Source organism: Heterodontus francisci, chromosome 11 (assembly GCF_036365525.1).
Source record: "Heterodontus francisci isolate sHetFra1 chromosome 11, sHetFra1.hap1, whole genome shotgun sequence".
NCBI classification, from domain to species: Eukaryota; Metazoa; Chordata; class Chondrichthyes; order Heterodontiformes; family Heterodontidae; genus Heterodontus; species Heterodontus francisci.
In genome coordinates, this window is record NC_090381.1 from 85,686,721 (window position 1) to 85,828,769 (window position 142,049).

A 142,049-nucleotide genomic window follows, 5' to 3' on the forward strand; every position below is an offset into this window, starting at 1 on the left:
ACTATTGCCCTCTTGACCCTTTTTTTCCAACCCAGCACAGCTGAGTCAGCCATGACATTCCGGTCATGATTCTTGGTGCATTCTCCAGAGGAACCCTCTCTCCCATCGGTAGTCAGAACTGAATACCAGTTAGAAAGTGAGATGTCCTCTGGGGACTCCTGCAGTACCTGCCCTGACTTCTTTGTTCGTCCAGCAGCCACCCAGTCACCCCCCCAAACTGTGCTTGCTTAGGCACCGGCTTGACTACCTCCTGAAACGTGTCATCCATGTAGTCCTCCACCTCGTGGATGCGCCACTGTGACTCCAGCCGCCGCTCGAGTTCCAACACCCGAAGCTCAAGCTTCTGCAACCGGAGACACTTTCTGCAGACATGTTCGCCAAGGTCACATGGCACGTCCACGACTTCCCACATTGCACAGGAAGTACATTCCGCTTGGCCAAGCTGCCCTGTCATTACAAGCTTAACTTACCAGATATTTACAATCAACTTTTATCCCCTGTACTTTTGAGGCTGAGAAAGCAAAAGAAGACCAAAGAGAACCTTCCACCATCCTCAGCCAATGAAAATATCCACACTTAACTTACAGCCTCACTCCATGCAAACAGCACTTGTATAGCCAGTAAATACTAAAAATTTACAAATAGCTATCCTGGGGCTTTAATTTAAAAGGAACCCTTTTTTTTTAACTCCAATCAATTACAGTTTTAACAGCTGCTGCCCACCGACCAATCAGTGCACAGAATTACAGTGATGTCACTGTTTTTTTCCCACTAAATCCAAACAGAGCACACGCAGAAACAATCAGAGCGTCCGCTACCGACATCCCCAACTTCAGTCTTCACTCTGCAATACACATCCATTCCTTTCAACTTTCCAGCCATCCAGGAACATCAAAGAGAACAAGGGATATCTTCTCCACTACAATAAAAACAAAAAATACTGGAAATACTCAGCGAGACCAGCAGCATCTGTGGAGAGAGAAACAGAGATAATGGCAGGAATCCCGCCACCAGGACCAAAACTGGTTCCTGTGCCCATGTGGATGGATGGCGGGACTCCAGGCGGCCATTATAAAATTGCCCCTAGTATAGGTAGGTGGTAGGGAAATATAGGGACAGGTGGGGATGTGGTAGGAATATGGGATTAGCGTAGGATTAGTATATATGGGTGGTTGATGGTCGGCACAGACTCGGTGGGCCGAAGGGCCTGTTTCAGTGCTGTATCTCTAAAAAAAAATAAGTCCAGATAATCTAACCGTCTTTCTGGAGACAAACATGCTGTAAGGAAGCAACCATCATGTTGTGGCCTCAAGCAGGCTGTAAGAAGAGAACCCATTGGGGTGCGGCCTCAGGGCAAGCTGTACGAGAAGACACCCACCAATGGCAGCTGGAGAGAGAGAGAGAGGGGGAATGCCTGCTCTCTGAAGATATGCAGCAAAAGGTGGTGGAGAGTTGAACCTGTTTTGAGTCGAAGCTTGCAGATGAGTAAAGGGCCCATGGGATCATTGGAGATAATAATATCCATGGATGCCCAGGTTGGAAGTGCTCAGAGAAGGGAGCGAAGATAATATTGATCTTTGAAAAGTTTGGTTGATCCAACCCATTGAATGGGGAGGAATTTGGGAGCTTGAACGGCAAAGGATTTTGTCATCAAAAAGGACAGTGTAACGTATAAGTGTGGTGTGAATTTTGCAAGTGTTGAAAGAGTGAAGAAAATACTTTCGTTTGTAATGTGGGATATCAGCTCCTTACAAAGTACAATTTAGTTAATTGGGGATTTCTGCTAGTTTAGTTGTCGTAATAAAAGACTTAAAATCATAAAATCTTGTTGTGAAATTTGTTAAATTAGTCTGGGGGTTCAGATTTCATGGGCTGAAATTTATGGGGCTGAAATTTATGAGCCCTCTGGCATCGGGGGTCGTGGGGTGGGGGGTGCGGGGGGAGTACAGAAAATTCTTCTGGGAAAGGCCTCCGACGCCGAGAAGACCCCATCACATTTTACCGGCAGTGGCGAGGCCTTGGTGTGGCCCCTCACTGCTCAGCAGTGGGGCCTTCATTTAAATATTAAAATAAAGTAAAATAAATGCAAATTAACTTACCTTTTCCCGACGGCCATCTCACGCTGATATTCCGACTAATGGTTGGAACTCGCGTGCCTTCAGAACTCCGTTCGGAGTTCCAAGGCATGACATTAGTGGGGAGGGGTGAAATTATCAGGGTGTGGGGGGAGGGAGAAAGCAGGGAAAACACTTTCTATCGGCTGAGGAGATGTTGGGAAGGGGTTGAAGGGCAAAGGTAGCAAAGGTCAGGGAGCAAAGTTGGTGATGGGAAGGAAAGTTTTTTATGTGTCTTAAAATACATTTGATCATCATTGGGGGGGTGGGATATGGGCTTTGATTGGTTAATAAAGTTTAAAAATTTAAATTGCCCTCCATGTCCCTTTAAAAATTAAAATTGCCAGTAAGGGCTTGCAGCCCTTTAAAAATGGCGCGGCACCTGCGCAGTGGCACCAGACACTTGCCGGGGATGGAGCAGTCGCTCCATCTACATCATTGGGGGTGGCCGCTCCACTCCCTCTACTTAAATGTGTCCTCGCGTGAAATATCATGAGGGCTCAGCGATGGTGCATCCGTGCAAGTGGACCGCTGAGGTGAGAGAGCGCCGCTGTGATTTGCGGCACACTCATAAAATTCAACTCCACATTTTTCACATTAACAATCTCTCTGATGTCATAACAAATTGAGGGCTCAGCTGGGCTACGAATTCAGAGGCTGAAACCAGGTTAGCTGGAATTTTCCAGAGTCTAAATGAACAAGAGTTCACATTTATGCAGTGTTCCAGTGAACATCAACGCAAGCTCAAGGAACAGCATCTCATTTACAGATTAGGCACACAACCTGCCAGACTGAACATTGAGTTCAATAATTTCAGAGCATGATGGGCCTCCCAGTTTACTTTTATTTTCAGTTATTTTTTTCTTTTTTACATTTTTTACAACTTTAATTTTGTAAGTTTATTTCATTTCATCTTAGTTTGTTCAATTTGCTTACCCACTGTTTTTTTTTCATGTTTGTACTTGCTGCTGTTCAATCTTCAGTCCGTTAACACCCTATCTGTACTAATGCTTTGACTTTCAACACACCATTAACATATTGTTTGCCTTTGCTCCGTGACCTTTTGGTCAGCTATGTGGCCTTGTCCAATCTCAGAGCTCTGTAACATCTTACCATTTAAATAATGTGCTTTTTTATTTTTCACATTTTCCCATGTTATACTCCATTGCCAGATCTTTGTCCGCTCACTTAACTTCTCTGCATTCCTTTGTAGCCTCCTTATGTTCTCTTCACAACTTACTTTCCTACCTATCTTTGTGTCATCAGCAAATTTAGCAACCATACCTTTGGTCCCTTCATCCAAGTCATTTATATAAATTGTAAAAAGTTGAGGCCCCAGCACTGAGCCATGTGGCACACCACTCATTACATCTTGCCAATCAGAAAATGACCCATTTATGCCTACTCTCTGTTTCCTGTTAGCTAGCCAATCTTCTTTCCATGCCAATATGTTACCCCCTACACCATGAGCTTTTATTTTCCACAATAACCTTTGATGTGGCGCCATATCAAATGCCTTCTGGAAACCTAAGTACAGTACATCACCTAGTTCCCCTTTATGCACAGCACATGTTACTTATTCAAAGAACTACAATAAATTAGTTAAACATGATTTCCCTTTCACAATACCATGTTGACTCTGTCTGATTACTTTGAATTTTTCGAAGTGCCCTGCTATAACCTCATTAATAATAGCTTCTAACATTTTCCCTATGACAGATGTTAAGCTAACTGGCCTGTAGTTTCCTGCTCTTGACTAAAGGAGTTACATTGGCTATTTTCCAATCTAATGGAATCTTCCCAGAATCTAGGGAATTTTGGAAAATTAAAACCACCGCATCAACTATCTCACTAGCCACTTCTTTGAAGACCCTAGGATGAAGTCTATCAGGATCCGAGGACATGTCAGCCCACAGCTCCAACAATTTGCTCAGTACCACTTTCCTGGTGATTGTAATTTTCCTGAGTTCCTCCCTCCCTTCCATTTCCTGATTTACACTATTTCTGGGATGTTACTTGTATCTTCTACAGCGAAGACTGATGCAAAATACCTGTTCAATTCATCTGTTATCTCCTTATTTTCCATTATTAATTCCCCAGACTCACTTTCTATACGATTGACACTCACTTTGTTAACTTTTCTTTTTTAAATATCTATAGAAACTTGTACTATCTATTTTTATATTTCCAGCTAGCTTCTCTTGTACTCTAATTTTTCCCTCCTTATTAAGCTTTTAGTCATTCTTTGCTTTTTTTAATATTCTGTCCAATCTTCTAACCCGCCACCCATCTTTCTGCAATTCTATGTTTTTTCTTAAAGTTTGATATTATCTTTAACTTTTTTCGTTAACCACGGGTGATGGGTCCTCCCTTTTGAATTTTACTTACTCATTGGAATGTATCTATTCTGTGTGTTCTGAAATATCCCCTTAAATGTCTGCCACTGCATCTCTATTGACCTATCCCTTAACCTAATTTGCCAGTTCATTTTAGCTCGCTCTGCTTTTATGCCCTCGTAATTGTCCTTATCTATGTTTAAAATACTAGTCTTAGACCTGCTCTTCTCTCCCTCAAACTGAATGTAAAATTCAATCATATCAAGATATTAACAGGAAAAGACAGGCTAGATAAAGGTAAACTATTTCCACTGTTTGGATATTCTAAAGGTAGGGGGCATAGTCTAAAAATTAGGACCAGACCATTCAGGAGAGATGTTAGGAAGCACTTCTTCACGCAAAGGGTGGTAGAGGTTTGGAACTCTCTCCCACAAACAGCAGTTGAAGCTAGAACAGCTGTTAATTTTAAATATGAAATAGATAGATTTTTGTTAAGCAAAGATATTAAGGGATATGGGCCAATGGCAGGTATATGGAGTTAGGCCGTGGATCAGCCATGATCTCATTGAATGGCGGGACAGGCTCGAGGGGCTGAATGGCCTACTCCTGTTCCTATCTTCCTATGTTCCTATGTTCCTATGCTGCTGCCAAGGGCACCTTCAGTATGAGGTCATTAATTAATCCTATTTTGTTGCACAATACCAGGTCTAGTACAGCCTGTTCTCTGGTTGGCTCCAGAATGTGCTGTTCTAAGAAACTATCCTTGAAACATTCAATGTACTCCTCATCTAGGCTACCTTTGCCATCTGATTTTTCCAGTCTATATGTAGATTAAAATCCCCCATGATTATCAAGCTCCCATTATTTCTTCCCTTATACACCGTCCTACCATGTGGTTACTTTTAGGGGGCCTGTACACCACTCCTACAAATGATTTCTTGCCTTTATTATTTCTCATCTCGACCCAAACCGCTTCTACATCCTGTTTTCCTGAACTTAGGTCATCCCTCTCTATTGTGCTAATACCATAATTAATTAAGGATCCACCCCTCCACCTTTTCCTAGCTTCCTGCCCTTCCTAAATGTTATGTATCCTTCAATATTCAGGTCCCAACCTATGTCATCCTGCAGCCATGTCTCTGTAATGGCTATCAGATCATACTTATTTACTTCGATCTGCACTGTCAGTTCATCTGTTTTGTTTCGAATGCTACTTGCTTTCAGATACAGAGCCTTTAGTTTTGTCCTTTTATTATTTTTGTAACCTCTTGCCATATCTGCTGATTTACTCTTAGATTTGTACGCTCTGTCCCTTCCTGTCACAGTCTATTATTTCCCATATAAATACCTACCTCTCGTGTCTTGATTTACTACATCTTCCTAAGTTTGATCCGTTGCCCCACTATTTAGTTTAAAACCGTCTCTACTTCCCTAATTATGCTGCTTGCTAGAATACTGGTCCCAGCATGATTTAGGTGTAGACTGTTCCAACGGTACAGCTCCCGTTTTCCCCAGTACTGATGCCAGTGCCTCATGAATCGGAACCCACTTCTACCACATCAGTCTTTGAGCCATGCATTCATTTCTCTAATTTTATTTGCTGTACTCCAATTTGTACATGGCTCAGGTAATAATCCAGAGATTATTATGTTTGAGGTTCTGCTTCTTAATTTGGTGCCTAGATCTTCATACTGACTATGTAGGACCTCTTTCCTTGTCCTGTCTATGTCATTGGTACCTACATGGACCACGACGACTGGATCCTCCCCCTCCCACTGTAAGTTCCTCTCCAGCCCTGAGCAGATGTCCCGAACCCTGGCACTGGGCAGGCAACACAGCCTTCTGGACTCTAGTGCTTTACTGTAGAGAACAGTGTCAATCCCCTGACTATACTGTTCCATACTACCACCACATTCCTTTTTGCTCCGCCACTTGAATGGCTTCCTGTACCATGGTGCCATGGTCAGGTTACTCATCCACACTACGGCCCTCACTCTTGTCCATACAAGCTGAAAGAACCTCAAACCTGTTGGACAATTGCAAGGGTTGAGGCTCCTTCAGTTCTGCCTTCTTGATCCCCTTAACCTGCCTCACTCACAGTCACACCTCCTGTCCCTGACCAAATCAAAAGACCCTATCCAATGAGCTGTGACTGCCTTCTGGAGCAAAGTGTCCAGGTAACTTTCCCCCTCCCTGATGCATCGCAGTGTCTGTAGTTTGGCCTCCAGCTCATCAACTCTGAGCCAAAGCTCCTCAAGCTGCACTTACTGCAAACTTGTTTGCTGTGGATCACACTGGTGTCCACCAGCTCCCACATACTGCAGCTGCAACACATCACCTGCCTATTTTAAATATTTAATTAACTACTTATTTAATTAATATGAAATACTCACCAATCTAGTAAGCTTTACTACTATTCATAAATAAACCTTCCAATTACTAAAATTACCCGAGTTGTTGAAAGACAAATGAGAAAAACTCATCAACCGATCAACCACCTGTTTTCCTGTGACATCACACTTTGATTTTTTTTCAGAACTTGGTCTGCCCGCTCTGGTGGATTCGACTGGACTGGACTGGACTGGACTGGACAGGACTGGATAGCTGTTTTAAACATTCTGGGTCTTGCTCTCTCTCACTATTTCCTGCCAACGCCGTTGCTTTATGACCTCCAGGTCTTGCTCTCTCTTGAAGCATAATGGGGCACAAAGGTATGTTTATACTTTTATAATTGAGCAGCAAGAGTGGACCAGGGATAAAGCAGTCAGAATAGACCTGGGATAGAGCAGTGAAAGCAGGAGCTGGGATAAAGCAGTCAAAATGGACCAGGGATAGAGCAGTGAAAGCAGGAGTTGGGATAAAGCAGTCAAAATGGACCAGGGATAGAGCAGTGAGAGCAGGAGCTGGGACAAAGCAGTCAGAATAGACCAGGGATAGAGCAGTGAGAGCAGGAGCTGGGACAAAGCAGTCAGAATAGACCAGGGACAGAGCAGTGAGAGCAGGAGCTGGGACAAAGCAGTCAGAATAGACCAGGGATAGAGCAGTGAGACCGGGAGCTGAATGGTGGCAAATCCAAAATCAAAAAAAAATCAACGAAGGAGTTCACTCAACAACAGGTGGGTGATTTGTTTGCGAGTTTTTGTCACTCTAAGCTAGGGAAATAGGGGCAGAGCAGCAGAGCGACCAGAGAGGATAAAGAGTGCTGACACAAAAGAGCTCAGGGTGGCAAGAGAGGATAGAGTACGGAAAGGTCACAGACCTGAAGCTTTAACTCTGTTTCTCTCTCTACAGATGCTGCTAGACCTGCTAAGTATTTCCAGAATTTTCTGTTTTTATTTAGGATAGAACGCGGACCTGAAGGAGCTCAGGGCATAGCAGATGAGAGGCTAGAGGGATAAAGAGTGCAGACCTAATGGAGTTCAGGGGCAGAGCAGCAGAGAGGCTGGAGCCTGGAAGGAGCACGAGCATCAGGGAGTGAGGTAAATGAAAATCTTAAGTGACATCAGCTCAAGGGAAGGTGCTGATTTGTGAATAGCTATTGATAGTTTTATTTATGTCTTTAGTTTATTTCTATTAAATTTAATTGGAAGTTACATAAATAGAAACATGGCAGGGCACCTCTGTCCTGTTGAATGCACATCCTGTGCCGTGAGAGAACTCCAAGATGTTTTGCAAGTCTGGACAACCACAGGCAAAGGAAGTGTCATCAGTTGCAGGAGTTTGAGCTCTGGGTTTCAGAGCTTGGGTGGTAGCTAGCATTACTGTAGTGCATCTGCGAGGCTGTGAGTTACATAGATAGCACAGTTCAGGAGGCTGTCACCCCGCAGCTTAAGGGAGTGCAGACAGAGAGGGAATGCGTGACCACCAGACAGTTAATGAGGACCAGGCAGTTAGTGCAGGGGTTTCCTGGTGCATCTTCCTCACTAACCAGTATTCTGAATACTGGTGAGAGTGATGACACCTCCGGGGAGATGGCATCATGGGTGGCTCAGCTGTACAGGGTGGGAGAAGGAAGATCGAGAAGGAAGATCGGGAATGCAATAGTGATAGGGGAATCAATAGCTAGGGGAATAGACAGGCATTTTTGTGGCCGCAGACATGATTCCAGGAGAATATGTTGCCTCCCTGGTACCGGGTTCAAGGATGTCACAAAGTGGCTGCAAAACATTCTGAGGGGGAAGGCTGAGCAGACAGAGGTCGTGGTCCTCCAGGGTAAGAAAAGGGATGAGGTCCTGCAGGCGTATTTTAGGGAGCTAGAATAATAAATAGGACCTCAAAGGTGGTAATCTCTGGTTTGCCCCTGTGCCACTTTCGAATGAGTAAAGAAATAGAAGGATCGAGCAGATGAATGTATGGCTGGAGAGATGGTGCAGGATGGAGGATTTAGATTCCTGGGGCATTGGAACCAGTTCTGGGGAGGGTGGGACCTGTACAGGTTAGATAGGTTGCACCTCAACAGAGCCAGGACCAATGTCCTCACAGCAAAGTTCACTAGTACTGTGGGGGACGATTTAAACTAATTTGGCAGTGGGATGGGCGCCAACCAGGATTTGACATTAAAAAGGGGAAACAAGATGCACAAAGGATTGGGAAAAACAGATAGTACTAGACTAAGAAATAGTATGGTGTTAGGTGGGATCAGACTAAGAGACAAGAAGGTCTAAGATAGGTTTGCAGTGCATGTGTGTAAGCGCACAAAGTATGCCTATTAAGGTTGGTGAACTGCAGGCACAAATAGCCACATGAGAATATGTTGCTGTGGGGATAACAGAGACTTTGCCTCAGGAGAGATGGAGAAGAGAAGAAAGGAGGAGGGGTGGCAGTATTGATTAAGGGCAATATTAGAGGGCTGGAGAGAGAGGATGTCCTAGGTGTGTCAAAGACAGACTCTATTTGGTTAGAGTCAGGAAATAATAGAGATGTCATTACACTACTTGTTGTATTCTATAGGCCACCAACTAGTGAGAAGAATATAGAGGAGCAAATTTGCAGGGAAATTACATTGAGGTACAAGAAGTAAGGAGCAGTGATAATGTGGGACTTTAATTATCTGAGTATAGACTGGGATAGTAATAGTGCAAAGGGCAGAGACAGAGATTTCTTAAATCTGTTCAGAAGAACTTTCATGATCAGTATATTTCTGGCCTTCATAATATCATAGGTTTTAGCTTAGCTATGGAAAGAACAAGGAGCAATCTAGAGCAAAAATACTTTATTGGATGAGGGCCAATTTTGGCAGGTTTTGAATGGTGCTGGCCCAGGTAAATTGGTATCAAAGACTGGCTGGCAAAAATGATATCAAACAATGGGCAGCCTTTAAAGAGGAGAAACTTTGGGTCCTGTCGAGGTACATTTCCACAAGGGGGCAAGGTAGTGCAATCAAAACCAGAGCTCCCTTGATGACGAAGAAGTTTTCTTCAGGCAATAGTATTCAATTCACAGAATCACAGAATTGTTACAGCACAGAAAGAGGCCATTTGGCCCATCATATCTGCACTGGCTCTCCGTCAGCAATTCATTTAATGCCATTCTCCAGCCGTCTCCCTGTAACATGTACATTCTTCCTATTCAGGAACTATCTAATTCCCTTTTGAATGCCTCAATTGAACCTGCCTCCACTGCAATTCCAGATCCTAACCACTTGCTGCGTGAAAAAGGTTTGCCTCATGTCGCCATTGCTTCTTTGCCAATTACCTTAATTTTTTTTACATGCTCGTGGAATGTGGGTATCGCTAGCTAGGACAGCATTTATTGCCCATCCCTAATTGCCCTTGAGAAGGTGGTGATGAGCTGCCTTCTTGAACCGCTGCAGTCCATGAAGTACACCCACAGTGCTATTCGGAAGGGAGTTCCAGGATTTTAACCCAGCGTTAGTGAAGGAACGGCGATATAGTTCCAAGTCAGGATGGTGTGTGTCTTGACGGGGACCTTGCAGGCGGTGGTGTTCCCATGCATCTGCTGCCCTTGTCCTTCTAGGTGGTAGAGGTTGTAGGTTTGGAAGGTGCTATCTAAGGAGCCTTGGTGCATTGCTGCAGTGCATCTTGTTAATGGTACACACTGCTGCCACTGTGCATTGGTGGTAGAGGGAGTGAATATTTGTGGATTGGGTGCCAATCAAGCAGGCTGCTTTGTCCTGGATGGTGTCGAGCTTCTTGAGTGTTGTTGGACCTGCACCCATCCAGGCAACTGGAGAGTATCCCATCACACTCCTGACTTGTGCCTTGTAGGTGGTGGACAGGCTTTGGGGAGTCAGGAGGTGAGTTACTCGCCTCAGGATTCCTAGCCTCTGACCTGCTTTTGTAGCCATGGTATTTATATAGCTACACGAGTTCATTTTCTGGTCAACGTTAATCCCCAGGAAGTTGATAGTGGGGGATTCAGCGATCCTAATGCCATTGAATGTCAAGGGGAGATGGTTAGATTCTATGCCCTCTATTTCTTGTTCCTTTCACGATTTGGAACAGTTTCTCTCTATCGACTCTGTCCAACCCCCTCATGATTTTGAATACCTCTATCAAATCTCCTCCCAGCCTTCTCTTCTCTAAGGAAACAGTCCTAACTTCTCCAATCTAACTTCATAAATATAGTTCCTCATCCCTGGGACCATTCTTGTGAATCTTTTCTGCACTTTCTCCTATGCCTCCACATCTTTCCTTAAATGTAGTGCCCAGAAGTGGGCGCAATACTCCAGCTGAGGCTGAACTAATGTCTTATACAAGTTCAACATAACTTCCTGGCTCTTCTTCTCTATGCCCCTATTATAATAAAGCCTCGGATACTGTATGCTTTATTTACCGCGCTCTCAACCTGTCTTGTCATGTTTAATATGCACATATACACCCAGGTCCCTCTGTTCCCTCACCTCCTTTAGAATTGTGAATTGAAACAGAAAGATGGATGATTTAATTTATTTAATTGTTTCTATTATCATATTCGTACTATTTTATAATCCCTGTAGTTTTTCAATGTAAATAACGAAGCATTGACATCAGAAATCTAACAATGTAGTAGAAAAGCTGAATTGTACGAGAATCGCCTTTGAAATATGAGAAGTTAACTTACCCGGAAAAAGTCAGAAAAATCATAGCTGGGAAAAATTCCAAAAGAGGGAGGAGTGTTCAGACACTCAAGACTGAAAGCCGACTGCAACTGAGTCATTTGCTTTAAGTTAACCCACACTGCAATAAGGTCGTGTACAAGGGTACGAGGAAATATAGCAACATGGGGAGAGCGGTAGCGTGGACCTGTCCCTTTCTTTTACTGGTTATTAGTGACTTAATTCACGGACAGATAGCAACAGGTAAACAAATCTGGTATCTTTATTGTCTGTGATCATTGTGGTTGTAAGATGAAAGTAATGGAATTTCTTACGGAACAATAAACATCAAGGGAAGATTTTCCCTGGGCATTAGATGTGGATAATTTTGAAATGTGTTATTTATATTTTTGTGCACTTTTCTGGTAAGCTGTGTGATTTTTTAGCTGGTTAAACCTTTGTGCACATTTAGGTGTCTGGAAGCGTTGTTGTTGCTAACCTATGCCTGAAACCCTTAAACATTATGTCTCTATGGCAGAGAGCATGCACTGTATGCCAGGTAAATAGAAACTATATCGATTTCATAATGGCCCTGAGTTTGCAGTCGGCAGCAAAGGTAGGGTGCTCGCCGCTGACATCTAGGTAAGTCTCTTTGAAAGGTCAAGCCATCTCTCTGATGAGAATTTGACTTCGATCGCTGTGAACTGCAACTAACTACAACATTCTTTAAAGGGGAATTCGCAGGGTAGGCAGCAGTAATGCCGTTCAGCCATTAAAGGATTCTCATAGACACCCAACCAGGAAACAAAATAGCATTGAAATAAAATTACTTTGAAAACTTTTGCATAACATAAATTAAAAATTGAGGGATATATGGGATGAAGCTAAAATATTCTATTTTTTTATTTTAAAAAAACTTAGTTTAAAAATATACAAATGAATCATTTAACAGCGCTCCAAGAATCTAAGATTATTTTTTCAGGGCCAGTTCTGTTGTTCAGTAAATTTAGTTAATCACATCTCCATTAAAAACTCATTTACACCTGATTGAACAGTGATATGTGAACGGGAAAGTTGTAATTCTCACTGATTTCAATAATTGCTTGCTCTGAGGTTGGGAGTGGGCACTGTGTAGCCTGTGGTGGAACACTGAGCACTGACAGAGCACAAATTAAGCATTTCTGTGCGAATCTGCACATACGCTACATCCTGAAGTTGCAGTCAGTTTCAGAGGGTAATGATGGTCTATGCTAACAATTCATCATCAACACCCACACCCCCATCCCGCAAAATCTGGACAATAGCTTGAATTGGAAAACTGAAAGTGTGTCAGCCAGCTGACCAGAAAAAAAACAGCTTCACTACATATATCGCACAGAGAAAGCTTTCTCCTTATTTATTAGATTAAGGGTGATATTTTTGAGATCCAATCTGACCTTCAGGGTCTCAATGCAGAAGGTCAATTGCAATTGCGTTTTCATCCACAATAGATTTAAGGGAGAGAAACGGACATGTGGGCAAAACGGGTTGCAAGTCAACAGAGCCATTGATCTATTTGCAGGCCGGTGCCAGCCTGAGGCTCAAGCCAAATACAACATCAAACTTCATTTAAATGGAGGCCATGAGCTGTGGGCAAGCAATGCAGCTTGCTTTTTGGGCCTGACAAATTCTGCTGGGCTCCAATGTCAAGCTGCCCCGCAGGTCCTGGGTGAGGCTCCCGATGGGGGTAGGGGTTGGTTGTGTGGGAGGTGAAGCCAAGGGTTTTGAGTTCAGGCCTGCAGATGCAAACAGTATTTTTGTGGAGCCAGAAGGAGCACAACAAAACCATAACTTTGATAAAGACCTGTGGTTGTATTTTGAGTGGAGTCCACCAGTCCCATTAATATAAAAGCAAAATAATGCAGATGCTGGAAATCTGAAATAAAAACAGAAAGTGCTGTAAATACTCAGCAGGTCAGGCAGCATCTGTGGAGAGAGAAGCAGAGTTAACGTTTCAGGTCTGTGGCACATGGTAAAAAAATGATGAAACAAACTAAAATAAAATAAAAATAAAAAGTAGAAAAGGAAAAGTAAAAAAGAAAAAATATAACTAAAAATAAAAAGGGGGTCCCGTCATGCTCTGAAATTATTGAACTCAGTGTTCAGAACGGGAGGCTGTAGCGTCCCTAATCAGTAAATGAGATGCTGTTCCTCGAGCTTGCGTTGATGTTCACTGGAACACTGCAGCAGGTGCAGAACAGATATGTGGGCATGAGAGCAGGGGGTGGGTGTGTTGAAATGGCCAACAACGGGAAGCTCGGGGTCATGCTTTTGGACTGAGTGGAGGTGTTCCGCAAAGCAGTCACCCAATCTGCGTTTGGTCTCCCAATGTAGCGGAGACCACATCGTGAGCAGCGAATACAGTATACTAAATTGAAAGAAGTACATGTAAATCGCTGCTTCAGCTGAAAGGAGTGTTTGGGGCCTTGGATAGTGAGGAGAGAGGAGGTAAAAGGGCAGGTATTACACCTCCTGCGATTTCATGTTTCTGCTTTTGGCCAGGGCTGTTCATTTTTCTGTCAATTAACACTTTAACACACCCTTTGCCTTTGTGCCATGACCTTCTTGTCAGTTATTCTCTGTGATCTTCTGTCCTATCAACACCTTCCCTTTTGTTATCTCTTGCCCACCCCCACTTTATTTGCTTAAAACCCATTACATTTCTAATATTTGCCAGTTCTGATGAAAGGTCACTGACCTGAAACGTTAACTCTGTTTCTCTCTCCACAGATGCTGCCAGACCTGCTGAGTATTTCCAGCATTTTATGTTTTTATTTCAGATTTCCAGCATCTGCAGTATTTTGCTTTTATTTTAATGCTTTATTAGTAGTTTTGTTTTTAACCCTAATATTGCTGCCGTGAGTTCACAGCATTTTTAAATGTAATTCAGCATTGACATTAAAACTCCTGGTAGTGAATGTTTCTCCAAAGTAGGAGGGTACATGTTAGAATGGGTTATGTGAAGTAGGTACATAGTGAATCAGGCTATTAGGGGTGGAGAAAGGAAATATTTGTGGAGCTAGCAATCATTTATGTGCAAAACTGTTAACCAACAAGTTAATTAAGTTCTGGAATGCTTTTAAAGCAATTACCTCTAAATGAAAACGCCCATTCAAGATCATATTTGAAATATTGGGTGTCTAGTTCCAGTTAATAATTTTCCTGATGTATAAACAACAGCAAAATATACCTCAGGGAGGGGTGGTGTCAGAGAGACAATATTATTGTCCTACAAGTTTTATCTATGATTATTCATTTTTTTGTTATTCTTTCTCAGGATGTGGGTGTCACTGGCAAGGCCAGCATTTGTTGCCCATCCCTAAGTGCCCTGCTAGGCCATTTCAGAGGGCAGTTAAGAGTCAACCACTTTGCTGTGGGTCTGGAGTCACATGTAGGCCAGACCAAGTAAGGACAACAGATTTCCTTCCCTAACGGACATTAGAGACCCAGATGGCTTTTTTACGACACTCAATGATAGCTTCATGGCACCATTACTGAGACTAGCTTTCAATTCCAGATTTTAATTAATTGAATTTAAATCCAACTGGATGCCGAGGGATTTAAATCCATGTCCCCAGGGCATTTGCCCATGCTCCTGGATTACTTGTCCCGTGGCATTACCACTACACCACCATCTGCCCAGCTTTGTTAAGATTCAGAGCTGTAGAAACTCAAAAGGCATAAAATGAGTGCACTTGCGGGCAGTTTTGGGGACTAATTAAAATCTGCTTGAAAGATGTCTGATCGACATTGGGCCAGGTCATTTTTCATGAATCCCTGGCAGTCACCAAAAGCAGGTGCTAAGCCACTAACATATGTAAAGGAGGGGCCTACAAGTTTTAGGCCACTTGCCAAAAGTGGATAAATTGAGTGGAGCTGGAGTTGGGTTTGTTCAGTTTAGGATCCTTCAGCGACTGGTAAGTTTAGAAACTTTTTTTTCATCATTTCTGTAGAAACAGGAGTAACAGGAGTACTTCCACAACTCTGCAATACACCCTGTCTGAGCCTTCCCCCTGTTGGGAGGCACAGGCTGACACAAGCATGATGGGCCCAATGACCTCCCTCTTTGCTGATTCTATGTTACACTAACTGTGGCTGAACCAATGTTCTGTACTTGTTCACTACTTTACTCTTGCACTCTTTGCCCCTATCCATAAACCCAACTATCTATTGGGCTTTTTTCATGGATTTTGGGAATTAAGCATTTGAACCTCTATGTCTCTCTATTCATCCATTCAGTGTCTTTCCATTAATTGCCTTTGCATACTTCCAGACCTTTTTTTCTTAGAAAATGTTTTACCTCATTCTTATCCACATTAAATTACATTTGTCACCTGTTTTATCATTATGTCTTTCTGGTATCTTTTGTAGTCTTCACCGTTTGTGAAGTCTCCTACTTTCATGTTCTTGATTTCCAAGCCCAAATCATTGATATGTAAATGAAAACAAGTGGTCATGAATCGGCACTGACCCCAGTCCTAGTAACACCAATTTACCTCATTTACTTTGGGGGGTAACGTTAACTTTGGCTGATGGGATAAAACAGGGTATATCAAATTGATTCACCCAATATGCACTCTGCTTGATTTTACATTCTATTTACTTCAGTCAAAAGGAAAATCAGGTCTGCCTTACAATGGGTGGCTAATTTGATGAAGCCCACTTTACACCATCATCAAAACTCATTAGACTAATTGGTCTATAATTATTCAGTTTACTGTTTTCTCTTTCCTTGAACAAGCCTGTTACATCAGTTCCTCTCCAGTCCCACATCACAATTTGCATTTTAAGAAGAATTCAAAAATTATCACCAGTGTCTCAGCTATCTCTGTCTTCCTTTCATCAACCTAGGCTGCATGCAGTCAGGTCTTGATGAATTGAAAACAATTCCATGTAGTATCTCTTACTGATTTCTCTTGTTCAAGCAGCTACATCAAGCACTGGAATAATAACAGAAACATCTCCTACTTGGCATAATCAGAAATTATTGCATCTTAAGTTCTGCTGATTTTCTCAGAACTAAATCCTTTTCTCCAGTTTTTTCTAACAATCGTTCCATAACCTCCTGTAGTACACTTACAGTCTCACTTCCACCCTGACTTTTAAGGGCTGTGAAAAATATTTATTTAATGTCATTGCCATACAGTAATACCTTGGTCAGACCCTTTCTGGAGTACTGTAATTAGCTTTGGGCACCACACATCATGAAGGAAATATTAGCCTTGGAAAGGGTACATTGCAGATTCACTGAATGATATCAGGGTATATAGGGTTAAATTATGAGGGCAGGTTTCATAAACTTTATTTACATTTCTTTGAGTTTAGAAGGTTGAAGGGTAACCAAATTCAGGAATTAAAAATTATAAAAAGATTTGATAGGATAGATGTGAGTGAGTTATTTCCTCTGAATCCAGAACTGGAACGCAGAATGAAAAAATTAGAACTAGTATATCGAGGGATATGAATCAAAGACATAAATGGAGTTGAGGTGGAGATAATCCATGATCTAACTGTGGAGCAGACTTTTTTTATTCTTAGGATGTGAGCATCACATTTATTGTCAATCCCCAATTGCCCTTGAGAAGGTGGAGGTCAGCCATGTCCTGAACTGTTGCAGTCCGTGTGGGGTAGGAACACCCATAGTGCAGCTAGGGAGGGAGTTTCAGGATTTTGACCCAGCGACAGTGAAGAAACAGCAATATAGTTCCAAGTCAGGATGGTGTGTGGCTTGGAGGGGAACTTACAGGTGGTGGTGTTCCCATGCGTCTGCTGCCCTTGTCCTTCTAGGTGGTAGAGGTCACAATTTGGAAGCTACTGATGAAGGAGCCTTGGTGAGTTGCGATGGTGCATCTTGTAGATGCACACACTGCTGTAATTGTGCGCTGGTAGCAGAGAGTGTGAATGTTTAAGGTGGTGGATCGGATCAAGCGGGCTGCTTTCTCCTGGCGGGGGTTGAGTTTCTTCAGTGTTTTTGGAACTGCACTCATCCAGGCAAGTGAAGAGTATTCCATTACACTCCTGACTTGTGCCTTTGTAAACGGTGGACAGGCTGTGGGGAGTCAGAAGATAAGTTACTTGGCACAGAATTCCCAGCTTCTTTCCTGCTTTTGTAGCCACAGAATTTACATGGCCGATCCAGTTAAGTTTCTAGTCAATGGCAACCCCCAGGCTTTTGATGGAAGGGAATTCAGTGATGGTAATGCTATCAATGCCAAGTGGAGATGCTTAGATTCTCTCTTGTTTGAGATGGTCATTGTCTGGCACTTTTGTGGTGTGAATGTTACGTGCCACTTATCATCCCAAGCCTTAATGTTGTTCAGGTCTTGCTGCATGCTCAGTATCTGAGGAGTTGCAAATGGTACTGAACAATGTGTAATTATTAGCGAATATTCCCACTTCTGACCTCATGTTGGAGGGAAGAGCATTGATGAAGCAGCTGAAGATGGTTGGTCCTAGGACACTACCCTGAGGAACTCCTGCAGTGATGTCCTGGGGCTGAGATGATTGGCCTCCAATAACCGTAAACATCTTCCTTTGTGCTAGGTATGACTCCAAGCAGTATGATGTCAAGGGCAGTCACTCACACCTCACCTTTGGAATTTATCTCACTCATCCATGTTTGAACCAAGGCTGTAATGAGGTCTGGAGCTGAGAGGCCCTGATAGAACCCAAAAAGAGCATTGGTGAGCAGGTTATTGCTGAATAAATGCCAGTTGATAGCACTGTCAATGACACCTTCCATCACTTTGCTGATGATCAAGAGTAGACTGATGGGGCAGTAATTAGCTAGTTTGGATTTGTCCTGCTTTTATTGGACGGGACATATCTAGGCAATTTTCCACATTGTCAGGTAGATCCTAATGTTGTGGCTGTATTGGAAAAGCTTGGCTAGGGGCGCGGCTAGTTCTGTAGCACAAGTCTTCAGTACTACAGCTGGGATGTTGTCAGGCCTATGGCCTTTGCAGTATCCAGTGCCTTCAGCTGTTTCTTGATATCACGTGGAGTGAATCACATTGTCTCAAAACTGGCATCTGTTATGCTGGGGATCTCAGGAGGAGGTTGAGATGGATCATCCACTCGGCACTTCTGGCTGAAGATGTTTGCAAATGCTTCAGCCTTGTCTTCTGCGCTGAATTGCTGGCCTCCACCATCATTAAGGATGGAAATATTTGTGGAGCTTCCTCCTGCAGTTAGTTGCTTAATTGTCTATCACCATTCACGATTGGATGTGGCAGGATTGCAGAGCTTTGATCTGATCTGTTGGTTGTGTGAACACTTAATTCTGTCTATAATATTCTGCTCCTGCTGTTTAGCATGCATGCAGTCCTGTGTTGAGGTGTAGAAAATTAAAAAGGGCCTAGATAGAGTGGATTGGAAGGATCCATTTCCCTTACCAGAGAGGGCTCAATAACCAGATTTAAAGTACTTGGCAGAAGGGTTAAATGGAAGTTAAGGAGAATTATTTCATCCAGAGAGTGGTGGGAGTCTGTAACTCACCACGTGAAAGGGTGGTAAAGGCAGAAACTCTCATCGCATTTAAAAATATTTGAATATGCACCGGACCAAGAGCTGGAAAGTAGTTTTTGGCTGGATCACTCTTTTTCGGCTGGGCCATATGGCCTCCTTTTGTGTCATAGATTTTCTATGTTTCTATGTTTATGTACATCTGTATAATCAACAATTAAATCACCAATCTTTGCATTCACTTCAAGAACAACAAGCACAAGACAACTTGTGGGCGGCACAGTGGCGCAGTGGTTAGCACCGCAGCCTCACAGCTCCAGCGACCCGGGTTCAATTCTGGGTACTGCCTGTTTGGAGTTTGCAAGTTCTCCCTGTGTCTGCGTGGGTTTTCTCCAGGTGCTCCGGTTTCCTCCCACAAGCCAAAAGACTTGCAGGTTGGTAGGTAAATTGGCCATTATAAAATTGCCCCTAGTATAGGTAGGTGGTAGGGAAATATAGGGACAGGTGGGGATGTGGTAGGAATATGGGATTAGCGTAGGATTAGTATATATGGGTGGTTGATGGTCGGCACAGACTCGGTGGGCCGAAGGGCCTGTTTCAGTGCTGTATCTCTAAACTAAACTAAAACTAAATTACAAAGAGCTCCATTCAAACATCAAAAGGTGAATCCACAACAACCTTAATAACAGGGATCAGTTCACCAACAACAGGAATTAGTAAGAAAGATAAATTGATGGTAGGGTATTAGGCGATGGCAATGCCATTCAATGTAAAGCGGAGGTGGTTGGACTCTTCCTTGTTGGAGATGGTCTTTGCCCGGCACTTGTGTGGCACAAAAGTTACTTGTCACTTTTTATTTTCGTTATTGGGATGTGAGCATTGCTGGCAAGACCAGCATTTATTGCCCATCCCTAATTGCCTTTGAGAAGGTGGTGGTGGTTGTAAGCTGCCTTCTTGAACCGCTGCAGTCTATGTGGTGTAGGTACACCCACATTGCTGTTAGAGAGGGAGTTCCAGGATTTTGACCCAGCGATAGTGGGTCAGCCCAAGACTCGATGTTGTCCTAGGTCTTTTTGCACATGGGCATGGACTGCTTCATTAACTGAGGAATTGAGAATGGGACTGAACACTGCAATTATCAACAAACATCCCCACTATTAGTATTCAACCTTCTTCCTGTTATGGTTCACAACAACTTGTTTTGAGGCAGCACAAGGCACTTGATGGTAGAGAGTGCAGAACAGATCTTATGGATGTATAACACAATAATCAGCCTAACTGCATGCAGAGTGAACAGCTTTTCGGTGTCTATATCTGTCAAAATTTGTATTCATTCTGGGTTGTGGGCATCACAGGAAAGGTTAGCATTTATTGCCCATCACTAATTGCCCTTGAGTAGGTGGTGGTGAGCTGTCTTCATGCACTGCTGCAGTCCATGTGGTGTAGGTGCACCCACAGTGCTGTTATGTAGGGAGTTCCAGGATTTTGACCTAGAAATGATGAAGGAACAGCAGTATATTTCCAAGTTAGGATGGTCTGTGACATAGAGGACAACTTGCAGGTGGTGGTGTTTCCATGCACCTGCTGCCTGAATCATCAGTGAACATCCCCAATTCTGACCTTATGATGCGGGAAAGATCATTGATGAAGCAGTGGAAGATATTTGGGCCTAGGACACTCCCCTGAGGAGCTCCTGTAGTTATGTCTTGGGGCTTATATGATTGACATCCTACAACCACAACCATCTTGCTTTGTGCTAGGTATGACTCCAGCCAGTGAGAGTTTTCCCTTGATTCCCATTGACTTAAATTTTACTAGGACTTTTTGGTGTCACACTCGGTCAAATGTTGCCTTAATGTCAAGGGCAGTCACTATTTCCTCAATTCTGAATATAGTTTTTTGTCCATGTTTGGACCAAGGCTGTAATGAGATCTGGAGCTGAGTGGTCATGGCAGAACCCAAACTGAGCATCAGCAAGCAGGTTATTGGTGAGTAAGTACCACTTGATAGCACTGTTGACGACACCTAATATCACTTTGACGATGATTGACAGTAAGCTGATTGGGTGATAATTGGCCGGATTACATTTGCCCTGTTTTTTGTGGACAGGACATACCCAGGCAATTTTCCATTTTTGTGGGGTAGGTGCCAATACTGTAACTGTATTGGAATAGCTTGAATAGAGAGGCACGCTAGTTCTGGAGTAGAAGTCTTCAACACGACAGCCAGGATGTTGTCAGGTCTCTCCAGAATCGACTGGGCCTGGTGTGACATTGTTTTGACTAAATCTATTGCTGTGGTTGATGCTGGGTGGTCCATTTAGTTTGATTCTTATTATAATTTTCTGTAGGGGTTTTGATACAGCTGAGTGGCTTGCTAGGCCATTTCAGAGAGCAGTTAAGAGTTAACTATATTGATGTGGGCCAGGAGTCAACATATAGCCCAGACCAGATAAGAATGGCAGGTTTCTTTCACGACAGGTCATGAGGGAAGAAGTTGAGTTTTTCAACAATCCAATAGCTTCAGGGTCACATTACAGATACAACCTTTTTATTCTAGATTTATTTAATTAACTGAATTCAAATTCACATACTGCCATCATGGGATCTGAATTTGAATCCCTGCAGTATTAGTCCAGGACTCTAGATTAATGGTCCAATCATATAAACACAATAACACTGAACCGGGAATTACAGTCATGTTACATTCTAAGGCTGAATTTTCATTTTGCTTACTTAGTTTCATCAGCTGCTCCTACTACAACTCCTCCTGCTGGGCCATCTTCTACCCCTGTACAGTCAACAACTACAACACCAATCTTTACATCCACATCAGGACCAATAAGAACACCGGGACCAACAATGTCAGAGAGCAGCACTCAAACATTGACAACCCAATTCACAACAACCTCAAAAACTTCTGTCCCTTCCACTACAACAGAAATTCATAAAGATCAGATCTTATTTTTATGAGCTATTTCATACTGCTGGTGCTGAAAATAATGAAACTCAAGACAGAGTTTCTGTCAGAATTAAAAAACAATTAAATGTTGTTGCTTTATTAGCAAACCTGGAGTGACAGGATTAAGCAATGAAAGTATAGAAGGACTCTAAGTTTGGAAATTGCAGTAGATATTGCTCAGATTTTCTATGATATAATTTAAATAGAACAAGTAAAACTGAATCTCATGTTACATTCTAAGGTTGAATTTTCATTTCATTTACACAGCTATATCAACTGTTCCTAATACAACTATTCCTGCTGGGACATCTACATCTGTACAATCAACAACTATAACCCCAATCTTTGCTCCTGAAGTGGATGTAATAAGCACACCAGAACCAACAACTATAGACAGCCCCACTCAACTGTTAACAACTGAACCCACAACAACCTCAACAACAAGGATCAGTTTCACAACAACAGGAAGCAGTAAGCAAGAAAGATTGTCTTCACTGAGCATTTTACATTGCATGTACTAGATGAAATGCAATAGCAGGATGGTTTTTAATCAGCAATCTAACAGAAATATCTATATTTAGTGTATACTCAAGCACACATTTTGTGAGCATAGAATCGGTAATATTAGTGTGTGAGGACATTATTGTTGAACCTGCCAATGTGAAAATATGCAGAATTCTTTTCACGTATTAAGCTTCTACTGCATCAGAAAAGATAGCACTGTCCATAATGCATTAGCTATAGTATCCCAGACTGATTTTTCTGTTTTGTTCAAACAGTTACATCGAATATGCATATGAATATACGAATTAGGAGCAAGAGTAGGCCACTTGGCCCCTCGAGCCTGCTCCACCATTCAACAAGATCATGGCTGATTTGATTGTAACTTCAACTCCACATTCCCTTCTACCTCCAATAACCTTTTACCCCCTTGCTTATCAAGAATCTATCTACCTCTGCCTTAAAAATATTCCAAGACTCTGCTTCCACCTCCAACCCTCTGAGAGTTTAGTTTAGTTTAGAGATACAGCACTGAAACAGCCCTTCGGCCCACCGAGTCTGTGCCGACCATCAACCACCCATTTATACTAATCCTACACTAATCCCATATTCCTACCACATCCCCACCTGTCCCTATATTTCCCTACCACCTACCTATACTAGGGGCAATTTATAATGGCCAATTAACCTATCAACCTGCAAGTCTTTTGGCTTGTGGGAGGAAACCGGAGCACCCGGAGAAAACCCACGCAGACACAGGGAGAACTTGCAAACTCCACACAGGCAGTACCCAGAATTGAACCCGGGTCGCTGGAGCTGTGAGGCTGCGGTGCTAACCACTGCGCCACTGTGCCGCCCATAAAAAAAATCTCCTCCTCTCTGCCTTAAATGGGCGACCACTTATTTTTTAACAGTGACCCCTACTTCTAGATTCTCCCACAAGTGGAAACATCCTTTGCGCATCCACCCCGTCAAAACCCTGCACCATCTTATATGTTTCAATCAAGTCACCTCTTACTCTTCTAAACTCCAGTGAATACAAGCTTAGCCTGTCCAACCTTTCCTCATAAGACAACCCGTCCATTCCAGGTATTAGTCTAGTAAGCCTTTTCTGAACTGCTTACAATGCATTTATATCCTGCCTTAAATAAGGAGACCAATACTATTCACCGTATTCCAGATGTGGTCTCACCAATGCCCTTTAAAACTGAAGCATAACCTGCCTACATTTGTATTCAATTCCCATTGCAATAAACAATAACATTCTACTCGCTTTCCTAATTACTTGCTGCACCTGCATACTAATCTTTTGCGATTCATGCACTAGGACACCCAGATCCCTCTGCATCTCAGAGCTCTGCAATCTCTCACCATTTAAGTTATATGCTTCTTTTTTATTCTTCCCGCCAAAATGGACAATTTCACATTTTCCCACATTATACTCCATTTGCCAGATCTTTGCCCACTAACTTGACCTATCTATATCCCCTTGCAGAATCTTTATGTCCTCTTCACAACTTACTCTCCTACCTATCTTTGTATCATCAGCAAATTTAGCAACTATACATCTGGTCCCTTCATCGAAATCATTGATATAGATTGTAAATAGTTGAGGCCCCAGCACTGATCCCTGTGGCACTCCACTAGTTACAGCTTGCCAATCCGAAAATGTCCCAAATATCCCTACTGTCTGCTTCTTGCTAGATAACCAATCCTTTATCCATGCTAATACATTACCCCTAACACCATGAGCTCTTATTTTGTATAGTAACCTTTGATGTGTCTCTTTATCAAATGCCTTTTGGAAATCCAAGTACACCATATCTACAGGTTCCCCTTTATCCATCTTGCTTGTTATTTCCTCAAAGAACTCTATTAAACTAGTCAAACACAATTTCCTTTTCACAAAACCATGGTGACTCCACTTGATTGCATTAAGATTTTCTAAGTGCCCTGCGATAACATCTGATAGTTTAGCAACAGTGGAGGAGTCGAGAGAGATGTTAGTGAGGTAGAGCTGGGTGTCGTCAGCATACATAAGAAAACTAATGCTGTGCTTTCGGATGATGTTGCTGAGGGGCAGAATGTAGATGAGAAGTAGTGGGGGGGCAAGGATAGATCCTTGGGGAACACCCGAGGTAACGGTGCGAGAGCAGGAAGAAAAGCCATTGTAAGTGATATTCTGGCTATGATTAGATCAACAAGAATGGAACCAGGTGAGAGCAGTCGCACCCACCTGCACAACATTGGAGAGACATTGGAGGAGGATGGTGTGGTCAACCATGTCAAAGGCTGCAGACAGGTCGGGAAGGATGAGAAGTGATTGTTTACCTTTGTCACAGTCACATAGGATGTCATTTGTGACTTTGATAAGAACACAGGAATATAAGAATTAGAAGCAGGAGTAGACCATAAGACCCCTTGAGTTTGCTCCGCCATTCAATATAAAGATAGCTGATCCTCAGCCTCAATTCTGTTTTTCCATCTGCTCCCCATATCCCTTGATTCCCTGAGCAACCAAAAATCTGTCTGTCTCAGCCTTAAATATATACAATGGAGCATCCACAACTCTCTGATGTGGAGAATTCTAAAGATTCACAACCCTTTGAGTGAAGAAATTTCTCCTCATCTCCGTCCTAAATGATCAGCCCCTTACCTTGAGACTGTGTCCCCATATTCCAGATTCCCCAAACAGGGGAAACAACCTTTGTGTCTACACTGTCAAGCCCCTTCACAATCTTGTGTGTTTCAATGAGATCATCTCTCATTCTTTTAAACTCCAGAGAGTATAGGCCCAATCTATTCAGCTGTTTCGGTACTGTTGCAGGGCAGAAACCTGATTGGAGGGATTCAAATATGGAATTGCAGGAAAGATGGGCATTGATTTGGGAGGCAAAAACAGGTTCAAGGAATTTGGAGATGAAAGGGAGGTTGGAGATGGGGCGGTAGCTTGTGAGGATGGTGGGGTCAAAGTTTTATTTTTTGAGGAGAGGTGTGATGATGGCAGATTTAAAGGAGAGAGGGACAACAGCTGAAGAGAGAACCATTAACAATATCGGCTAACATGGGGACCAGTAAGGGAAAGGTGGATGATCAGCAGTTTTGGAAATAGGATCGAGGGAGCAGGAGGTAGGTCTCATAGACAAGGTGATGTCAGAGAGGACGGGAGATAGGAGAGAAACTGGAAAAAGATGCAAGTTAAGGGTGAGGGCAGCAGGGAACTTTAGGGGATGTTTGTTCCAGTGGACTCGTGGAAGGAAGGGATGGTACAGACATTTGTGTTCCACTTGGCCTGCAGCATGACAGGAAGAGTGAACAGAGGCAACACAGAGGACGACAAGCTGCTTGGAGAGGGAGAAGGAGGAGGGGGCGAAGGGTTCTCAGCAGGAGGTCATTTCTGCCCAGGGTCTTCAGGGAGCAATTCTCCTATCTCAACCTCAGCAAGGAACAGTGTGGCAGATCTCTGTGGCAGAGAACATTGCAGTGCTGGAGATGAAGGATGTCCCAGCAGGATCAAGGACAGAATCTATTTGGCTAGAACTGAAAAACAGAAAAAGGTGCAACTTCATTGCTCTGTGTAGTCTATAGGCCACCAACTAGCAGGAAAGATGTGGAGGGACAAATTTACAAAGAAATTACAGAGAGGGTGCAGGAATTATAGAGTGTTATGTGGTGTTGTAGTATTTTGAAATTGCAATTGCATTGTGAACTGTGTACTCGAGAGGCTGCTGTAGATAGACATGCTAGCAAAGAGAAAGTGAAACTAAACAGAATAAAGAAGAAATCTTTGTGTTAAATAGCTCCCTGCTTGTGTCTCAATCTCTGTCTCACATATCTTAATACCAAACCCGGCTAACCTTCCCTCCAGTCCTGAGAACATTACAATGGTGACGAGGTAACTGGCAAAGGATGGTGAAAAACTGGAAATATTGCTTTCAGGTATGAAAATTTCGGAAGGTTTTTGTCTACTTTTATAGACAGCATTTAAGTTGGAGACTGTATTAAAGTGACACACAGGAAGCATGTACAGTGTATCCACACCCACTGATTTCCCCAAAATAACCATCCAATCAAAAAATATATATAATTTTGGATCATTACAGAGAAGTTTCCTCTGAAAGGAGTGCGATCCTGGATCCTTTATCACTGTATTGCAGATCTGTGTGGTGTTGTCTGTGCCTAACCTACCACCTTTTGATGTACATTCGGAACCATCATCTGTATCGCCACATTAGCAAAGGTGGCTGCACCATTTCAAAGGCGCAATGGTAGATTTTGCAGTCACAGATGACACAAGGAAAAATGCCTTGCTCTGTACTATGGTGGTGAGGGATTAGAAGATATATTTAAGACACTTACGCCTGAGCAAAATGACTACAACTCAGCAAAAAATGCACCGGTGACCTACTTTACGCCCAAGAAAAACACCATATACGAATCAATTGTCTTCCGACACACTAAGCAAGAAGCAAACAAGATAATTGATTGATATTGCATGCGATTGAGGCAACTGGCAACCAAATATGACTCCAGTGATGTTGAACATGTCAAATGGGAAATCAAAACACAAATAGTCGAAGACTGTCTCTCCAGTCAACTGTGTCAAAAAGCACTCGAGAAAGACAAAGCTGTCAGAGCTGCTGGAGTTAGCAAGATTATTATTGCTCTCAGAGTCCAGAGCTACTGAAGTTGAGGCTGTTAACGGTAACTACCACACTCCAAGTTCAACTCCTGTGACCATCGACAAAGCAACAACAGCCATCTCACAAACAGAGTTGCAACTTATCCAAAGAATGTTTTCATCATGACAGTGCTAATCCACACCAAACATAGTGTCCTGCTACTGGGAAACAGTGTAAAGCTTGTAGAAAACCCAACCACTTTGCTCGTGTTTGTCATTTGTCAGCAATATTAACTACTAAGATTCATATCAACAAAAGGGCGTTACGTACGGGCACCACAGCAAAAAGGCAAGAGAATATCATCAAAATAGAGGTGATGACCCTGAACATACTTTTGTCATCCCAGACACAGCAAACAGCCACGTATGGCAGTGACCATTGACGGCTCAGACACAGATGCTCTCACAGACACAGGAGCGCTAGTCAATATCATGGGACACAAAGCATTCAACAAACTTCAGGATTGCCCCATTCTCCACAAACCGGGGAATATGAAAATTTTCCCTTACAACAGTGACAAACCGCTGAAAATTCTTGGGACTTTTGAAACGCCAGTCTCGTTCAAAGGCACTAGAACGAAAGCTGTATTCTGTGTCATATCTGGAGAATGTGACACACTTATCAGTTTCCACACAGCAAAACATTTGCACATGATTGCAGTCACATTCACGATTCCTACCCATAAAAACAAAAACATTCTCAAACTGTCTGCTGATCACTTCACTGGCTTTGGCAAACTGAAAGGTGTTACTTGTAAGCTGCACATCGACCCTAATGTTCCCCCAGTTGCGCATCAATGGACAAATACCATTTCTAGTCCGGAAACAGACAGAGAAGAAACCTCAACGCCAACTTGACCTTGACATTATAGAGAAAGTTGGGGATCAGCCTACCCCTTGGGTCTCACTCATACAAGTCATAAAGAAACCCAAGAGCGAGAACCAGATTAGAATCTGGGTTGATATTCGATCACCAAACCAAGCCATACCACAAGAAAGACACTTGACACTGACAATCAATGACATCATAGATAAAGTGAATGGTGCTAAAGACTTCACTAATCTTGGCCTCAATGCAGGATACCATCAAAATGAGCTTGCAGAAGAATCGAGATATCTTACTGCAGTCTCTACTCACATCAGACAATTCTGATACAAGAGGCTAATCTTTGGAGTCAATTCAGTAGCTGAGGTATTTCAGCACATGATTTTATCTGCACTTCAAGGACTTGAAAGCACGCTGAGCTTCAATCATGACATTCTCATCTATGGCCGCACTGAAAAGTAACTTGAGACACGTCAACATGCATGCCTACAATGCCTCAGAGAATGTGACCTCACCTTGAACAAAGGCATGTACTTGTTCAATGAAATCTGAATTGAATTCTTTGGTCATATGGTGAAGGAGTATCACCAGATCCATGGAAAGATTTTTTTATTCTTTCATGGGATGTGGGCTTCACTGGCAAGACCTGAATTTATTGCCCATCCCTAAATTGCCCTTGAGAAGGTGGTGTCTAGCTGCTTTCTTGAAATGCTGCAGTCCATCTGGTGTGGGTATACCCACAATGCTGTTAGGGAGGGAGTTCCAGGATTTTGATCCGGTGACATTGAAGAAATGGTGATATAGTTCCAAGCCAGGATATTGTGCGACTTGGCGGAGAACTTGTAGCTTGTGGTATACCAAATCCCCTAAACCTCACTCCAATCCCGAGGACATCACAGGTTATAATGGGGGACTTTAATTAGTTTAGTTTAGTTTAGAGATACAGCACTGAAACAGGCCCTTCGGCTCACCGAGTCTGTGCCGACCATCAACCACCCAATTATTCTAATCCTACACTAATCCCATATTCCTACCAAACATCCCCACCTGTCCCTATATTTCCCTACCACCTACCTATACTAGTGGCAATTTATAATGGCCAATTTACCTACCAACCTGCAAGTCTTTTGGCTTTAGTCTATCTGCATATAGACTAGGATATTAGTAGTGTAAAGGGCAGAGAGGGGCAACAGTTCCTAGAGTGTGTTCAAGAGAATTTTCTCCAGCAGTATGTTTCCAGTCCAATGAGAAAGGAGACACTGCTAGAGCTGGTTCTTGGGAATGAGGTGGGCCAAGTGAATCAAGTGCCAGCAGCGGAACAATTAGGCAACAGTGCTCATTATCATAACATTTAGGTTGGCTCTGGAAAAGGATAAGGGACAATCCAGAGTAAGAATAATTAACTGGCGGAAAGCCAACATCAGTGGGGTAAGAATGGATCTGGCCCAGATAAATTGGAACCAAAGATTGGCAGGCAAAACGGTAACTTAACAATGGGCTGCCTTTAATGTAGAGATAGTTCGGACACAATCAAAATATATTCCCATGAAGGGGAAAGGTGGGGCAAACAAATCCAGAGCTCCCTGGATGACAAAAGAGATAGAGTTTAAGATGAAGAAGAAAAAATGTGCTTATGATAAATGTCAGGTGGATAATACAATTGAGAACCAGGCTGAATATAGAAAGCTCAGCGGGGAAGTGAAAAAAGCAAATCAGAGAAGTAGAGAGTGTGGCAACTAATATAAAAGGGAATCCAAAAGAGTCCTATAGGCATATTAATGGTAAAATGAGGAGTGGGACCGATTAGGGACCAAAAAGGGGATTTACATCTGGAGGCAGAGGGCACGGCTGAGGTAGTAAATGAATACGTTGCATCTGTTTTTATCCCAAGGAAGAAGATGCTGCACAGGTCATGTTGATAGAGGAGGTAATTCAGACACTTGAAGGGTTTAAAATTGATAAGGAGGAGGTATTGGATAGGTTGGCTGTACTTAAAGTTGATAAGGCACCAGAACTGGATGAGATGCATCCAAAGATACTGAGGGAAGTGAGCGTGGAAATTGCTGAGGCACTGGCAATAATTTTCCAGTCTTCCCTAGATTTGGGGTGCTGCCAGCGGACTGGAGAATTGCAAATGTTACACCCTTGTTCAAAAAAGTGTGTAGTGATAAGCTCAGCAACTACAGGCCAGTCAGTTTAATCTCAGTGGTGGGAAAGCTTCGAGAAATGATAATTCGGGACAAAATTAATAGTCACTTGGACAAATGCGGGTTCATAAGGGAAAGACAGCATGGATTTGTGAAGGGCAAATCATGTTTAACTAGCTTGCTGGAGTTTTTGATGAGGTAACAGAGAATGTTGATCATGGTAGTGCTGTTGATGTGGTGTACATGGACTTCCAAACAGCATTTGTTAAAGTGCCACACGATAGACTTGTGAGCAAAGTTATAGCTCATGGAATAAAAGGGACAGTAGCAACAAGGATACAAAATTGGCTGAGTGACAGGAAACAGAGAATAGTGTTTAATGGATGTTTTTTGGACTGGAAGAAGATTTGTAGTGGAGTTCCCCAAGAGTCGGTGTTAGGACCCTTGCCGTTCCTGATATATATTAATGACCTAAACCTTGGTGCACAGGGCATAATTTCAAAATTTGTTGATACAAAACTTAAAAACATTGTGAACTTGTGAGGAGGAAAGTGTAGAACTTCAAAAGGACATTAACAGGTTTGTGGAATGGGTGGACAAGTGGCAGATGAAATTTAATGCAGAGAAGTGTGAAGCTTTTCATTTTGGTAGGAAGAATGTGGAGAGACAATATAAAATAAAGGCACATTTCTAAAGGGGATGCCGGAGCAGAGGAATCTGGGTGTATATGTGCATAGATCCTTGAAAGTGTCAGGACAGGTCGAGAGCGCGGTTAATAGAGCATACAGCATCCTAGGCTTCACTAATAGGGGCATTAGAGTACAAAAGCAAGGAAGTTATGTAAAACATGCATAGAACATTGGTTCCGCCTCAATGGAGTATTGCATCCAGTTCTGGGTGTCATGCTTTAGGAAAGATGTGAAGGCATTAGAGAGAGTGCAGAAAAGATTCACAAGAATGGTTCCAGGGATGAGGATCTTCAGTTACTTGGATAGATTGGAGAAGTTGGGACTGTTTTTCTTGGAGAAGAGTCGGTTGAGAGGAGATTTGATAGAGGTGTTCAAAATCATGAGGGGCCTGGACAGAGTAGATAGGAAGAAATTGTTCTCACTCGTGAAAGAATCAAGAACGAGAGGGCACAGATTTAATGTAATTGTCAAAAGAAGCAATGTCGACTTGAGGATAAGTTTTTTCACTCAGCAAGTGGTTAGGACTTGGAATGTACTGCTTGTGTGTATGTTGGAGATAGGTTCGATTGTAGCATTCAAGATTGGATTGTTATCTGAAAAGGAAGAATGTGCAGGGCTATGGGGAGAAGGCGGGGGAGTGGCATTAGGTGAATTTGTTAATTCACAGACTTGATGGGCCAAATGGCCTCCTTCTGTGCTGCAACAATTCTATGAAATTCTGTGAAACTTCTGGCCAGGATCTCAACAATGACTGTTCCAATGATGGTGAACACCGTCTCCTCCATGTAGGTAAGGACATGAATGTGCACCTATTCACCGCCCGTTAGCTCCTGCTTCCTCTGGTTATGCACCATTTTGTCCTGCAAAATAGAGAAAATTATTTCACTGAGTGTGGAGCAATCTGTTTGTGTAATGTGGCTGTCATGGTTGAATAGCTGGCAGTGTATGCAAACTGTGAGATGTGGGTATGAGACTTGCAACAGTTCTAAGTGCGTTGGTCTGAGGTGAAGCATATAAATGTTAGGTATGAATTGTGCTTGATTGAAATTGTTGGTAGGTGAGTGATGGGGGTGTAGTGCATTGAGCAGTGTGTGAGGCTAGTGGTGCAGTGGTGGAAAATAGCATTTGAAAATGCACTTACTGACTTCTGACCACTGCTGTAAGATTATCAATCTTCTTACAGCACTGCATCTAGGTCCTTGGGTCGAGATTCTTGGCATCATCTGCCGCAGCAATCTGCTTTCATTGCCTTCCAACAGCTTGTCTCGAAGCCTCTTAACCCCCATTGGATAGATGACATCACAGCTGCATAGCACATCCTCGACCATGGACTCCAGTGCAGTGTTGGAAAATCTTGGAGTCTACTCTCTGCCATGTTGTGCCATAGTTCAGTGTTTTATTTTAAATTCATTCCTGGGATGTGTGTGTTGCTGGCAAGGCCAGCATTTATTGCCCATTCCTAATTGCTCTTGAGAAGGTGGTGGTCAGCTGCCTTCTTCACCCACTGCAGCCCATGTGGTGTAGGTACAATCACAGTGCTGTTAGGGAGGGAGTTCCAGTATTTTGACCCAGTGACAATGAAAGAACAGCGATATAGTTCCAATTCAGGATGCTGTGTGACTTGGGAGGATACTTGCAGGTGGTGGTGCTCCCATGCATCGGCTGCCCTTTTCATCTAGGCCATAGATGTTGCAGGCTTGGAAGGTGGTTTCAAAGCAGCTTTGATGAGTTGCTGCAGGCATCTTTTATATGGTACGCACTGCTGTCACAGTGTGCCGGCGGTAGATGTAATGAATGTTTAAGGTGGATCTTGGGGTGCTGATCAAGCAAACTGCTTTCTGCTGGATGGTGTGAGGCTTCTTGAATTTTGTTGGTGCTGCACTTATCCAGGCAAGTGGAGAGTATTCCATCACACTCCTGACTTGTGCCTTGCAGATGGTGGACAGGCTTTGAGAAGTCAGGATATGAGTTACTTGATCAGAATTCCCAGCCTCTGACCTGCTTTTGCAGCCACAGTATTTATATGCTGGCCCAGTGAAGTTACTGGTCAAAGGTGATGCTCAGGATGTTGATGGTGGGGATTCAGTGATGGTAATGCCATTGAATGTCATGGGGAGATGGTTAGATTCTCTCTTGCTGGAGATGGTTATTTCCTGGCACATGTGTGGCGCAAATGTTACTCACCACTTAGCAGCCTAAGCCTGAATTATTGTCCAGGTCTTGCTGCATGCAGGTACGGACTGCTTCAGTATCTGAGGAGTTGTGAATGGTACTGAACACTGTGCAATCATCAGCGAACATCCCCACTTCTGACCTTATGTTGGAGAGAAGGACATTGATGAAGCAGCTGAAGATGGTTGGGTCAAGGACACGACCCTGAGAAACTTCTGCAGCTATGTCCTGGGGGTGAGATGATTGGACTCCAAGAATCACAACCATCTTCCTTTGTGCTATGTATGACCTGAAAGAACAAAGAACAGTACAGCACAGGAACAGGCCATTCGGCCCTCCAAGCCTGCGCCGATCTTGATGCCTGTCTAAACTAAAACCTTCTGCACTTCTGCACTGAACGAGTGGAGAATTTTCTTCCTGATTCCCATTGACTTCAATTTTGTTAAGGCCCCTTGATGCCACACTCAGTCAAATACTGCCTTGATGTCAAGGGCAATTGAGCTCTTTTGTCCATGTTTGGACCAAGGCTGTAATGAGTCCTAGAGCCGAATGGCCCTTGTGAAACCCAAACTGAGCGTCAGTGAGAAATTAATTGCTGAGTAAGTGCAGCTTGATAGCACTGTTAATGAAACCTTCCATCACTTTGCTGATGATTGAGAGTAGATTCAATAGTAGATTGAGAGGTCCGTAATTGACTTGTTCTGCTTTTTGTGTACAGGACATAGCTGGGAATTTTCCACATTGTCAGGTACATGCCAGTGTCATAGCTGTACTGGAACTGTTTTGCTACAGGTGCAGCTAGATCTGGAGCACAAGTCTTAAGTTCCACGGCCAGGATGTGGTCAGGACCCATAGTCTTTACTGTATCCAGCATCTTCAGCCATTTTTTGATATCACGTGGAGTTAATTGAACTGTCTGATGAATGGCATCTGCAGTGGTGGGGACCTCAAGAAGATGGGTCATCCACTTGGCACTTCTGGCTGACGACATGTTTGGACATTGCAATATTATTTATTTAGAGATACAGCACTGAAACAGGCCCTTCGGCCCACCGAATCTGTGCCAACCATCAACCACCCATTTATATTAATCCTACATTAATCCCATATTCCTACCACATCCCCACCTTCCCCTACGACCGACCTATACTTGGGGCAATTTATAATGGCCAATTTACCTATCAACCTGCAAGTCTTTGGCTGTGGGAGGAAACCGGAGCACCCGACGAAAACCCACACGGTCATAGGGAGAACTTGCGAACTCCGCAGTCAGTACCCAGAATTGAACCCGGGTCGCTGGAGCTGTGAGGCTGCGGTGCTAACCACTGCGCCACTGTGCCGCCCCGAATTATATTACTCAGAAGTTATGTAATGTGATTAACTAGAACAAGGCTTAATTTTGCTTTTGTTTACGCAACTCCATCAATTGCTTCTATTACAACTACTCCTGATGGGACATCTTCTACACCTGTACAATCAACAACTACATCCACCTCAGCACCAACAAGCACACCAGAACCAACAACTACAGAGAGATCCACTTAATACTCAACAAGTGAATCCAACACAACAAGCTCAACAATAGGGACCAGGTCAACACCAACAGGATGTAGTAAAGATCAGACCTTCTCTTTAACAGCTTTTTCAGACTGTAATAGGGCCTTAGTTTGACGTCTCAGCCAAAGGATAGCGCCTCCAACAGAAAAGCACTCTCTCGGTACTGCACAGCAGTGTCAGCCATGATTTTTTTGGGGCTCAGACCCTGGAGTGGGACATGAACCCTCAAACTCCCATCTCAGAGGCAAGAGTGCTACCAATTGAACACTGCTAACACTAGAGAACAATTCCACGACAACAGGAAGTCGTAAGGATCACACTTTTCATTTAACAGCTGTTGCATACTGATGCTGCTGAAAATAAGAACATAAGAAATAGGAGCATGAGAAAGCCATTTGGCTCCTCAAGCCTGTTCTGCATTCAACACCATGAGCTCATATCGTGTGCAGTAACCTTTTACGCGGCACTTTATCAAATGCCTTTTGGATATCCAAATACCTGACATCTACTGGTTCTGTCTTATCCACTCTGCTTTTTACATCCTCAAAGAACTCTAAGAAATATATCAAACACGATTTTCCATTTACAAAACCATGTTGACTCTCCTTGATTGCATTATGATTTTCTAAATGGCCGACTATTACTTCCTTAATAATAGATTCCAGCATCTTCACAATGATGATGTTAGGCTTTCTGCTTGCTGTCTCCCTCCTTTCTTGAATCGAGGTTTACATTTGCAGTTTTCCAATCCACTGGGAACTTTCCAGAATCAAGGGAATTTTGGAAGATTGCAACCAATGCATCCACTATCTCTGCAGTCACTTCTTTTGATACCCTAGGATGTCAGCCATCAGGTCCAGGGGACTTGTCAACATTTAGTCCCATTAGTCCTCATAGTACTTTTTTTCTAGTGATAGTGATTGTTTTAAATTTCTCCCTCCATTTTGCCCTTGATTTTGTGCTACTCTTGGGATATTTTTTGTGCGTTCTTCCGTGAAGACAGATACAAAATATTTGTTCAAAGTCTCTGCTATTTCCTTGTTTCCCATTATTAATTCCGCAGTCTCATCCTCAAAGTGCCGAACGTTTACTTGAACTACGCTCTTCCTTTTTATATACTTGAAGAAGCTCTTACTGTCTGTTTCTATATTTCTGGCCAGCTTGCTCTCCTGAACTAATTTCTCCCTCTTTTTTTTTAAGTCCTCCTTTGTTGGTTTCTAAAATATTTCCAATCTTCTGGCCTACCATTAATCTTCACAGCATTGTAAGCCTTTTCTTTCAATTTTTTACCATCCTTAACTTGCTTACTTAGCCACAGATGGTGCATCCTTCCCATAGAGTTTATGACAGAATTAAAAACTGTTCTATTTTCTTGCTTTATAATCACAACTGGAGTGACCACATTTCACAATATAAGTCCAGAAAGATTTCATGGTTGGACATTGCAATGTTATGTTACTCAAATGTTACATGATGTAATTTAAATAGAACAAATAAGATTGAGTCTCATCTTACATTCCAAGACTGAATTTTAATTTTGTTTACACAGCCACATCAACTGTTCCGACTACAACTACTCCTGCTGGGACATCCACATCCATACAATCAACAACTGCAACACCGATCATTACAAACACTTCAGCAGCAACAAGCACAACAGAACCAACAACTCAAGTTATCTCCATTCAACCATTAATAACTGAATCCACAACAACAATCTCAACTATTACTGTCAGTCCCTCAGCAACTGGAAATAGTAAGGAGTAGACCTTATCTTTAACAGCTATTTCATACTGATGGTGGTGCAAATAATGCAACTCACTCCAGAGTTTCTGACAGAATAAAAAAAATGGTTATCTGTTGTGTTGAATTATAATCACAGATGGAGTGACACCATTAAACAACTTAAGTATAGAAAGACACCTTGATTGGAAATTGCAATATTATATTTCTCAGATTTAAGATCATGTCATTGAAGTAGAACAAGTTAGATTATGTCCCATGTTAAGGTTGAATTTTGATTTTTTTTTTTGCACAACTACATCAACTACTCCTGCTGGGACACCTTCTACACCTGCACAATCAACAATCTTTACCAATCTTTACAGCCACTTCAACACCAAAACGCATACCAGAACCAACAACTGCAGAGAGATCCACTCAGCCATCAACAAGTGAAACCACATCAACAATAGGGATCAGGTCAACCTCAACAGGAAATAGTAGGGATCACACCTTCTTTTTAACAGCTATTTCATACTGAAATGGGGCCTTGGTTTGACATCTCATCCAAAGGACGGCACCTCCAACAGGAAAGCACTCCTTCAGCACTGCACAGGAGTGTCTGCCTCGATTTTTTTTTTAACATGCTGGTGCAGCAAGCAATTAGGAAGGCAAATGGTATTTTGGCATTAATTGCAAGGGGATTTGAGTAGAGGAGTAAAGAAGTCTTGCTGCAATTGTATAGTGCCTTAGTGAGACCACATCTGGAGTATTGTGTCCAGTTTTGGTCTCCTTAACAAAGGAAGGATATACTTGCCACAGAGGGAGTGCAACAAAGGTTCACCTGACTGATCCCTGGGATGGCAGGATTGTCCTATGAGGAGAAATTGAGGAGAATGGGCTTATATTCTCTCGAGGTTAGAAGAATGAGAGTTGATCTCATTGAGGCATATAGAATTTTTACAGGGCTCGAAACAGTAGATGCAGGAAAGATGTTTCCCCTGGCTGGGGAGGACCAGAACCAGGGGACACAGTCTCAAAATAAGAGGTAGGCCATTTAGGACTGAGATGAGGAGGAATTTCATCACTCAGAGTGTGGTGAGGCTTTGGAATGCTCTACCACAGAGGCCTGTGGAGGCTTCGTCATTGAGTATATTCAAGACCGAGATCGTTCGAGTTCTAGATCTTAAAGACGTCAAGGGATATGGGGATAGTGCGGGAAAATGGCATTGAGGTAAAAGATCACCCTTGATCTAGTTGAATGGCGTAGCAGGCTCGAAGGGTCGAATGGCCTACACCTGCTCCTATTTCCTATGTTCTAATGCTCCAATGTTCCTATATTCCAATGTAAAACCTGATTTTCCATTCACAAAACCATGTTATTCTGCTTGACTGCATTATGATTTTCTAAATGTCCTGCTACTACTTCCTTAATAATGGCTTCCAGCATTTTCCCAATGACAGGTGCTACGCTAAGTGGCCTATAGTTTCCTGCTTTCTGTCTCCCTCCGTTCTTGAATTGAGGTGTTACATTTACAGTTTTCCAATCTGCTGGGACCTTCCCAGAATCTAGGGAATTTTGGGAGATTACAACCAATGCATGCATTTTCTCTGCAGTCACTTCTTTTGATACCCTAGGATGCAGGACATCAGGTCCAGGGACATTCATAGGCTTTGGTCCCATTAGTTTTCCTAGTTCTTTTTCTCTGCTGGTAGTGATTGCTTTAAGTTCCTCCCTCCCTTTTGCCCGTGATTTGTTTACTATTCTTGGGATATTTTTTGTGTATTCTTCTGTGAAGACAGATACAAAATATTTGTTCAAAGTCTCTGCTATTTCCTGTTTCCCATTATTAATTCCGCAGTCTCATCCTGTACGTGGCCAATGTTTACTTGAGCTACATTCTTCCTTTTTATATACTTGAAGAAGCTCTTACTGTCCGTTTCTATATTTCTTGCCAGCTTGCTCTCCTGAACTAATTTCTCCCTCTTTTTTTTTAAGTCCTCCTTTGTTGGTTTCTAAAATATTTCTAATCTTCTGGCCTACCATTAATCCTCACAGCATTGTACGCCTTTTCTTTCAATTTCTAACCATCCTTAACTTGCTTACTTAGCCACAGATGGTGCATCCTTCCCATAGAGTTTATGACAGAATTAAAAACTGTTCTATTTTCTTGCTTTATAATCACAACTGGAGTGACCACATTTCACAATATAAGTCCAGAAAGATATCATGGTTGGACATTGCAATGTTATATTACTCAAATGTTACATGATGTAATTTAAATAGAACAAATAAGATTGAGTCTCATCTTACATTCCAAGACTGAATTTTAATTTTGTTTACACAGCCACATCAACTGTTCCGACTACAACTACTCCTGCTGGGACATCCACATCCATACAATCAACAACTGCAACACCGATCATTACAAACACTTCAGCAGCAACAAGCACAACAGAACCAACAACTCAAGTTATCTCCATTCAACCATTAATAACTGAATCCACAACAACAATCTCAACTATTACTGTCAGTCCCTCAGCAACTGGAAATAGTAAGGAGTAGACCTTATCTTGAACAGCTATTTCATACTGATGGTGGTGCAAATAATGCAACTCACCCCAGAGTTTCTGACAGAATAAAAAAAATGGTTATATTTTGTTGAATTATAATCACAGATGGAGTGACACCATTAAACAACTTAAGTATAGAAAGACACCTTGATTGGAAATTGCAATATTATATTTCTCAGATTTAAGATCATGTCATTGAAGTAGAACAAGTTAGATTATGTCCCATGTTAAGATTGAATTTTGATTTTTTTTTTGCACAACTACATCAACTACTCCTGCTGGGACACCTTCTACACCTGCACAATCAACAATCTTTACCAATCTTTACAGCCACTTCAACACCAACACGCATACCAGAACCAACAACTGCAGGGAGATCCACTCAGCCATCAACAAGTGAAACCACATCAACAATAGGGATCAGGTCAACCTCAACAGGAAATAGTAGGGATCAGACCTTCTTTTTAACAGCTATTTCATACTGAAATGGGGCCTTGGTTTGACATCTCATCCAAAGGACGGCACCTCCAACAGGAAAGCACTCCTTCAGCACTGCACAGGAGTGTCAGCCTCGATTTTTGTTTAACATGCTGGTGCAGCAAGCAATTAGGAAGGCAAATGGTATTTTGGCATTAATTGCAAGGGGATTTGAGTAGAGGAGTAAAGAAGTCTTGCTGCAATTGTATAGTGCCTTAGTGAGACCACATCTGGAGTATTGTGTCCAGTTTTGGTCTCCTTAACAAAGGAAGGATATACTTGCCACAGAGGGAGTGCAACAAAGGTTCACCTGACTGATCCTGGGATGGCAGGATTGTCCTATGAGGAGAAATTGAGGAGAATGGGCTTATATTCTCTCGAGGTTAGAAGAATGAGAGTTGATCTCATTGAGGCATATAGAATTTTTACAGGGCTCTAAACAGTAGATGCAGGAAAGATGTTTCCCCTGGCTGGGGAGGACCAGAACCAGGGGACACAGTCTCAAAATAAGAGGTAGGCCATTTAGGACTGAGATGAGGAGGAATTTCATCACTCAGAGTGTGGTGAGGCTTTGGAATGCTCTACCACAGAGGCCTGTGGAGGCTTCGTCATTGATATATATTCAAGACCGAGATCGTTCGAGTTCTAGATCTTAAAGACATCAAGGGATATGGGGATAGTGCGGGAAAATGGTATTGAGGTAAAAGATCAGCCTTGATCTAGTTGAATGGTGTAGCAGGCTCGAAGGGTCAAATGGCCTACACCTGCTCCTATTTCCTATGTTCTAATGCTCCAATGTTCCTATATTCCAATGTAAAACCTGATTTTCCATTCACAAAACCATGTTATTCTGCTTGACTGCATTATGATTTTCTAAATGTCCTGCTACTACTTCCTTAATAATGGCTTCCAGCATTTTCCCAATGACAGGTGCTACGCTAAGTGGCCTATAGTTTCCTGCTTTCTGTCTCCCTCCGTTCTTGAATTGAGGTGTTACATTTGCAGTTTTCCAATCTGCTGGGACCTTCCCAGAATCTAGGGAATTTTGGGAGATTACAACCAATGCATGCACTATCTCTGCAGTCACTTCTTTTGATACCCTAGGATGCAGGACATCAGGTCCAGGGACATTCATAGGCTTTGGTCCCATTAGTTTTCCTAGTTCTTTTTCTCTGCTGGTAGTGATTGCTTTAAGTTCCTCCCTCCCTGTTGCCCGTGATTTGTTTACTATTCTTGGGATATTTTTTGTGTATTCTTCTGTGAAGACAGATACAAAATATTTGTTCAAAGTCTCTGCTATTTCCTGTTTCCCATTATTAATTCCGCAGTCTCATCCTGTACGTGGCCAATGTTTACTTGAGCTACACTCTTCCTTTTTATATACTTGAAGAAGCTCTTACTGTCCGTTTCTATATTTCTTGCCAGCTTGCTCTCCTGAACTAATTTCTCCCTCTTTTTTTTTAAGTCCTCCTTTGTTGGTTTCTAAATTATTTCTAATCTTCTGGCCTACCATTAATCTTCACAGCATTGTACGCCTTTTCTTTCAATTTTTTACCATCCTTAACTTGCTTACTTAGCCACAGATGGTGCATCCTTCCCATAGAGTTTATGACAGAATTAAAAACTGTTCTATTTTCTTGCTTTATAATCACAACTGGAGTGACCACATTTCACAATATAAGTCCAGAAAGATATCATGGTTGGACATTGCAATGTTATATTACTCAAATGTTACATGATGTAATTTAAATAGAACAAATAAGATTGAGTCTCATCTTACATTCCAAGACTGAATTTTAATTTTGTTTACACAGCCACATCAACTGTTCCGACTACAACTACTCCTGCTGGGACATCCACATCCATACAATCAACAACTGCAACACCGATCATTACAAACACTTCAGCAGCAACAAGCACAACAGAACCAACAACTCAAGTTATCTCCATTCAACCATTAATAACTGAATCCACAACAACAATCTCAACTATTACTGTCAGTCCCTCAGCAACTGGAAATAGTAAGGAGTAGACCTTATCTTTAACAGCTATTTCATACTGATGGTGGTGCAAATAATGCAACTCACCCCAGAGTTTCTGACAGAATAAAAAAAAGGTTATATTTTGTTGAATTATAATCATAGATGGAGTGACACCATTAAACAACTTAAGTATAGAAAGACACCTTGATTGGAAATTGCAATATTATATTTCTCAGATTTAAGATCATGTCATTGAAGTAGAACAAATTAGATTATGTCCCATGTTAAGGTTGAATTTTTTTTTTTTGCACAACTACATCAACTACTCCTGCTGGGACACCTTCTACACCTGCACAATCAACAATCTTTACCAATCTTTACAGCCACTTCAACACCAACACGCATACCAGAACCAACAACTGCAGAGAGATCCACTCAGCCATCAACAAGTGAAACCACATCAACAATAGGGATCAGGTCAACCTCAACAGGAAATAGTAGGGATCAGACCTTCTTTTTAACAGCTATTTCATACTGAAATGGGGCCTTGGTTTGACATCTCATCCAAAGGACGGCACCTCCAACAGGAAAGCACTCCTTCAGCACTGCACAGGAGTGTCTGCCTCGATTTTTTTTTTAACATGCTGGTGCAGCAAGCAATTAGGAAGGCAAATGGTATTTTGGCATTAATTGCAAGGGGATTTGAGTAGAGGAGTAAAGAAGACTTGCTGCAATTGTATAGTGCCTTAGTGAGACCACATCTGGAGTATTGTGTCCAGTTTTGGTCTCCTTAACAAAGGAAGGATATACTTGCCACAGAGGAAGTGCAACAAAGGTTCACCTGACTGATCCCTGGGATGGCAGGATTGTCCTATGAGGAGAAATTGAGGAGAGTGGGCTTATATTCTCTCGAGGTTAGAAGAATGAGAGGTGATCTCATTGAGGCATATAGAATTCTTACAGGGCTCGAAACAGTAGATGCAGGAAAGATGTTTCCCCTGGCTGGGGAGGACCAGAACCAGGGGACACAGTCTCAAAATAAGAGGTAGGCCATTTAGGACAGAGATGAGGAGGAATTTCATCACTCAGAGTGTGGTGAGGCTTTGGAATGCTCTACCACAGAGGCCTGTGGAGGCTTCGTCATTGAGTATATTCAAGACCGAGATCGTTCGAGTTCTAGATCTTAAAGACATCAAGGGATATGGGGATAGTGCGGGAAAATGGCATTGAGGTAAAAGATCAGCCTTGATCTAGTTGAATGGTGTAGCAGGCTCGAAGGGTCAAATGGCCTACACCTGCTCCTATTTCCTATGTTCTAATGCTCCAATGTTCCTATATTCCAATGTAAAACCTGATTTTCCATTCACAAAACCATGTTATTCTGCTTGACTGCATTATGATTTTCTAAATGTCCTGCTACTACTTCCTTAATAATGGCTTCCAGCATTTTCCCAATGACAGGTGCTACGCTAAGTGGCCTATAGTTTCCTGCTTTCTGTCTCCCTCCGTTCTTGAACTGAGGTGTTACATTTACAGTTTTCCAATCTGCTGGGACCTTCCCAGAATCTAGGGAATTTTGGGAGATTACAACCAATGCATGCACTATCTCTGCAGTCACTTCTTTTGATACCCTAGGATGCAGGACATCAGGTCCAGGGACATTCATAGGCTTTGGTCCCATTAGTTTTCCTAGTTCTTTTTCTCTGCTGGTAGTGATTGCTTTAAGTTCCTCCCTCCCTTTTGCCCGTGATTTGTTTACTATTCTTGGGATATTTTTTGTGTATTCTTCTGTGAAGACAGATACAAAATATTTGTTCAAAGTCTCTGCTATTTCCTGTTTCCCATTATTAATTCCGCAGTCTCATCCTGTACGTGGCCAATGTTTACTTGAGCTACACTCTTCCTTTTTATATACTTGAAGAAGCTCTTACTGTCCGTTTCTATATTTCTTGCCAGCTTGCTCTCCTGAACTAATTTCTCCCTCTTTTTTTTTAAGTCCTCCTTTGTTGGTTTCTAAATTATTTCTAATCTTCTGGCCTACCACTAATCTTCACAACATTGTACGCCTTTTCTTTCAATATTTTACCATCCTTAACTTGCTTACTTAGCCACAGATGGTGCATCCTTCCCATAGAGTTTATGACAGAATTAAAAACTGTTCTATTTTCTTGCTTTATAATCACAACTGGAGTGACCACATTTCACAATATAAGTCCAGAAAGATATCATGGTTGGACATTGCAATGTTATATTACTCAAATGTTACATGATGTAATTTAAATAGAACAAATAAGATTGAGTCTCATCTTACATTCCAAGACTGAATTTTAATTTTGTTTACACAGCCACATCAACTGTTCCGACTACAACTACTCCTGCTGGGACATCCACATCCATACAATCAACAACTACAACACCGATCATTACAAACACTTCAGCAGCAACAAGCACAACAGAACCAACAACTCAAGTTATCTCCATTCAACCATTAATAACTGAATCCACAACAACAATCTCAACTATTACTGTCAGTCCCTCAGCAACTGGAAATAGTAAGGAGTAGACCTTATCTTTAACAGCTATTTCATACTGATGGTGGTGCAAATAATGCAACTCACCCCAGAGTTTCTGACAGAATAAAAAAATGGTTATATTTTGTTGAATTATAATCACAGATGGAGTGACACCATTAAACAACTTAAGTATAGAAAGACACCTTGATTGGAAATTGCAATATTATATTTCTCAGATTTAAGGTCATGTCATTGAAGTAGAACAAGTTAGATTATGTCCCATGTTAAGGTTGAATTTTGATCTTTTTTTTTGCACAACTACATCAACTATTCCTGCTGTGACACCTTCTACACCTGCACAATCAACAACTACAGCACCAATCTTTCCAGCCACTTCAACACCAACACATACACCAGAACCAACAACTGCAGAGAGATCCACTCAGCCATCAACAAGTGAATCCACAACAACAATAGGGATGACATCAACTTCAACAGGAAGTAGTGAGGATCAGACCTTTTCTTTTACAGCTGTTTCATTTTGATGGTGATGAAAAAAAGAACATAAGAAGTAGGATAACAGCAAAATACTGTAGATGCTGGAAATCGGAAATAAAAACAGAAAGTGCTGGAAATAATCAACAGGTCAGGTTGCATCTGTGGAGAGAGAAGCAGAGTTAACGTTTCAGGTCTGTTTTCTTTCATTCGAACTGGCAAAGGTTAGAAAATAATTAGGTTTTAAGCAAGTGAAGTGGGGGAGGTGGGGGTTGGTGGGGAAGAGAGCAAAAGGCAAGGTGTGTGAAAGGGCAGAAGGCAGGAGAGATTAAATAACAAAGCTGTCCAGGGACAAAGGCAAAGAGTGTGTTAATGCTTGTGCTGAAAGACAAAGCATTAGGCCAGAGAGAGTGTTAATAGCAGAATACTGAGCAGCTCTGTCTGCATGAAAAACAGGCACATGGTTTAAAAATAAAATAAAATTAAATCAAATTTAAAAAATATAAAAATGTAGAAAAAAGGCCAGTCATGCTCCGAAATTATTGAACTCAATGTTCAGTCCGCAAGGCTGTAGAGTGCTTAATCGAATGATCAGGTGCTGATCCTTGAACTTGTGTTGATGTTCAATGGAGGAGCAGGAGGAGGAGCAATTGAGCAGGCCAAATACAGAGATGTGGGCATGAGCGCGGGGTTGTGGCGTGGTGTGTTGAAATGGCAAGTGACCAGAAACTTGGGGTCATGCTTTCGGACTGAGATGAGGTATTCTGCAAAGCAGTCACCCAATAAACGCAGATTGGATGACTGCTTTGCGGAACACCTCCGCTCAGTCTGAAAGCATGACCCCGAGCTTCTGGTTGCTTGCCATTTCAACACACCACCCTGCTCTCATGCCGACATCTCTGTCCGTGGCCTGCTCCATTGTTCCTGTGAACATCAACGCAAGCTCGAGAAGCAGCACCTGATCTTTTGATTAGGCACTCTACAGCCTTGCGGTCTGAATTTAATTTTATTTTTAAACCATGTGCCTGTTTTTCATGTAGACAGAGCTGCTCATTATTCTGCTATTAACACTCTGTGGACTAATGCTTTGTCTTTTACCACAAGCATTATCACACTCTTTGCCTTTGTCCCAGGACAGCTTTGGTATTTAATCTCTCCTGCCTTCTGCCCTTTCACACATCTTGCCTTTTGTTGTCTTCCCTACCTACCCCCACCCCCTTCTAACCTTTGCCAGTTCTGATGAAAGGTCACTGACCTGAAACATTAACTCTCCCCACTGATGCTGCCTGACCAGCTGACTATTTCCAACATAAGAAATAGGAGCAGCAGTAGGCTATTTGGCCACTCAAGCCTGCTATGCCATTCAATAAGATCATGGCTGATCTGATTGTGGCCTTAATTCCACTTTTTTGCCTGCACCCGTATCCTTTACTCTCTTATCGATCAAAAATGTGTCTAACTCAGCCTTGAATATGTTCAATGGCCCAGCCTCCGCTGCTCTCTGGTATAGAGAATTCCACATATTCACAACCCTCTAAGAAAAGCAATTTCTCCTCATCTCCATCTTAAATGGGAGACTCCTTATTTTTAAACTGTGCCCCCTACTTCGAGATTGCCTCACAAGGGGAAACATCCTCTCAGTATCTATCCTGTCAAAACCCCTAAGAATCTTATACATGTTTCAATAAGAGCACCTCTCATTCTTCCAAACTCCAATGAGCATAGGCCAAACTGCTCAACCTTTCCTCAAAGACAACCCTTTCATCTCAGAAATCTACCTAGTCAACCTTCTTTGAATTGCCTCCAATGCAAGTATAACCATCCTTAAATAAGCAGATCAAAACTATATGCTGTAGTCCAGTTGTGGTCTCATCAACACCCTGTACAGTTGTAGCAAGACATCCCTACTTTTATACTCCATCCCCCTTGCAATAAATGGCAACATTCCATTTGCCTTCCTAATTACTTGTTGTACCTGCATGTTAACTTTTTGCGACTCATGTACGAGGACACCGTGATCCTTCTGTACAGTAGCATTATGCAGTCTCTCTCCATTTAAATAATATTCTGCTTTTCTATTCTTCCAGCCAAAGTGGACAACCTCACAATTTCCCATATTATACTCCTTCTGCCAAATTTTTGCCCACTCACTTAACCCTATCTGTATCCTTTTACAGTCTCTTTGGGCTGGATTTTAAGGAGCTCTCAACATAGGGATCTGTTGCGGGGGAGGCCTGCAGATGGCTCTGGATGAGGCCCGCCACGGATCTCAATGCTGGCAGGGCCCGGCCCGATTCTCCTGGCAGCGATGAGGCACCATGGCCAAGAACCACCCCCCCTCCCCCACTCCCCGCTCCCACCTGCCACTCGGCGACGGGACCATGATCCACATTTGCAAATTAATAAATAGATTTACAAATACTTGCCATTAATCTTCATGGCCCGCTGTGATCTTCGGCCCGGCGGCCGGCACACCCGCACCTTCGGATCCCCGTCCGTGCAAACAAGGCACGACACTGGTGGGGAGGGGGGAGGAGGTAAGTTTATCAGTGCGGGTGGAGGGGAACAGGGTCAAATAAACATCATGGGTTTAGGGGACGGTGGTAAGGGTTATCGTTTAAAGGTTGTGCAGTTTGGGGGGGGAGGTCAAATGGTAAAGGTAAGTGTTTTTTGGGAGGAAAGGGCAAATAATTAAATTAACTGTTATCGGGGGGGGGGGTGGGGAGAGGAACAAAAGAAATGTATTTTTTAAATGTAATTAAATCTTTCTTTAAATATTTAAATATGCTGGTAGGACTAACCATGCACAGGCAGCTGACACTGTGGCTGGGGTAGGACAGCCTGGCTCCTCCATGTGATCGGGGGGGGGGGGTGGGGGGGGGGTGGGGGGGGGGGGCAGCCCGCACCAGCTATTTAAATGAGCTACCGTATTTGGAATTGTGGCGGTGCTTTTGCATTTGGCATGTAAGCCCTCCGCCGATTTTGGTGGTGGGCTTACAAAATACAGCCCTTTGTGTCATCACAACTGGTTTTCCTACCTATCTCTGTACCATCAGCAAATATGGCTACTACACACTCAATCCCTTCATCCAAGTCAGTAATATAGATTGTAAATAGTTGAGGCCCAGTGCTGATCCCTGTGGTGCTCCACTAGTTACAGTTTGCCAACCTAAAAATTACACGTTTATTCCACTCTTTTTCCCAATAGTTAGCCACTTCCCTATCCATGCGAATATATTACCCCCAAAACTATGAGCTCTAATCTTGTTCAATAATGATTTGTATGGCACCTTACCAAATGCCTTTTGGAAATCCAAATGCACTCCATGTACTGGTTCCCCTGTATCCACCCTGTTCTCTGTCCTTAAAGATCTCTAAAAAACTTGTTGCTCACAGTATAAATTAAGGTAACAAATAATCAGGTAATAAATAGGGCAGGGTATAAATCAGGATATTAGAGGTGCATGTAACAAGGGTAATACAGTAATCATGGGTGACTTCAATCTAAATACAGATTGGGTAAACCTAATTAACTAATGATGTAGAGGACAAATTCCTGGAATATATATAAAATGCTTTTCTAGAACAGTATGTTGAGGAACCAACTAGAGAACGGTCTATTTTAGATCTAGAATTGTGCAATGAGAAAGGGCTAAGTACTAATAATTAATGTCGAGGAACCTCAAGGGACAATATGATAGAATTTTACATTAAATTTGAAGGTGATGTAGTTCAATCCAAAACTAGGTTCTCAAACCTAAACAAAGAAAACTATGACGGTATGAGGGGCAAATTGGTTGTGGTAGATTAGGAAACTACATTAAATGGTATGATGGAAGACAGGCAATGGATAGCATTTAAAGAGTTAATACATGGTTGACAACAAAATTACATTCCTTTGAGGCACATAAAACCTAGCAGGAATGGTGATCCAACCATGGCTAACAAGAGAAGTTAAAAATTATGTTAGATCAAAGGAAGATGCTTATAAAGTTGCCAAAAAAGTAGTAAGCCTGAGGATTGGGAGTATTTTAGAATTCAGCCAAGGAGAACCCAGAAACCGATAAAGAAAGAGAAAGTAGAATATGAAAGTAAACTAGCAAGAAACATAAAAATGGACTGTCAAAGATTCTATGTAAAAAGGAAAAGATTAGCAAAGGCAAATGTGGGCCAACTGCAGGCAGACACAAGAGAATGTATAACGGGGAATAAGGAAATGGAAGAGAAACTAAACAAATGCTTGTGGCTGTCTTCATGGAGGAAGATATAAAAGACCTCCAAGGAATACTAGCGAACCAAGGGACTAGCGAGAATGGGGAACTTAAAGAAATTAGTATTAGTAAAAAAAAGTACTGGAGAAATTAATAAGACTGGAAGTAAATAAATCCCCTGGACCTGATGATCTACATCCCAGAGTGTTGAAAGAGATAGATGTATTGGTGGTCACCTTCCAAAGTTCTATAGATTCTGGAATAGTTCTTGCAGTTTGGAAGGTAGCAAATGTAACCCAGTATTTAAGAAAGGAGGGAGAGAGAAAACGGGGAACTACAGACCTGTTAGCTTGACATCAGTAGTACGGAAAATGCTAGAATCAATTATAAAGAATGTGATAACTGGTCACTTAGAAAATAATGGTAGGATTGAGTAGAGCCAACATGGATTTATGAAAGTAAAACCATATCTGACAAAGAAGAATGTTGTTTAGAAGATCTCATTGAGGCATACAAAATTCTTACAGGGCTCGACAGAGTAGATGCAGGAAGGATGTTTCCCCTAGCTGGGGGGGCGGTCTAGAACCAGGGGACACAGTCTCAGGATAAGAGGTAGGCCATTTAGGACTGAGATGAGGAGGAATGTTATCACACAGAGGGTGGTGAGTCTTTGGAATTCTCAACCTCAAAGGGCTGGGTAGGCTCTGACATTGAGTATATTCAAGACAGAGATTGATAGATTTCTAGCTCTTAAAGATATCAAGGCATGGGTGTAGAGTACGGAAAAATGGCATTGAGGTAAAAGATCAGAAATGTTTTCTCTTAGAGGGTCGTGAGTGTTTGGAACTCTCTTCCTCAAAAGGCGGTGGAAGCAGAATCTTTGAATATTTTTAAGGCAGGGGTAGATAGATTCTTGATAAGCAAGGGGGTGAAAGGTTATCGGCAGTAGCCGGGAATGTGGAGTTGATGACACAATCAGATCAGCCATGATTTTGAATGGCGGAGTAAGCACAGAGGGGCCGAGTGGCCTACTCTTGTTCCTAATTTGTATGTTCATATTCCAAGAAAATCAAGGGCAATTTTCTCTAGTTGAATGGCCTACTCCAGATGATCTTGCAATGTTCCTATGTCAAACACGAAGTTCCGTTCACAAAACCATGTTATTCTGCTTGACTGCATTATGATTTTCTAAATGTCCTGTTACTACTTCCTTAATAATGGATTCCAGTATTTTCCTAATGACAGGTGCTACGCTAATTGACCTATAGTTTCCTGCTTTCTGTCCCACTTCTTTCTTGAATCGAGGTATTATGTTTGCAGTTGTCTAAACCACTGGGATATTCCCAGAATGTAGTGAATTTTGGAACATTACAACCAAAGCATGCACTATCACTGCAGCCACTTTTTAAAAATTCTTTCATGGGATGTGGGCATGACTAGCAGGCCAGCATTTGTTGCCCATCCCTAATTGCCCTTGAACTGAGTGGCTTGCTAGGCTATTTCAGAGAGCAGTTAAGAGTCAACCACATTGTGGTAGGTCTGGAGTCACATGTAGGCCAGACCAAAACAGCAGATTTCCTTCCCCTAAAGGGGATTATTGAACCAAATGGGTTTTTACAACAATGGTTTCACAGTCACCATTAGACTAGCTTTTAATTCCAGATTTATTAATTGAATTCCAATTTCACCACCTGCCATGATGAGATTTGAACCCAAGTCCCCAGAACATTAACCTAGGCTTCAGGATTACTAGGCTAGTGATATACCACTACACCACAACCTCCCCATAACTCCTTTTGAGATCCTAGAATGCAGGCCATCAGGTCAAGGGGACTTGTTAGCCTTTAGTCCTATTAGTTCTCGTAGAACATTTCTCGAGTGATAATGATTGTTTAAAGTTCCTCCCTCCATTTTGCCCCTGATTTTCTACTATTCTTGGGATACGAACATAAAAACATATGAATTAGGAACAGGAGTAGGCCACTCGGCCCCTCTATGCCTACTCCACCATTCAAAATCATGACAGGTCTGATTGCGATGTCAACTCCACATTCCCGCCTACCCCCAATAACCTTGCTTATCAAGAATCTTTCTACCTCTGCCTTAAAAATATTCAAAGACTCTGCTTCCACTGTCTTTTGAGGAAGCGAGTTCCAAACATTCACGACCCTCTGAGAGAAAAATTATCTCCACATCTCTGTCTTAAATGGGTGACCCTTTATTTTTAAACAGTGACCCCTAGTTCTAGATTCTCCCACAAGAGGAAACATCCTTTCCACATCCACCCTGTCAAGACCCCTCAGGACCGGATATGTTTCAATCAAGTCACCTCCTACTTTTCTAAACTCCATCAGATACAAGCCTACCTTGTCCAACCTTTCCTCGCAAGACAACCTTCCCATTCCAGGTATTAGTCTAGTAAACCTTCTCTGAACTGCTTCCAATGCATTTACATCCTTAAATAAGGAGACCAATACTATATACAGTACTCCAGATGTGGTCTCACCAATGCCCTGTATAACTGAAACATATCCTCCCTACTTTTGTATTCAATTCCCCTTGCAATAAACAATAACATTCTATTAGATTTCCTAATTAATTGTTGCACCTGCATACTAACCTTTTGCGATTCATGCACGTGGATGCCCAGATCCCTCTGCATCTCAGAGCTGCAATCTCTTACCATTTAGATAATATGCTTCTTTTTCATTCCTCCTGCTAAAATTGACAATTGCAAATTTTCCACATTATACTCCACTTGCCAGACCTTTGCCCACTCATTTAACCTATCTATATCCCTTTGTAGCCCCCTTATGTCCTCTTCTCAACTTATGTTCCTACCTATCTTTGTGTCATCAGCAAATTTAGCAACCATACCTTCACTCCCTTCATCCAAATCATTTATATAAATTGTAAAAAGTTGAGATCCCAGTACTGATCCCTGTGGCACACCACTCGTTACATTTTGTCAAGCAGAAAATGATCCATTTATGCCTACGCTCTGTTTCCTGTTAGCTAACCAATTTTCTATCCATACCAATATATTACCCCCTACACCATGAGCTTTTGTTTCTCGCAATAACCTTTGATGTGGTGCCTTCTGGAAATCTAAGTGCAGTACATCCACCGGTTCCCGTTTATCCACAGCACATGTTACTTCTTCAAAGAACTCCAATAAATTGGTTAAACATGATTTCCCGTTCACAAAATCATGTTGACTCTCCCTGATCACCTTGATTTTTTCTAAGTGCCCTGCTCCAACAGTCTTTAATAATAGCTTCTAAAATTTTCCCTAAGACAGATGTTAAGCTAACTGGCCTGTAGTTTCCAACTTTCTGTCCCCCTCCCTTTTTGAACAAAAGAAGTTACATTCACTATTTTCCATTTTAATGGAACCTTCCCCAAATATCGGGAATTTTGGAAAATTAAAACCAAAGTGTCAACTATCTCACTGGCCACTTCTTTTAAGACACTCGGATGAAATCCATCAGGACCTGGAGACTTGTCAGCCCACAGTTCCAACAATTTGCTCAGTACCACTTCCTTGGTTTAGTTTAGAGATACAGCACTGAAACAGGCCCTTCGGCCCACCGAGTCTGTGCCGACCATCAACCACCCATTTATACTAATCCTACACTAATTCCATATTCCTACCACATCCCCACCTGTCCCTATATTTCCCTACCACCTACCTATACTAGGGGCAATTGCTAATGGCCAATTTACCTATCAACCTGCAAGTCTTTGGCATGTGGGAGGAAACCGGAGCACCCGGAGGAAACCCACGCAGACACAGGGAGAACTTGCAAACTCCACACAGGCAGTACCCAGAATTGAACCCGGGTCACTGGAGCTGTGAGGCTGCGGTGCTAACCACTGCGCCACTGTGCTGTGATTGTAATTTTTTTGAGTTCCTCCCTCCATTCCATTTCCTGATTTACAGCTATTTCTGGGATGTTACTTGTATCCTCTATAGTGAAGACTGATACAAAATACCTGTTTAATTCATCTGCCATCTCCCTAGTCTCCATTATTGTATTTTTTGTGTCTTCTTCCGTGAAGACAGATACAAAATACTTGTTCAAATTCTCTGCTGTTTCCTTGTTTCCCGTTATTCTGCTGTCTCATCCTTTAAGGGACCAACATTTCCTTGGTTTACTCTCTTCCTTCTTATTTACTTTTAGGAGCTCTTACTGTCTGTTTTTATATTTCTTGCTAGCTTGCTCTCATCATCTAATTTCTCCCTCTTTTTTTTTCTAATCATCCTTTGCTGCTTTCTAAAACATTTCCAGTGCTCTGGCCTACCACTAATCTTCACAGCATTGTATGCCTTTTCTTTCAATTTGATACCATCCTTAACTTCCTTAGTTAGCCGCGGATGGTGCATCCTTCTCTTGGATGTTATGGCTGAAATGGAAACCGGTTATTATTTGTTGCTTTATAACCACAACTGGAGTGACAACATTTGGCGATATAAGTATAGAAAGATATCATGGTTGGACATTGCAATGTTATATTACTCAAATGTTTCATTATGTAATTTAAATAGAACAAGTAATATTGAGTCACATCTTACATTCTAAGGCTGAATTTTAATTTTGTTTACACAGCCACTGCAACGGTTCCTACTACAACTACTCTTGCTGGGACATCCACATCTATACAATTAACAACTGCAACACCAATCAATACAAACACTTCAGGAGCAACAAGCACAATAGAACCAACAACTAAAGAGAACTTCACTCGACCATTAATAACTGAATCCACAACAACAATCTCAACTACTACTGTCAGTCCCTCAGCAACCGGAAATAGTGAGGAATAGACCTTATCTTTAATAGCTATTTCATACTGATTGTGCTGCAAATAATGCAACTCACCCCAGTGTTTCTGACAGAATTAAAAAATAGTTATATTTTGTTGCATTATAATCACAGATGGAATACTTGTATCGGCTCATACTGTCTGTTTTTATATTTCTTGTTCACTTGCTTTCATCTTCTAATTTCTCTCTCTTTTTGTTAACCCTCCATTGCTGGTTTCTAAAATATTTCCCGTCTTCTGGCCTACCATGAATCCTCACAGCATTGTATGCCTTTTCTTTCATAGAAACATAGAAACATGGAAAATAGGAGCAGGAGTAGGCCATTCGGCCCTTCGAGCCTGCTCTGCCATTCATTATGATCATGGCTGATCATCCAACTCAATACTCTGTTCCCGCTTTCGCCCCATACCCTTTGATCCCTTTAGACCCAAGAGCTATATCTAACTCCTTCTTGAAAACATACAATGTTTTGGCCTCAACTGCTTTCTGTGGTAGCCAATTCCACAGGCTCACCACTCTCTGGGTGACAAAATTTCTCCTCATCACAGTCCTGAAAGGTTTATCTTGTATCCTGAGACTATGACCCCTGGTTCTGGACTCCCCCACCTTCGGGTACATTCTTCCTGCATCTACCCTGTCAAGTCGTGTTAGAATTTTATGGGTTTCTATGAGATCCCCCTCAATCTTCTGAACTCCAGCAAATTTAATCCTAACCGACTCAATCTCTCCTCATACGTCAGTCCCGCCATCCCAGGAATCAGTCTGGCAAACCTTCGCTGCACTCCCTCTATCGCAAAAACATGCTTCCTCAGATAAGGAGACCAAAACTGCACACCAATATTCCAAGTGTGGCCTCACCAAGGCCCTGTATAATTGCAGCAAAACATCCCTGCTCCTGTACGCGAATCCTCTCGCTATGAAGGCCAACATACCATTTGCCTTTTTTACCGCCTGTTGCACCTGCATGCTTACCTTCAGCGACTGGCATATGAGAACACCCAGGTCTCGCTGCATATTTCCCTCTCTCAGTTTATAGCCATTCAGATAATAATCTACCTTCCTGCCTTCCTGTTTTTGCTACCAAAGTGGATAACCTAACATTTATCCACATTACACTGCATCTGCCCACTCACTCAACTTGTTCAAATCAGCTGAAGCCTCTCTGCATCCTCCTCACAACTCACCCTCCCACCCAGTTTTGTGTCATCTGCATATTTGGAGATATTAAATTTAGTTCCCTCATCTAGGACCCCGATCCCTGCAGTACCCCACTAGTCACTACCTTCCATTTGGAAAAAGACCCATTTATCCCTACTCTTTGTTTCCTGTCTGCCAACCAATTTTCTATCCATCACAATACACTACCCCCAATCCCATGTGGGACTTTGTCGAAAGCCTTCTGAAAGTCCAAATAAACCACATCCACTGGCTCCCCCTCATCAACTCTACTAGTTATATTGTTGAAGAATTCTAGTAGATTTGTCAAGCATGATTTCCCTTTTGTAAATCCATGCTGACTCTGCCTGATTCTATCACTGTTCTGTAAGTGCTCTGCTATTAAATCTTTGATAATGGACTCTAGAATTTTCCCCACTACCGACGTCAGGCTGACTGGTCTATAATTCCCTGCTTTCTCTCTACCTCCCTTTTTAAATAGTGGGGTTACATTAGCTACCATCCAATCTGTAGGAACGTTCCAGAGTCTATAAGAATCTTGGAAGATGACCACCAATGCAACCACTATTTCTGGGGCCACTTCCTTAAGTACTCTGGGATGCATACCAACAGGCCCTGGCGATTTATCGGCCTTCAATCCCATCAATTTCCCCAACACCATTTCTCAACTAATACTGATTTCCTTCTGTTCCTCCCTCTCACTAAGCCCTGTGTTCCCCAGCATTCTATGTGAAGATAGAACCAAAGTATGCATTTAGTTGGTCAGCCATTTCTTTGTTCCCCATGATAAATTCCCCTGTTTCTGACTGTAAGGGACCTACATTTGTCTTCACCAATCTTTTTCTCTTCACATACCTCTCGAAACTTTTACAGTCAGTTTTTGTGTTCCCCACAAGCTTGTTCTCGTACTCTATTTTCCCCTTCTTAATCAATCCCTTGGTTCTCCTTTGCTGAATTCTAAACTGCTCCCAATCCTCAGGTCTGTTGTTTTTTCTGGCAAATTTATATGCCTCTTCCTTCGATCTAATGCTATCTCTAATTTCCCTTGTAAGCCATGGTTTAGCTACCTTTCCCATTTTACTTCTGTGCCAGACAGGGATAAACAATTGTTGTAGTTCATCCATGCGCTCTTTAAATGTTTGCCATTGCCTATCCACCATCATCCCTTTAAGTAACGTTTCCCAATCCGTCATAGCCAACTTGTGCCACATACCTTCGTAGTTTCCCTTACGAAGATTCAGGACCCTAGTCTCAGAATCAACTAAGTCACTCTCCATCTTGATGAAGAATTCTATCATTTTATAGTTGTTCATCCCCAAGGGGTCTCGCACCACCAGATTGTCAATTGTTCCTCTCTCATTACACAATACCCAGTCTAGGAAGGCTTGTCCTCTAGTAGGTTCCTCAACGTATTTGTCCAGAAAACCATCCCATATACACTCCAAGAATTCCTCCTCTACGGTGTTGTGACTAATTTGATTTGCGCAATCTATATGCAGATTAAAGTCACCCATAATTACAGATGTTCCTTTATCGCATGCATCTTTAATTTCCTGTTTAATGCCATTCCCAACGTCACCACTACAGTTTGGGGGTCTATATACAATCCCCACTAACATTTTTTGCCCCTTAGTGTTTCTCAGCTCTACCCATACAGATTCCACATCGTCACAGCTAATAACTTTCCTCACTATTGCGTTAATTTCCTCTTTAACCTGCAATGCAACTCCACCTCCTTTTGTTTTTTGTCTGTCCTTCCTAAATACTGAATACCCCTGGATGTTCATTTCCCATCCCTGGTCACCTTGCAGCCATGTCTCCATAATCCCGACTATATCATACCCGTTTACATCTATTTGCACAATTAATTCATTCACTTTATTGCGAATTCTCCACGCGTTAAGGCACAAAACTTTAAGGCTTCTCTTTAAACATTACTTGTCGCCTTCCCACTATTTTTCACTGTGACCCTGTTTGATTCTGGCCCTTGATTTCTCTGCCTATCACTTTTCTTATTGCCCTTATTGTCTTTTGTTCTTGTCTTTGATCCCCCCGCCTCTGACTCCTGGCAAAGGTTCCCATCCCCCTGCCATCCTTAACCTTAACTTCCTTAGTTAGCCACGGATGGTGTATCCTTCTCATGGAGATTATGACAGAATTAAAAATCGGTTCTATTTTGTTGCTTTATAATCACAACGGGAGTGACAACATTTAACAATATAAATATGGCAGGAGATCATGGTTGGACATTGCAATGTTATATTACTCAAATGTTGCATTGTGTAATTTAAATACAACAAGTAAAATTGAGTCTTATCTTACATTCTACAACTTAATTTTAATTTTGTTTACACAGCCACATCAACGGTTCCGACTACAACCACTTCTTCTGGGACATTCATATCCATACAATCAACAACTACAACACCAATCATCACAAACACTTCAGCAGCAACAAGCACAACAGAACCAACAACTGGAGAGATCTCCACTCTGCCATTAATAACTGAATCCACAACAACATTCTCAACTACTACTGTCAGTCCCTCAGCACCAGGAAATAGTAAGGAGTAGACCTTATCTTTAACAGCTATTTCATACTGATGGTGCTGCAAATAATGCAACTCACCCCAATGTTTCTGACAGAATTAAAAACTGGTTCTATTTTGTTGCATTACAATCACAGATGGAGTGCTACTGTGTAACAACTGAAGTATAGAAAGACGCCTTGATTAGAAATTGTTATATTATATTTCCCAGATTCAAGAACCTGTCATTGAAGTACAACAAGTATGATTGGTGTTAAGCCTAAGTTTTGATTTTGCTTACACAGGTACATCAACTGCTCCTACTACAACTACTCCTACTGGAACATCTTCTACACCTGTACAATTAACAACCACAACACCAATCTTTCCATCCACGTCAGGAGCAACAACTGCAAAGAGCTCCACTCAGCTATCAATAAGTAAATCCACAACAACAGCCTCACTAATAGGAATCAGTTCAACATCAACAGGAATTAGTAAGCAAGATAAATTGTGTTTGAATGGTACTTTTACGCTGCAAATACTGGAAAGACAGGAATAGCAGGATGCCTTATAACAATAACTTTTTTTAATTTGTTTATTTTTAGTTTGTACTTATGCACATCTTTTGTGAGCATGAATTGACAACATTAGTTTGTGAGGACTCGCCAGAAATATAAAAACAGATTGTAAGAGCTTGTATAAGTGTATAAACAGGAAGAAGGGGGAGGTGGTGGCGTACTGGTATTGCCACTGGACTAGCAACCCAGAACCCCAGGTATTACACTGGGGACATGGGTTCGAATCCCACCACAGCAGGAGGTGGAATTTGAATTCAATTAATAAAAAATCTGGAATTTAAAGCTAGTCTAATGAAACCATCGTCGATTGTTGTAAAAACCCATCTGGTTCACTAATGCCCTTTAGGGAAGGAAATCTGCTGTCCATACCTGGTCTGGCCTACATGTGGCTCCAGATCCACAGCAATGTGGTTGACTCCTACATGCCCTCAAAATGGCCTAGCAAGCTACTTAGTTCAAGGGCAATTAGGGATGGGCAATAAATGCTGGCCTGGCCTGCAACGCCCACATCCCATGAAAGAATTTTTTTAAAAAGTAGCTGAAGTAAAAGTTGGTTCCTTAGAAGCTGAGACAGGAGACATTATCATGGGGTTTGAGGAAATGACAGATGTATTGAACAAATATTTTGTGCCTGTCTTCACAGTAGAAGATATACATTTCATACCAGAAATAGACAGTAACCTGGGGGCTAAAAAAAGTGAGGAAATTAATACCAGCAGAGAAAAAATATTGGACAAACTTAAGGGACAAAAATCTGACAAATCCCTGGGACCTGATGACTTATACCCTAGGCTTCTCAAAGAGATAGCTGCAGAGATAATGGATGCGCTAGCTATGATTCTCCAAAATTCTTTAGATTTGGGAAGAGTTACACCACTTTTCAAGAAAGGAGGGAGAGAGTTAACAATGAACTACAGGCCAGTTAGCCTAACATCAGTCATTGGGAAAATGCTGGAATATATTATTATGGAAGTCTTAACAATACACTTAGAAAAGCACAGTATGATTGGAACAAGCCAACATGTTTTTACCAAAGGGAAATCCTGTTTGACAAATTTATTAGAGTTTTTTGAGGATGTAACTTGTGGGGTAGATAGAGGGGAAGGAGTAAATGCAGTATACCTGGATTTCCAAAAGGCATTCGATAAGGTACCACAACAGGCAAGATAAGGGCTCATTGAGTTGGGGGATAATACTTTAGAATGGTTAGAGGATTGGTTAATGGACAGGAAGCAAAGAGTGGGCATAATCGGGGCATTTTCAAGTTGGCTGGCAGTGAATAGTGGAGTTCCGCAAGGATCAGTGCTGGGGCCTCAGCTACTAACCTATATTAATGACTTAGATGGAGAGTAATGTGTCTAAGTTTGCTGATGATACAAAGCTAAGTGGAAAGGTAAGCTATGGGAAAGACACAGAGAGGCTGCAAGGAGATATAGACAGGTTAAGTGAGTGGGCAACAAGATGGCAGATGGAAAACAATGCAAGGAAGTGTGAAGTTATTCACTTTGGTCGTAAGAATAGAAAAGCAGTACATTTTTTAAAAGGTGTGAAACTTGTAAGTGTTGATGCTCAAAGAGACTTGGGTGTGCTTATACAAGGAACACAAAAAGTTAGCATGCAGGTACAACAAGCAATTAGGAAGGCAAATGACATGTTGGCCTTTATCGCAAGGGGACTGGAGTACAGGAATAAGGAAGTCTTGCTACAATTGTACAGGTTTTGGTGAGATCACATCTGAGCCGGAATGTTAAGCCCCCCAAAGAGCGGGAAGTTGGCGGGTGGGGGGTCGTAAAATGGAGCGGGAGACTTGGGGGGGCCTTTCTCGACCCGCTCCCGCTTCCACTGCCACTTTACACAAGGCGGCAGCGGTGGAAAACGGCCCGCCCGTCCCAGGCCACTTAATGGCCACTTAAGGGCCTCCGCCTGCCACCACAGGGATTTTACCCAGGGCTAGTCGGGCGGCCCAGGTCCGAGAGAAGCCACCTGACATAAGCAGGCAGCTTTCTGACAGCCGGGGGGTGGGGGTGGGTGCCCTCATGATCAGGCACCCTGTGTCCGACGGAGGGCTGCTCCCACTGCCCCAACCACCCCCAACACCCAACTAACCCCCGTCCGCCCAGTCGACCACCCTTGCCTCCCTGGGGCCCGACTGATCACTCCCGGTGAGGCACCAAAAACCTACCTTCATTCCAGGGCTCCTCAACATCTTCTTTCCAATGGCTGGGTTGCAGTCCCAGCAGTGGCCACCATTCCCGGTGGTGCTGCTGGGACTAAGAGCTGCCGGCCCACTGATTGGCCAGCAGCTCCATTAGGCGGGACTTCCTGCCACAATGAGGTGGAAGTCCTACCTCAGACCAATTAAAGGCCTCTGGACCGCAAAATGCAGTCGGGACCCCCAGGCCTAGGGGAGGCGGGTTCGCCACTGACTTTTCAGTCGGTGGACGGCTCCCGTCCGCTGAGGGAAAAATTCCGGCCCGGGGGTACTGTGTGCAGTTTTGGTCTTCACATTTTTGAAAGCATATACTTGCATCAGAGGCAGTACAGTGAAGATTCATTAAATTGGGCCCTGGGATGAGGGGTTTGTCCTATGATGAGAGGCTGAATTAATTGGGACTACATTTTCTGGAGTTTAGAAGAATGAAAGGTGACCTCATTGAAACAAACAAGGTTCTAAAGGGACTGGATAGGGCAGATGCTGAGAGATTGTTTCCACTGCTTGGGGAATCTAAAACAGTGGGGGCACAGTCTCAGGATAAGGATAATCATTTAGGACTGAGATGAGGAGAAATTACTTCACTCAAAGGGTTGTGAATCTTTGGAATTCTCTACCCCAGAAGGTTGTGGATGCTCCACCGTTGAATACATTTAAGGCTGGGATAGGCAGATTTTTGGTCTCACAGGGAATCAAGGGATATGGCGAGTGGGCGGGAAAGTGGAGCAGAATCCTAAGATCAGCCATGATCAGACTGAATGGCAGAGCAGGCTCAATGGGCCATATGGTCTACTCCTGCTCCTATTTCTTGTGTAAATAGGATCAGGGAATGGGTTTCAATTTGTGGGGCACTGGGGAAAGAGGGAGCTGTACCGTTGGGACGGCCTGCACCTGAACCATGCTGGGTCTAGTGTACTGACAAATCGTAACACTAGGTCTGAAAAGAGGGCTTTAAGCTAAATAGTTGAGGGGGGAGGGTTCAGGTGAGGGAAAATTTAGAAAGTTAGTGAGAAAGACAAGGCAATAGTGTAGGGTAGCAATAAGGGTAGTGATAACCAGAGTGTGACAGAAAGGGACATAGCAAACATAAAGGTGTACCAGCAAATAAGGTCAGAGTTGGGAAAAGGCTCTTTATATGAATGCACAAATCTTCATAACATGATGGATGAATTGATGGCACAAATAGAAATAAATGGGTATGATATGATAAGCATTACACAGGTGTATTTTTAAGGTGACCAAGGCTGGAAACTAAATATTCAAGGGTATTGGACATTTATGAAGGATAGAAAGAAAGGAAAAGGCATGGTAGTTCTGTTAATAATGGATGTGATCAGTACAATAGCGAGAAATGATCTTGGCTCGGAAGATCAAGTCATAGAATCAGTTTGAGTGGAGATAAGAAATACTAAAGGAAAGAATTCACTGGTGGGATTAGTCAAGAGGCTCCCTAACAGTATCTACACTATAGGACAGAATATAAATCAAGAAATAATAGGGGTTTATAGGAAAGGTACTGCAATAATTGTGGGTGATTTTAAGCTTCATCTTGATTGTATTAACCAAATTGGCAACAGTAGCCTGGAGGATGAGTTCATAGAGTGCAATAGGGGCAGTTTCTTAGAACAATACATTCTGGAACCAACCCAGGAGCAGGCTATTTTAGACCTGGTAATGTGTAATGAGACAGAAATGCACCAAGGCTCCCTTAACAGCTCCTCTTCTAAACCCATGACCTCTACCACCTAGAAGGACAAGGGCAGCAGATGCATGGGAACACCACCACCTGCAAGTTTCCCTCTAAGTCACACACTATCCTGACTTGGAATTATATCACCGTCCCTTTACTGCTGCAGGGTCAAATTCCTGGAACTCCCTTCCGAACAGCACTGTGGGTGTATCTACACCCAAGGACTACAGCGGTTCAAGAAGGCAGCTCGCCACCTCCTTCTCAAGAGCAGTTAGGGATAGAGTCATAGAGAGATACAGCATTGAAACAGGCCCTTCGGGCCCACCAAGTCTGTGCCGACCAACAATCACCCATTTATACTAATCCTACATTAATCCCATATTCCCTACCACATCCCCACCATTCTCCTACCATCTACCTACACTAGGGGCAATTTATAATGGCCGATCTGTCTATCAACCTGCAAGTTTTTGGCTGTGGGAGGAAACTGGAGCACCCAGCAGAAACCCATGCAGTCACAGGGAGAACTTGCAAACTCCATACAGGCAGTACCCAGAACCGAACCCAGGTCGCTGGAGCTGTGAGGCTGCAGTGCTAACCACTGCGCCACAGTGCCACCCCCAATGGATGGGCAATAAATGCTTCCCTAGCCAGCAACACCCACATCCCATGAATGAATAATAATACAAAAATTACCTCATAGTAATGGCAAGAGTGATCATAACCTGATAGAATTTCACATTAGGTTTTAGGATGAGAAGTTTGGATCTGAAACTTTTGTCTTAAACTTAAATAAAGGTAACTGCATGGGTATGAATACACAGTTGGCTAAAGTGGACTGGGAAAAGGTCAGACAGTAGAGAAGCAATGGCAGACATTTAAGGAGATATTTCAGAACTCTCAACAAAGATATATTCCATTGAGAAGGTAAGACGCTATGAGAAGGATGCACCATCTGTGACTAACTAAGGAAGTTAAGGATGGTATCAAATTGAAAGAAAAGGAGTACAGTGCTGCAAAGATTAGTGGTGGGCTGGAAGATTGGGAAAATGTTAGAAATCAGCAGAGGATGACTGAAAAATTAATAAAGAGGGAGAAATTAGATTATGTGTGTAAACTAGAAAGAAATATAAAAACAGTAAAAGCTTCTACAAATGTATAAACAGGAAGAGGGTAGCTAAAATAAGTGTTGGTCCTTTAGAGGATGAGACTAGAGGATTAATAATGGGAAACAAGGAAGTAGCAGAGACTTTGAACAAGTATTTTGTATTCGTCTTCACAGTAGAAGACAGAAAAAGCATCCCAAGAATAGCAGAACATCAAGAGACAAAAAGGAGGGAAGAACTTCAAACAATCACGATCACTAGAGAAAAAGTACTAGAAGAACTAATGGGACTGAAGGCTAACAAGTCCGCTGGACCTGATGGCCTGCAGCCAAGGGTCTGAAAAGAAGTGGCTGCAGCGATAATGGATGCATTGGTTGTAATCTCCCAAAATTCCCTAGATTCTGGAAAGGTTCCAGTGGATTGGAAAATCGCAATGTAACACCTCTATTTAAGAAAAGAGGGAGACAGAAAGCAGGAAACTATAGGTCAGTTAGCCTAACACCTGTCATTGGGAAAATGCTGGAATCCATTATTAAGGAAATAGTAGCAGAACATTTAGAAAATCAGGAAAATAATGCAATCAGGCAGAGTCAACATTATTTTATGAATGGGAAATCACGTTTGACAAATTTATTACAGTTCTTTGGAGATGTAACAAGCAGGGTGGATAAAGGTGAACCAGTAGATGTAGGGCATTTGGATTTCCAAAAGCATTCAATAGGGTGCCACATATAAGTTCACGGTGTTGGGGGTAATATATTACCATGAATAGAGGACTGACTAACTAACAGAAAACAGAGAGTCAGGCGGCACAGTGGTGCAGTGGTTAGCACCGCAGCCTCGCAGCTCTAGGGACCCGGGTTTGATTCTGGGTACAGCCTGTGCGGAGTTTGCAAGTTCTCCCTGTGACCGCATGGGTTTTTGCCGGGTGCTCCGGTTTCCTCCCACAGCCAAAAACTTGTAGGTTGATAGGTAAATTGGCCATTGTAAATTGCCCCGAGTGTAGGTAGGTGGTAGGGAATATGGGATTACTGCTGGGTTAGTATAAATGGGTGGTTGTTGGTTGGCACAGACTCAGTGGGCTGAAGGGCCTGTTTCAGTGCTGTATCTCAAAATAAAATGGAGCATTTTCAGGTTGGCAAACTGTAACTATTGGAGTACCACAGGAATTAGTGCTGGCCCTCAACTATTTATGATTTGTATTGATGACTTGAATGAAGTGACCAATTTTGTAGCCAAATTTGCAAAGATAGGTAGGAAAGCAAGTTGTGAGGTGGACACAAAAAATATAGATAGGTTAAGTGAGTGGCAAAAATTTGGCAGAAGGAATATAATGTAGGAAGATGCGAGGTTGTCCACTTTGGCAGAAAGAATAGAAAAGCACAATATTATTTACATGGAGAGAGACAGCAGAATGCTGCGGTACAATATCAGACAGCCCCAATGCACCATACTCTTGTATTCATGAGGAACATACAGTGGTGACCTCTGGAGATTCCTCGGATTTTCTTGCCTGTTTTCCCCTTAGTACAAGTTCTGGAACAATGTGATTCCAAATGGATAGCGACGGAATTGTGACTTTTATAGAGAAATAAAAGGCCAGTAACTTTCAACATGTCACTGTGCTTGTGTCCCAAATGAAAGTAATGCATGCGAGAGCATAGAAATCGAGTCATTCCCTAAGTGACTTTTACCATTTTAAAATGAGTTTACATAACACAAGCCTTTAAACTTGTGTTTTAAAATAACCTAGCTGCTAACTTATTTTAAAGCACAAGGTTAAAGGCTTGGAGCAGGGCTGTTCAAACTTTTTGTGTGGGGGGGCCATATTACAGTTTTTGTCTTACATAGGAGGCTATGAGACAATTTCAGAAAGATAAAGGCATTAAAAATGTATCTTACTATTAATAAAAACAACAAATGTGCATTTTTTTGAAGAAGCTTTAAATGAGAATTTAGTAACTTACTTTCCTGTCACTATGTTGGACACTGATTTAGTGAGATACCTGACATTTATTTGCTTGCACAAGTAGTCAAAGTCTGTCCGCACACTTGTGTAGCTATGTGGAGCATTTTGGATAGATGTCAGTCTGTAAGGAGTGATCTTGATTGCTTTCACTCTCTCATCGCTCTTTCTGTGTCTGTCTGTCTCTCTCTCTCTCTGCCTCTATGTCTTTCTCACTCCCCATCCCTCTCTGTGTACCCCCTCTCTGTGATACCCCCCCCCCCCCCCACTCTGTGTTGTCCTTCCATGTTGTCCCCACCATGTTGTTTCCTCCAAAATAAAAGCAAAATACTGCGGATGCTGGAAATCTGAAACAAAAACAAGAAATGCTGGATTCACTCAGCAGGTCTGGCAGCATCTGTGGAAAGAGAAGCAGAGTTAACGTTTCGGGTTAGTGACCCTTCTTCGGAACTGACAAATATTAGAAAAGTCACAGATTATAAACAAGTGAGGTGGGGGTTGGGCAAGAGATAACAAAGGAGAAGGTGCAGATTGGACCAGGCCACATAGCTGACCAAAAGGTCACAGAGCAAAGGCAAACAATATGTTAATGGTGTGTTGAAAGACAAAGCATGAGTACAGATTAGGTGTGAATATACTGAATATTGAACAGCAGCAAGTGCAAACCTGAAGAAAAACAACCTGAAAAAAACAGTGGGTAAGCAAACTAAGATGAAATGAAATAAATGCAAAAAAAGATTGTAAAAAATGTAAAAAGGAATGCAAAAAAAAGGAAGAAAAAATAACTAAAAATGACTAAAAATGAAAGTAAAGTGGGGGGCTGTCATGCTCTGAAATTATTGAACTCAATGTTCAGTCCGGCAGGCTGTAGTGTGCCTAATTGGTAGATGAGATGCTGTTCCTCGAGCTTGCGTTGATGTTCACTGGAACACTGCAGCAATCCCAGGACAGAGATGTGAGCATGAGAGCAGGGGGGAGTGTTGAAATGGCAAGCAACCGGAAGCTCAGGGTCCTGCTTGCGGACTGAGCGGAGATGTTCCGCAAAGCGGTCACCCAGTCTGCGCTTGGTCTCCCCAATGTAGAGGAGACCACACTGTGAGCAGCGAATACAGTATACTACATTGAAAGAAGTACAAGTAAATCGCTGCTTCACCTGAAAGGAGTGTTTGGGGCCTGGGATAGTGAGAAGAGAGGAGGTAAATGGGCAGGTATTACACCTCCTGCGATTGCAAGGGAAGGTGCCCTGGGACGGGGACGAGGTGGTGGGGGTAATGGAGGAGTGGACCAGGGTGTCGCGGAGGGAACGATCCCTTCGGAATGCTGACAGGGGAAGGGAGGGGAAGATGCGACTGGTAGTGGCATCACGCTGGAGGTGGCGAAAATGGCGGAGGATGATCCTTTGGATATGGAGGCTGGTGGGATGAAAAGTGAGGACAAGGGGAACCCTGTCACGGTTCTGGGAGGGAGGGGAAGGGGTGAGGGTAGAGGTGCGGGGAATGGGTCGGACACGGTTGAGGGCCCTGTCAACCACAGTGGGGGGAAATCCTCGGTTGAGGAAAAAGGAGGTCATATCAGAAGCACTCAGAAGCATCAGGAGCACTGTGCCGCCCCCATCTTTCCTCCTTTTATGCTTAGTTTGTACCCAAAGTATCGTTGCTGTGAAGGCCTGCCATTGTTCATTTACTATTTTTCTGGCCAATCTTTGTTTCCAGTCCACTTGAGCTTTTCATGATATGGTTAAATATTCCTAGTTTCCCTAGACTTGTACCTCAGGTAGCTTTTTCAAAATTCTACTCTATCTTTCAAATATGTCTCATAAATGTCAAGGAGCTTGCCTGGTAATATGATAGGCTTCTATTCATGTAAGATCAACTTTTTACTTTTGAAGTGTAGTCACAGTTGCACTGTAGGAAATGCGTTGACCAGTTGGTACACACCATGGCTTCCCAAACAGGAATGCGTTAATGACCAGCTGATCTGCTTTTAGTGGTTTTGGTTGAGGGTTAAATATTGAACAGGACACCAGGGCAATTTCTGTTCTTGAGAAAGTGAGAAGCCCTTTAAAAAAGCATGTGAGATTAATGGATTTATAAAATAGAGTACAAAAGCAAAGAGGTATGCTAACTTGGCCTGGTAAATCTCTGCACCCTCTCGAATGCCTTGAATGCCTTGATATCCTTCCTAAAGTTTACAAAACAGTTTTGTCCGCAACTGGAGCATTGCATCCAATTCTTGGTACCACACTTTTGGAAGGATGTCAAGGCCTTAGCGAGGGTGCAGAGGATATTTACTAGAGGTATCAGGGATATGGGACTTCAGTTGTGTAGCCAGACTAGAGAATCTGGGGTGGTTTTCATTAGAACACAGAAGGATAACAAGTCAAAATATAGAGTAGAATATTTTTATACAGTTAACTGAGGTCCAAGTCTAAAGAAGCTAAGAATATTTAACCATTGAAGAGAAAGCTCAAGTGGACTGGAAACAAAGATTGGTAAGAAAAACAGTAAATGAGCAAAAACATGTCTTTGAAGCAATGATACTTAATGAAGGCATTTAAAATCATGAAGGGATTTGATAGAATAAATAAGGAGAGATAGGGTGGCACAGTGGCGCAGTGTTTAGCATCGCAGCCTCACAGCTCCAGCGACCTGGGTTCAATTCTGGGTACTGCCTGTGTGGAGTTTGCAAGTTCTCCCTGTGTCTGTGTGGGTTTCCTCCGGGTGCTCCGGTTTCCTCCCACATGCCAAAGACTTGCAGGTTATTAGGTAAATTGGCCATTATAAATTGCCCCTCGTATAGGTAGGTGGGCGGGAAATATAGGGACAGGTGGGGATGTGGTAGGAATATGGAATTAGTGTTGGATTAGTATAGATGGGTGGTTGATGGTCGGCACAGACTCAGTGGGCCGAAGGGCCTGTTTCAGTGCTGTATCTCTAAAACAATAAAACTAAAACAAAAAAACTGTTTCCAGTGACAGAAGAGGCAATTACCCAAGGATTTAGCAAAATTGGAAAAGAATCAAAGATGGGATGGAGAAATTTTTAATGCAACATGTTCTCATGATATTTTAAAATTCGTTCCTGGGATGTGGGCGTCGCTGGCTAGGCCAGCATTTATTGCCCATCCCTAATTGCCCTTGAGAAGGTGGTGGTGAGCTGTTTTTTTGAACCACTGCAGTCCATGTGGGGTAGGTACACCCACAGTGCTGTTCGGAATGAAGTTCCAGGATTTTGACCCAGCAACAGTGAATGAACAGCAATATAGTTCTAAGTCAGGATGGTGTGTGGTTTGGAGGGGGACTTGTAGGTGGTGATGTTCCCATGCATTTGCTGCCATTGTCCTACTAGTTGGTAGAGGTCACAGATTTGGAAGGTGCTGTCGAAGGAGCCTTGGTGCGTTGCTGCAGTGCATCTTGTAGATGGTACACACTGCTGTCACTGTGTATCGGTAGTGAAGGGAATGAATGTTTGTGGATGGGGTGCCAATGAAATGGGCTACTCTGTCCTGGATGGTGTTGAGCTTCTTGAGTGTTGTTGGAGCTGCACCCATCCAGGCAAGTGGAAAGTATTCCATCACACTCCTGACTTGTGCCTTGTAGATGGTGGTCAGGCTTTGGGGAGTCAGGAGGTGAGTTACTCGCCACAGGATTCCTAGCCTCTGACCTGCTCTTGGTAGCCATGGTACTTAGAAGGCTACTCCAGTTCAGTTTCTGGTCTTGGCAACCCCCAAGGAATTTGATAGTGGGTGATTCAGTGAATATCAAGGGGAGATGTTTAGATTCTCTCTTGTTAGAGATGGTCATTACCTGGCACTTGTGTGGCACAAATATTATTTGCCACTTCTCCACCCAAACCTGGATATTGTCCAAGTTTTGCTGCATTTTTACACGGACTGCTTCAGCATCTGAGGAGTTGCGAATGGTGCTGAACATTGTGCAATCATCAGCGAATATTCCCACTTCTGACTTTATGATTGAAGGAAGGTCATTGATGAAGCAGCTGAAGATGGTTGGGCCTAGGACACTACCCTGAGGAACTCCTGCAGTGATGTCCTGGAGCTCAGATGATTGACCTCCAACAACGACAACTATCTTCCTTTGCACTAGGTATGACTCCAACCAGCAGAGGGTTTTCCCCCTGATTCCCATAGGCTCCAGTTTTGCTAGGACTCCTTAATGCCATATTTGGTCAAATGCTGCCTTGATATCAAGTGCAGTCACTCTCACCTCACCTCTGGAGTTCAGCTCTTTTGTCCATGTTTGAACCAAGGCTGTAATGAGGTCAGGAGCTGAGTGGCCCTGGCGTAAACCAAACTCAGTGTCACTTATTGCTAAGCAAGTGCCGCTTGATGGCACTGGTGGGAAGAGGGGAGCAGGTAAGTTTCTTAGTGCGGGAGGGGGGGGAACGGGGTCACAGTCATCTCATTGGTGTAGGGGATGGTGGGAGAGGTATAGTGTAAAGTTTATGCACTTTGTTGGGGGGAATGACAAATGCACAAGGTAAGTGTTTTGGGGGGAGAGGGAAGCAATTAATTCTATGGTTATTAAAGGGGAGTAGGAGAGGTTCAAGATCAATTTATTTAATTTTTTCAAATCAATCTATCTTTAAATATTACAATTGAAATGTAGGGCTCGAAGCTCTTTCAAAATGGCATCAGTGTCTACGCAAAGGCAGCTGATGCCATTGCCAGGGATGGACAGCCCACCCCCTCCACATCATTAGGGTGGGCTGCCTTCCCCGGCTATTTAAATGAGCCACCGCGCTTAATATCACAGTGGCTCTGCAACATGCCAATTGTTTTCACCCGCCACTAATTACGGCGGTGGGACCATAAATTTCAGTCCTATGATTTTTTGATCAATTATGCAACTCAAGTGTGAAAAGCCTATCGTTTCTCTTTACAGATGCTCTTGTATATTTCTAACATTAACTCTTTTTAATCGAGGATTCCAGTGTGCGCAGTTTTCCTTTTTCTTTTAACTGACTTTTGTTTGCATGACCTCCATTCAAGGAACTAGATTACCATCATGTTTCATAAAGCATTTGGTTATCTAGACTATAATCTGTACAATTATCCACAGTCAGAGAACTGAAATATTGAAGGAACATCCTGGCTATAGCTTGCTTCAATCATTAATCACTTCTTCACATTATGTGCAGCACAACGCCAAGTTATCCTGAAGTTTACTGTCACAAGTGAGGATCTGAATTTGGCTGATCAACAAATAAGAAGGGAAGTTCTTCAAAGTCTTCAAGATTTCATTCATCAACAAGTTATGAGGTATGTTGTGAAAAATAACCATAAAATGTGTACATTCTGTGTTATTAACTGACCCTCCTACAACTGAACGACTGAGTGGTTTGTGAAAAGATATTTTATTTCACGTTATTTCATTAATGACTTTCTGCCTAAACTCGAGGCGAATTTCTGGGAGTAACGAAGATTAACCGCAATCTTCAAGCAAAATATTTTCATCATAAAGGCACCATTTTGAATCAGTAAAGGACAATTATGAAGATGTAGAAAATGCCTTTTACACTTTACACATAAATTGACAGCAATTATCATCAAAACATAGATAAAGCAATAAATCTTTTTTGTGCCTAAGCTGCTGATTATTATCCCAATACTGTACTAGAAACTTTGTGCCTCCCAAATGCAGTGACACTTGAGTTGCTACCTCATGGGACATAATTTGTTTAAATCATTTTTTTTTTCATTTACCAGATCCTGCCTCTCTGGAAAAGATTATGTAAATAATATTGTTTACTGTATATTTTATATAAACTATAGAAGCAGGCCCACTAGACAATAATTACTACAATAAAAGCATATTTCAAGTAATCTCACTAGTAATGTGATCAGTTCTTGAGTATAAACACCACTATCTGTAAACTAAATCCAATCTATATTTTACAAATGCTGTGCTGTTAAATTTCCTCCGAGCAGAAACCCTGGACATGGAGAGATTGTCAGCTGAGAAAAATGCACTTTGAGAACAACCTGAATAACATTGTGGATCTTCATTATTCTTAAAGTGGAACAAGAAAGCCTTATTGTTGTACAGTTTAATTCAATATGAATTTTATATCGGACTCCTTTCCTAGAACTCTACTATCTATACTCCAATTATATAATTGCTGCTTGATCAATATGAATGGAAATTTCATGATACCAGATAGACTGACATTTTCACTAGTTAGGTGCATGAAACAGCTTAAAACTGGAATATTGTTAAATTAACAAAGCCAATTAAAATTTTAATTTAAAGAATTTTGAAGAGTCTGTGTATCTAAAACAATGTATATCAGTTTGCAGAATTTTTTTCCACAACACAACTAGTTGGTCTTAATAAGTTGTAAAATCCAATTTCTTCTCTTACCTGCTTGTGCTGCCTTTGTATTTCTGTTTGTCTATCTCTCCTCTTCAGCTTCTGTTGCTCTTTTATCTTTTTGTCCTGCTTCTGTCTCCCTAACTCTGCTATCTGCTTCTCTCTCACTCCTCTTATCCATCAGTGCCAGTTGTTTGCTTCCTTTTTCTTCCTTTTTGAGTGGGAGATGGTGGGTGGCATTTGGTGATGTGACAGGGAAAAGAGCCAGTGATAGCTTCACGCTGCATTCAGGAAGGTGTTGGATGGAAAATTGCACTCCCAGCAACTTCCTTCTCATCCCCTCCCCCATTCACTCATGCTTTGAAAGCAATGAGTTAATATTAACACATAAACCCCGATTTTAACATGGGGTGAGAATCATGCTTGCAGGTGGCAGGGTGGATGTCAAGCTCCAATGACATTTTTGGCCATGATGTCTAGGCCGTTTTAACTCCTGTGACTTATTTTAGTAAGATTGACAGGCTGGCTGCACTCCCACATCATGCACTCAATGTACAGCACGACTCCCGATGCCTACTCAAATCAGGGATGTAAGTCTGTAAGTGAGGTTGCTCCCCTACTTGGATTGTTTATTGCACAACTGTGGAACACAATTTAGATGGCAGGTTCTCATGGAGGAAGCAAGGACAAGAAGGGAGCAAGGGCATACCTAAGACCATCATGAAGTAGGTCTGGACAGGGATTTCTGAAATGGTAAGGACCACCAACAGCACCCCCAGGATCTGGATACAGTGCAGAAAAAGGTTCAATAAACACACAAGAACAGCAAGGATAAGTAATACTCTACATCTCTAACCTGCAAATGTCCAGCTTCTATGTGCCAGCCCAACTCTTGTATCTTTCCTCTAATTCCTTTTCAGCAGGCTCCTGTACAAGAAGACATCTCAGAGGAAGACAATATTCGTGAGGATACATCATCATGCACTTCATCCCACCCAGGCACCAGCGCAAACTGAGGACATTTCTTAACCCCCGAGAAGCATCCTGTCACATTTGAAACTCGAGCACTTAATCAATGTTGCTTAATCAGTGCTGTACTGAGGAAGTGCTGCACTGTTGGATGCAAATCCATCAATCAGTCCATCAGTCAATCAATCAATCAGTCAATCAATCCATCAGTCATTCCATCTGTCAGTCAATCCGTCAGTCCATAAAATCTACCAGTCTGCCCACCCAGTTCTTTGCTTAGCACGTATTACAACATGTACTCCAGTCAAAGCCCCCAATCAAAATATACAATTCTGATTGTGTTGGGAGAAACGCACCGTTAATTCAATCCCCTCCCTCCACAGATCGCCTAGCATATAATTTTAAACTTTCCAAATTAAAGACAGACCCAGCCAAATTGTACCATCTATTAACCCCTGAATGAGGCTAACCAAACTAGGTGTCTTTAAATCAACAAATTAACTGTTTAATTAAAACAACTGCATTCTTATACACTACTAAGAAATAAACAACAATTAAATTAGAAAAAATTAGAGTCCTTGCAGAATTACGCTCCTGCCGGATGTGGAACAGTCCAAGGTTGTTTGAAGTTCTCACAACCATCTGATGGGGAAAAAAAAGGCTCTTCAACAGTAGAACAGTCCATAGTCTAATTCAGAGGTTGAAATTGATGCTCTCCTTCTCCAGCGATGAATTTCAACAATTAACAACTTACAAACACTTTTTAATGAATCAATTTGGCTTTAGAATTTTTGAGGGATAAAAGATTGTCACAGTCTAACTTTCCTTCCTTCAGTTTCAATTATCAGAAATCTCTGTTTTGGCTTCACTTTTTAGAATTTTGAGAGAGAATAATAAATAGACAGACTAAATTCTCTTCCTTCAGTTTAAATGGTCTGAGAGCACTCCTTTCAGGTGGTAACACATAGCTGTCTGTCAGTTTCTCTGAGTTAGAACAGTCTGTTTCCACTATAAGCCAGTTCAAAATTAAATTGTAACAATATATCACTCGATCTCTGGTCTTGAATGGCTGTATCCCGGGCAACGAGAATGCATACTTTGACTCACAGTCTCCGAATGGCTGTATCCCGGTGCAACGAGAATGCATTCTTTGACTCAGTTTTTAGAGCTCGCTGCCTTAAAGCAGTACTGCTCCCTTTCCAGCTTTAGAGGCACACCGCATTCTTCCTGAAAAAAAAAACTACAGGATCATAACACATGGTATGGTATACTCCAGCACAATGTAAATTGAAGCAGTAACTTCCAGGTGATGCTGTTGAGACACTCATATTTTAAGAGCTTCAAAACATCACTGTAACACAACCTACCTGGATAATGTATGACTACTCACTGGCTCACAAGATGGACTATAGTATATCATATGGATATCATCGAAAAAAAAATCAATCATCCTTACAGTAATGCAATAGGGTGGCATCATTGGACAACTATAGTCATGAATTTCCTCAGAGCTACCTTCAATCTGCTGCTAATGTTTCACCAGAAGTATTGCGGAAACCCTGTTTGTAGAGTTTCCACAACACTTCCCTGGGAATGATGGCGTAGTGGTAATATCACTGGACTAATAATTTAGAGGTCCGGACTAATGCTCTGGAGAAACAAGTTCAAATCCCACTACTGGTGGAATTTACATTCAATTATTAAATAAAATATGGAATTAAAAATCTAGTCTCAGTAACGGTGACCATGAAACTTTCGGATTGTCATTAAAACAACAGCCTGACATAGTCAGGCTCACCGAATCATACCATATAGCTGATGTCCCAGACAACTGCAGCATCATCCCTGGGTATGTCCTGTCCCATCAGCAGGACAGACCCACCGGAGGTGGTATACAGCCAGGAGGAATTAGCCCTGGGTGTCCTCAACTTTGACTCGGGACCCCATGAAATCTCATGGCATCAGGTCAAACACAAGCAAGGAAACTTCCTACTGCCCTCCTCAGCTGATGAATCAGGACTCCTCCATGGTGAACACAACTTGGAGGAATCACTGAGGGTAGCAAGGGCACAGAATGTACTCTGGGTGGGGGACTTCAATGTCCATCACCAACAGTGGCTCAGTAGCACCACTACTGACGGAACTGGCCGAGTCCTCAAGGACATAGCTGCTAGACAGGGCAAAAAATTGAAAATATCGTCAGTGTCAATGTCAGAGTCCTGCTCAGAAATTCACATGGCTTTAGCATGTTTATAAATGTTATGTGTGAATTTACAATGTTGCAAAATGCTTTCTACTTTTTTTCTTCCGCTCAATTCAGCCATTTTAATTTTGTGGTTTTAACTGCTACTATTTAAACAGCTGCTTTTGGTGAATTACTACTAAAGCAGCAAACAGTTGCACTGAGGGAAACTTTTCTAAACCTAACTAAGTCAAAATGGAAAAAAGAACTACAAAGGTCAATGTAGCCAAGATAAGCTGTAAATGTGTAAGTAAAGGTTAAGTGTCAGTGGTCCCAGTGAGTTCTTAGCATTAAAAACAAGAAATGCTGGAAATGCTGGAAATGGGCGGCACAGTGGCGCAGTGGTTAGCACGGCAGCCTCACAGCTCCAGGGACCCGGGTTCGATTCTGGGTACTGCCTGTGTGGAGTTTGCAAGTTCTCCCTGTGTCTGCGTGGGTTTTCTCCGGGTGCTCCGGTTTCCTCCCACAAGCCAAAAGACTTGCAGGTTGATAGGTAAATTGGCCATTATAAATTGTCACTAGTATAGGTAGGTGGTAGGGAAATATAGGGACAGGTGGGGATGTTTGGTAGGAATATGGGATTAGTGTAGGATTAGTATAAATGGGTGGTTGATGGTCGGCACAGACTCGGTGGGCCGAAGGGCCTGTTTCAGTGCTGTATCTCTAATCTAATCTAATCTAATCTACTCAGCAGGTCAGACAGCATCTGTGGAGAGAGAAGCAGAGTTACCGTTTCGGGTCAGTGACCGAAGAAGGGTCACTGACCCGAAACGGTAACTCTGCTTCTCTCTCCACAGATGCTGCCAGACCTGCTGATTATTTCCAGCATTACTTGTTTTTATTTCAGATTTCCAGCATCTGCAGTATTTTGCTTTTATTTTAGAGTTCTTAGCATTGTTTTATTACGAAGAGTGAGTCAAGTTTCTCCTAACATCTTATTGTGCTGTCGCCTAAGATTGGGTGGCACAGATCTACAATTTGGAGATTTTGTTGCACTTTTTAAAATCATCCCCTGTGGCTTCCCTGGAGTCGGTCATTAAAATAAAAGGAACCTGCAGCCAGGGAATTTTCCTGTATAGTTTTGGCCTTGGGAAAGTCAGTGACTGCTTCTCACTAAGTTTTATCAGGTATCAGAAAGAAGCTTTACAAAAGCTGATGATAAAGCAAAACTTTCCAGAATTAGAAGAGAAAAATTTTGCAGGACCAATTGTCCCACCAATTGTCCCACCTCTCTTCAAACACAAGTGCTGTCTGAGTCGCACTGATTATAACTATTGCATTTCATGCCTTTGACTGTCTCATCTCCCAGAATGAAAGAACTGTGGCAGAAGAAAGCAGGGGAAAACTAAAAAAAGAAAAGCTAAAGTATTTTTAAGGACTGATAATCTTGGGCCTATTCCTGTGTAAAACAAACAGCTAAAAAAAAAATTGTCTATCAGGATAATTAAAAGTCATTGTACGAAATGAAAGGTCCCAGCTGTACATAATCAGAATGACTGTAGATTTCTCTTTCGTAGAGTTTGTATTAAAACAATCATGCTTCAGTAATGCATACAGTGCTCAACACACATTTGGCTGGATTTTACTAAGTTCCTGATGCTGTGAATTATGGTGTGGGGGGGTGGGGGGTGTGGTGGGGGAGGTGGCGTGGAAGCCAGAAGATGGATCTGGCAGAGGCTCGCCATGGAGGCCGAAGCCGGGAGTGCCGGGACCGCCACTCGGTGATGGGACCTGGATTTGAATATGTAAATAGCCACTTACCATACATTAATATTCATCCCAGCCATCAGGTCATAATCTGGACATGCAGCACTCACGTGCCTTTGCTTTCATGTCTGACAAAAGCCGGCGGCACCGGGGCATCAGTCCTCTGAGCCTGTGAAGTTGGGTTGGTGTGTGTTGTGAAGGGGGTCTCAACTCTGCATTCATGAAGGGAGGAACCCCATACCCTTATTCCGTAAAGGGGGCCCGTTAACGTTTGTAAGGGGAACAGGGGATGCCCTGCATTCGGCCACCGGTGTTTGGGGGAGGGGGGAACAATGGTGAGGTGGGGCCACAAATGGTAGCCAGCTTAAGGTCGTGTCACCAGTGGTCCAATCCAGGCAATGTCAATCATATGACTGTGGTCATGTTGCCCCACTCTTATTTAAAGCTAAGATGGGCAATGCCATGTCATACCATGTCTTCCTGGACTCACAGTTCTATCAGGTCAATTGATGTAATGGGAGGACACATAATCGGTACATGCTGGCATGCGTCATTCACACAGTAAAAAGGAGACACATGTTGGGAAAGCACATTTAGTGAGAAGGAATTAATACATAGGCGTGTCACCTGTGAAAACCCATATGTGTCATGGTGTCTTTTTGAAACGTTTGCAGGTGCTCCTTCGCAGTGCTATTTCTGCACAGCAGCTTGAATGGAGGCAGGCTGCTGATCAGGGTGCCCTTTGGCTTTGAACAAGAACAAAGAACAAAGAAAATTACAACACAGGAACAGGCCCTTCGGCCCTCCAAGCCTACGCCGATCCAAATCCTCTAACTAAACCTGTCGCCTATTTTCTAAGGGTCTGTATCTCTTTACTTCCTGCCCATTCATGTATCTGTCTCGATACATCTTAAAAGACGCTATCGTGCCCGCGTCTACCACCTCCGCTGGCAATGCGTTCCATGCACCCACCACCCTCTGCGTAAAGAACTTTCCACGCATATCCCCCCTAAACTTTTCCCCTTTCACTTTGAACTCGTGTCCCCTTGTAATTGAATCCCCCACTCTGGGAAATAGCTTCTTGCTATCCACCCTGTCTATACCTCTCATGATTTTGTACACCTCAATCAGGTCCCCCCTCAACCTCCGTCTTTCTAATGAAAATAATCCTAATCTGCTCAACCTCTCTTCATAGCTAGCGCCCTGCATACCAGGCAACATCCTGGTGAACCTCCTCTGCACCCTCTCCAAAGCATCCACATCCTTTTGGTAATGTGGCGACCAGAACTGCACGCAGTATTCCAAATGTGGCCGAACCAAAGTCCTATACAACTGTAACATGACCTGCCAACTCTTGTACTCAATACCCCGTCCGATGAAGGAAAGCATGCCGTATGCCTTCTTGACCACTCTATTGACCTGCGTTGCCACCTTCAGGGAACAATGGACCTGAACACCCAAATCTCTCTGTACATCAATTTTCCCCAGGACTTTTCCATTTACTGTATAGTTCACTCTTGAATTGGATCTTCCAAAATGCATCACCTCGCATTTGCCCTGATTGAACTCCATCTGCCATTTCTCTGCCCAACTCTCCAATCTATCTATATTCTGCTGTATTCTCTGACAGTCCCCTTCACTATCTGCTACTCCACCAATCTTAGTGTCGTCTGCAAACTTGCTAATCAGACCACCTATACTTTCCTCCAAATCATTTATGTATATCACAAACAACAGTGGTCCCAGCACGGATCCCTGTGGAACACCACTGGTCACAGGTCTCCATTTTGAGAAACTCCCTTCCACTGCTACTCTCTGTCTCCTGTTGCCCAGCCAGTTCTTTATCCATCTAGCTAGTACACCTTGGACCCCATGCGCCTTCACTTTCTCCATCAGCCTACCATGGGGAACCTTATCAAACGCCTTACTGAAGTCCATGTATACGACATCTACAGCCCTTCCCTCATCAATCAACTTTGTCACTTCCTCAAAGAATTCTATTAAGTTGGTAAGACATGACCTTCCCTGCACAAAACCATGTTGCCTATCACTGATAAGCCCATTTTCTTCCAGATGGGAATAGATCCTATCCCTCAGTATCTTCTCCAGCTGCTTCCCTACCACTGACGTCAGGCTCACCGGTCTATAATTACCTGGATTATCCCTGCTACCCTTCTTAAACAAGGGGACAACATTAGCAATTTTCCAGTCCTCCGGGACCTCACCCATGTTTAAGGATGCTGCAAAGATATCTGTTAAGGCCCCAACTATTTCCTCTCTCGCTTCCCACAGTAACCTGGGATAGATCCCATCCGGACCTGGGGACTTGTCCACCTTAATGCCTTTTAGAATACCCAACACTTCCTCCCTCCTTATGCCAACTTGACCTAGAGTAATCAAACATCTGTCCCTAACCTCAACATCCGTCATGTCCCTCTCCTCGGTGAATACCGATGCAAAGTACTCGTTTTGAATCTCACCCATTTTCTCTGACTCCACGCATAACTTTCCTCCTTTGTCCTTGAGTGGGCCAATCCTTTCTCTAGTTACCCTCTTGCTCCTTATATATGAATAAAAGGCTTTGGGATTTTCCTTAACCCTGTTTGCTAAAGATATTTCATGACCCCTTTTAGCCCTCTTAATTCCTCGTTTCAGATTGCGCCTACAATCCCGATATTCTTTCAAAGCTTCATCTTTCTTCAGCCGCCTAGACCTTATGTATGCTTCCTTTTTCCTCTTAGCTAGTCTCACAATTTCACCTGTCATCCATGGTTCCCTAATCTTGCCATTTCTATCCCTCATTTTCACAGGAACATGTCTCTCCTGCACGCTAATCAACCTCTCTTTAAAAGCCTCCCACATATCAAATGTGGATTTACCTTCAAACAGCTGCTCCCAATCTACATTCCCCAGCTCCTGCCGACTTTTGGTATAGTTGGCTTTCCCCCAATTTAGCACTCTTCCTTTAGGACCACTCTTGTCTTTGTCCATGAGTATTCTAAAACTTACGGAATTGTGATCACTATTCCCAAAGTAGTCCCCTACTGAAACGTCAACTACCTGGCCCGGCTCATTCCCCAACACCAGGTCCAGTATGGCCCCTTCCCGAGTTGGACTATTTACATACTGCTCTAGAAAACCCTCCTGGATGCTCCTTACAAATTCTGCTCCATCTAGACCTCTAACACTAAGTGAATCCCAGTCAATGTTGGGAAAATTAAAATCTCCTATCACCACCACCCTGTTGTTCCTACAGCTTTCCATAATCTGTTCACGTATTTGTACCTCTATCTCACGCTCGCTGTTGGGAGGCCTGTAGTACAGCCCCAACATTGTTACCGCACCCTTCCTATTTCTGAGTTCTGCCCATATTGCCTCACAGCTCGAGTCCTCCATAGTGCCTTCCTTCAGCACAGCTGTGATATCCTCTTTGACCAGTAATGCAACTCCTCCACCCCTTTTTCCTCCCTCTCTATCCCGCCTGAAGCATCGGTATCCTGGGATATTTAGTTGCCAATCATGCCCTTCCCTTAACCAAGTCTCAGTAATAGCGTTAACATCATACTCCCAGGTACTAATCCAAGCCCTAAGTTCATCTGCCTTACCTATTACACTTCTTGCATTAAAACAAATACACCTCAGACCACCAGTCCCTTTGCTTTCATCTTCTGCTCCCTGCCTACTCTTTCCCTTAGTCATGATGACTTCATTATCTAGTTCCTTACTACATCCTTACTCTCCACTGACCTCATTTGGTTCCCATCCCCCTGCCACATTAGTTTAAACCCTCCCCAACAGCGTTAGCAAAAGCACCCCCAAGGACAATGGTTCCAGTCCGGCCCAGGTGTAGACCATCCAATTTGTAATAGTCCCACCTCCCCCAGAACCGGTCCCAATGTCCCAAAAATCTGAACCCCTCCCTCCTGCACCATCTCTCTTTGGATGAGTTGGGCGGTCGTCCTCTGGGCACATGAGACCTGGAGGACCCCAGCTGCCTGAAGGCATCCTGCACTAGTGCAGGGCTGTCCTCAGATGTAGTGGCTGCTGGAGCTGGACTCACTGGTGGAGGGGCTGAGGAGCCAGTGCCCACATTGGAATCACACTGAGGGGGATTCATAAGTTCTCAAGGCTCATAGGAACCTCACTGCTCTCCTGAGAAGGGACAGTAGCAGAGGCACTTTCCAGGCCCCTGGTCCCTTTCTCACCTAGCCACTGCTGCATCCAGCTCATGGCCGAGGCAAGAGTTTGCAGGTCTGCACGCCAAGGACATGGCAGCTGTCATGGCCTGGATGGACTCCCCCATTGTCCGCTCAAGGCTGCGCATGGCCAGTGGTATCTCCGCCAGACATTACCTTGACTCTCCCTGAGCTCCAGCATGCCTTGTGCTGTTGACACCAGAGGATCATCATCAGCCTGGGGCTCAGCATGGGCCTGGCCACCCACAGTCCTCTGAATGTCAGAGACGTTGACTTTCTCAGCTTCAACCAGCTGTTCGGGTGCGTGTGTGGTGCTCTCACCAGCTTGTGACCCAGATTCTAATGCCGCACGGCTTCCAATCGGTGATTGCATCTGCACTGGTGGAAGGTGCGGGAGTGCCATGGGACACTGCTTTCTCTGAGGTTGTCTCTCCCTCAGAGGTGCTGGAAGTCTCCAGGGCCTCCAATGCCGACTCTGAGCGTCGCCCTACACGATACAATTTGAAGAGCACAATTTTAGGTTTAATGGTGTACATGTCATGAATATGACGGAATTGTGTCCAAAAATGAAATGTTTTGAGTAATCATTGTGCTTGTCAAAGAGCTGTAAGTTCACCTGGGACCCCAAGCTCCACGTCCGAATCGGCACATTCTCCCTGGCTGTCACCTAGATCCAGGTCCTCCTCCTTAGCCTGTGATAGTGGTCTGATGTCTGGAACCCCTCCACCGGTCCTGGAGGACTCCCTCGCATTGTGCGCCCTCTTTGCCTGGAAGATCAAGGATGCAGATGCTGAATATTGCCAAAAATGGGGGCGCATAAACAAAGGGTGGGGGAAACTCAGTCTGTAATACGGACTCAGCTTGTCATGTAGGTGCCATGCTCTGGGGTGCAAATGAGGGTGAGTTCTTTCACACATGCAGCCACTCATGTGGCATCAATCCTCCCCGCCTGACCTCCCTGCCTTTCACATGGCAGTAGCACTCATGTGCCATTCTGTGTGGAGACACCCAGGTCAAATGGAGCCGTAAAACTAAGTGCCACTTACCTTTGCCGAGCACATGAGATCATTCATCCTGTTGTGGCACTTCACCCAGTCTCGGCGGATGACCCTATGGAAGCTTACCTCCTCTGCAATCTCTGTCCATGCTTGCTTGGTTAGGCGGGAGTGCCTCTTTTCACCATCGCTAGGGAAAAGGACCTTCCGCCTTGCCCGTGCAGCCTGAACGAGAGTGAGCAGGCAGGCATTGCTGAACCTTGGGGCCACCCTTCCTTGCACCTCTGCCATCTCCAGTACCTTGCCGGCGTAAGTTGTTTGGCAGCTGGGGCTCTTCAGACTTCACTGCTGGCTAGTCAGCTCCAGCAGCAAATGTTTAATTGTGAATGAGGATGGATGCAGGGCTGGATGCCATTTAAATATAGCACCAGCACCTGCTGACTTGTCAGCTGACACCGTTCATGGTGTTGTACAGCTCACCCCCATCCACATGGTTGGGCAGGGTTCAGGCCAACCCGGGGATACTAATAAGCTGCCGCACGGGAGATCACCGGTGGCAGGCTCTTAAAATCCAGCTCATTACATACCAGCCCACCAATATATTTAAGAGATGAGCTATTTACCTGACCAGTCCCATTGTTCATGTTGTACATGTTGTGGGTAAGAATTCCAGCATTCCTAAAATTTAGAAAACACAACTTAATTATCTTTGGAACAATTCTCTATCACAGATTTCTTTCATCTTAGTTCTGTTTTTTTTTCTCATTTTGCATTCTCTGCTCTGCATTTCTAGACTTGAAGCTTTACCATGAATTTTTATGACAATTCATCAAAATAACATATTATTAGAGAATTATACAAACCAGAAAACTAGAACACATAGAGGGCAACTATTTTTCAACAATTTTCAATTCCCCTTGAAACAGTATTACACAACTTGATTAACCTCCTACATGGGAATTCATCAATCTCATCATACTGAAGACCAAATATGCATCTCCTAATATAACTTTAATCAAACTCAATCCATCAGTGTGAGCACATAATTGGCTCAGGGACAGGAAACAAAGGGTAGTAGTCGATGGATGTTTTTGTGAACGGAAAGCTGTTTCCAGTGGCATTCCACAGGGCTCAGTGTTGGGTCCCTTGCTGTTTGTGGTATATGTTAATGATTTGGACTTAAATGTGGGAGGCATGATTGGGAAATTTGCTGATATATACAAAAATTGGCTGTGCAGTTGATAGTGAAGTGGATAGCTGTAGACTCCAGAATGATTCCAATGGTTTGGTTGAGTGGGTGGAAAAGTGGCAGATAGATTTCAATCCAGATAAGTGTGAGGTAATGCATTTAGGGAGGGCAAACAAAGCGAGGGAATACACAATAAATGGGAGGATATTGAGAGGGGTAGAAGAAATGAGAGACCTTGGAATGCATGTCCACAGGTCCCTGAAGGTGGCAGGACAGGTAGATAGAGTGGTGAAGAAGGCATATGGAATTCTTTCCTTTATTGGCTGAGGTATAGAATACAAAAGCAGGGATGTAATGCTGGAACTGTTGGCCACAGCTGGGGTATTGCACACAGTTCTGGTCACCACATTACAGGAAGGACATAATTGCTCTGGTGAGAGTACAGAGGAGATTTGCAAGAATGTTGCCAGAGCTTGAAATTTGCAGCTATGAGGAAAAGATTGGATCGGCTAGGGTTGTTTTCCTTAGAACAGAGGAGGCTCCCCCTGGAGAGGTCAATTACCAGGGGACACAGATTTAAGGTGATTGGTAGAAGGATTAGAGGGGACATGAGGAAAACTTTTTCACCCAGAGGATGGTGGGTGCCTGGAATTCACTGCCAGGAATGGTGGTGGAGGCAGAAACCCTCAACTCATTCAAAAGGTACCTGGACCTGCACCTGAAGTGCTGTAACCTGCAAGGCTACGGACCAGGTGCTGGAAGGTGGGATTAGATTGGGCGGCTAGTCTGTTCGGTTGGCGCAGATAGGATGAGCTGAATGGCCTCCTTCTGTGCTGTAATTTTTCTATGGTTTGTCTCAAGCTAGGGTAAGTTAGATTTTTCTGTGCACACCTAACATCCTTGGCTGAACCCAGCAGAGTATTTCTGATTTCATTTAATTCTAATATCCAGGCTATGTGTCAGGTAGGGTACTGCCTGAGAATCAGTGACTGCACCAGAATTGCGAGATGTGTTCTGCTGCAGGCTATAAAAAAACCATTTTGCATGAACATTCTTCTTTCGAGTGCCTGTCAGGTGGAAGGAAGGATGAACTGCTTTTCTATAGTGCCTTATCATTTTCCCAAGACATCTCAAAGTGCTTCACATACAATAGATTATTTACAAAGTGCAGTCAATGTTGTTATTGAGGTAAGTGTGGCAGCAAATTTGTGCACAGCAAGTTTCCACACATAGCAGCTACAATGATGTTGACTGAGGGAGGAATGCTGATCAGGACAATAGGAGAGCGCTCCCCCTCCTAGTGCTCAGCAGTGAACTACTGTTTTCAGAAGGAATACCAAGAAAAACATGGGGAAACAAAACAGCTTGCATTTATGTAGCATCTATAAAGAAAAAATGTTCCAAGGTGTTTCACAGAGGCATAATCAGGAAGAGTAACCCAAAGCTTGGTTCAGGAAATGGTTCTAAGGAGAGGGTTAAAGAAGAGGGAGCTGGAGAAATGAAGCAATTTAGAGATGGAAATCTAAAGTGTGGGCTTAAGTGGCTGAAGGCACAACTCCCAATGGTAAGGTAAAGGTGGGGGGAATGCACAACAGACCCAAGCCAGAGGCATGGAGAGTACATAAGTGGTGGAGTTGTAGGGTTACAGAGAGAGGAAGGAGCAAAGCCAGGAAGGGATTTAAACACAAGGATAAAAATTTAACTTGGAGGCATTAGTGGAGCTAATGTAAGTCAGTAAGGACAGATGTAATGAGTGAATGGTGTCTGGTTTGGGATAGAACACAGGCAACATTGGATGACCTGGAGTTTACAGATCACAAGAATGGAGGAGGATTGAAATAATCAAGTCTGAAGGTGACAAAGACATGAAGGAGAGTTTCAGCAGCAGATTGCTGAGGCAGGGCAATGTTACAGAGGTGGAAGTAACCAGGTATTGCGATGGGAAGGATATGGCGTAGGAAGCTCAGCTTGTGGTAAAATAGTGAGGTTGTGAACAGTCTGGTCAATACAGTGGCTGAGCAGGGCATGGAATCAGAGGTAAGGGTTTGCAGTTTGTGGTGGGATTGAAGACAACGGCTTTGTTCTTACCAATGCAACCTGCAAGTTCCCCTCCGCGTCGCCGCGTCACACACCATTCTGTCTTGGAAATATATCACTGTTGCTACACTGTTGCTGGGTCAAAATCCTGGATGTCCCTCCCTGACAGCACTTTGGGTGTACCTACACCACACAGCATGCAGCAGTTCAAGGCAGCTTACCATGACCTTCTCAAGGGCAATTGGGATGGGCAATAAATGCTGGACTTGCCAGCGATGCCCACATCCCAGGAACAAATGAAAAAATGTTTAGCTGGAGGTAATTGTGCTCATCCAAGACTGGATGCAATATAATAACACAGACAGAGTGGAAGGATCAGGGTACTTTGGTGGAGAAGTAGAGTTGGTCTTGTCAATGGCATGTGGAAGCTGGCCCCATGTTTTTGAATGACGTACCCAAGAAACATGTAGATGAGGAATAGAGAGAGCCAAGGATAAATCCTTTGGGACTCTGGAGGTAACATTCCGGGGGTGAGCATGGAAGACATCACTGGAGGTGCTGTGGTTATGAAGTAGTCAAGAGTGGGACCAAATGAGTGAGATCCCCCACAGATTTTGTCAATGTAAACCTTGCCTGCAGTTGAAAATTTTAAAGCCTTCATGAGGCCCATACTGTCTTGTACCACAAACCATTTGAGCAGTCTAGTCAGAAAATTTCAGGATGTGCGCTGTTGGCACATTTTCAGATTAACCACACTGCTCCAAATTTTTAGCCTATCCTGCAGCCCCTGCATGGGTTGATAGCAGTGGAAAATTTATCTTTTAGTTATTTTCGTTCATGAGCACAAAAAAAAGTTGGATTTATAGAATGATAGAATGCTTACAGCACAGAAGGAAGCCATTTTGCCTGTCGTATCTGAGCTGGCTCTCTGCAAGAGCACCTCAGCTAGTTCCACTCCCCTCACCCTTTCTCCATAACTCTGCAAATTTTCTCTCTTCAGGTGTTTACTCACTTCTCTGTTGAAAGCCATGGTTGAATCCACCACACTCTCAAGTAGTGTATTCCAGATATGGACCACTCCCTGTGTAACATTTTTTTCCTCATTTTGCCATTGCTTCCTCTGCCAATCACCATAACTCAGTGTCGTCTGGTTGTCGACCCCTTCATCAATGGGAACAGTTTCTCTCTTTCTACTCTGTCTAGAACCCTCATGATTTTGGTCACCTCTATCAAATCTCCTCTCAACCTTCTCTTCTCTAAAGAGAACAACCCCAGCTTCTTCAATTTGTCCATGTAACTGAAGTCCCTGATCCCAGGAACCACTGTCGCAAATCTTTTCTGCACCCTTTCTAAGACCATCACATACTTCCTAAAGTGTGATGTCCAGATGTATATAGGTGTTATCGCAAGGCAGATTCTCCTAGTAGGGGAGGCATATGTTCTGTCCACATTTAATTTACTTTGGTCACCATTTTTGAATCATGCGTTTTATGTTGACGTTTTATAATGGCTAAGTCTGATTTCCTTGTGCTGCAGTTGAAAGTCTCTAATCACTAGGTGGTGATGTGGTGCAAACAAATCCAGGTGCATACATCATTGTGTTTTATTACCTGTTTATTTCAGGGCGGGGGGTATTTTAAACGTAAATGTCAGGTTTTTCATTTGATGTTAAAGGTAGAAAGAAGTCCTAGCCAGTTTTTACAATCCCCACAATTTCAGGCACCAGACTGTGACCAACCTGTTCCCCACTCTGTATGATCTACCCTTTATCGTAGTGCTTGGGCCTATCTGTCTGATCTATTTCTAGTCATTGAATTGACATTGTGACTGTCTCTTTCTCCTATGCTTCATATCATTGTTCATTAATTGGCCACTTAAGGGCCTTGATTGGCCTGGGGCGAGCGAGCTGTTTCCCGCCGCCGTCCCATATAAATTGGCGGAGGTGGCAGGAGCAGGTTGGGAAGGGCCCACCCGAGCCTCCCACTCCATTTTACGTTCCCCACCACCCCACCACCTAGCCTGCTCTTTTGGGGGGCATAAAATTCCAGCCTTGGGCTTCCTAAATAGAAGTATTGAATACAAAAGCAGGGAGATTTTGCTGAACCTTTATAAAGCCCTGGTTAGGCAACAACTAATTTCATTAAATTCTGTTCACCACACCTTAGGAAGGATGTGAGGGCCCTTGAGAGGCTGCAGGGGAGATTTACCAGAATGGTTCCAGGGATAGGGGATTTTTGCCACAAAGTTAAGATGGAGAAACTAGGGTTGTTCTCCTTGGAGCAAAGGAGATTGTGGGGAGATTTGATAGAGGTGTACTAGATTATGAAAGCTTTTTATAAGGTAGACAAAGAAAAACTATTTCTATTAGCTGATGGTACAAGGACTATGGGACACAGATTGAAGATGTTGGGCAAAGGTTGCAGGGGCAATGTGAGGAAGAACATTGTTAGGCAGCGATTGCTAATGACCTGGAACTTGGTGACTACAAGGATGATGGAAGCGGAGATGATCAATGATTTCAAAAGGAAATTGGATGGGCACGAGGGAAATAGACTTCCAGGGCTACAGGGTAGAGCAGGGAAATGAGACTGACTCGATTGCTTCACAGAGAGCCAGCATGGGCTCAATGGGCTGAATGTCCTCCTTCTGTGCCGTCATGATGTTATGACTCTATGACTTTAAGTCTGATCCCCCAAAACTCTACTTAGTATTACACCTCTGTTCTTATCAAAGGCCTGACTTAATCTATAATATATATATTTCCATTATATGTCCAACTGGTGTACTTTGAGAAAATCAGCCTAGTTAAGCTGGTAAATTATGGTTTCAATTTCATTTCCCACCAGATTATTTTAATTTTCTCTTTCAGAAGTTTATCAGGTTATCTGACCGTGAGTCATCAAAGCAGAAAAACAAGTTTCTGAAGGTCAACTGGTTTTTAGTCTGAACATTGCTAAAATCCAAATCAACAAGCCACAGACATAAAAATGTATGGGCAAGATAAATAACAACCCCTACTTATTTATATAGCTCTTAGATGCCATTTTTATGGGCTTCACATCTGGCATGGCCCACACGGAGTGCCATGTTTGGAAAGGTGCAAGAGTGGGAATGCCATGCCTATGCGGGGAGCATGCACAATGGGCAGATCATGATGTCACTCAGCATCTAATGCTCATTCGGTACCCGACTTACCATTTTGACATGTGCAGGTCCTGTTAACACCCTCTCTTCTACACTTTTAGCTGAATATGTGCTCAGCTGCATGAGGGACCCCCATCCCCACCTAGTGTGATGTAAAGCATCACATGGGACTTTAAGGTGAGGCACTTTTCACTTTCTTTTGCTGCCAAAGAGTGATTGGAAGTACTGTATTGTTTGTGGAGCTGAAACAAGTTGTTGGAGTCAGAAGGGAGTGATGCTGGACCTTTGAAATAAGTGGCAAGATGTCTGAAGACCTTTGAGCAAAAAGCTTGCTCTCACTTCAGGGGGTTGTAGCTGTAGTCCCTCTTGGGCTGCAGCATTACAGGGAGATAGAGCACAGGCAGCAGAGAAAGGAAGCTGCGCGCAGAGGGAAGAGGACAGCTCTGAATAGAAGGCTGTACCCACTTAATATACTCAGAGAGCACAGGTGCTGTGTCTGAGGTGGCTACAATTCACCAAGGCAATAGTCACTGAACTGTGTCTCCTCCTCCAACCAGGCCTGCAGCCGCAGAGCAAGACGAGGATAGTACTGCAAGAGGCTGTAAACATCACTGTTGTCCTCAATTTCTATGCTTCTGGATCCTTCCAGGCTGGAGCCGATGACAACACCAATTTCTCACAGTTCACTGTGCATTACTGCATTAGGGAGGTCACAGAGGCCCTGTACACAAGGACAGGGGACTTCATAGTCTTTTCCCTGAGGACAGAAAGGCAGGAGGAGCAGGCTTTGCCAGTGTAGTGGGATTCCCAATGGTGAGGGGAGCCATTGAATGCATGTATGTTGCTCTGCAGGCACCACATCTCAATAGGGAGATGCATTAGAAATGCAAAGGATTCCATTTCTTTCACGTGAAGTTGGTACGAATCCTTGCACAGCGCATCATGTTGGTGCATGCCCACTATCCTGGCAGCAGTCACATTGGTTTCATCCTGCGCCAGTCAGTCATTCCCACCATATTCGAGCCACTGTGAACCAGAAGATGGCAGTTTGGTGACAAGGGCTATCTGCTTTACATGTGACTCATGACTCCTCATCAGCACTCAACCACACGTGGACAGTGTACGTATAACAAGAGCCATGCTATGACCAGGAACGTCACCAGAGAAACCATCAGAATTCTAAAATATTGATTCTGCTGCTTGGATTGCACAAGAGGCACCCTACACTACCTGCCAGAATATGTCTTCAAATTCATGGTCATTGCTGCATTCTACACATCCTGGCTGTCATGAGGGTGCAACTTTTGCGACTGGGCCTTCAGCAAGCACCTCAGGAGGAATAACAGGAGGAGGAAGAGGAGGAGGAGGAGGGGCAGGGAGGAAGCATCCAGGACACCCACACTCCGGAAGGGCTGATCATAAGTGACTAATCAGACTTTGGTTCCCCTGAAAACATCCCCACATCATCGTTGTTCCACAATTCCCCACCTTACAATGTCTCTGTTATGGATGATCACAGAATTCTCTTGGCCAAAATCCTGAAATAAGAGACTCCACAAGAAAACCATTGCATAGCAGCGTTATCCAACAACACTTCCAAAAGTACATACAGAACAGAACTATTCATCCTTGTCCGTTCTGTTAGTTCCTGTCGTATGGGTGCCATTGCCTGGCCCAGTGCCCCTGTCTACATTAATGATGTAGACTTGGGTGTGCTACCCCACTAGCTACAGAATGACCAGAGGAAAGCTTCTGATTTTCAGTGGGGCAGACTGCAGATGGTCTTTTAGGAGAATCTGGAGCAGTTCTGGGTCTTGTGGGCCTGTCTTCAGATTGCACCACCTCGGCACAGACAGTTACAGGCTTGTCTGGCTGCCTGAGAGGCATCAACAGGGGCACTGGCAGAATGGCAGTGGTGGGAGCATGTCAACTGTCCTCTTGAGAAAGGACAACAGGCTCATGTACCACGGAACCACGGCAATACCCCTGGAGGTGTCATCTCAGCAATCCAGTAATCTGGAGCACTGATTGCTGGACTGCTGTGAGAGCCCTGGTATCTGCAGCCATAATATCAGCAGTCTGAGCCTGCATGGTACCAAGCTGGGTTTGCATGACAACAACTATTGATCTCATGACCTCAGTCTGAGCTTCTGTTGCAGCACTAAGATGACGGGTGGCTTTTGCCTGTGCTGCAATGGAAGCTGAGACATCGATTATCAGACGTTGCATTATGACTGGGTCCATGAATGCTGTAATGGAGTTGGCCACCACTTTCATGTGGGAAAGGTCATGACTCAAGCTCTGTGCAAAGCCCTGTGCCAAGTTGAAGCCAGACACCTTCACACTCCTTAATAGTGAAAACAGGCTCTCTGAGAGGCCTGCCAATTTACCAAGTGTCCCTGTGTGCATGCCCATCAGCCTTTTCCTGTATGCCTCACCCTCAAACTCCTCATCTGAGTCCTCAGCAGCAGAACTTGTCTGTGTCCTTGCCCTCTGGGGAGCAGGCATGTGCACTATTCTTTCCCCTTGCCCTGGCTGCAGCCCACTCATGCATGGTTACTCACCACGTGCCGATCCTGCCTCTATACTCCCCTCTAAAGTCCGCTAAGTTTATATTTGTACTAATGTTGATGTTTATGGGTTGAGGGTGAGGATGAGAGGAAGTACCAACCCAAAGCATCAAGGCTACCAAGGTGGCTCTGCATCTCTGAGATTTTACAGTTTCATATTAAAGCATTTCTGCTGCTGCACAGACAACCCGGTCGTACATGCTTTCAGGCCCCTATGCAGTAACGTGGGTGGGGATGGGAGGTAGTGGGGAGTTGCAGGCTGGTTGCTGTTTATGTGGACTGATCTACAAAGATAGCACCAAGATTCATTGGCTGCTTTGAAGAGGAGATGCATTCCTGGCTGCAGCAGGTGGTGGAACCGTTTCCAGAAGTGTTTCCAAAAGGGATAAAGTGCACCATTGGAGTGGTGGATGAGGGAGAGGGCCCCCAGGTTCTGTGATACGGCATGGAGGCTTTAGCCCAGGAGGAGAAAAGGAGGAGAGGTGCATGTTGCCACAGGGTGCCAGGAGGCCCTCAAGGCATACACTGTGAAGGGAATGGGACATAGAGGTTATTTCAAGGAGTCTGGCTCAAGAATCTGGATACTGTGGTGCAAAAGGTTCATCGACCTCACTCACGTAGTCAAGGTCAATGAATGCATCTTCAAATGCCCTCTCCTATCAACCGTACCACCAACCTCACACACCGCTCAATGCACCACATCATCCCATCACTCACCCATCAGCAATCCCTAGCAATCAGGGCTCATGCCTAATATTCATACACTTCAACACTTCACCTCATTCTCACACGCTTATCACTGCTGCCAGCCTCACACTCACATCTTGCAGTTTCCTCAACTGCCAGCTATTCAACCGTAACAGGCGCATCACCCAAACACATTGCAACATGCTCACTGACATGCTTCCCTCTCTCTTGAAGGACAAGGTGGCACATAACAGGAGGAGCAGCAGAGAATCAGCAGTGTATAGGCTGCATCTTCTGAGCTCCCGGAGAAGATGCTGCTGAGAAGTGTTGTGTCAGCAGTGACTGAGGCTGTTGCAATCGATATCGTCGAGAACATCCAGGATGATGTTATTTTCCTGCCTTGTGAACTTTCTTAAATCTTCATCCTCATCCCACTGTCTGGTATGAAGTACAAGGACCTTTTGCTTTCTCCCTAACACCCCTTCCCTCACCCCAACCCTGTGGTGGATTCTAATACTAGCTCCTTTTTGGGACTATCACGGATCAGGCGTACTTCTCAGATGATCTCTGTCAATTTAGCATTGAGAAAGACAGGTCCTAAAGACACATGAATGTACCTAAAGGACTAATCTAACTCTCCCTAAAGGAAAGGAACCCGCTGGGAATATTACCATCCTCCTGACAGCCTTTTAAACAAGTTTCAGCCAGATTATAATAACCCAGATATTATGAAGGTCCAGGAATCTCTCCTCAATAATGTACCTCCCCATCAAAGAGTGTATGGAGATGGGTTCATGAGTTAGTGATACAGAAGACTATGTGACAATGTAAATTCAAAATTCTATAGAAGTTTGTTAAAGAACCAAACACGCAATTCACCGTTGGTGTGACAATCAATCACAATGTTAATAGTTCTAGGAAAAAATAGAAAGTACAATCTTGTTTCTAATAAAGAATTCAATTTTTAAATCCAAATATTGTTACAGTAAAATATTTAAGTAGAATATCCATCAATTATTAAAGCAACATTTACCTTAAATTCCTGAGTAGAAGAATTAGTGAGATACCTCTGTCCCAGTTGAGGGGGGAATTATCTTTGCCTCACTCCAATAGTCATACCTTTACCATGAGAGACGCTGGGATGAGTTCAACGAATCTAAAAATTCAAAGTGTGCTCCCAATATTTATACTGTTTTACAAGTTGCATAACTAATTTCTAATGTATGGGAGTGTTACCTTGACTCTAAGTAAGCGTGTCCCGCTTTATTTGCCAAATAAGGTTGTATAACTGTTAATTTGTAGATAAGGTCCTGGCCTCTTTCATTTCTAGCAAAGCCAAACTGCGGTCTCTTGACGGTCAATTTTTCATATGCCATCTAACTGTGTTTCAAGATTATAATCCAGTTTTTGGGTTTGGTTAGCTTTGTCAAAGATTCAGCTGATTGTGGTTTAGGGCTATCAGCATAAAACCATCTTATCAAATATTAAACTGTGGTACCTTTTGTAACAGTTTGCAAAATTATGTTATCAATGTTTTACTGTGTGATGAGATTTGTGACTTTGGGAGCAAATCCCTCTTATCAGAAGCTGCCTTTATGGTTCTAAGATGAGGCAAGCTTTTTCGCTCAGAGGCTCATGTCCATTGAGTAGTTTAGAGATGAACTTTTTTTAACCTTTTAGGAAGATGAACCCTTTTTTATTTTTTTAACCCATCATTCATAGGAAAGTAATTCTTTTAAAGTTATGGCTGGATCGCTTCACAGCCTCCCCTTTTGTACAAAAGGAAAATACTGCACATGCTGGTGTTACGATTGGTTAGGTAACTTTTAATTCAGGAATTGATTTTTTTTAATGCCAAATGAAAACATCTGGTTTGAGAAGCTGGCAAACAAGCCTAGCGTGACTATACATCAAAGGGTGGCCCATGTTTATTTAGCAAGGTCACATTGGAAAGTGTAAAGACCCGACACAATGGGAATCCCTCATAACTTCATGGAGATGGTGTGTCTGCAGCTGCCGCAATCAGGGATTTAAATTATTCACATGTTTTCCCAGAACAAAGAGATTTAATGTTCAAAAATCTGTCCATGAGTGCTTACAGAGACAGAGTTAGAGAGGTGAGAGCCATAACACTGTAGGTGTCTTCATTTAGTTGGGTAGTTGGAACCATTAACTTTAGGAGAGTTTGTTCTGTTATTGTTAGCAATATCAATTATTCATGTGGGTATTAGGAATCAAAGAAAAGATTTGTAGATGGAAGTATTTTGTTTAAATCGACATCCTATATGTACCACTTTGCTATGATGATCAATGATGTAGGGGGTGCTTGTTGATTTTTGATCTGTGTGCTTGCTAACACAATCTGTTGGTTTCATAGAAACATAGAAAATAGGAGCAGGAGTAGGCCATTCGGCCCTTCGAGCCTGCTCTGCCATTCATTATGATCATGGTTGATCATCCAACTCAGTAACCTGTTCCCACTTTCCCCCTATATCCTTTGAACCCTTTCGCCCCAAGAGCTATATCTAACTCCTTCTTGAAAACATACAATGTTTTGGCCTCAACTGCTTTCTGTGGTAGTGAATTCCACAGCTCACCACTCTCTGGGTGAAGAAATTTCTCCTCCTCTCAGTCCTGAAAGGTTTACCTCGTATCCTTAGACTATGACCCCTGGTGCTGGACTCCCCCACCATCAGGAACATCCTTCCAGCAGCTACCCTGTCAAGTCCTGTTAGAATTTTATAGGTTTCTATGAGATCCCCCCTCACTCTTCTGAACTCCAGTGAATATAATCCTAACCGACTCAATCTCTCCTCATACCTCAGTCCCGCCATCCCAGGAATCAGTCTGGTGAACCTTCGCTGCACTCCTTCAATAGCAAGAACATCCTTCCTCAGATAAGGAGACCAAAACTGCACACAATATTCCAGATGTGGCCTCATCAAGTCCCTGTATAATTGCAGCAAGACATCCCTGCTCCTGTAGTCGAATCCTCTCACTACGAAGGCCAACATACCGTTTGCCTTTTTTACCGCCTGTTGCACCTGCATGCTTAACTTCAGCGACTGGTGTACGAGAACACCCAGGTCTCGTTGCATATTCCTCTCTCTCAGTTTATAGCCGTTCAGATAATAATCTGCTTTCCTGTTTTTGCCACCAAAGTGGATAACCTCACATTTATCCACATTATATTGCATCTGCCATGCATTAGCCCACTCACTCAACTTGTCCAAATCACCCTGAAGCCTCTCTGTACCCTCCTCACAACTCACCCTCCCACCCAGTTTTGTGTCATCTGCAAATTTGGAGATATTACATTTAGTTCCCTCATCTGAATCATTAATGTATATTGTGAATAGCTGGAGTCCTAGCACCGATCCCTGCGGTACCCCACTAGTCACTGCCTGCCATTCGTAAAAAGACCTGTTTATTCCTACTCTTTGTTTCCCGTCTGCCAACCAATTTTCTATCCATCGCAATACACTACCCCCAATCCCATGCGCTTTAATTTTACACACTAATCTCTTATGTGGGATTTTGTCGAAAGCCTTCTGAAAGTCCAAATAAACCACATCAACTGGCTGTCCCTCATCAACTCTACTAGTTACATCCTTGAAGAACTCTAGTAGATTTGTCAAGCTGATTTCCCTTTCGTAAATCCATGCTGACTCTGTCCGATTCTACCACAGTTCTCCAAGTGCTCTGCTATACAATCTTTGATAATGGACTCTAGAATTTTCCCCACTACCGACGTCAGGCTGACTGGTCTATAATTCCCTGTTTTCTCTCTACCTTCCTTTTTAAATAGTGGGGTTACATTAGCTAACTTTCAATCTGTAGGAACTGTTCCAGAGTCTATATAATCTTGGAAGATGAGCACCAGTGCATCCACTATTTCTGGGGCCACTTCCTTAAGTACTCTGGGATGTAGATTATCAGGCCCTGGGGATTTATCGGCCTTCAATCCCATCAATTTCCCCAACACCATTTCTCTACTAATACTGATTTCCTTCAGTTCCTCCCTCTCACTAAACCCTGTGTTCCCCAACATTTCTGGTATGATATTTGTGTCCTCCTTTGTGAGGACAGAACCAAAGTATGGATTTAGTTGGTCAGCCGTTTCTTTATTCCCCATAATAAATTCCCCTGTCTCTGACTGTAAGGGACCTACATTTGTCTTCACCAATCATTTTTTCTTCACATACCTATAGAAACTTTTATAATCAGTTTTTATGTTACCCGCAAGCTTACTCTTGTATGCTATTTTCCCCTTCTTAATTAATACCTTGGTCCTCCTTTACTGAATTCTAAACTGCTCCCAATTCTCAGGTCTGTTGTTTTTTCTGGCAAATTTATATGCCTTTTCCTTGCATCTAATGCTATCTCTAATTTCTCCTGTAAGCCATGGTTTGGCTACCGTTTTACTGTTGCGCCGGACAGGGATAAATAATTGTTGCAGTTCATCCATACGCGCTTTGAATGTTTGCCATTGCCTATCCACCGTCATTCCTTTAAGTAATGTTTCCTAATCCATCATAACCAACTTGCGCCTCATACCAGTAGGTTTTTAAACAAGCATTTGGCTTTTGGAATACAGTTGGATTCAGTAGCAAAGAGGACATCAGGAACCAGGGATGTTTCTGTTTTGAGGCAGGCCCATGCTCAAGCTAGGAAGTCCAGATTTGGGAGATCTGATTACCTCAGAAGACAGCTGAAAAACTAAGGAAATCGAAGAGAATTCCTAAGAGCTGTGGAGCATTTTGGATTGGTTGCAGAAGTGAGCAAACCACCAAGATCTTGTAATGTACAGGGAAAATTCTTGGGGTGGAAGTGGCAGTCTATTAGGATTGTTCTTTTGTGATTTAGAGTTTGAAGTATACATCTGCATGTTCTGTTAAGATGAAGAGTTTAAAATATAAGTGTTTATAATTGTTGTTAAGTTAGTAGTGTTTTGCTTTGTTTAACTCTTGGACAGTAAAGTTTTTTTGTTTAAAATGTGAAATCTTGTGGCACAATTCTTTCAGTAATAACTGGGAAGTCACTTTTGTTTTTTAAAAGTTAATGGTCCCCAACGGGATCATAACACCGGAAAGCTGAAATAAAAACAGAAAATGCTGGAAATACGCAGCAGTTCTGGCAGAATCTGTGGACAGAGAATCAGAGTTAACATTTCAGGTCGATGATCTTTCATCAGAACCTCTCCCTACTGCATATATGCTTTCTGATACCCATGAACTGCCAACTGGCCAGCCAATGCTACCTCACAATGAGGGGCATGAGCAAGAACACTCATCTGATGAAGAAGCATTGATCTAACACCAGCTCAGATATTGGCAATGAGCATACTTTAGAGTGGAGTACAGAGGCCGGATTGGCATGTGGTGAGTCACAGGGCATGAGCGGGTTGCAGCCAGAACAACACATTAGATTGGGGAAGGTGGCGTTGCTCTCCTTAGAGAAGAAAGGTTGAGAGGATATATAAAAGAAGTGTTCAAAATTCTGAGCTGTCTAGAGAGGATGCAGAGAGAAATTGTTCTGATTGGCAGAAGAGTTAAGAACCCGATGACACTGATTTAAGGTGATTGGCAAAAGAACCAATGCAACATGAGGAAAAACTTTTTTATCCACCAAGTGATTAGGATCTGGAGTGCGCTACCTGAGAGTATGGTGGAGGCAGATACAATTGGGCTTTCAAAAGGGAATTGAATAGGCATGTGAAGAGCAAAAAATTGCAGGACTACAAGGAAAGAATCGGGGAATGAGACCAGCTGAGCTGCTCTTGCAGAGAGCAGGCATGGACATGACAGGCAGAACGGTCTCCTTCGGTGTTGTAACCATTCTATGATCCTATGATTCTGTATGTGACTTCAGAGCCATAGTAAAGTGGTTGACTCTTAGCTGCCCGCTGAAATGGCATCAAAGCAAATCAGTTCCATCAACCCACAATAGAAAAGCCAGATAAACAGGATGGACCACCTGGCCCTGACCTAGGCATTGGATACAACAAAGGCAGACCCAGCCCAGTCGACTGACTAACATCTGGAGACTTGTATCAAAATTGGGCGGCCTGTCCCATAGATTAGTTAAGCAGTAGCCTGACTTAGTAATGATCACAGAATCATACTTTACAACCAATGTGCCAGATTCCTCTATCACCATTCCTGGGTTTGTTCTGTCCCACCGGCAGGACAGACCCACCAGAGGTTGTGGCATAGTGATATACAGTCAAGAGAGGGTGGCACAGGGAGCTCTAAAAATTGACTCCAGACTTCATAAAATCTCATGGCACTGGGTCAAAAACAGGCAAGGATACCTATTGATTACCACCTGCTGCCCTCCCTAAGCTGATCCATCAGTGCTCCACCATATTGAACATCATTTGTAAGAATCACTAAGGGTGGCAAGGGTACAGAATGTACTCTGGTTGGGGGACTTCAATGTCTAGCACCAAGAGAAGTTCAGCAGCTCCACTACTGACCAAGGTGGCCAAGTCCTGAAGGTCATATCTGCCAGACTGGGCCTATAGCAGTTGGTGAGCGAACCAACAAGGGGGAAAACCTACTTGACCTCATCCTCACAAATCTCCCTGTCGCAGATGCAACTGTCCATGATTGGTTGGAATGACCACTGCACAGTCCTTTTCTTGAAATTCTGCCTTCACAGTGAGGACACACTCTAACTTGTTGTGTTGCACGAGAACCCTGCTAAATAGGTTATATTCAGATTAGATCTGGCAGCTCAAAAATAAGCATCCATGAGGCGCTGTGGGCCATCAGCAGCAGCAGAATTGTATTCAACCTCTACCAGTAACGTCATCGCCTGGCATATCTCTTACTCCACCATTATCATCGAGCCAAGGGACAACACAGTTTCATTAAGGAGTGTAGGAGCATAACCAAGGAATAGCTAAAAATGAGGTAGCAACTTGATGAAGCTACAATACAGGACTACAAGCATGCTAAACAGTGGAAGCAGCATGCTATAGACAAAGCTAAGTGATCCCACAACCATCGGATCAGAACAAGGATCTGCAGTCCTACCAAACTCAGGCATGAATGGTGGTGGACAATTAGACAACTAACTGGAGGAGGAGGCTCCACAAACATTCCTTTTCTCAATGATGACTGAGCCCAGAATGCCAGGGCAAAAAACAAGGCTGAAGCACTTGCGACCATCTTCAGCCAAAAGTGCCGAGTGGATGATCCACCTTAGCCTCCTCCTGAGGTCTCCAGCATCACAGGTACCAATCTTCAGTCAATTCAATTCACTCCACAGGATATCAAGAAATGATTGAGTGCAATGAACACAATGAAGGCCATGGGCCCTGACATCATCCCAGCTGGTGTGCTGAAGACTTATGCTCCAGAACTAGCTATGCCCCTAGCCAAGCTGTTCCAGTACGGCTACAACTCTAGCATCTACCTGACAATGTGGAAATTTGCCCAGCTATGTCCTGTCCACAAAAATCAAGTCTAATCCAATACAGCCAGTTACCACCCCATCAGTCTACTTTCAATTTTCAGTAAAATATGAAAGATGTAATTGACAGTGTTATCAAACGACACTTACTCAGTAATAACCTACCTATTGATGCTCTGTTAGGGTTCCACCAGGAACACTCTGCTCCAGACCTCATTACAGTCATGGTCTAAACATGGGCAAAAGAGCTGAATTCCAGATGTCAGATGAGAGTGACTACCCTTGATATGAAGGCAGCTTTTGACTGAGTGTGGCAACAAGCAGCCATAACAAAATTGAAATCAATGGGATTCAGCAAGAAAACTCTCCATTGGCTGGAGTCATAGCTAGCACAGAAGAAGATGGTTGTGGCTATTCGAGGTGAATCATCTCAGCCCCAGCACATCGCTGCAGGAGATCCTCAGGCAGTGCCCTAGACCCAAACATCTCCATCTGCTCCATCAATGACCTTCCCTCCATTGTAAGGTCAGAAGTGGGAATGCTCCCTGATGATTGCACAGCGTTCAGTCCCATTCCCATGTCCCCGGATACTGAAGCAAGCCGTGCCCACAGGAAGCAAGACCTGGACAACATTCATGCTTGGGATGATAAGTGGCAAGTTAAATTCCCGCCACACAAATGCGAAGAAATGACAATCTCCAACAAGAGAGAATCTAGCCATCTCCTTTGGACATTCAACAGAATTACCATGGCTGAAACCCCCACCTTCAACATCCTGGAGGTTACCATTGACCAGAAACTTATCTGGACCAGTCGTATAAATACTGTAGCTACAAGAGCAGGTCAGAGGCTGGGAATTCTGCAGCTTGTAATGCTCCTCCTGACTCCCAAAATACTGCACCACCTACATGGCACAAGTCAGGAGTGTGGTGGAATACTCCAGACTCCTGGATGAGTGTAGCTCCAACAACACACAAGAAGTGCAACCCCATCCAGGACCGAGCAACCAGCTTGATTGACATGCCATCCAACACCTTAAGCATTCACTCCCTCCACCACCAGTGCACCTTGGCTGCAGTGTGTACCATCTACAAGATGTACTAAAGACTCCTTCGACAGCACCTTCCAAACCCGCGACCTCTACCACTTTGAAGGACAAGGGTTGCAGATGCATGGGAACATCACCACCTGCAAGTTCCCCTCCAAGTCACACACCAGCCTGACATGGAACTGTATTGCCATTCCTTCACTGTCGCTGGGTCAAAATGCTGGCACTCCCTTCCTAACAGCACTGTGTGTGTATCTACACCACAAGGACTGCAGCGGTTTAAGAAGGCAGCTTACCACCACCTTCTCAAAGGCAATTAGGGATGAACAATGAATGCTGGCCCAGCCAGCAATACCTGCATCCCATGAACAAATAAAAAAAACTTACATAGGGAAATTGAAACAGGCATTTTGTTTAAAGGACGAATTTCAGCTTGAAAGTCTGATCTATCAGACAACATTGTCCTTTTGCCTGATTTCCATTAGATTTAGATATTCCCCAGGTGCATTGAAGAGGAAAAAGGGGCAGAGAATGAGGTCTTCACTTCTACTGTGCAATTTGCCACTAGTCGGTGTAGCCTGGTGTAATGACACGAGAGCGGCAGTATTGGCCTCCCACCTCATTTCGTTGTGAGTATGTCAGTTGGGTGCTGCAGCATTGGTGCACCTGGTAATTGGTAATTCGATGACCTAAAGTTCCCAAGAATTTGAATGTTGAGTCAGAGCCTCTGGGCCTCAGACCTTCTGGCTGGAAATTTGTGAAATCTTGGTTCCACCCAGGCACTGCACCATTGGGTACCAAGGAGATGGCCTTGAGGGAAAATCTAAGCTAGGATGTCCAGGAAGTTCCCAACCAAATCTCTAGATGAAAAAGCAAAATTAAGCAAAAATAGACGAAGAATAGATTAAGAGTGGCACAATACAATCTTGTGGGTTCATAACAGACTGGATTGAAAAACTATAGGAGGTTACGTTCCTCAACAGTATTTTCAGGGCTGAAAACCCTGCTGGTTTGGTGGGCAATGTTTTAGTGTAGTAGTGTCCCATACAGACCAGCTAAGTCTCAGCTGACGCAGTAGTGATAGAGCTACAATTGATGGGCTCCACTTAAATTGAGCTGGGATCAGTGACCTGGTGAATCATATAACTAGGACTGTCGATAGGGCTTTAAACTAAAATGGGAAGGGAGGGTCAGGTGAAGAGAGATTTAGAAATCAAAAGGCAAAAGCTGAGGCAAAAGAGCAGTATAGCAATTTGGGTTAAAGGAGAGTAGAACAGGGACAGAATTTAACGGTAAAAGTGCATCAGCGAATAAGGTTCATGTAAAGAATAATGGTAAAAAAAAATTAAAGTCTCTTTATCTGAATGTGAGAAGCATCTGCAATAAGATAGATGAACTAGTGGCATAAATCAAGATAAGTGGTTTAGATCTAATCACCATTACAGAAACATGGTTACAAGGTGTCCGAGGTTGGGAAAAAATATTCCAGGATACACAACATTTCGAAAAGACAAACAGAATGGAAAAGGCGGAGGAGTAGCCTTCATAGTAAAGGATGACATAAGGACAGCAGAGAAAAAGGACCGTGGTTCAGAAGATCAGGGAGTAGAATCAGTATGGGTGGAGATTAAGAATAAAAAGGGTGAGAAAATGCTGATAAATGTACGTTATAGACTCCCTAACAGTAGTTATACCATTAGCCAAGCTGTTCCAGTACAGCTACAACTTTGGCATCAACCTGACATTGTGGAAAATTGTCCAAGTATGTCCTGTCCACAAAAAGCAGGTCAATCCAATCTGGCCAATTACCGCCCCATCAGTCCAATCTCAATCTACTCTCAATCTTCAGTAAAGTGATGGAAGGTGTAATTGGCAGTGCTATCAAGAAATAATTAGAGCTTGTAACAAAGGCAATGCAATAATTCAAATGGACTGGACAAATCAAATTGGCAAAGGTAGTCTGGAAGGTAAATTGGTAGACTGCTTTGGTGACAGTTTCCTGGAATAATACATTGTGCAATCAACTTGGGATAAAGTTATTTTAGATCTTGTATTGTGTAATGAAGCAGATTTAATTATTAATCTCATAGTAAATGATCGTCTGAGAAAAATAAATTATAATGCAATTAAATTCCATATTAAGTTTGAAAGCGACATACTCCAGTCCCAAACAAAAATCTTAAACTTAAACAATGCCAATTACACAGGTATAAGGGGAGAGCTGGCTAAAGTTGTTTGGGTAAATAGAATAAAAGATATAGGGGTAAATAAACAGTTGGAAACATTTAAAGAAACATTTGAAAATGTTCAACAAAAATGCATTCCATTAAAAAACAAAAAACTCAGCAAGAAAGATCCATCCGTGGCTTACCAGGGAAATTAATGATAGTATTAGATTAAATGAAGTGACTTACAATGTTGCAAAGAATAGTGGTAAACCTGAGGATTGGGAGTGTTTTAGATACCAGCAAAGGGCAATCAAAAAGTTGATAAAAAGGGAAAATATAGAATATGAGAGTAAACTAGTCAGGGAATATAAAAACAGATTGTAATAGCTTTTACAAGTATATAAAGAAAGGGTAAAATAAAGTTTGGTCCCTTAGAGGCAGAGGGAGGAGAAATTATCATAGGGTAAGAGGAAGTGGTAGAGATGTTGAACAAATATTTTGTGTCTGTCATATAGAAGACAAAAGTTACATACCAAAAATAAAGGGTAACCAAGGGACAAATAAGAGTGAGAAACATAAGGTAATTAATATCAGCAGAGAAAAATTATTGGACAAACCTAAAAGACTAAAGGCTGACAAATCCACAGGACCTGATAGTTGCAAAAGAGGTAGCTGCAGAGATTGTGGATGCACTGGTTATGATTTTTCAAAATTTCTAGATTCCAGAATGGTCCCAACAGATTGGAAGTTCACTAATGCAACATGGCTATTCAAGAATGGAGGGAGAGAGTGAACAGGAAACTACAGGCCAGTTAGCCTAACCTCAGTCATCGAGAAAATGCTGGAATCTATTACTCAGGAAGTATTAATACACTTAGAAAATCATAGAATGATCAGACAATGTCAACATGGTTTTACGAAAGGAAAATCATATTTGACAAATTTATTAGAGTTTTTTGAGAATGCAACTAGTCAGGTCGATAACAGGGAACCAGTAGATGTATCTATTTGGATTTTCAAAAGGCATTCGATCAGGTGCCACATATGGGCACATGAAGGAAATAAACTTGCAGGACTACAGGAATAAAGTGGGGGCGTGGGATGACTGGATTGCTCCATGGAGAGCCGGCATGGACTCGAGAGGCGGCATGGATTCGATGGGCCGAATGGCCTCCTTCTATGCTGTAAATGACTCTACAAAAGGCTAATACGTAAGATAAGGGCGCGTGGAGTTGGGGGTAATATAACAGTATAGATATGGAGCACAGATTTAAAGTATTTGATAAGAGAAGCAAAAGTGACGTGAGGAAAAACCTTTTCACGCAGAGAGTGGTTAAGGTCTGGAATGCACTGCCTGAGAGTGTGGTGGAGTTAGGTTCAATTAAAGCATTCACAAGGGAATTATATGAAAAGGAAGAATGTGCAGGGTTACGGGGAGAAAGCGGGGGAGTGGAACTGAGTGAACTACTCTTTTGAAGAGCCGGTGTGTACACAATGGGCTGAATGGCCTCCTTTTGCACTGTGTAACAATTCTGTGATTCTGTAATTGGTTAACAGACAGGAAGCAAAGAGTAGGGATAAACAGGATATTTTCAAGTTGGCAGGCTGTAACTAGTGGCATGCTGCAAGAATCACAGCTGAGGCCTCAGCTATTTACAATCTATATTAGTGATTTAGATGAAGAGATCGAGAGTAATGTATCTACATTTGCTGACAATACAAAGCTAGGTGGTAATGTAAGCTGTCAGGAGGACACATAGAGGCTGCAAAGAGATAAAGGCAGGTTAAGTGAATGGGCAACAAGGTGGCAGATGGAGTATATTGTAGGGATGAACAGGAAAGCAGAATATTTTTTAAAAGGCATGAAACCTCTAAATGTTGATGTTCAGAGAGACTTTGGCATATTCATACAAGGAACATAGAAAGTTAACATGCAGGCACAGCAAGCAATTGAGAAGGCAGATGGCATGTTGACCTTTATTGCAAGGGGATTGGAGTACAAGAATAAGGAAGTCATGCTATAAATTGTAGAGAGCTTTGTTGAGACCCCACCTGGAGTTCTGTGCGCAGTTTTGGTCGCCATACTTAATGAGGGATATACTTGCATTGGAGGCAGTACAGCGAAGGTTCACAAGATTGGTTCCAGGGATGAGAGGCTGACTAAATTGGGTCTACGTTCTCTGGGGTTTAGAAGAATGAGAGGTGATCTCATTGAAACATACATGATTCTGAAGGGACTTGACAGGGTAGACACTGACAGGTTGTTTCCCCTGGCTGGGAAATCTAGAACACGGGGGCACAGTCTCAGGATAAGGGGGCGATCATTTAGGACTGAAATGAGGACAAACTTCTTCATTCAAGGGGTTGTGAATCTTTGGAATTCTTTACCCCAGAGAGTTGTAGATGTGCCATCGTTGGATATATTTAAGGCCGAGGTAGACAGATTTTTGGTCTCTCAGCAAATCAAGGGATATGGGGAGCGGCCAGGAAAGTGGAGTTGAGGCAGGAGATCAGTCGTGATCATATTGAATGGCGGAGCAGGGTCATGGGGCTGTATGGTCTACTCCTGCTCCTGTTTCTTATGTTCTTATGATCTCAGTGGTCCCAATCTTGGAAGAAGGAATAAAATTACTCCTTATTGCTGTTGAGTGAGTCCTGTTGTAAAGTGTGGTCATATAGATGATGAATGAGTAAAGGATCAAGTTCTACTGTGATATCCTTTTTGGCTCATTTGGCTCACAAAGGCCATAAATGACATTGCAAAAGGTTCAAACATTCATACACAAAAAGAGAAAATGCTGGAAATCCTCAGCAGGTCAGGCAACATCTGTGGAAAGAAAAACAGTGTTAATGTTTCAGTTCAATGACCTTTGACCACAGATGCTGCCTGACCTGCTAAGTATTTCCAGCATTTTGTTTCAGATTTCCAGCATCCACAGTATTTTGTGTTTGTGTTAGTGTCAAACCTTCATATTTTCAGGTAAAACAAGAAAGATGGGTAGTGTCCACAGCATTTTGAACTATGGCTTAGTTTATTCTTACTGAGTGAAAACAATTAGAATTTTCATTGGAATGCATGTTATGAAAGAATTTTGAAATTTCTTTTCACTTCACTTGAATAGTCTTGTTTCAGAATAGCACACATCCCGTAACTGTAGTTATGTCTGTTTACATGCCAGCTCCACCTAATTGAATGGCATGGCCATCATGTGATCAGATACAATAGTTTAAAGGACATGAGAAAATGAAATTATGCTTTTATGGAATGTTTTTAGGTTGGTACAGACTTTTTAAAAAGTCATTCAATGTAAATTACATATGGCTGATCTTGCTGGAACAACAATAACATCTTAACAACGCACATTGTTATTAAAGGGCCAATCAGCCAACTAGTTCAAGGGATTAAGAGAAATGCCATGAGCTGCGAATCTCAGAACTTGCTGCTTGAATTATGCCACTCCGTTGTTTGATTCCTGAAAATGGCATCTCGCTCTTAGCCTCCCAATTAATTTTCAGAACTTTCTGGATTTGCACATTAATTGGCCAATAAACTTGCCACAGAAGGTTAAGTCTTGTAATTACCAAGTCCGTTTTTAGCAAGATTATAATTGTCAACGCCAAGCCAAGCAACTTCTGTAGCCCAGAAACAGAACAATTTCAACTTTTGAGTCTCATTCCTTCAAGTGGTATCTTTTCATAGCGATTTTAAAGATGTCAAATTTTATTTTTTCCTTACTTTTCCTTTGTCTCTTCTTTCTCAGTTCTTAATCCAATCTTTCTTTCCCTCTCTTTATTTCTCTTTCTGTATCTGATTTGACTGAAATTCACCCAGTGAAACTCACCCTCCTCTCAGCTGTTCCTCTGTTTCTTTCTTAACTCTTAAATCTCATTGGTTAAGGAGATTCACTGTTGACCCTTTCAATCACTGAGGTCCCAGATGCCCTGTTGCCCTCACCACACCATTATCAGCTTGTATTTCTGCAGGTTTGAACTCAAATAATTTGAGCTGCATGGTGTAGAAAAAAATCTAACTAATGGGTACCCAAATTCAGCATGATATGCAACATAATTTTATTCATTATGCAGAGTGACATAGAAAAAATCCTATATCCACATATGTATGCATTCTGAACTAGGAGCCTTCTCCCACTGTTGTTTGGAGTCAGCAATGAGATATATTCAGAGTCACTTTTGGTCTACCAACCAATTTTGGAAGCAAGGATCGTCTACCATCAGCTCTACTTGGAAATATAACAGTGACTTACCTTGCTTTGGCAGCAATGGAGATCCATGGTAAAATAAACAGGTGAGTGTGATGCAGAAAGTAAATGATCAAAAACAACAAAGGAATACAAAGAACAGAATAAGAGGTGCAAAAAGGGAATGCACAAATAAACTTCCAGACTAACAGCAGAAGTTTTTATATGCATATAGAGAGTGGCAAAGGGAATTATGCTCCCATGAAAGACAGACAAAGGTGATACTGTAATTTACAAGGAAATGGAATACTTTATATCCATTTTCATAGTGAAGAAAGACTTCAAAATACCTGAGGTAAAAGGGAACCTAAAAGTGCATCAAAGGGAGGAACTTAGTGTATTTGATATGTGAAATAAATGGTAAAGAAGCAAATAATGGGACTGAAGATAGACAAATCTCCCAGAACTGATGGTTAACACCACAGCCTAGTAAAAGAAATGTGAGGAAACTGCATATGCTTTAGTCATAATTTTCCAAAGCTCTAGATTCAGCAACTGTGCCTTTATATTGGAAATCAGAGGCTGGGAATTCTGTGGTGATTAACTCATCCCCTGACTCCCAAAACCTGTCCAACATCTACAAGGCACAAGTCAAGAGTGTGTTGGAATACTTCCCACTTGCCAAGATGAGTGCAGCTCCAACAAAATTCAAGAAGTTTCATACCATCCAGGACAAAGCAACCCGCTTATCATGCAGGCCCCCACCTGCCAAGAATGAGAGACATTAATTTCGCCACGTGAACATTAAAACTTTAAATTGTTGCTGGGAAGAAAAGAGGGCCTATCACAAAGAATTGCCAGGCCCCTCACCGGAAAGACTTTTTTTGTATACTGGCAGACAGTTTTGGAACAAAGGACCTGCTTCCCCTACACACAGAAGATGTGGCCAGACCAGTTTAGTCACATTGCTAACTGGCTGTTGGAGTTTTTTGAATTTGAACTTGCCACAGAGAATTTGAAGTCAGAAAGCTGTTTTCTCCTGGACTGAAAAGACCTCTCTCCTGTCTGCTCTTATCTCACTCTCACCAGCTTCGGAAACCATTGAAGACACATGAACCCCAAGAGAGAAAAGTCTGCTACAGTGAACAAGGTTTAAGACGAAAACTGGGCCCCAATGAAAAGCAAGAATTACCTACAAGAAAGAACTACCTACAAAAGGAATACATTGAACTCAAAGCACAGTAGTAAGAAATTCTTCCGATATTGCCTCAAACCTCTCTACTGTTCTTTTCTGCCTCTATTTGCATGTGCGTATTGGGTATGCATGCTAGCGTGGGCGCGCCATGTATCCATAGGTGTTAACCGAATTAGAGTTTAAGTTTAATTAAATTTCACTTTTCTCCTTTAAACCTAAGAAGGCCTGTTTGTGCTCATTTCTTTGCCTGCAGCAAGTCACCAAGGATATTTCGATAGCACCTTTCAAACCTGTGAATTTTATCACGTAGAAGAACAAGGGCTGCAGATGCATGGAAATACCACCACTTGGAAGTTCTCTTCCAAGTGACACACCATCCTGACTTTGAACTATATCATTGCTCCTTCACTGTCACTGGGTCCAGGAACTTGATCCTATTCTCACTAAACTGCTGATCACCCAACTTCCCCTCCTAGTCCCCGTGTTAGCCAATATTGTAAATGATTCTCTTTCATCAGTTGTTGTCTCGCTCGCCTTTGAATCTGCTGTCATCACCCCTCTCTTCAAAAAATCAACCCTTGACTCCACCGCCCTTGCAAACTACTGTCCAATCTTCAACATCACTTTCCTCTCCAAAGTCCTTGCATGTGTTGTTGCCTTCCAATGCTGTTCCCATCTTTTCCAGAACTCCATGTTTGAATCCCTCCAATCAGGTTTCCACCGTTGCCACAGTACCCAAACAGCTCTTATCAAAATCACTAATGACATCCTATGTGACTGTGACAAAGGTAAACCTTCCCTCCTTGTCCTTCTCAATCTGTCTGCAGCCTTTGACATGGTTAACCACATCATCCTCCTCCAACACCTTTCCACTGTTGTCTAGCTGGGTGGGACTGCTCACACCTGGTTCCATTCTTATCTATCTAACTAGAGAATCATTTGTAGTGGCTTCTGTTTCTGCTCCTGCATCATTACCTCTGGTGTCCTCCAAAGATCGATCCCTAGGCCCCTCCTGTTGCTCATATACACAGTAATCTTTATGGCCACTGACATAGAGTTACTCCCAAATCCCAAAGGTCACAACTTGTCCGTAGAAGACTGCATAATTCGGTGACCGCCTCCCTGAAGAACCTTAGTCTTTGCTGACAGTGTCGTTTGGACATTTGGAGATAGGTGATGCGAGTCCTGTAAACTCTCTGATGTATGTGGGCCCTTCTTAGCCTGTCCAGCTGCTGGTGCTTTGGTCGTGGAAGTTCAGAGTCAGGGGCAGCTGCCTCTTGAACTTGCCTCCATTGGAGGCACCTCAACACACCAAGAGGATTCAAAAACACAGGGTGTATGAGTCCCATGGCAGGTGTCCTGGGGCCTTCGGATCACTTCAGATGCAGAGACGACCCTGCCTTGGCAACTATAATCATCGCTATTTGCTCAGTGGACTGCCTGATGTATCTCAGAACTCAAACTTTCTGATAGGGCACCATCTTTTCCAGCAGCATGAGCCACCACACACAGTAACACAGCAGTTATGAGACCTTCTGATGCCCACTCACACCCAACTTAAACTCTCGCAGAGACCCCATACGCACATCCCCCTTGCAGAGCCTACATCAGCAGAACGGCAATGGCCTCAGAACCCGCCACTTCCCCTATGCTGCAGTGGTCAGAATACCTCCCTGTCACGCCACTGAGGCCTTTCACCTTGGTGCTGCCAGCTTTTAACAGTCGCAAAACTGAAACCACATGAGTGCTGCAGGCCATTCACAAAATCATGGTCCAGTCATTAAATCGGAGATAATTACATTTAAATTCATGTTAAAAAGCAATTCAACAATCTAAAATAGGTAATAAAAACAAGAAATGCTGGAAATACTCAGCAGGTCTGGCAGCATCTGTGGAGAGAGAAGCAGAGCTAACGTTTCAGGTCAGTGACCCTTCTTCAGAACTAGCAAATATTCGAAATGTAAAAGGTTAGAAGCAAGTAAAGCGGGGGTGGGGCAAGAGATAACAAAGGAGAAGGTGTAAATAGGACAAGGTCACAGAATAGCCGACCAGAAGGTCGTGGAGCAAAGGCAAACAACGTGTTAATGGTGTGTTGAAAGACAAAGCATTTGTACAGATAGGGTGTTAATGGACTGCAATTGAACAGCCGCAAGTACAAACATGAAAACAAACAGTGGATAAGCAAACTGAGCAAACTAAGATGAAATAAAATAAAATAAACACATAAAAAATATATTTAAAAAAAGGAAAAAGAAAAAAATAACTAAAAATAAATGTAAAATGGGGGGCCTGTCATGCTCTGAAATTATTGAACTCAATGTTCAGTCCGGCAGGCTTTAGTGTGCCTAATCGGTAAATGAGATGCTGTTCCTCAAGCTTGCATTGATGTTCACTGGAACACTGCAGCAATCCCAGGGCAGAGATGTGGGCATGAGAGCAGGGGGGACTGTTGAAATGGCAAGCAAACGGAAGCTCAGGGTCCTGCTTGCGAACTGAGCGGAGATGTTCCGCAAAGCGGTCACCCAATCTGCGTTTGGTCTCCCGAATGTAGAGGAGACCACACTGTGAGCAGCGAATACAGTATACTACATTGAAAGAAGTACAAGTAAATCGCTGCTTCACCTGAAAGGAGTGTTTGGGGCCTGGGATAGTGAGGAAAGAGGAGGTAAATGGGCAGGTATTATACCTCCTGCGATTGCAGGGGAAGGTGCCATGGGAAGGGGACGAGGTGGTGGGAGTAATGGAGGAGTGGACCAGGGTGTCACGGAGGGAACGATGCCTTCGGAATGCTGACAGGGGAAGGGAGGGGAAGATGCATTTGGTAGTGGCATCACGCTGAAGGTGGCGAAAATGGCAGAGGATGATCCTTTGGATATGGAGGCTGATGGGGTGGAAAGTGAGGACAAGGGGAACCCTGTCACGGTTCTGGGAGGGAGGGGAAGGGGTGAGAGTAGAGATGCGGGAAATGGGACGGACATGGTTGAGGGCCCTGTCAACCATAGTGGGGGGGAATCCTCGGTTGAGGAAAAAGGAAGACATATCAGAAGCGCTGTCATGGAAGGTAGCATCATCAGAGCAGATGCGTCGGAGACGGAGAAACTGGGAGAATGGAATGGAGTCCTTACAGGAGGCAGGGTGTGAAGAAGTCTAAAATAATCTATTTTAATCTAAAATAGGTTCCTGTCACGTCAGGGCATTAAGACCACCATGGTGCTTCCCAGCCTCTGCCAAAATCAGGAACCTATGGAACGATACCGGATTTCAAGGTGGACGGCTCCACTGCGATTCTCCGTTTCCTACCATGCCACCGGACTCACTTTAAATGGCCACACAAAATTCAGCCCAAGGTTACTTGTCTTGCTTTTCTTATAATGCTCTGATTGAATTTCTATCGTTCAATATTTTTCCACTAAGACTTAACTGTTAAATGTTTGCCCTCCTCCTCCTTTAAATTGTTTTGACTGAAGTCATGTAATAGAAGTTTTATTTAAGACTTTATTGCCTCATAAAGTCATTTCCACAGGAGTACAGCAATAACATGTGCACAGCTGCATTTAACACTCAGTCAGACTGACTTTTGCACAAAAATATCTCTGGTTTTCAGATCCCTTTCTCACTTTCTCGCTCTCTCTCGCTCTTTCTTGCATCTGCACATTCGCTGTAGCCCCTGTACTAATTATATGAACATATGAATTAGGAACAAGAGTAGGCCATTCAGCCCCTCAAGCCTGCTCCGCCATTCAACAAGATCATGGCTGATCTGATTGTAACCTCAACTCCACATTCCTGCCTACCCCCCGACAACCTTCCACCCGCTTGCTTATCAAGAATCTCTCTACCTTTGCTTTAAAAATATTCAAAGACTCTGCTTCCACCGCCTTTTGAGGAAGAGAGTTCCAAAGACGCATAACCCCCAGAGAGAAAGAAATTCTCCTCGTCTCTGTCTTAAATGGGCGACCCCTTATTTTTAAACAGTGACCCCTAGTTCTAGATTCTTCCACAAGGGGTAGTCCATCAATATTGGCGACCACGCTCTGGAAGTGGTTCAAGAGTTCACCTACCTAGGCTCAACTATCACCAGTAACCTGTCTCTAGATGCAGAAATCAACAAGCGCATGGGTAAGGCTTCCACTGCTATGTCCAGGCTGGCCAAGAGAGTGTGGGAAAATGGCGCACTGACACAGAACACAAAAGTCCGAGTGTATCAGGCCTGTGTCCTCAGTACCTTGCTCTATGGCAGCGAGGCCTGGACAACATATGTTAGCCAAGAGCAACGTCTCAATTCATTCCATCTTCGCTGCCTCCAGAGAATACTTGGCATCAGGTGGCAGGACCGTATCTCCAACACAGAAGCCCTCGAGGCGGCCAACATCCCCAGCTTGTACACACTACTGAGTCAGCGGCACTTGAGATGGCTTGGCCATGTGAGCCGCATGGAAGATGGCAGGATCCCCAAAGACACATTGTACAGCGAGCTCGCCACTGGTATCAGACCCACCGGCCGTCCATGTCTCCGCTTTAAAGACGTCTGCAAACGTGACATGAAATCCTGTGACATTGATCACAAGTTGTGGGAGTCAGTTGCCAGCGTTCGCCAGAGCTGGCAGGCAGCCATAAAGACAGGGCTAAAATGTGGCGAGTCGAAGAGACTTAGTAGTTGGCAGGAAAAAAGACAGAGGCGCAAGGGGAGAGCCAACTGTGCAACAGCCCTGACAAACAAATTTCTCTGCAGCACCTGTGGAAGAGCCTGTCACTCCGGAATTGGCCTTTATAGCCACTCCAGGCGCTGCTTCACAAACCACTGACCACCTCCAGGCGCGTATCCATTGTCTCTCGAGATAAGGAGGCCCAAAAGAAAAGAAAGAACATCCTTTCCGCATTCATCCTGTCAAAACCCCTCAGGATCTTTTATGTTTCAATCAAGTCGTCTCTTACTTTTCAAAACTCCAGCAGATACAAGCCTAGCCTGTCCAACCTTTCCTCATAAAACAACCCGCTTATTTCAGGTATTAGTCTAGTAAAGCTTCTCTTTTATCAATTCCAAGTTGTGCATTGTACACCAGTTTACAAAGGCATTTAAAATAGCTGAGGGATTAAAGGTAGATACAGAGAAACTATTTTCTCTGGTAGGAGAATCCAGAACAAAAGGGCACAATGAAACTAGAACTAGGCCATTTAGAAGTGAAATCAGGAAGCTTGTTTTCACACAAAGAGTAGTGAAAATGTGGAATTCTCTTCCTCAAAAGGCTGTGGATATTGGGTAAATTGAAAGTTTCAAGACTGAGATTGATAGATTTTTGTTAGGTAAGGGTATCAAGAGGTGGATCAAATGGAGTTGTGTTAGCTGTGACTTCAGATACCCTATTATGGTTATCATCAAATATGTATAACAAAATCCTACAAAAAACATAAAGCAGGTGCTAAATTTAGGAATTAAGGCAGAATGAAATGAAGTAAGCTGAACAACAGTGACAACAATTCTAATTCCTGTACTGGGCATGCCAAGTTCAGTGACGCAGAAAATTCATGAAAAGCTTGAGGACACATAGGGGAAACAGTTGGAGATAAGGTAAAAAAGAAATCATCTTTGCAGAGGGAAGTGTAGGTCAGGACTGCTCATCTGTGGAACATTGCACCTCCACCCACCACTGACCACCACAGCCTGATTTAATCTAAGGAGCTAAAGTTAGGAGACACAGAATTGAATGAACTATTTCCAAATTTTAGGATTAAGCCTTTCACATGCTTATTCTCAATAAAAGCAAGCATTGCTGAAGTGAGAGTACTTTAGCAAAGGAGTAAACAAGTATAGTGTGACTTTCACTGCTTTATTTTCTCATTTTATCCAACTAAAATTAGAGGACAGGATTTTACAGGATTTAAGACCCTGGTTCTACAGATTTGTCGGTACTTAATATTCATTGGCTCTCTAATTCAGCAAATTTCTTTTTAATTTGGCAGAAAAATTGAATATACTGTGGTAAGTCCTACTTATACTTGTATGCAGTTTGAGCAATACAGCAATAATTCTGGTTCATATGAATTTGGGTTCACGTTAAGCGGGGACAGAAATTCCATGATATTATCAGTGCTTTTATTACAGTAAATACAACAGCTTGTTTTTCAGAAGCAGAGTTAACGTTTCGGGTCAGCGACCCTTCTTCGGAACTGACAAATATTAGAAAAGTCACAGATTATAAACAAGTGAGGTGGGGGTTGGGCAAGAGATTCCTTAACACCTGAAAGGAAGAAAAAAAGTTTTTTGTTAATGCGTCGGATGAGACGTAAGATGAGATGAAACTGCGGAGTAGAACAGATTTGAGATAAGGTGAGACGGTGAGACCTTATCTCAAATCTGTTCTACTCCGCAGTTTCATCTCATCTTACGTCTCATCCGACGCATTAACAAAAAACTTTTTTTCTTCCTTTCAGGTGTTAAGGAATCTCTTGCCCAACCCCCACCTCACTTGTTTATAATCTGTGACTTTTCTAATATTTGTCAGTTCCGAAGAAGGGTCACTGACCCGAAACGTTAACTCTGCTTCTCTTTCCACAGATGCTGCCAGACCTGCTGAGTGAATCCAGCATTTCTTGTTTTTGTTTCAGATTTCCAGCATCCGCAGTATTTTGCTTTTATTTTAGTGTTTAATTCACTGCCACTTCTCTTCCAGGAATGCCTACCTTGAAGAAGTTCTGCTCTTCTCTCCGACGGGATTTTCGTTTGTCTCTTTTACCTTGTTCACCTTCATTGCTTTCTATTTCCCTCCTGGTGTTTGATAAGGTATCTACCAAAACTCGTTTTCACAGCCACATCTCCTTCCTCAGTGACTGTCTCCGGCTCCGACTGATTCCACGTGGATTCCAACTGCAGTTTCACCCATCATGCTTTGAAACCACCCAGGATCACAGGTATCTCCGAGAAATACAACGTTCCTCGGACTGCTACTCTCGCCGCATCCTGAGATCCACACTCAGTGCTATGCGCCGCCATATGCACACACTGGACCTCTCTCTCCAGCAGCACCGTCTCACCTTATCTCAAATCTGTTCTACTCCGCAGTTTCATCTCATCTTACGTCTCATCCGACGCATTAACAAAAAACTTTTTTTCTTCCTTTCAGGTGTTAAGGAACGCAAGCTCCAGCAGCTGATGGGGACTAATGCCCCTCCAGATCCTCCTTCCGCTTCACTTCCCTCTGACCCCACCCCTTCTGATCTGACCCCTTGCCGTGTATTCACTATACCCTCTGACCTCCCCCTCTCTGATGCTGAACGTTCTGTACTCAGCAAAGGTCTCAGTTTTATCCCCTTACGCCCCCACCTCAATGAATTTCGCGCTCGGCATGACGTTGAGCTCTTCTTCCGTCGCCTCCGCCTGCGGGCTCACTTCTTCGACCAGGAGTCCTCCCCCCGACCAGCAGACCCATTCACCCGCCTCCAGCATTCTCCCTCTACCTGGACCCCTCACCCTGGCCTCTTACCCGCTCTTGATCTCTTCATTGAAAACTGTCGGCGAGACATTGGTCGTCTCAATTTCTCTGCCCCCCTCACTCACTCTAACCTGTCCCCCTCTGAACTTGAGGCACTCCGTTCTCTCAGGTCTAACCCCGACATGGTCATCAAACCTGCAGACAAGGGTGGTGCTGTTGTTGTATGGCGTACCGACCTCTACCTTGCAGAAGCTCATCGCCAACTCACAGACACCTCTTCCTACCTCCCTCTGGACCATGACCCCACCACCGAACATCAAGCCACCGTCCAAAGGACTGTCACTGACCTCATCTCCTCTGGAGATCTTCCCTCTACAGCTTCCAACCTCATAGTCGCGCAACCCCGGACAGCCCGCTTCTACCTCCTTCCCAAAATCCACAAACGGGACTGTCCCGGCAGACCCATTGTGTCAGCCTGCTCCTGCCCAACTGAACTTATTTCTTCCTATCTAGACTCTATCTTTTCTCCGCTGGTCCAGTCTCTTCCCACCTACATCCGTGACTCTTCTGACGCCCTACGTCATTTTGACAATTTCCAGTTTCCTGGTCCCAACCGCCTCCTCTTCACTATGGACGTCCAATCGCTCTACACCTCCATCCCCCACCAGGATGGTTTGAGGGCTCTCCGCTTCTTCCTGGAACAGAGGCCCAACCAGTCCCCATCCACCACCACCCTCCTCCGCCTGGCTGAACTTGTTCTCACATTGAACAACTTCTCCTTCAACTCCATGCATTTCCTTCAAGTAAAAGGTGTCGCTATGGGTACCCGCATGGGTCCTAGTTATGCCTGTCTTTTTGTGGGATATGTCGAGCATCCATTGTTCCAGTCCTACTCAGGCCCCCTCCCCCAACTCTTTTTCCGGTACATTGATGACTGTATCGGTGCCGTTTCCTGCTCCCGCCCCGAACTAGAAAACTTTATCAACTTTGCTTCCAATTTCCACCCTTCTCTCACCTTTACATGGTCCATCTCTGACACTTCCCTTCCTTTTCTCGACTTCTCTGTCTCCATCTCTGGGGATAGGTTGTCTACCAATATCCATTATAAGCCCACTGACTCCCACAGCTACCTCGACTACACTTCTTCACACCCTACCTCCTGTAAGGACTCCATTCCATTCTCCCAGTTTCTCCGTCTCCGACGCATCTGCTCTGATGATGCTACCTTCCATGATGGTGCTTCTGATATGACCTCCTTTTTCCTCAACCGAGGATTTCCCCCCACTGTGGTTGACAGGGCCCTCAACCGTGTCCGACCCATTCCCCGCACCTCTACCCTCACCCCTTCCCCTCCCTCCCAGAACCGTGACAGGGTTCCCCTTGTCCTCACTTTTCATCCCACCAGCCTCCATATCCAAAGGATCATCCTCCGCCATTTTCGCCACCTCCAGCGTGATGCCACTACCAGTCGCATCTTCCCCTCCCTTCCCCTGTCAGCATTCCGAAGGGATCGTTCCCTCCGCGACACCCTGGTCCACTCCTCCATTACCCCCACCACCTCGTCCCCGTCCCAGGGCACCTTCCCTTGCAATCGCAGGAGGTGTAATACCTGCCCATTTACCTCCTCTCTCCTCACTATCCCAGGCCCCAAACACTCCTTTCAGGTGAAGCAGCGATTTACTTGTACTTCTTTCAATGTAGTATACTGTATTCGCTGCTCACAGTGTGGTCTCCTCTACATTGGGGAGACCAAGCGCAGACTGGGTGACCGCTTTGCGGAACATCTCCGCTCAGTCCGCAAGCAGGACCCTGAGCTTCCGGTTGCTTGCCATTTCAACACTCCCCCCTGCTCTCATGCTCACATCTCTGTCCTGGGATTGCTGCAGTGTTCCAGTGAACATCAACGCAAGCTCGAGGAACAGCATCTCATCTACCGATTAGGCACACTACAGCCTGCCGGACTGAACATTGAGTTCAATAATTTCAGAGCATGACAGCCCCCCACTTTACTTTCATTTTTAGTTATTTTTTCTTCCTTTTTTTTTTGCATTCCTTTTTACATTTTTTACAATCTCTTTTTGCATTTATTTCATTTCATCTTAGTTTGTTCAGTTTGCTTACCCACTGTTTTTTTCAGGTTGTTTTTCTTCAGGTTTGCACTTGCTGATGTTCAATATTCAGTATATTCACACCTAATCTGTACTAATGCTTTGTCTTTCAACACACCATTAACATATTGTTTGCCTTTGCTCCGTGACCTTTTGGTCAGCTATGTGGCCTGGTCCAATCTGCACCTTCTCCTTTGTTATCTCTTGCCCAACCCCCACCTCACTTGTTTATAATCTGTGACTTTTCTAATATTTGTCAGTTCCGAAGAAGGGTCACTGACCCGAAACGTTAACTCTGCTTCTCTTTCCACAGATGCTGCCAGACCTGCTGAGTGAATCCAGCATTTCTTGTTTTTGTTTCAGATTTCCAGCATCCGCAGTATTTTGCTTTTATATTAGAATTACATCTGATTGTACTGGGCATGCCAAGTTCAGTGACACAGAAAATACAATAGAAACTTGAGGACACACAGGAGAAACCGTTGAGGTAAGGTAAAAGAGGAACTGTCATCCCACAGGGAAGGCTAGGCCAGCACTGCTCATCTGTCAGTATTGTGTCCCTGACAGCTGGATTCAGTCGACAAAGTTAAGATTAAAAGCTCTGTTTGTGAAATTGTGAGGTCAGTGGTAGATATTGACATACCCCACATATGCAGCAAGGTCAGCCTCAGGAGAGACGGGGCGAGACAATGCAACGGTGGTGCAGTGATGGCCAGCAGTGACCTACGGTTTTACTTTGGAGCCAGGAGGAACACTCCTATGACTCCACAATAAGGTAAGTAAAATGTGAAAATTGCCTTTAGGATAGCAGCTTCCAGCAGTCCCTTTAGGAACTGTTGGTTTGGTGACTGCATGCCTGAAGAAACTGATTGTAGCATGCATGCCACCCACTGCCATGATTTGCAGACCAATTTGGCAAACAGGCATTGGGCCCCTGATTTTCATTTGTAATGGGCTTAACACCAATTTCAGCCACATGCCCTGGGTGCTTACTGAGCAGCCCTAAACAATATGGCCATCATATTGGACTGTTAGGTGTCTGTTTTACACATGTAATATGGCCACAGAGCCATCAGATTTCTAGGCCATTGATTTTGGTGTCAAAGAAAAGCATTGGCAAAACAGTTTCATATGGTTGCTTAATCTTCCAATATCCAGAATGCAATAGAACCCATGTTTGCTTTGCCAGTTCATACTTCCAATCCCATCAGCAGCAACAGCTTCCATTTCTTGAATGTCCAGATGGTGCATGGTCACTAAAGATTCCTGCACCTCATCACAAAATTTGCTGGAAGTTGTCAGTGCATTCAGCTTTTGAATTTTTATCCTCTAAGCTCTTAAAGGAAGAAAATAATGAACGTGGAAGGTATGTGTTTATCCCCTGCTCTGATAATGGATAATGACCCTATCAAAAGTTGCCTGAAGAGCAACAGAGGAGAGCTATAACGAGGTACATGCCTCTACCAGAGTAGTCATCGAGAGGACCATTGACTTTAAAACGAGTTTTTGCTACCTTGACAGATCAGGAGGGGCTCTGCACTATGCTCCAGCTTATATGCCCGGTATAGTTTTCACCTGTGGTTGCTTGCATATAAAATAACCAAGACATGGACAATACAGGTGAGTGGTACTAGCTATTTTGGGGGTAGATCAACATGAAAGAGACCATCAAGATGACCTCAGATAGAAATCTGCTCAGTGACTGCTGCATGGGCATCATATAACAACTGATCATTGAAATCTACTCATCTGTTTAACACAGTCCATCTTTGTTACTATTATGCTAATTCTTTCTACTTCACCTTCAAAAATGGGCCAGTCCTTCGGTTCAGTACCCATACTAAAACATGACAACACATCAGACCTATTTGCTCCTTCATGTCAGTAATAATCACCCGATTGGATAAGTCAGTACCAAATAAAATATCCTGTCCCGAATGATTCTACCCTCTATGAATACAGAGCATGACATAAGTGCACAATTCCATTTTACTAAGATAACTCCAAAGTGAAGACAGGAAAGCCTTCTATTTCCTAACAACTTGCTTTTCTTTGGTGGTTCTACATGCTTTTCTTTCACCTATTCTAGTGCTTCTTCTAGGTGCACTTGATGGACATCATCCTGAGAGATGGTTGGATGCTCCTGTGCTTCAAATGATCCATAAAGGGGGAAGGGTGAAATCTGAGGTGAACCTCCACCCATGGCAGCTTGTTCCCAGGAGGGAGTTGCTTCTGGCCAAAATCACTCAAACGTATCCCTGGGAAACTTGGTATCACAGCTTATGTGCCACTGGTGTGGTGCTCTGAGGGGGAAGATCAGAGGCCTGGTGTGTGTTACTGTTCTACAAAGTGAAGCATTGTGGAATGAAAATACACCCTTCATGTGTTCAGAAAATTAAATTTCCTCTTTTTGAAAGCAGTTAGTTTACCTGAATTCATCGTCTCTACAGGGAGGAAGGATTAAGAGTCTGCAGAAAGTATGTTTCTGTTCCACTTTTGTCGGTGACATTAATGTGGAACTAGCAAGCTATCATTCAAAATGTGCTAAAGTTTCACTTAATTTTGAGATTTATTTTTAATTGATGTTCAGGCCAGATTATGCTTCACACTCGAGGACAAATAGAGTTGCATACAGGAAGTTTGAGAATGGATGAAGCTGTCAAAAAGGGAACATAATTTTTTTTTAAATCAACTGGTCAGGATCTTTCTGCTTTTCCCTCTATAATTGGATCAGCCCTATAACCTGAACTATGCCAATTCCGATGAAGGGTCCTAACCAAAATATTAACCAATTTTCTCTTTATGATGTTGAGCCACCCACTGTGTATTTTCAGCATCTTCTAATTCAAATTAACACCATTCATAATTTTCTTTTTATACCAAAAAGGCTGATAGGTTGTCTTCTGATTGTTTGGCTCTTTTTTTAAGCATGTGCAAGACTTTAGGGGACCGTTTTGAGGTTTCATACATTTTTTGTCCTCACCCTAAAAGGATGCAGTTTCTTGGAAGGAGAAGTACCCTCCGACCTTGCCAAGTGGCCATTCATTACGTAGAAGTCTTTTTCGTGAGTTTCAGCTATTTGGCTATTTGTTCATGGGGATCACACTTCAGCTTAATGATGCCCTCATTTGGCATTCACACATTTTCCAGCAAATCATTGGATAAAAATTAGGAGTTTGAATGCTGGCTGACTTCACCCTCCTTACTTTAGGGGAACTGAGGCCAAATGTAGCCTTGTTTGACATCAGCTAACACACCCAAACTAGACCTCGCAATTTGAATCTTCCATTTCTGTATGGCTTGGTTGCACGGTAACCAATGTGTCTACTAACAATAATCTTGAGACAGATAACATCTTATAGTAAACCTGATCTACAAGCTTTTTTTATATAATGCAAACCTTAAGCAAGAGGGAGTGGTGTGTGTTGGATAGTGTTGATGGTTGCATTGGCATGTTAGTTTCACATTCTATTTCTTTGTACGCTCTGTCTTCTGTGGTAATTAATGGTTTTAATGTCTTTTGAATTTGTGTCAGTCCTTGTCTTCACTATTTTTCTTTGTTAGTACATGACAATTGTTTCTTATTCATTTGAATCTATATTTAAAATGGCATTTAGCTGCATTTTATTAACCTTGAGAGTGCTATAGAAATCCCCACTAATCATTTCCTTCTCCTTGTGACCCAGATGCAGAAGCTTGCAGTGGAGCTTTGAAAAGAAGAGGGGAGAAGATTAGTGTTTGGGATGGGGAAGGAAGAAACATACTAGTACAAATTGGGAGGAGATAGAACAATTCATGTTGCAGTTAAAAGTAGAAAATTTACTTCACCTGCTGCATAGTGCTGAGATGAATCCGGGAGTACAGAACCCAGCTGCCATTTTGCAGGGAGTCTTGAAGGTCAGTTTAAGGGAGGTCAAGGCGAGGAGGTGAGTCATATTTTGATAATATGGCCATTTTCCACAGAAAGCTGTGATGTGAATGTGGCTCTTATTAAGAAGGCATTCTCCTTGATGAGGAATAGATTCAGCACCTTAACAGAGCCGATCAAAGCAAGTGATTGCTGAATTTATTTCTTAACAAACAGCAGCATGCATACACACACAGACACATTCACCCAGCAGCTTGCTCAAATGACATGATTCCTTGTGTTCACACACCCCTTTACCCTTTCTAAAGCTAGCATAAGAAAACCCAAATTAATGGATCACGCACCTCTCACCTTCTCGGTAAGTATTTCACCATTTCAACTGATGGAAGGCAAAGGAATGTTTAGACACTCCTCAGCATCCAATTTTTACACTCTTGTTTCAGGAAGCACATTAGCAAATGGCAGAGCTTTGGAAGGTATCAGCATGTTTGCAGGTAAAGGAAGCTTACAATAGTAGAAAGAGGCTGAAAATTTGAAGGGAGGCCCTCAAATCTTACACTGTTGCCAGGCTTCAAAGACATGAACCTGAACATAACGGGTGTCAAAGATCTGTGAGCCCAGCAGAGAGAGCCATATATGTAATGCATCTGAATATACAGTTAGGAACATAGGAACAGGAGTAAGCCTTTCGGTCCATCAGGCCTGTTCCGCCACTTAATTCGATCATAGCTAGTGTTACAACCAATCGCTCAAGACAAAGCCCTCAATCAAAATATATGATTCTGATTGTGGTGGGAGAAACGCACTGTTGATTCAGTCTCGCCCCTCCACAGATCGCTTAACATATCATTTTAAACTTTCCAAACTAAAGAAAGACCCAGCCAAATTGTACTATCTATTAACCTTCAAATGAGGCTAACCAAACCAGATGTCTTTAGATCAACAAATTAACTATTTGATTGGAAAAACTAAATTCTTAAACACCACCACGATTTACGCTCCTGCCGCAGTGGACTCTTTAAACGTGGAACAGTCTAAGGTTGCTTGAAGTCCTCACAGCTGTCCGATGGGGAAAAATGGTTCTTCAACAGTAGAACATTCCGTAGTCTAATTCAGCAGTTGAACTGATGCTCTTCTTCTCCAGCGATGAATTTCAGCAATTACAGTTCAGCAGTTAAAAGAATTGTTTATTTTCTTTAAAGAAATTAATCTGGCTTGAGATCAGAATTCTGAGAGTATAATAAATAGTGTTTAAATAAACTGAGGGAGAGCTCTCATTTCCTTCAGTATATGCTGGTCCAGCTGTCTGTGTCTCAAAAGCCAGTTTTTCAGTTAGTTTCAAATGTCAGTCAGCAACATTGTATCTTGTGTCCTTGATCCTGAGTGGCTGCATCCTATGACAATGAGACTGCACTCTTCTTGTGGTACTGCTGTCATGTCCTCGGAGCCAGACTCTGGGAATTGACCACCCTGGCCACTTGCTCCAAAACCCTTCTAAGGGTGGTCCTGGAGGGTGTCCTGCACCCCCCCCCCCCCAATAGAAAGAGGTGTCTCTCCTCCTGTCCACCTCCAACACTAAAGCCTCAGGCATCATGTCCATGAACTTAGCAGCCCTCTCTCATCCCTGGCGCTTCTATATGCAGCCAGTGTCAGTACAGGCAACCAGCAGTGCAAGCCCCTTCCACTGAGTACAGCTCCCCTTTAAGAGTGGCTGACCACCTTTAAGAGGAGCAGGCTGGTTGCACCACATGAGCTGAGCGAATGCTGCTTGGCTTCTGACTGAGCATCAGGCAGCCAGAAGCACAAGCCCACTCAGCTCAATAAGGAGGCAACACCAAACTTGCGTGCTACCTACCTCTATGTCAATGGGCGCAAACAGGTCATGAACTGTAATTCCCCATCCAGAAAATGACGTTGATCAATTTCTAATCTAGTATCTCTTTATCTACCCTGTTGAATCCTTTTATAATTTTAAATAATCTGATTTGATTGTCCTTCAATTTCTTATACATGAGGGAATACAAGCCAAGTTTAAGCAACCTGTTCCCATAATTTAGCCCCTTTATACCCAGTAACATTCTGGTGAATCTGCACTACACCCCTCAAAGGCCAATATATCCTTCTTAAGATGTGGTGCCCAGAAATTTGTTTATCTTAAGTCTTATTATTTTCTCCATTCGCATTTATTTTTCATAATAACTCATATCTAACATTCAAATGCTCCAGTGCAGCTTCACACACTTGGTACTACTGTAAACCATGCCCCTCACCTGACAGCTTACACTGTCAACAATTCAATCATGACAGCTACATCACCCAGATTGAATGCCACTCACTGACAAACACCCCTTTCTCTTGGAGGACAAGGACAACTGCAGGCAGCAGGAATGAACCAGAAGGGAACAGACAGGTCTGTATATCCTAACCCCTACGGAGGAGACGATGCTGCCCATTGTTAGAATAGCTATTGCTGAGACTGTGGCCAGCAGTGGACCTGAAACCATTGAAGTTGACAGTATGTTCATACCTTATCTCCTTCTCACATACCACTTCCCCTTATCGCACACTCTCTTCTGATTTACAAGCTGTAAATAGTGTGAGCGTGCACAACCAACCTCTCACACTTTCCCTCCTCCCCTCACCACAACCCGACCCTTGTGTCTTTTCCTTTCAGATAGCCAAGAACTGCAAGCTGGCCAGGCAGTGAAGGAACACCAAGAAGACAGTGATGATGGAACCACACTGGCACTTATTTCACACTCACAGCCACCAGCTTGGAAACTGACACCGAGCATTAAAGGCCTTCTACCCGACCCGAACCCGATGGGACCCGATGACCTGTAGGGTTCGGGTTGGGTCGGGCCCATCTTCTGGGTCCGGCTTTCAGGCTCGGGTCGGGTCGTGTCGGGCTGAGTCCGGGTCATGCTCGGGTCGGGTCGGGTCGGGTCGGGTCGGGCCAGACACACAGGGTAAGTGCTCTGCCGGTAAGTATTAAAAATAAAAAACTTACCTGAGCTGGGCGTTCAGGACGAAACTGAGTCTGCGCAGTGCGTGAGTGACGTCACTATGACATCATCACACATGCGCTGCAGCTTCATGGAGCTTCCCAGTCAGAAGGTAAGTAAAGGGATGGTTGGGTTGGGCTCGAGTCAGGCTCGGGGCGAAATTGGAGGGACTCGGCCCAGGTCGGGCTCGGGTCCGCTGTGAATTGGCATGAGCAGGCCTTTACTGAGCATGTCTTAGTGAATAGCACATAGATGGGATCTGTATATGGTGAGACACCTGACACGAATGGCCTGCAGCCAGGACAGGAGGCAATGATAGTGCAGGTGTCAACGCACTGGAGGCTGAGGTCACTCATAAGTTCTGCTGCAGAGGACTAAGATGAAGACTTCAATGGGCCAGGCGACAGAAGAAGTCATACACGTGTTCAATGTCAAGGAGCATAGAGGAGTCTGGCACGACCTTGGCACTGAGGTCAGCACGTAGCTTGGAGCCCATCTGTTATGACCAGGTGAAAAAGGTGTCTAGGGGTCTTTTACTGTATTCACCCGGTCTTATTGTAACAGGGTTTTATTTTCTTATTTTTATTTTTTAAACACACTGTGTTTTGAGCTCCCCTTTGTTCATCACTTTCCATTTATAAGGCAAAGAAATTAGCGTAAACAGGCTTTCTTAAGTTTAAAGAAGAAAGGTGCAATTTATTAAACCTTAAACTTAAACTCTAGTACATTTAACGCCTATGGATCTACGGTGCACCCACGCTAGCATGCACATGGGATACACACATGCAAATAGGGACAGAAAAGAGCAGAAGAAAAGTAAAATAGAAAAGTTTGAGGCAGTCTCTGAAGGGAGTTTCTTGTTACTGTTTCTGTGTTTCCAGCTTGCTGTAGAGTCTTTGATTGTAGACAGCTCTTACTTTTCATTGAGGCCCTGTATTCTTCTTAAACCTTGTTCACGTTGGAGACTTTTCTCTCTTTGAGTTCACATGTCTTCAATGGTTTCCGAAGCTGGTGAGAGCGAGATGAGAGCAGACAGACCTCTCGGTCTTTTCAGTCCAGGAGCTCACAGCCTTCTGAGTTTAAATTCCTTGTTGGAAGTCCAAATTCAAAAAACTCCAACAGTCAGCCAGCCATGTGACCAAACCAGTCCAACCACGTCTGTTTGTGTATTCGGCCTTCTTAGCAGTTAACCTAGAATGCTAGCCTTTCCACCTACAAAGTCTGAAAATCAAAAGTCCATTGTGGATTAAATTGGAGCAGGGAATAGCTCCTATGTCCTTTGAATTACTTATCTGTGGATATGCTAATGTCTCTCTCCAGTCAGGGGCTTGCAATTTTAAGTTTTAATGTTCATGTGGTGAAATAATGTGTGCCTTAGTCTTGGCAGGTTTGGGCCTTGCCTGACACCATCCTTTCCAGTATGGAAATAGTGACCAACTCCATGAGAACCATGTATCCCACTATGACACAGTGTTAGACAGCCGATGTCACAGCTTGCATTGCAGTGCAAGCAGCTTCCACCAAAAATCTGAGTGCTGTAGTGGAAGCTCAGACTGAATTCATGCAAACTCAGCTTGCTGCCACAGGAGCTTAGACTGCTACCATCATGGTTGCAGGTACCACTGCTCAAAGGGGCTTGCAAGGTGTCACAGCAGTCCAGCAATCCATTGGATTACTGGGATTGCTGAAGCACTGCCTCCTGGGAGTGGCAGTGGCTCTGTGAACCTACTGTCCTCTCTTAGGATGATAGCATTCTTGATCCCACCCCATGACTCCATTAGTGCCCTTGCTGCTGCCTATCATCCAGCCAGCCCAGGCTGCTGCCAATGCCAAGGTGGTGCAGTCTGAAGCCAGGCATTCTGGGCAAAGCGCTGCTTAAGGTTGTCCTCCAAAACCATCTGCCGTCTTCTCCACTGAAAGTCAACAGCCTTTCATCAGCCCGTGCTACAGCCACAGGATAGCACTTTGTAGGAGTGCTGGCACAGGCAAAGGCACACAGAAGGCAGGTACTAAGGGAATGCACAAGGATGATTAGTTTAATTTTGTAAGTAATTAAGCATGCTTTTATTTATAAATTTGGTAATTTTTTTTGGTGACAGTTATAATTTTTGCATTGTGGCCAAGAGGCAGATGTATTGGTCAATGACAGAGGAAAGGTAAGGGCCTGAATTTTATTAGCGCGCCGCACACTGCGACAGTACACTTAGAAGTCAGCAGTCTTCAGGCCTGGATACGCCGCCGCTGAGCCCCAGCAATATCTCGTGCGGGGACTCATTTAAATGGAGGAGGCGGAGCGGCCGCCCCTGATGAAGTAGATGGAGTGGCTGCTCCGTCGCCAGCAACGGTGTCCAGCGCCACCTTGCAGGTACAGGCGCCATTTTTAAAATTTGCAAAAATGAGAATTTTTAAAGTGACATAATTCTGGAATTTGTTACAAAAAAATAATTAAATGCTAGAGGCCCTTTCCCAACCCCCCAATCTTTTAACATTGGCCTTTATGACAATCATTAACTTTATTTCCACCCGAACTCCCCCCCACCCCACAACCTCAGCACATTTGCCCTTAAACCCCTTCCCGCCATCCCCACAGCCAATAAAAAAGGTTTTCCATGCTCCCTCCCCACCCCACCCCCGCCCTGATAATTTGAATCCTCCCCCCTGTGCACCAGTGTCTCACCTCGGAACTCCAAATGGAGTTCCGAAGGCGCCAAGTTATGGCTGGCAGCTGTAAAATTAGTATGCAACGGCCCCCGGGGCAAGGTAAGTTGATTTGCATGTTTTAAGAAATTAATTTTAATATTTAAATGAAGGCCCCACCGCTTGGCAGTGTGGGTGTCATACCAAGGCCTCGCCGCTGGCGGTAAATTGCAGCAGGGCCATCTCAGCGTTGGGGGCCATGGTGGGCTGCTCCTGCAAGTATTTTACAGGCCTCCCCGCCACGACCCCCGACATCAAGGGGCTGGTAAAATTCAGACTGTCGGCAAATGGGGAATTCGAGTTGCAGTTCCTGTATCGCACACGAATTAGTTCCTCAAGGGCATCTTGCCTAAAATCAGCCTGTCTAGGTTGTTGCACCGTTGCTCTTCCTCTTCCTTCTCCTATTCTTCCTCCTCAGCTGCTTGCCTGATAGCTTGGGGCAAGGGCAGTCCTTCCATGAAGTTGAGGTTTTGCAGCATGCTGCACACCACCACAAATCTTGAGACTCAGTAAGCTCAGGGCTCTTCCAGAGCAGTGCAGGCAGTGGAGGTGTTGTTTCAGCATGCCAATGGTCTGCTATATCACATATCATGTGACAGCATGGCTTTTATTGTTGTCAGGCAAACCCCCCACCTGCCAAGACTGAGGCACACATTATTTCACCACATGAACATTAAAACTTAAAATTGCAAGTCCCTGACTGGAAAGACATTTTTGTATAGTAACTAGCAGTGTTGGAACAAAAGGGACCCAGTAGTTGCTTCCCCAATACACAGAAGTGGTCAGACTAGTTGTTTTGGTTGTTGCAGAGTTTTGAACTGAGAGTTTTAAATTGGAGAAAACAGGATATGAACTGAGACAAAGCCGAGTGCTCATGGAGTAATGATCTCTCCTGGAACTGAAGCAAGAATTACAGTCTCTTCTGTCTGCCTGCTTCCATCTCCTTCCTACGGAACTGAACCTTGTGAAAACACGTGAAACTCAAAGAAAGAAAAGTTTCCTACGCGAACAAAGCTTTAAAAAGACTACTGGGCCCCAACAAAATGCAAGACCATATCTTCAATCAAGGACTACAGCGAGCTCGAGAAACAGTAACATGATATTGCCTCAAATTGTTCTACCTATCTTATCTTCTGTTCTTTTCTGCCCCTATTTGTTTGTGTGTATCACATGTGCATGCTAGCTGGGGCGCGTCGTATATCCGTAGGTGTTAACCGCATTAATGTTTAAGTTTAAGGTTTAATACATTTCATCTTTCTTCTTTAAACCAGAGAAAGCCTGTTTGTGCTCATTTCTTTGTCTTATAATTGGAGAACTGTGAACAGAGATTCACAAAAAGAGGAGTTCAAAACACAGTGTGTTTAAAATTAAACCCTGTTACAATAAAACCAGAAGAAGATAGTAACAGACCCCTAGACACCTTTCGCACCTGGTCGTAACATTGTATGTACGCTACGCATGTGTACATGGATTGTGAATCAGAGTCAAGAGCCATGTTGTCACCCAGTACCCACCCTTTGGTTTTCCATGGTGACTGAAATACAACTGGCATAGAAGACTGCCACGGAATGACTGCTGCCACAATACTGGGCATTGACCTACATGATACACTGCCTATGGTCACACACCAGCTGGATGTTTAGGGAGTGGAATCTTTTTCTGTTCCGGTGCATGGCAGAGTTAACATGTGCTGCCCACAAAGCTAAGTGCGTTCAGTCAATGGCATCCAGCACCATGAGGAAGCCAGAAAGTTCTCATGCTCACTTCATCTGCTTGCCTCTGACAGGAAAGAATAAAATGTAGTTTTCTGTCTTTGAATAGACAGCCTCAGTGACTACCCTCATACAACAGTGGGCAGCAAACTGTGAGAAATTGCAAATATGTCCAGCTCCAGCCTGGAAGAAGCCAGACACATAAAGGTTCATCATCACAGTCAGCTTCACAGCCACTGGCAAGGCCTGTCCTTGCCCTGTTCTGAGGTTGCTGCAGCAATTGTCAGATTTCAGTGAGGATCTCCATTTTGAGGTGTAGACATCTCACATGTTGCTCATCACTGAGGTTCATGTACAGGATTAATTAATGACCTCAGAGTAAAGGCACCTCTAGATAGCAGCGACCACAATATGATTGAATTTTACATCCAGTTTGGAAGAGAGAAGAGTGGGCCTAAGGCTGGTATTTTAAACTTGAATAAGGGCAACTATATGGGCATGAAAGCTGAGCTAGTTGAAGTGAACTGGGTTACTAGGCTAGGAAATAGATCAATAGAGAAGCAGTGGTAGACATTCAAGGGGATATTTCAGAATACTCAGGATAAGTATATTACCACTATAAAGAAAAATTCTAAGGGGAGGACCCACCATCCGTGGTTAACTAAAGAAGTTAAGAAAAGCATCAAACTTAAGGAAACGGCATATAATTGCGCAAAGATGAGTGGCATTTCAGATGATTGGTCAGAATATAAAGAATGGCAGAGAATGACTAAAAGGTTAATCAGGAGAAAGAAATTAGAGTATGAAAGGAAGCGAGCTAGAAATGTAAAAATGGATAGCAAGAGTTTCTACATGTATTTAAAAAGGGAAAGTGCAAGTAAAGTGACTGCTCACCACCTCTGGTCCAGTACACCTACTCAGCATCTATGCTCCAACACTCTGCTCCCCGCCTGAAGCTAAAGACCAGTTCTACGAAGAAATCCATAATATCATTAGTAGCATCCCCAACACCGAACACCTGTTCCTACTGGGGGACTTTAATGCCAGGGTTGGGGCCGACCATGACTCATGGCCCTCCTGCCTTGGGCGCTATGACATTGGAAGGATGAATGAGAATGGACAGAGACTGCTTGAGTTGTGTATCATAACCTCTGCATCACCAACTCGTTCTTTCACACTAAACCCTGTCACCAGGCTTCATGGAGGCACCCAAGATCACGTCGTTGGCACCAGCTAGACCTCATCGTCACAAGGTGAGCCTCCTTAAACAGTGTTCAAATCACACACAGCTTCCACAGTGCGGACTGTGACACCGACCACTCCCTGGTGTGCAGCAAGGTGAGACTCAGATCAAAGAAATTGCATCACTCAAAGCAGAAGGGCCACCCACGCATCAACACGAGCAGAATCTCTCATCCACAGATGTTACAAAAATTTCTAAATTCACTTGTAAAAGGCCTTCAAAACACTCCCACAGGGGTTGCTGAGACCAAGTGGGCCCACATCAGAGACGCCATCTATGAGTCAGCTTTGACCACCTACGGCAAACGTGCGAAGAGGAATGCAGACTGGTTTCAATCTCATATTGAAGAGCTGGAACCTGTCATAGCCGCGAAGCGCATTGCACTGTTGAACTACAAGAAAGCCCCCAGCGAGTCAACATCCGTAGCATTTAAAGCAGCCAGAAGCACTGCACAAAGAACAGCCAAGCACTGCGCAAATGACTACTGGCAACACTTATGCAGTCATATTCAGCTGGCCTCAGACACCGGAAACATCAGAGGAATGTATGATGGCATTGAGAGCGCTTTTGGGCCAACCATCAAGAAGATCGCCCCCCTCAAATCTAAATCAGGGGACATAATCACTGACCAACGCAAGCAAATGGACCGCTGGGTTGAGCACTACCTAGAACTGTACTCCAGGGAGAATGTTGTCACTGAGACTTCCCTCAATGCAGCCCAGCCTCTACCGGTCATGAATGAGCTGGACGTATAGCCAACAAAATCGGAACTCAGTGATGCCATTGATTCTCTAGCCAGCGGAAAAGCCCCTGGGAAGGACAGCATTACCCCTGAAATAATCAAGAGTGCCAAGCCTGCTATACTCTCAGCACTACATGAACTGCTATGCCTGTGCTGGGACGAGGGAGCAGTACCTCAGGACATGCGCGATGCCAATATCATCACCCTCTATAAAATCAAAGGTGACCACGGTGACTGCAACAACTACCGTGGAATCTCCCTGCTCAGCACAGTGGGGAAAGTCTTTGCTCGAGTCGCTTTAAACAGGCTCCAGAAGCTGGCCGAGCGCATCTACCCTTAGGCACAGTGTGGCTTTTGTGCAGAGAGATCGACCATTGACATGCTGTTCTCCCTTCGCCAGCTACAGGAGAAATGCCGTGAACAACAGATGCCTCTCTACGTTGCTTTCATTGATCTCACCAAAGCCTTTGACCTCGTCAGCAGACGTGGTCTCTTCAGACTACTAGAAAAGACTGGATGTCCACCAAAGCTACAAAGTATCATCACCACATTCCATGACAATATGAAAGGCACAATTCAACATAGCGGCACCTCATCAGACCCCTTTCCTATCCTGAGTGGCATGACACAGGGCTGTGTTCTCGCACCCACATTGTTTGGGATTGTCTTCTCCCTGCTGCTCTCACATGCGTTCAAGTCTTCAGATGAAGGAACTTTCCTCCACACAAGATCAGGGGGCAGGTTGTTCAACCTTGCCCATCTAAGAGCGAAGACCAAGGTATGGAAAGTCCTCATCAGGGAACTTTGCTTTGCTGACGATGTTGCTTTAACATCTCACACTGAAGAGTGTCTGCAGAGTCTCATCGACAGGTTTGCGGCAGCCTGCAACGAATTTGGCCTAACCATCAGCCTCAAGAAAACGAACATCATGGGACAGGACATCAGAAATGCTCCATCCATCAATATCGGCGACCACGCTCTGGAAGTGGTTCAAGAGTTCACCTACCTAGGCTCAACTATCACCAGTAACCTGTCTCGAGATGCAGAAATCAACAAGCGAATAGGAAAAGCTTCCACTGCTATGTCCAAACTGGCCAAGAGAGTGTGGGAAAATGGCGCACTGACACAGAACACAAAAGTCCGAGTGTATCAAGCCTGTGTCCTCAGTACCTTGCTCTATGGCAGCGAGGCCTGGACAATGTATGTCAGCCAAGAGCGACGTCTCAATTCATTCCATCTTCGCTGCCTTCGGAGAATACTTGGCATCAGGTGACAGGACCGCATCTCCAACACAGAAGTCCTCGAGGCGGCCAACATCCCCAGCTTATACACACTACTGAGTCAGCGGCGCTTGAGATGGCTTGGCCATGTGAGCCGCATGGAAGATGGCAGGATCCCCAAAGACACATTGTACAGCGAGCTCGCCACTGGTATCAGACCCACCGGCCGTCCATGTCTCCGCTTTAAAGACGTCTGCAAACATGACATGAAGTCCTGTGACATTGATCACAAGTCGTGGGAGTCAGTTGCCAGCGATCGCCGGAGCTGGCGGGCAGCCATAAAGGCGGGGCTAAAGTGTGGCGAGTCAAAGAGACTTAGCAGTTGGCAGGAAAAAAGACAGAAGCGCAAGGGGAGAGCCAACTGTGTAACAGCCCCGACAAACAAATTTCTCTGCAGCTCCTGTGGAAGAACCTGTCACTCTAGAATTGGCCTTTATAGCCACTCCAGGCGCTGCTCCATACACCACTGACCACTTCCAGGCGCTTACCCATTGTCTCTCGAGATAAGGAGGCCAAAGAAGAAGACGAAGTAAAGTGAGTATTTGTCCTCTGGAGAGTGAGAATGGGAAGCTAATAGTAGATAATAAGGAAATGGCGGATGCAATGAACAAATATTTTGTCTCAGTCTTCACTATAGAGGATATAAGCATCATCCCGGCAATAGCTGTAAATCAGGAGTTGGAAGGAAGAGAGGAACTTGGTGAAATTACAATTACCAGAGAAATGGTATTGACCAAACTGATGGACCTGAGGATTGACAATTCCCTGGGTCTTGATGGACTCCATCCTAGATTCTTAACAGAGGTGGCTAATGAGGTAGTAGATGCATTGGTGTTAATTTTTCAAAATTCACTGGATTCTGGAAAGGTTCCATCAGACTGGAAAGTAGCAAATATAACCCCTCTATTCAAGAAGTGGGGGGAGGCAGAAACAGGTTGACGTCTGTCACGGGAAGGTGTTAGAATCGATTAAGAGGTTGTAGCTGGACACTTAGAAAAGCTCAAGGTAATCGGGAATAGTCAGCATGGATTTGTGAAAGGGAAATCATTTTTAAACAATTTGTTGGAGTGCTTTGAAGGAGTGACATGTGCCGTGGATAAAGGGGAGCCCCTTAACGTACTCGACTTGGATTTCCAGAAGGCATTCGACAAGGTGTCACATAATAAGTTATTGCGCAAAGTAAAAGTAGGAGCTCATGGTGTAGGGGGTAACATATTAGCATGGATAGAAGATTGGCTGGCTAGCAGAAAGTAGAGAATATGCATAAATGGGTCCTTTTCTGATTGGCGGGATGTAGCGAGTGGAGTCCCGCAGGGGTCTGGGCTGGGGCCTCAACGTTTTACAATTTATATCAGTAACTTAGATGAGGGGAGCGATGGCATGGTAGCTAAATTTGCAGATGACACAAAGATAGATAGGAAAGTATGTTGTCAAGAGGACATAAGGAGATTGCAGACTGATATGGATAGGTTGAGTGAGTGGCCAAATATCTGGCAGATGGAATATAATGTGGGAAAATGTGAAGTTGTTCACTTTGGCAGGAAGAATAAAAAAGCAGAGTATTACTTAAATGGAGAACAACTGCAGGATTCCAAGGTGCAGAGGGATCTAGGTGTTCTAGTGCATGAGTCACAAAAAGTTAGTATGCAGGTACAACAAGTAATAAAGAAGGCTAATGGAATGCTATCCTTTATTCCGAGAGGAATTGAAAATAAAAGTAAGGATGTTATGCTTCAGTTATACAGGGCATTGGTGAGACCACATCTCAAATACTGTGTGCAGTTTTGGTCTCCTTATTTAAGGAAGGATGCAAATGTGTTGGAGGAGGTTCAGAGGAGGTTTACTGGATTGTTACCTGGAATGAGCGGGTTGTCTTCTGAGGTAGGTTGGATAGACTGGACCCGTTATCACTGGAGTTTAGAAGAGTGAGGGGAGACTTGATTGAAGTTTGTAAGGTCTTGACCAGGTGAATGTGGAAAGGATGTTTCCTCTTGTGGGTGAGTCCAGAACTAGGGGACACTGTTTTACTATTGGGGGACACCCTTTTAGGACAGAGATGAGGAGAATTTTGTTCTCTCACAGAGTTGTGCGACTCTGGAACTCTCTGCCCCAGAAGGTGGTGGAGATGGGATCATTGAATATTTTTAAGGCAGAGGTAGATAGACTCTTATTAGGCAAGGGTGTCAAGGAGTATCCGGGGTAGATGTGAGTGTGGCATTCGAAACACAAACAGATCAGCCATGATCTTATTGAATGGCAGAGCAGTCTGGAGGGGCTGAATGGCCTACTTCTGCTCCTAATTCGTATTTTTGTATGCAGGATAATTGCTCCCTGAACACCCTGGGTGAATATAGCCTCCTACTGAAGCTCCACTCCCCCTCCTGCTCTTCCTCTGTCTTCTAGCAGGTTGTCCTGCTCTGTGTGGCATCTGCTCATTCCTCCCATCCTGCTCCTTTCCAAGGGGAAGGCCTACTAGTGCACCTATATCTGGGAGCAACTATGTAGAATCCTTGAAGTCAGCAGTAACCTGCCACACCACTCACTGTAGACTTTTGCGACTTGAAACAAGTAAGGAAAGTATCAAACACTTGTAGAATTGTAGCAATGCCAAGAAGGAATCAACCAACAACTAACCTGTAAGTTGTTAACGATCCACTTATAAAGTGGTGGGATTCCTTAATGATGCTTAATGTGTGTTCAGCCACACAAGATTAAGAGAGGCTGGAGCTTGGAGCTCCAAAATGGCAGCACTGGCATCAAATCAGTGTTGCTTGCTGATTGATGCCATGACCTGCCTGCTCTCCATACATCTGGCAGACATTTGTTTTGCACACGTTCATGCCTTTACTAAGATGGCATCTGGTGAAATTCACAGCAGAAGTGTGCGCGTACAGCAGATTTTCCAAAATTCCCTAGATTCAGGGAAGGTTCCATTAGATTGGAAAATGGTGACTGTAACTCCTTTATTCAAAAAGGGAGACAGAAAGCAGGAAACTACAGGCCAGCTAGCTTAACATCTGTCTTAGGGAAAATGTTAGAAGCTATTATTAAAGATGGTAAAGCAGGGCATTTAGAAAAATTCAAGGTAATCAGGCAGAGTCAATCTGGTTTTGTGAAAGGGAAATCATTTTTAACCAATTTATTGGAGTTCTTTGAGGGAGTTACATGTGCTATGGATACAGGGGAACTGGTGGATGTATTGAACGTAGATTTCCAGAAGGCATTTGATAAGGTGCCACATCAAAGGTTAGTGCAGAAAATAAAAGCTCATGGTATAGGGAATAACATATTGGCATGGATAGAAGATTAGCTAGCTAACAGGGAACAGAGAGTAGGCATAAATGGGTCATTTTCTGGTTGGCAAGATGTAACGAGTGGTGTGCCACAGGGACCAGTACTGGGATCTCAACTTTTTACAATTTATATAAATGACTTAGATGAAGGGACCGAAGGTATGGTTGCTAAATTTGCTGATGACACAAAGATAGATAGGAAAGTAACTTGTGAAGATGACATAAGGGGGCTACAAAGGGATATAGATAGGTTAAGTGAGTGGGCAAAGACCTGGCAAATGTGGGAAAGTGTGAAATTGTCCACTTTGGCAGGAAGAATAAAAAAGAAGCATATTATCTAAATGGTGAGAGATTGCAGAACTCTGAAATGCAGAGGGATCTGGGTATCCCAGTGCATGAATCGCAAAAGGTTAGTATGCAGGTACAGCACGTAATTAGGAAAGCTAATAGAATGTTATCGCTAACCACAAGGGGAATTGAATACAAAAGTAGGGAGATTATGCTTCGACTATACAGGGCATTGGTGGGACCACATCTGGAGTACTGTGTACAATGCTGGTCTCCTTATTTAATGAAGGATGTAAATGCTTTGGACGAAGTACAGAGAAGGTTTACTAGACTAATACCTGGAATAGGCGGGCTGTCTTACGAGGAAAGACTGGACAGGCTAGGCTTGTATCCGCCGGAATTTAGAAGAGTAAGAGGCAACTTGATTGAAATATATAAGATCCTGAGGGGTCTTGACAGGGTGGATGTGGAAAGGATGTTTCCCCTTGTGGGAGAATCTAGAACTAGGGGTCACTGTTTGAAAATAAGGGGTCGCCCATTTAAGACAGGGATGAGGGGAATTTTTTTCTCTCAGAGGGTCGTGAGTCTTTGGAATTCTCTTCCTCAAAAGGCAGTGGAAGCAGAGTCTTTGAATATTTTGAAGGCAGAGGTAGAAAGATTCTTGATAAGCAAGGCGGTGGAAGGTTATCGGGGGTAGGTGGAAATGTGGAGTAATCAGTTCAGCCATGATCTCTTTGAATGGTGGAGCAGGCTCGAAGGGCCGAGTGGCCTACTCCTGCTCCTAATTCGTATGTCCGTATGCCATATTGGTCTCTGAATGGCACTCAGCACCCAGAGCAGGAACTGTGTGTTGTTCAGCGCCTGCAAATTCATCTTCACCTTGGGCTTGAATGGATTCAGCTGCAACTGTGGGTGCATCCAGCTCCTCCTCTCTTATTCAAGCAAACACACTGCCCAGCTGCACTGATTGACTGCTGTGTCCACCAATTACAGGATAATGTGGTTGACCCACATTAAGGGGCAGACCCCATCCTGATGGGTGTGACTTTTAACCAATCATCTGACGCTTTGATGGACAGGCCATCTGTGCACTAGTGATTGGACATGTGGATGTCTCCCCTTTCCTATTGGGTCAATCAAGTTCCGAGGTTGCAGTTGTTTGGTGAGGTGGTAAGTGACAGGTACACATGCCACTGACCTCAAAGGAGTCACTTACATCAGGGTGGGTCTTCTGGTGATTGATTTTGACGCAAACTAATCACAGACTGGATGTGACTAAATAGACAGTGGCTTGAACCAATAGAGTTTGGCAGGCAGGTTGAAAGATCCAGTCCGGAAGCAGGTGGAGTTGGGCTGGGGCTGGGGCTGGATTGGATTGGATTGGATTGGATTGGATTGGATTGGATTGGATTGGATTGGATTGGATCGGATCGGATCCAGAGCCTCTTAATTTCTGAACTCCCGTCAATTTGACACTGTATCGTCATGGCAGGCTGCATCTATCACATGGGAAAACAACCCTGCTAACCTTTAACCTTTTATGCCAGATGAGATGCAGGGAATGATTCCGGGGTAACGGGGATGAATCACATGACAGATTAAGATGGGGCAGTGATCCTGGTGAATGGTGAAAATAGGGGAAGACAGATGTGAAGGAGAGGGGAGAGGTACACAGGAACGGGAGACAGGAGTGAACCAGAGTGGGAGAGGCCTTGTGTAGGTGCATGTCAGTGGTTGAGATGGTAAATTCCTACACTCCCAAGCCTTTGACACAGCCACCTGGACACAGAGCCTGCTGTTTAATGCAACACAAGAATGTATTATGAATAATATCTTGGCCTTTATATGCAGCACCTTGTCACATCAAAACATCTGGAACTTTCTAGAAAGGGGTCTTTGGGTCATTACAGTGATAGACCATCCCCTCCCCCATCCCACCATGCCCTCTTTGGTTTCTATGGCTCTGGTATTACTTTGGCATCACGTCGCTGTCATGATGATGATGAACACTCTCTTCCTTGCCCAGCAGCCAGCAGATGTGAGGCCTGAATTCTGCATCCATGCCTTTTGTTGAGGCTCTTTGGCCTCTGAGAAGAGAATGCGGCTTTGAACTCCTCCCCCGACACCAGAGGGGACATGATCATACCCAGCTAATAGTAGGATTCTTTTTTCAAGTGCTTTTATAAAGCGTTTTCAGATGCAGTAATATAATTTTTGTAAAGAGTTCCAACTCTGTTATATATAAGCCATTAATGATGTTTATAATCCAAATGTCAATCTGTATTGGTTTATGTTTGAGAAAAATAACAACTCATGATTTTTTACCAAAAAAATCTCTTGATTATAAGCACTACACCCATTCTGCACCTATTTATACCTTTGGCTAAGATAACTTGCTCAGAATGTCAACACAGTATGATCTTCACCATGCAGAAAATCATGTTGAGCAGGTCTGTGCACAACCTGGTATTGTTTAATGTCAAGCTCTGCGTGCAGTGGTTTATAACTAAATCAGCATCATATCCAGTAATACCAGTGAAAGTTACACAGTTAAGACCTATTCAAATCTCTATATTTTACATAATGTTGTTTTGTCTTTGCTTTGTATTTTGAGAATCACATGTTGGTATTATAGTTCCTTTGAGTGTGATTCTGTCTTCAGAACGGGTGCTGCACAAAGATCTTGCACTCGATCACGTAGGTGGAAACAAGACCCCAATTTTATGGAACTTATTAATTAAAATAAAATTGACCAGCTGCTGACAGTTCACCTGATTTTGGGGCTGGTGGCAGGGGAGGAAGGGGTGTGAGGGAACCAAATTCTTATCTTCCTGACGCTATTTAAAGGCAGCTTGCCCCGCTTAATGGGGTGGTGCAAGCATCTATCATAGAGAGTTGTGAGAAATGGCTGGTGCAGGAGAACCTGCAAGAGAACACTGCTTTGGATGTTATGATAGAGAAGGTCGGCAGGTGGTGGAGCTTCTTCCATCCAACAGGAAAGTTACCGGGCGTGAGTGGGCAGAGATGGAAAAGCATGTCAGTGGGAGGACTATCAACTCCAGGAAATAACTTCATGAGGATTGCTAATGTGAGCCTTCTAATTCATATCAATTTCCTAGCACTCTCCTAAATTCATTGCAACACACTTCATTCCACCTCCTTCAGCTTCTACTGCAGCTTACTGCATCTGCTACTCTCCTCAGTATGAATTCCTTCACCTCCTCGCACCTCCAACACCTTCCATGCAGCACGAACACTATTGTACTCTGACCTGCTTGTCCTCTAAATTTCTCCCTATTCTAACACTGATTCCCTTCTTTCTCACAGGGCGAGGTGACACACAATAATATGGAGCAGGAAACCACAGGGGAGGGCCACGCTTCATTCACGTGCTGGCTCCAGCTAAAAAGCAGATCATAGGCATCATGGGCATGTCAGGAGCATGGCTGGAGCACAAATCATGGTCATAGCATCGAGTCATAACGGCACAGGAGGAGGCCATTCGGCCTATCGAGCCCATGCCATCCTGTAGGGCTTCCTTTCCTGCTCACAGTTTGCAGCTGCTTTCAGAAGCCACTCATCTGTCTCTGTTTATCCATGCCACTAAATGTTAACCCTTCTTCCTTTCTTAGTTTCAGGTGCAACAGTTACACACAGTTCTCAGGTAAAAAAGGAAGAAGGACAGCACTGCAGAAAATGAGGCGTCACTTGACCCTACACTTGCAGACACATGTTCAGAGACTGACACTGGGTGTAGTTTGGAGGGTAGGCAAGAGGGAGTCTGCAAATGGAGATTCACCCAGCGAGTGTGAGGTGCAAGAGCAGGGGATAGCACGATCCAGTTTGTATTCTAGCCCTGTTGTACAGAGTACAGATATGGAACTATTGGGTGCCCACAAGATGTAATAAGACTGATGACAATCCACAAAGACCTACAACACTGAGCTGTCTGTCAGAAAGCAGGCACCGAATGTTGCTCCAACTTGTGTGCTATCTTTGTGCATGACATTGAGACCATGCAATCAATCCAGGAGCTAGTGGTCAGCTCTATGAGAACAGCAGGGATACCCCTAGCCATGGTGCCTCTGGTGACAGCTCAGACTGCTTTGATGAAAGCTCAGACAGCTGTCATCTTGGCTCTGTGATCCAGCAGCTCTTCTGGCTTACAAAGCCTAAAAAAACATAGGAAGGGGTTTCAAGAGCCTCCAACCATATACGCGCTCTGCTCACGGGCACAGGATTCTGCCCCGAAAATGGCATTGCTCCATGGTTGAGGCTGCTGCTGTCTCTTTCTCACACCTGCCCCTGTCCCAGCTTCTCACTCAATGCACGTGTTGGTGCCAGACAGTCAACTGGGCCAGACAGCCCCAGCTGAAGCCGAGTCCCAGCAGTCTGCAAACTGCTCCTCAACAGTTAGAGTTCCTCGAGGTCACCCAGCTCAAGTGCCTTCTGCAGAAGTTCGGCAGCCTTACACTTTCAAGCTGTAGCCACTGGGGAACCATCTCGTAGGAGCACTAGAATAGGTAAATGAACACACAAAAAAGGGATTAACGATTTGCACGAAGATAATTTGCAGTTATGTAAGTATTTGTCAAATCAATTTGTAAAAGATCATCTCTACTAGTTTCTAAATGAGTAACAAGGAAGCAAAAATTTAGGAATAGTGCAGAGACATAAAGGGGAAGATATAGTTTCCACACAATGAGCCACTGAATTATGAAATAATCACCATTGAATTTGAGTCAATCACAGCATAATAGCTAAGTATTTACAGACGTACAGAGAGGCAGAAAAATATGAACTGCTCCTTCAGCCAAAGACTTGCAGGTTGATGGTAAATTGGCCTTTGTAAATTGCCCCTAGTGTAGGTAGGTGGTAGGAGAATGGTGGGGATGTGGTAGGGAATATGGGATTAATGTAGGATTTGTATAAATGGGTAGTTGTTGGTCAGCACAGACTCGGTAGGCCGAAGAACCTGTTTCAGTGCTGTATCTCTCTATTACTCTATGACTCTATGATTCTAAGTCTGTACTATGACAATTAATACTCTGCCAACAGTCATGTAATCTCCTGAAAGAGGCAAGAAAAGTTATTTTAAAAGACTACCTCATTTCAAGGTAAAAATAATTGTGGAAAATTCTTCTCTGAACCTCCCTCAAAGGCAATGAGAAACAAGTTCCACACGACACCAGTGACCATGAGGTGCATCAGCCAATATCCCATCTACCATTTCTATGCAGGTATCAGCCTCCCACTGCAACATTGCCAGTTCCTTGTTGAATGATTGTAGTGGAAGCTGCACTCACTGCATAATCCAGAAACTTATTTCAGAAGTCAATGACTCCCGATGGAAAAAAAAGTCCTCCTAACATCAGCTGGGCGGTACAGTGGCGCAGTGTTTAGCACCACAGCCTCATAGCTACAGCAACCCGGGTTCAGTTCTGGGTACTGCCTGTGTGGTGTTTGCAAGTTCTCCCTGTGATCATGTGGGTTTCTGCTGGGTGATTGGGTTTCCTCCCACAGCCAAAGACTTGCAGGTTGATAGGTAAATTGGCCATTGTAAATTGCCCCTAGTGTAGGTAGGTGGTAGGAGAATGGTTGGGATGTGGTAGGGAATATGGGATTAATAAAGGATTAGTATAAATGGGTGGTTGTTAGTCGGCACAGACTCGGTGGGCCAATGGGCCTGTTTCAGTGCTGTATCTCTAAATATAAAAATAAATCAGCTACAAAGTCGATAAGGAATGAAACGAGACAGACCACTCAGCATTGAGCTAGACACCGGAAATGACAACATCAAACCTAGCCCTGTTGACCCTGTAAAGTCCTCCTTATTAACATCTGGGGGCTAGTGCCGAAGTTGGGAAAGCTGTCCCACAGACTAACCAAGCAACAGCCTGACATAGTCATACTCATGGAATCACAACTTACAGACAATGCCCCAAACACCACCATCACCATCCCTGCATACGTCCTGTCCCACCAGCAGGACAGACCCAGCAGAGGTGGCAGCACATGATATACAGTCAGGAGGGAGTTGCCTTGGCGTCCTCAACATTGACTCCAAACCCCATGAAGTCTCATGGCATCAGCTGAAACATGGGCAAGGAAACCTGCTGATTACCACTTACTGCCCACCTTCAGATGATGAATCAGTACTCCTCCATGTTGAACAACAATGGAGGAAGCACTAAGGGTGGCAAAGGCACAGAATGTATTCTAGATGGGGGACTTCAATGTCCATCACCAGCCATGGCTCAGTAGCACCACTACTGACCGAGCTGGCTGTGTCCGAAAGGAAATAGCTAGCTAGATGGGGTCTGTGGCAGGTAGTGAGGAAAAAACATACTTGACCTCGTCCTCACCAATCTGCCTGTCGCAGATGCATCTGTCCATGACAGTATTGGTAAGAGTGACCATCGCACAGTCCTTGTGGAGACTCTTCACATTGTGGATACCCTCCATTGTGCTGTGTGGCACGAGCACCGATTGGAAGGGAATTTCAGTGACTCTTGATAATTAACCATTTATTCAATCTTTAATTCTAAAAGGTATAATGTATTTATTGTATATAAATTCTACCTAATTAAGCCTATTATACCTATATTTCATTACAATATAACCTGTTCTCTGGTTGGTTCCAGAACATTCTGTTCTAGGAAACTATCTGGAAAGCATTCTATGAACTCCTTATCCAGGCTACTATTGCCAATCTGATTTTTCCAGTTTATATTTAGATTAAAAACACCCATGATTATTGCCGTCCCTTTATCACAAGCACCCAATATTTCTTCTTGTATACTTCATCCTACAAAATGGACAAGGGTAAGGTGCTGATGAGGAGAGAGAGGGAAGTAAGAAGTGCATGCTTGCATTGTTAGCAACTTGTAAGTCAGAATAAAATGTAGGGTGAGGGGAAGTGAGATGTGAGAAAGAGGGTTAGGTATGAGGATACCATCATTTTCAATGGATTTAGCCCTGCCGCTAGCCACACCCTCAGCAATCGCCCTTCCAATAATCGCCAGTACCATCTCCTTCCTGGAGGTCAGAATATACACGTTCACCTCTCCCCCTGCAATTAGTTTCTGCTGCCTTTGGTTGTGCCTCACGTTCTTCTCCAAGAGAGAAGAAAATGTGTCAGTGCGTGGTGTGCAATCTGTTGGGGTGATTTGGCTTTCATGGTTGAATAGCTGGCAGTGTGTTCAAGCTGTGAGATGTGGGTGTGTTGCTTGCAGCACTGCTAAGTATGTGAGGGTTAGGTGAAGCATTTGAATGTTAGGTATGAGTCCTAACTGAGAGGAACTAGTGAGTGATGGGGATGTGGTGAATTAAGCAGTGATTGAGGCTAGTGGTGCAGTTGGTAGGATATGGCATTTGAAGACACATTCACTGGCATTGACCATTCGTCGAGGTCACTAAACTTCTTGCAACACTGTATCCAGGTCATTAGGACTTGACTCCTGGCATTAACATCAGCAGCTATCTGCTCCCACTCAGTATGTGGCTGGAGTGCCTACTGCGGCTCCAGGACATCTTTCTTCCTTTCCACTTTCTCTAACAAGACTTCCAGTGCGGAATCGGAAAACCTTGGTACACACTCTGTCCCACGTTGAGCCATTGCTCCAGCAGCCACAAGGCACCTTCTTGTTAAAAGGTATAGACCAACTTTAACTGGTGCTAGCATGTAACAACATCGCATGTAT

The 142,049-nt window shown here is 43.5% G+C and overlaps 1 protein-coding gene across 3 annotated transcripts; it reads left to right on the forward strand.

Moving 5' to 3' along the window:
• Positions 1-11,585: 11,585 nt before the first annotated feature.
• On the forward strand, positions 11,586-70,829 carry LOC137375351 (mucin-2-like). 3 transcript variants are annotated; one of them, XM_068042391.1, is made up of 12 exons: positions 11,586-11,750; positions 22,218-22,421; positions 36,073-36,279; positions 38,594-38,800; positions 41,111-41,317; positions 43,624-43,830; positions 44,167-44,295; positions 53,108-53,314; positions 56,858-57,064; positions 57,335-57,497; positions 69,742-69,864; positions 70,534-70,829. In XM_068042391.1, the coding sequence occupies exons 1-12, from the start codon at positions 11,672-11,674 to the stop codon at positions 70,562-70,564; spliced, it is 1,971 nt and encodes a 656-aa protein (XP_067898492.1). In that variant the 5' UTR covers positions 11,586-11,671; the 3' UTR covers positions 70,565-70,829. The 3 variants fall into 3 exon arrangements, with proteins under 3 accessions (XP_067898492.1, XP_067898491.1, XP_067898493.1); XM_068042390.1 differs by having other exon boundaries at positions 11,587-11,750; positions 57,335-57,526; positions 69,744-69,864; XM_068042392.1 differs by lacking the exon at positions 44,167-44,295 and having other exon boundaries at positions 11,589-11,750; positions 57,335-57,526; positions 69,744-69,864.
• The last annotated feature ends 71,220 nt before the right edge of the window (positions 70,830-142,049 follow it).

Excerpts from the sequence above, each read along its gene's own strand:
- LOC137375351 (XM_068042390.1), top strand. The coding sequence starts at position 11,672 with ATGGGGAGAGCGGTAGCGTGGACCTGTCCCTTTCTTTTACTGGTTATT. Across the intron at positions 36,280-38,593 it reads TCCCTCAGCAACTGGAAATA|CCACATCAACTGTTCCGACT; the intron begins GTAAGGAGTAGA and ends TTGTTTACACAG. Across the intron at positions 53,315-56,857 it reads TCCCTCAGCAACCGGAAATA|CCACATCAACGGTTCCGACT; the intron begins GTGAGGAATAGA and ends TTGTTTACACAG.